The sequence below is a fragment of the Diadema setosum genome, chromosome 9 (genome assembly GCF_964275005.1).
Source record: "Diadema setosum chromosome 9, eeDiaSeto1, whole genome shotgun sequence".
In the NCBI taxonomy this organism is placed as follows: Eukaryota; Metazoa; Echinodermata; class Echinoidea; order Diadematoida; family Diadematidae; genus Diadema; species Diadema setosum.
In genome coordinates, this window is record NC_092693.1 from 20433612 (window position 1) to 20536482 (window position 102871).

Here is a 102871-nt window from a genome sequence, read left to right on the forward strand (position 1 = left end):
GTCCTCTTTGAGGATTGGCTTGCATACATACATATACATACATACATACATACATACATACACCCATACACGCATAACATACAAACATAAGTGCATATGACACATACCGCAGGAATTACTTCTGTTGACGCGATTTGCAATTGGTGTCATAATTTGCTAACAAAAAACCAAAAAAAAAAAAAAAAGCTGAATAACTTCCATAACCTGTAGTAGAAGCTCGCGCGGTTACCCGGGTAATGGAGGGAGATTATATACAAATGGGAGATATTAATGTTGGTGTTACCATTAGTGGCATAGGCCTATAGGACGAGATGAAAATGGACGTGAAAGCTGAGAGACAGGATTTTATCAAAAATTTTCTTACAGTTATCAGTCATCAACAAACCAATCATTGCTTCCTTCGAAAACAGATACCAAACAAGATAAAAGCCGTGAGAATATCTTAGCACGGTCGCACGTGTAAACTACCCATGTTGAACGTTCAAAGACTTCGCTTTACAGTTCACAATTCATTCATCATCCTTCACAACAAGGGAAACCTTAAAAGTCCTCAGAATCGCTGTACATGCTTCATTGTTCCCGGAGCTCTTTTATTACCTGTATAGTGAATCTCTTTTATCTAGGCTTGAATCTAGGCTTCATCTCCATGGTAACTTGAAATTTCTTCATCAGGGCGAGATCAATGTATTTTCTATTTGGTTTCTCGTACTCCTTGAAGCAAGTTGCACAGATTTCATTTTCTGTCAGTCAGTAAACTGACGACATTTAGTACTCAATGACGCTTTTGCTTCGACTTCATGCGGTTTCACGTAAACACTTGAGAAGGCAAACATGCCATTATGATTAGTTTGAAAAACAAAAGAGTGAATTCACATCATGCAAACGTCATATGTGTTTTCATGATAAAGTGAGTGCGGACGGGGGAAATGAATTGAAATTGATAAATACACGTCTGTGACATCTGATGAAAAAGTTTTTACGTTCTGAATGGGCCTGTTCGCTGTGAAGACAAAAGTAAGATTACCAAGATTCTGGAGCGATCAATATTATTATGAAGTGCTGTATCAATGGCATACTATACGAGCTGGCATATTCTACATTTTACTTGATAGTCACTCTTTGTCACTATGCGGCGGTGAATGGAGAAATAATTACGTGCTTAGAACCAACTCCTTAGATTTTGATTTTGCAAATCAAGGCGGCATTGAACTGATTCAAATATATTTTGTGTCAGACCATTTTTTTTTATTCTGGTTCAAAATGTAATCAAGGTATTAATCAAAGTGATGAGAAGCTAACAATGATATTGATATTATCGTGACACAAATTAATGATTATGATAATGATAATAATTAACAATAATAAAAGCCAGTTGACGCACGAAGGACAGGCGATACAAGGATGGGATACATACCTGGCGATTACAAAATGTCGAAACTAAGTGTACAGCAAAGGAATGATTGGCGTTGACACCGAAAACAATGCGGAGGATGTTGCCATTGCCTTTGATATAAACAATGGTTTGACTGGGACAAGGGGACATAAGAAAAAAGACGCACGAGAGAAGATATTGAACGGTTTCTCACGACGTTTTGGGAGGCATGAATAGATGAGCTCTTACATGTGTGGAGGAAATCTCCTATAATTCCTCCAAGAAGAGGTATAGTCGTGTCTTTTTATTTACAACCCCTTATTGAAGATGAAGAGAGCACGACTTTAAAAGTAACAGGGCTCCTATATGTCTAATTCTACTTTGTATAGGAAATGTTGATAAAAATATGAATACTGCACTATCAATTTAAATCTATAAACAACACTACAGGTGATGGCGATAGTGTATGAAGAAAATTAACAACAACAAAGTGATCATGCACATAACATGTATACTGCAGTATATGCTTGATGAGTTCCAGTTGAGCTTTCATTTCTCCAACTTAATGGTATTGGGTTTCTCGTGCATTAGCGACAATACTTTCATGGCCAATGAATAATTGATCGACCACCATTATTGACATTTCAAATGATTTCTGAAATGCATTTTTTTAAATGAATTGACGAGATCAATGCCTCTGATACTTCCTGAGAAAATTTTAATTAGCTGGGAAACCTATTTGGCTCGATATGCGTGCTACAGTCTTCATAAAAAAGGAATAGACTTGTATTAAACCGATCGATTTCGCTATAAGTGCAATACCCCACCAGCAGTTAATAAGGTCGCGAATCTAGAACGGTCAACTTGCCGTCAAAATGAAAACTCAAAAGACATCCTACCGGGCTTTTTTTTTTATCGATATTTAATTTTCATCCCTTATTTCCAACCCACATTCTTTTTAGACCGTGCCACATAGTAGTCCATGATGATGTATATAGTGACTAAGGGCGCAAGCTATACTCGCTACGTACATTCATATCTACCGTAGATAGAAACCATCAAAAACAAATTGGTACAAATTCATTTTGGTCCGCGGGGCAGAGCTCTTGACCGTGCTTATGATGGTTGACAATGGCCAGACATTTCTTGTGCAAAACATGGAGACATTACAAGTGTCGTTAGTAATTTGTGGTGTCTTGAATTTGTTACGTGTGCATGTGCGATAATGTGGACGCGAATCAGAGGGACTTTTTTTCCACCCAAGCAAGCAAGAAAACAAACAGGAGATTTGTTCTTGATATCCTTAATGACTTAACCCTTTTTGTGCCGAGGACTTCTGGACAACAATCAGAACATCATGGTGTAGTTTGTAGCTGTCTTGCTGTAATACTCAACACAATATGAAATATACAATAGCGGTGCAATTAAACCTTTACGTAATCACTGCAATTATCCAGATGAAAATCGCACCGTTACGGGCCTGCAGACAGCGAGATAGAATAAAAGTCATTATCTCAGCATATGAAAATAAAATTCACACGCATACAGATTGCAAATATGGGTCTTGCTTGTTGCATATTGATACAGGCCTACTATAGTTGGGTTGCTTTGGCGAGTAGACGGCAACGCTGACCAATTAGGAGCCGATCCTCCGTTTGTACGTTTAATAATTATGATGACAGGAAGTATGTCAAATCGCACAAGCAGGCATTGTGTACACAAGAAGGTGAAAACAGCAGTGTGTGCAATATGACTGCCCGTGACGAACGTTGTGTGTGACGTGGCAAATACGTAAGGCATGGATATCTCTCATTATTGATAATCCACTTTTCATTCCTAATTCATGAGTTCCATTACCAATATTACGGCGATTTAGAAAACACGGCTGAACAAGGTTGAGTTGAAGATCCCTGCTATTGTATGGTTGTGTGTGTGTACGTGTGTGTGTGTGTGTGTGTTTGCGTGCGAGTTTTTGTATGAATGCGTGCCTGTTTGTGCCTGTGTTTTATGCACGTTAAAGATTATATGAGTTTAAGTGGTACATTGACATAACAATGTGATTATATTTTCAAAAACATATCTGTACATATTATTACACACATATTTGGTGATTTTAAGCCTGTCATTATGTGGTTTTTGTTCTTCATGTAAGATGGAGATTCATCGCACTTTTCTTTGGGTAAGTACATGTACTATACACTGTACAATGTTTTGTCTGAAGTCTGATGAGCAAATCTAATGTAGATCATTGTACGACAAAAAATTTACAACATTTCTCAATGTGGAAGCTTATGAACAAAATCACTTCAACTTCGATTCAAACGTATATTCCCTCAATGTGAAATTAGTGAATCATTATTGTCTTCAAAGCACATAATTATAATGATTATGGGAACATCGTGCTATATTCTGAAATGTGAAAGCATGAGAATCATGGAATAGAGTACATGTATTAATGAAAATTGATATTTGTTATAATATATTTCTTTCATAATTATGTGGAACCACTAGTATCAACGTAAGGGTATAGGCGTCATTTCTAGTACCGGAAAACTATGAAATCCCATTTGAAGAAGTAATTTTATAACATTCTTATCTGGTCAAAGAATCTATTGGTTATGGCAGCGTGCAGTGTCATGATAGTCCTGGAATGAGATATTCCTTTACATTCATTCTATTTACATTTTGTAAGCAGACCTGATGGAGAGATTACGCTGAAATGATAACTCACACAATGTACTATCACAACAATGTAACATAATTCTGCATTCCACGATTTGATATCAAAATATTGAGATAAGGCAACACCGAAGGATTTGTTCTTACTGTGAATTGTACTCCGGAATCATTTTGTCTTACCGTATAAAATGAAATCGCTGAAACACGAAATATCTATATAAAGTACATCGTGCGTGGTTGCAAACATATTTCGAATATTAATGATACGCATGTGGTAGTCGCACCAGCTGCCATAACTGTATTATTATAGAGCAATAATTCATTTGAATGAATATTAATTTAGATGAGTTACGAGTCAAGACTACGAATACAAAGCACTATCATTACCTCATTGGATCTTTTTACCACGTGCCTAGACTTATCTCCTGCCTCAAACCTGCCTAATGTGGATATATATAACATTTTCACTTCCATCCCCCATCATGACACCTTCGTTATTGATTCCAATAAAAGATAAGTGATTCTAATACCGTGATTTCCATCTACCTGCTGACACACGTGTACCATCAACCTTGTACAATCTACTTTCGATATTGCCGTGTATTTCATGTATTTGCATTTTTTATAAGATCTGACCAGACCCAGGTGATCGCCAGTACATAATAATATCGCAGCAATTTGATAAAGATGCCGTGTGTGCCTATCACCTATGGGACTACCGAATTTTTCATTAGAAGTAAACGCAGCAAAGTGCTGACGTATAATCTTATAAACCTTCTGTTGACATGTCACGCCAACGCCCACTTTTTTTCCCCCAAGTCTTGCAGACATCCCTGTGTATACTTTACGCGTTCGGACATGATCGTATGCTCACTGGTGCTAGTTAATTCACAAGATACGTTTTCATGCAAAAGGATATCGATAGAATTGCACTCAGCTATACACCCTGTATCACCGATATATATTTATCATTTCTTTTTATGTCTGAGTGAGCCTGTTTGAGTATGATGCGCATATTCAAGGCACAACTGTTTTATGTTATGAATTAAATCGACAGTCTAGACGTGCACTGTTTATACATACATTATTACCATGTCGATCATGCGTATGTCATGTACATACGTAAGTGATACAATGGCACATGTACTATGTGTAAGGTTATGTACAGGTCCCGTATATTTTTACGTAAGTTGATAGACTATATTCACACAGGCAAATGCATAACTGTATGTGTTGATAAACATGCAAGTTTTCGTATAACTTGTACATAATGTATGTAATGTATTTCTCACGGAGAAATAAATGGAACTTCGAACATTTGGAGTAGCATGACCTTTTTCATAAGACTATAAATGCGATGTGTGGTGTGGTGTGATAATTTAGTGAAGGAAAGTTATTTACTACGTGTTTGTTTCTTTCCCAGATGATTTTCTTTTATATTCATTTTCACTTTCACCAGGAAACCTCCCTCTTTAATTATTTTTAAGTAACATTAGCAACTTCCGCAATGCACTGGACCATCTTTCACAAAAACCATACCCGTTGCATAGAAGTTACTATTATGGTAACTTTGCCATCCAGTGGTAACTACCATGGCAACAATACTCAACAGCCAATCAAAATCAAGAATTCCATGGAAGTTACCATTGGATGGCAAAGTTACCATAATAGCAACTTTTATGCAACAGGCCAGAGCAATGTTGCAGTATAGTCTACATTACCGTAACAAAATGTAAACCACTGGGCAGTGAAGTTGACACGTATTGATTGAAATACTATTTGCACGGTTGAAAATGGATGAGAAAATAAAGCTCCGCTTTCCCTGTAGTGCCTTGATTACAATCATCTCACTTTCATCAATAACTTTTTGTATGAATGATTACAGTACGCCAAATTTACCCAAAAATATGATAATATCATAATGATGAGGAACAGTAAATTTTCAAAATAATCATCATGAAGACCACATCCCTTCTGCAAGTTTCTGAATCAAAAACCATGTTGGTTTACATTCATAATAGGTTTTGGTGCATGTTTCTTTTTGGTTGGATTGTTTTTCATTTGTTTGTATTATTTGAATGTGGTACACATTAACAGCCAGGTAAATCAATATTGTATGTGTGTTTTACTTTTTAGGGAAAGTGATCATTGAAAAAGACCCAGGGAATCATTACAATGATTTTTTTTTTCTCACACTAACTTTTCAGCACTGGGAACAGGTCAGACTCAATCATACTTTCAATATTGCTATTTCTTCATTACTGTAAGATACATGGTTCTAAAAATGAGCTTGTGAAATATATGTATTTCATACTTTTGCTGGATACACAGCCTTCAGACAAGACACAAACACACACACACACACATACACATAAATCTCTCTCTCTCTCTCTAGATATATAATATAATATATATATATATATATAATATATATACGTAAGTAGAGTGTGAACTGCAATATGGCTGACAGTGCTCAACTATATAGGAGCCCATGCAGTACAATATATAGTAGGATGGAAGGCGTTGCTTTATTAGTGACTTAGCTGGACAGTCTGTTTCGGCCGAAGCCTCGTCAGCAACTAAATCAGTTTCTTGGCCGAAACAGACTGTCCAGCTAAGTCACTAATAAAGCAACGCCTTCCATCCTACTATATATTGTACTATATATATATATATATATATATATATATATATATATATATATACATATACATATACCCACATATAGATAGATAGATAGATATGTATACATCTCCTTAAAAGCTCTATGTTAATACATAAATATAGAAATACATACAAATATTCCCCAATACAAATTGACATGTATGCACAGACAACACACATACTCGTATCAGCAAGGAGGTTCAAGAGAATGGAGTAACAACCTTCTTATTTCCTTTGCTAGATGTTCGAAGCCACCGTTCAAAAATATTTGAAGCATGTGTCAAACAGGATCTGCTGCGCAGATAGGAAGACAATTGACTCGTGTCCCATTGCATAATCACCAGCCACTTTCTAAGGAAGATATGTCTTTGTGATGGTAATTACTTTTCGCTATCCCTTCTTATCAAAGGTAGGTGGTACAGACACGAAGTTGCGCGAATGGAAATTGAACAAAAAATGCTGAAATAAAGATGAAAATTACTCGACTGGGCATACCCGGGCACTAATCTGATATATCTATCAATAAAGAATTATACTTGAAGATTATTCAATACTAGTTTCATTTGTGGAAATTAAGTGGAAATGTGATAGAACCAGCTTCCCAGGATGGTACAGTTTTAAACATTTTCTCATGATACATCTCTGATTTACACTTTTGCACCAATTTCTGGACGGAATTGATACTTGTTTTACATGCTTTATCATCAAGTGAAATTTCATTTCATTGAATAAATAAATAAGCAAAATATGGCCAACATTATGATAACGTTCAAAATGAATCTTCAGATTGCTCAGCAAGGCGGCGACTTCGAACATCAACATCAAAGGCACTAGTGCACCTGTGGAATTCTTTTGTACGTCAATAGAAATCTGACAACTGTTTGAATAATTGCAGACAATTGGAACTCCAATGTATAAAACCTCCTTGGTATCAGTGATGAATGTGAGAACACGAGACATTGTGGGCATAGGTAACCTTACGTCCCATCTGTCCAACTGCAAATTCTCTGCAGTTGTTCCGATCCTGCCGTGTTGCCCAAAGTCATGTTGTGTCTGTCTTCAACACTATAATTTGTGCTGTACTGTGCTACACCTTTAAGGAAGTGATGCCATGACATGCATTCTGAAAGATCCTAGTGGTTGGCTGCATGAGCAAAAGACTACAAAACCTATTCATACTTACTGAATCGAATTTGAAAAACCAATGTTTCAGATAATCCTCTAATCAGTAAAGTTTATCAGTATGTATTAGCATACAGTACTCAAACACACTAGTTAATAAGGATCATAGGCAAAATATCTCTATACACACTTGTACTAACCTCCTGGGGTGGTATTCTGAAATCCTTCCTGGGAAGAAATTTCTTCCTAAGCCAGGATTTTTTCCTAAGTGGTATTCTGAAAATCTTCCCAAGTTTCTTTCTAAGTATACTTAGGAAGAAACTTAGGAAGGGGGCGGGAATATGCAAATTTTTGACTTAGGAAGAAGTTGGTATTCCAGAATACACTTAGGAAAGAATTTTAGGAAAATATTTAGGAAAGCCCCACCCCTGTCCTAAGTATGTTGTTAAGAATAGCAGGCTACAAAACACCGTGATAGGCGCGCTTGTCATTCATGCGCGCAACATGTACTTTGATGCGCGAAATGGGTGTGAGAAAGGTGACATGCTGCGCACACGTGTATTTGACCCTACGTCATCATAATATGCGATTGTCATTGGTTGGTTCCTTATGATACGGCATTTTGTATTGGCTTAAGAAAGGACGTGGGCGGGAATAAGGATGGCCCAATTTGCATTAAGAAGTGCCTAGGAAGAAATTTCAGAATACCAATTCTGTCTTTCCTAGGCACTTCCTAAGTTTCTGACTTAGGAAGAAACTTAGGAAGAAACTTAGGAAGATTTTCAGAATACCACCCCTCGGATCTAAGGTAGAGATATGTGGAAATCTAAGAAGCTGAAATCTGAACACAGTTTATCAAACAGTTTTATTATGAAAATTTTAGTTCACATTTGATTAAAAAGAAAACCAAAACAGCATATCAACTGCACATAGACCTACACTCTTTCAGTTTTCAGCAAACAATACAATGATGATAAAAGTCTATTACAGGTACTAACTAATATACAGGCACAGTAGATTATGCCTCGATACTTAATGAGGGCATACACTGTGGCTTTTGTTACAAAACAAATATAATTTCCCATACTCCTTCATTCAAAATAAATTACAAAAAGCAGCCTACATAACATTTTTCTTTTATTAACGCTCTATTGATTGTAAAAATACACATCAATATGCAACAAGCAGAACAATATATGTACTTGTGATTTTGCATAATCAATAGTCAGGAATGTTTAACCTAATTTTATTATGAATACCTATGGGACAGTAAATGCGTTCCTTTCAACATATTTTTACTAAAAACCTAAACAAAAATCTTTCACAACAATAACGGTGACAAATTCTGAGATGAATCTCTAAGGGGGAAAATGAACATGATAATGGGAATAAACGACTGAAAATCACCCAAAAAATCATTACCAATCGTATACACGACAAGATTTACTGTGTAAATCAGTGGTTCCATTGTTTTGGATACTACATGTACTTTACATAGAGTCAATGTGGACACTGAGTGACACTGTCCTGTTTGCCTACAATTAGAGCAATTAACGACATCAAAAATAATTTCTAATTCCGTCTTACACCCACTCCACACTAATCACTCAGGAGTTCACCCCTGAAATTCACCAGGGAATCACACGGGGAACATCTGGGAAGAATTATACTCTTTCATACCGGCAAATGAGCTCCTGGTTGAGTTCCTCTCGTCTGCTCTTCTGCAGTGGAAAATGTTAATTTCTTGCCCGTTAGATGTTGTTGACGTACTGGTCAGTCACGTGTCACCTTGGAGTTAAACTGCAACACCTTTTACACTACAGCCTCATCTGGGAGTGCCCCAAATATTAAGGAAACGTGGTACTTTCTTGTTAAAATATGTCATCAAATCTTGTATCATCATTCTGCCTTGCGCCTCCAGAACCAAAGGACCCTGGTTCAATTCCCGAGTCTTTCTGAGCAATGTTGTGTGTAATCATACCAACCCCTCTAGTAAGAGGCAACACACTCTGTCCCTCAGATAGGAAGTTAAAGGTATTATTTGCCGTTTGCAGATGAAACATAAACCTGCCTTTGGTACTCCAAAATAGTTCTAAAATAAGAGTTAGGGATAGAAACAACCAATGTAAACATTTTAATGAGTATAATTAATGTTAAGTATTGTTAAATATACAAAATGTGAACAAAAGTTATGATAAAATTGTTTCTCGACTAAACCGTCTACAGTTATGGTTTCTTGAGAAAAATGGTGATACCTCCTAACATTTTAGGCTTTATTGCAAAATTTTTATATGGTAGGATATTTTGTGATACCACTGACCAACAAATATGCATCATATGTGATAACTCGAACATTTTCTAAATCACTGCTCCCAATGGTAAACAATGCTTTCAAATGCTTCCCATGTCTGAGGTACTTACAGTATACATCTCACGCACATAAAAGAACCCACTTCATTCATTATTCGCAAACACGGGGTGCTAGCCGGGTGAAGTGGTCCACCTACTGTACCTACCCTTCGTGCTGTGTCCCTGGTAACTAGCAATACTGTACGAGCTGAAATTTCCACGGTGGTTTTATTTTCGCGAATTTTGCAAATCGCCTTTGAACTGCGAAAATAACAACGCGGGAATAAGTAAGTTCAGTTAGACCCTCGCAACCACGAAATTAACAACACACGAAAATGTCCTCCAAGTAGCAATTCGCGAAAATATCTGTATGCGAAAATTTCAGCTCGTACAGTAATCAGCAAATGGCATCAAAGACATTGTGCCATTCCAAAAAGAGAAGAATGCTCTAGCATAAAACAGGGAGAGAGAGAGCTGAAGGCCCTAAGAATTTCTTCTACGTCATCAATGTGCATCAAACTGGTTTATTTTTGCCATAATCGATATCTCATATTCTAAACTTTACAGGCATGATTTCTGTACCTTTGGTGTCTGCCACCCCTTTCACAGAAATTTTCACAATCTTTTTGATATTAGACACAAGGCAAGATTACATTGCACACTTGCTGTGAGCTCCTGGCGAGTTGGATAAGAGGCAGCAGTGCAGCCCATTCTGTGTTACGTTGTTGCAAACAGGTACAGCAGTCCCTTGGCGTAGCTGACAATTTCTGATCCGCCCAGCTTGGACTCGCCATAGAATCTGTCCACAAATGTAATAGGTACCTAGAAGGCAAACACATAATACCCATTACATGACAGGGGCGGGGATGAGAGCAACTTTTTTTTTTTTGTCTCTCTCAAACACAAAACCACACTGTGCTGCTGATTTGTATGACTCCACAACTCTTTACACTAATGATCTTCTTTACAACACTTTGATGATTGATTTACCTGACTTCAGTGGATGCCACAGAGGGGAAAGCAGTTGAAAGAAAAAAATAGGGAAACACAAGGCTTATTTCTTTAAAGGGGCATAGTCCCGGTAGTATAGAGGGCGCTGTTGATGATACTGCCGATCACCGTTAGCATTGATACGAAGATTACCGAAGTTGAGCTGTCATCAAGAGTAAAGTGCATAGGTGTTGCTAAGTAACGTTGCTTTCGCTGTCTTCTCTGCGCATCGCGCAGTCTGTAGTAATGCCAGGGTGCGTGCATATGTGTTTGTTATTATGACATCACAAAAGAAGTTTGCTAAAGCTGTCATCCCCCTCAGCCGAATCATGAGCCGAACTGTGATCGGACCACTGACTACAATGGATCGGACTTCTTCGGACTCGGGGAAGTGGGCCAAAGCGTAAGCGCTAAAGAGAAGTTGATAGCGTAGGTCTCTATAGGAAACTTGCGCTGTGCGCCCGCGTACGCATTTGACTAAAGCACCGGGACCATGCACCTTTAATATGTTAATGCATGTGCTACAAATGTCATTTGTTCTTATCACAGACATCTTATCAAAAAGAAACGCCCTGAAATTAAGAGTATATGTATATTTACTTCCAGAGAACAAATCTTTTCAAATTAACACATGTAAATGATATTACATATGACAGGGCTCGACACTAGCTATGTTGTATGGTAGTCCACTTGGGCTGCTTAAATCTTAAAATCTGACATTTTTGGTGGCCTGAGTTAAAGAAAAAGTAACAATCCATTTTGAATCTTATATGCCTAATCAAGGAAACAAAGAGATAAATTTGATGGCCCGACAACAATTTTTAGTGGCCCCAGGCCACTGCTAATATCAAGCCCTTCATATGAACAGGGTAAAGATTTCTGGTAAAGTATACCGACCATGAACTTCCAGTCAATTAAAGTGGTCAAACATCTACTGTAAAACACAATTTTTTTTTTGCAGCATGAAATTTTCACGAATTTGGGTGACCTTTTTTGCAGCATGAAATTTTCGCGAATTGCCTCTAACATTCAATGCATATAGTGTAGACAAAAACTTTTGCATGCATTTCAATTTTGCGTATCTTGTGGCTCTCACGAAACTCACGAAATTAAAATGCACACGAACATCCCTCGTTTTACAGTACTTGTTTGTTTGTTTTTGCTGAATGGTGCTCTTCCTTTACAACAGCACAACTTTCTTTTCATCAAATACAAACTTTTCTCAAATTAATGAATTCTCGTGTCAATTTGTTTTGGGGTTTTTGTTTTGGCAAAAGATCAACAAATTGCAGTTCATTGATGTAAATAAGCACCTACTATTCAGAATCTTATAAATGATAAAAAATCCTTGGTATACATACTCAGATTGGACTCAAAGACTCTGGTCAGAATGTCTATAATCAGTAGATTGTTGGTTCAAGTCCAACCTGAGTATTTGTGCCCAATGATTTTTTATTATGGCTACTACTAAAACACTGAATAACTGGTGTTTAATCATGTTTATGAGGGATAATTCGTCAATTAGTTGCAATGAAAACTACTTAATTAGAGAATTTATCAATTTGAATAAACATGCAAAACCCACTGCTATATGAAGGGTCAGAACCAGCACTGACTGTTGGGTGGAAGCTTGGTAGTCTAGTGGATGCAACATCTGTCCAGTAATCAGGAGATTGATGGTTCAAGTCCAATCCCAGGATGTATGCTTATGATTTTTCTATCATGGTTATTACTTAAACACTGAATAATCCATCCTTATCAGTGATGAAGGACAAGTTATAAATACAATTAGTTGGGATAAAATACAAACTTGTCTACTGACACAAATAAATGCAAGTGTATCAACTGAGTGTCAGTGTGAATACAGCCACAATCCCACCCTGCCCTCACCTCGCCTATCTTGTATCCCAGCTGCCGTGCCCGGACAATCATCTCCATCTGGAAGACGTAGCCCTTGGAGACACACGCATCGATGAGGCGATCGAGGATGTCCTTTTTGTAGAGCCGGAAGCTCCCCGTCAGGTCAGAGGCACCCGGCCGCAGCAGCACCTGGGCTAAGAAGTTGGCGGCACGGCTGTAGAATGCCAGGAGAGAAGCAAATGAGAAAGAATTCTTCACAGAATTTGAAGGATTTCTCTGTTTGTTTGTTTTTCTAATGATGATGGTGATGATGATGATGATGATGGTGGTGGTGATGATGGTGATGATGGTGATGATGGTGATGATGGTAATGATGGTGATGATGGTGATGATGGTGATGATGGTGATGATGGTGATGATGGTGATGATAATGATGATGAATAGTAATCATATAGCCCCATTCATCTGTAGAGCATTCAAAGGCTCCCAGGTCCCACAATATGTCACACATCATTAACAAAGTTGCTGGAAAAAAAAAGAAAAAAAGAAAGGTCTTCAATTCAGATTTGAAAGTATCATGGCTTTTACATTTGCAAAGTGGGATTGGTAGAGAGAGGACAATAGGTACAATACAATAGATATGTGAGCAGATGGCACCACCACCTCAGCTAATCCAACATGTGGTCACCCATATTATTATTTGGTGAAAACATGTGAAAATTCATACATTTCATAAGTTTCCAATTAACCCTAACCAGGCGGGGCTTTTTTGGGTGTTCTGTGGCCGGGGGAGGGTTGATTCAACCCCCTCCCCCCCCCCCCCCCCCCCGAGATCTCAGCCATCGATCGCGCAATCGCCACGAAAATTGACACATGCATTACCTATGGCATAATCTACCAACCTATACAAAAAGAAATGGAAATTTTCGTCATAATTAATTATGCTAATATATGCATAAAATCATACATTTTGCTCTAAATCAGAAGGTAGAGCTCCAAGAATCCTAATTTTTGGTGATAACATTCTTTGTAGCATTCCTAACAATGCACTTGAAAAAAAAATCTCGTATCAAAAAAAAATTCTTATGTATTTTATTGTGTTATGAATTTCTTATGTATTTCTTTGTTTTTGACCCTTAGTTTTATCATTTCTTTTTCGTAAAATTTATGAAAGAACCTATTTCAAGCATAATTATGCTAAAATTAATTAGTTTCAGTCTATGAAAGTGAAAATAATCATATCTTTATGAATAAGATGAGAAAACTCCATTTGCATAGACTTTATACACAAAATCACGTTTTTGAGCCATTTTCAGTCGGACAGGCATATATAAAAGGTCATGCAGCGTCGTAACGGTATGCGCGATTTTAGCGAAAATGGTGTCAAAAGATGCGCGAGACTTGAAAGTAAAAAGTCAGCGAACGGCGCAGTCAAAAAATTTCGCGCGGCTGAGTAGTCGTGAAAAATGTTGAGGGGGGTTGATTCAACCCCCCCCCCGGCCTTTTTAGGGTAAAGATGAGATCATAATGAAATAATTTCCACCAGCTGTTCATCTGATTCTACCAAAGCCAACTTGAACATAGCATGAAATGATCCTACAACAGGGGCGGATCCAGGAATTCCGTAAAAGGGGAGGGGCCTCTGTAAAATTAAAGGGGGGCACACACACCCCCCTCTGGATCCCCCACTGTACAATAGCATAATATCCATGAAAAGCTCACCTGATTAGCTTTCTCTTGAAATCCCAGCCATATACTCCTCCACTGCCAACATATCTTGTACCAGACACTACATCACACTGCTGCTCTTTCTGGACTCTGTGGGAGTGTGGGTACAAGAGATACACTAAACATGGAAACGTTTACAATATTATTTTCATTTCTATTATTTATTTATTAATTATTATTATTATTATTATTATTATTATTATTATTATTATTATTATTATTATTATTATTATTATTATTATTATTATCATTATTATTAGTATTATCATTATTATTATTATCATCATCATCATCATCATCATCATCATCATCATCATCCTTTAATTGCACTAAGAACTGCAATTATAATTCGCTAATATGAGTATTTCTATACAAAGCCGTACATTTCTCACATACAAAAGTATTCATCTGCTCTGCAATATAGTCCATGTTTACAGCCATCCTCTCAGATGGAAAAGAACAAACAAAACAAACAAAACAGGTCATGATTTCAAAGCTTTTAGCCTTCCTTTGCAAACAGCAAAATTTCAAAAATTTTGTTAGAAACTTAATATATCTTTGAAGGCCTTTAGTGTACTATTCAGACATTTCAAAGGTGTGTCAACCTTGGTACACTATGGTGATGAGGTTGCATATATGTTTATTTTAGACACTACACATTCACAGGATGTGGTACTACGTACCAGGCATTATACAAAAGAAGCGATCAGTGTTGCTCACAGAGCTTTAAGGCCTATGCAAAAAGGGTGCTTGGCAGGGTTTTCATAGAATTTCTTGATTTTCCTCAATAATCTTCAGTTGAAAGGTCCAACATACATAGAGTAAAAAATCTCATTGTAGACCCTGATATGAGTAAAGTGAAAAATTTACCAAATGGGTGAAGCAGTTCTAACCAGAGTACCAGCTTGTCATGTTCGATTGCTGACACCGAAAAAAATGACTAAATATACAATATATCAAAATTCAAACATTTAACATTTGTGCAACAGCACAATGAGCTAAACCAAACAATGTAATTGACATAAAATTAGCTTACCTGATAAATTCTGGAATAAACTTGGGCTGCAAAAGAAAGAAAGGAGAATAAAAAAAGAGAAACAGTGTGCCAATCACATTTTGTAATGCTAATGGAAATACATTCTCAAACAAGACATGAAAATATAATGTATCATCAACATATTGTCACACACGTACTACTCAAAAAGATAGAGTGAAGTGCACATGCCATATATTTAGTGAGTCTTATATTTTTTTCTTTTGCAAACTGTGACTTCCTGACAATTTTGTGAGTGGTTAAATTCCTGAAAGTGGAATACAACAATGGACAGAGAAATGGACGCTTGTACATCACACTCATGTTGGGATCAGACTTAGCATTATTGCAAGTTTAGCAATTTGTGAATGGCAACTGACTTGCCAAATTGGCAAAAAAAAAAAAAGAAACATACTAAAAACCCTGCAAAATATATGCCATTTACAGTATAGTGATAAATGACTATACACTGCAACATAATTGTTTGAAACATACTCAGAAACAACATACAATACATAGTCAGGCCTCTGTGAAGTGATGTGAGAGTTGCAAAATGTATATGGTAGCCATATACCAGGAATCTGTTCAACTTACAAAGGTGTACTTTGTGTCTTATTCAACTACAAATCTTTGCCTGGCATATCTAAATATGTTGGCTGATATGAAGTGGTTCATTTATATCGATATAAAATCTACAACTAAATCTTTTTTATATCATAAAAATGGACATCCCGTCACCATTTCCAATTTGAGAAAACAGAAGGAATTGAAGGCCTTACAAACTTAAAGGACAAGTTCACCTTCATTAACATAAGGATTGAGAGAATGTAGCAATATTAGTAGAAAACATCATTGAAAGTTTGAGGAAAATCGGACAATCCGTTCAAAAGTTATGAATTTTTGAAGTTTTTGTGCAGTCACCGCTGGATGAGAAGACTACTGCAGTGTATGATGTCACATGCGTACAACAATATAAGGAAAATATAAAGAGAATTTCACAAAATTTCATCTCTTCAAAAAGTACATATTCCCTTGACTCGTTACTGACATATGTTATGGGTAATATTATTCCCACTGCCTTTAGAAAGAGGCAAGTCAAGTGCTCTTTTATTATGCGAAAAAAGTGAAAATATGTTGAATTTTCTTTACATTTTCTTTATACTGTTGTACTCATATGACATCATGAGCCTTAGTAGTCTCCTCATCCAGCGGTTCCAACACAAAAATTTAAAAAATTCATAACTTTTGCATCGATTGTCCAATTTTCCTCAAACTTTCACCGATGTGTTCTACTAATATTGCTGCATTCTCTCAAGCCTTATGTTTATGAAGGTGAGCTTGTCCTTTAACAATCAAAGTATAGATTATGTATATCTTTGGAACTCACATGGTGTGAAAGGTCGGCGTCCATGATGATAATGAAGTTACCTGTCGCATGCTTGATGCCATGGATGTAAGCAGTGCCTAGAGTATTGAAGAGTTGAGACAATCCCATTGTAACAAAATGCAACATAATTTGAGATTATACTCTGATGTTTTCTCTTGGTCTCCCAATAAAGAGTTTTATTTAACCCTTTCTGTGTCAGGAACTTTGAGCAGAGCATACAAGGCTGTGGAATTTCTGCACCGATCAGCAAACACAGCACACAAAGGGTTAATATTTACATAATTATAATGGTTAAATCGATCATGTTGGTTGGTGGGGTAGCTTCCAACTATTACCATTATTGGCAAAATATGTACAATGAAAAAGAAAAAGGGGTTACAAAAATGTTTTTAACCCGTTGAGGACGGTTTGATTTTGCTACAACACGCATTTCTCATAGACACTTGCCCGAGTATACTCGGGACTCGTCCTCAACGGGTTAACTATCCTACTTCTTTCATACTGAAGCAGATATTTCCTTTGCCTCTATCAAGAGATACAGTACACCCCTACTGCCAATATCGACTTTGAAACTTGATCCTGTCATGGAAGTTTAAAATTATGACTAAATGTTATTATATACACCACAAAAGAGTCCCTCAATGCAAATTAAATTGTAGGGTGACATAACAGATCTTTGTTTCTTTTCCTTTTTATTTTTTATTTTTTGCTGTTTGACTTTATCATCATCTTCGATGGACCTTTTGTTCTTTTTTAGTGAATTTATGTCGCATTAATTGTACCTTCAAGCTTAAGAAGGTCATTATTTCTCCATGTGGCTATGCTTTAAAAAAAAGAAAAAAAGAAGAAGTTTATGTTGAGGGGAAATGCACATTCCTGTGTAAGACAAAAAGTACATACCGAGTCCCAGCTTTTTAGCTCTTGGTCTCAGCACCTGCACGAAAAAGATGATTATATGGAAACATTTTATATGCACAGGATTAGCATTCTACTTATTTCAAAAAGAACAAAATGCAATGATAATTGATCATATACTTACCCGCTACTGCTACTGCATTGAACGCTGCATGTACACACCATTCTTTATCACAATGCGAAGGCGTTTATCAAATGCAATAATTTTCTCAGACTACAAATGGCATTTACCACAAAACTCATTCTTCAGTTTTTGTAGTAACTACAACAGCGGTCTGCATTCATTCATTTCCACACATTGAAGACATAAGATACATAACTTTCTAGCAAACATAATTTCAATGAAATTTCACTCCTAGCGAGATGTACAACATAGTTTGTAATTCTCAATGTATTGGTGATACAAATGATTTATTGTTCATTCAAGATGAAAACATGAGTGCAACATAAAGGCCCAGGGCAAAGTGGTTGCAAAATTTGCTGCCCTAGCTTTTGTTTATCATGTACATAAACAATGTCTCATGTACTGCAATTTACTCAAAACTTACGATTTTATCACCACCATAGATGTCCTGCAATTGCTTGGCCACTTCCAGTGTCCCATCTGGACTCCCATCATCAATAACAATCACCTCGAAGTCATGGCCACTGCAGAAAATGTATGATTTTATCCATTGTAGTGTATGACATTTCCTACACATATTTTACAAACAGGTCTACACAAATATACAGACACACAAAAAAAAATTTAACTATAATGACAGGGTCAACTTGATTAAAGGGAGGCTGTAAAATTTCCTATGTTATCTATTCACCACTGTCGTTTTTACTACAATGTAGGGCTTTGTAAATCATACCCGAAGTGTCACAGACTTCGTTAAATGTTAACAAGAACACAGCTACACACTAGCGTACCTTCAATAAAAACCACTGAGCAGGCACAGACTCTCAAAATCTGAATAAATACTGCATGCAATATGCAGCAGACAAACCTGAATGCTTTAAAGATAACCTCTTATGATATAGCAGTAAGATCAATCCATAAGCAAGTCAGATCAGATATCTCCAAAGATTAGTTGGCATTGAAGCAAGAACTTATCACATGTCAGCAACTTCCCTGGCCTGGCAGAGGATGAAAGACTCTGCACATAGATAAACCCCTTCGACCAGTGACAATGAGAATGCAAATAAGTCCAGAATCAGTAAGACAAGGCAGGTTAGCAGAACATCATCAAACATTAATAAAAACAAGACAAGACAAAACTGTACACGATAAAAAGGAGTAGCTTTAGTTACTTCAATTATCGGTCATCTTGAGGGCATATCCTACAAACCACCTGTGTGCTCGTTCATTTACGAAAGTGTTCCTGAAATCTGTGTACTGATCAGGTGGATCTAGAGCACTCATTTTTCTTGAGGACATACCACTAAGACAATGGGTGGTGTGTGACCTACGTTTATTGTACATTCGATATCACATTTGGATGATTTTGCCAAGATTATATATGCCAAGAAGAAGAATACAGTTTTGTTAGAAATTCAGTTACAAAATAACATTGACAAAAACCATGTCTGTTTTGCTTGTGAAATGAGGTGTGGCCAGGCCCAAGCCAAGCAAGGCATGATTAGAATTCATGCCCCCACCCCCGTAATTTTTCAATAGGTCTACCATTATTGATTCTACACCAACTTTTTTTTCATATTTTTGCTACTTGATAGCTTACTGCTTCACTTGAATCAATGCACTCACATTAGATCTAACATGTTAGACCTAGGCTTAGGCTTTACCCCCACACACATTTGTGGTAATTTTAAAGAAGTCTTCCCCTATCGTCACTCACACTCTTCCAATTACCAACTGGATCACCGTTGCAAATGAATACACCCTTTTAGTTTTCTCATCCAAATTCATATCCGTAATTTACCATTCTTCATCACGCAAACACAATCTAACAAAAAATGATGCAATACTGTTCTGTACAGGTTGTATGTACAACTACACAGGGTACTGTGCACGTTCACGTGTGCAGTCGCAGTAACACCGAAGCTTCGTAGCTAGCCCCAGCCGGAGCTAGCCCGTGCCTGGTCCATGGCCCGCCCGCTATACTCCATTCATTAGCAGATTAGATTTTGGTTCTCCATTCAACGTTCAATATGAAAGGCACATAGGTTCTTACCTTTCTTCGAACGACTTGACGATAAGCCATATGATCAGAGGTAGATTATCTTTTTCGTTATAGGTCGGAAGTAGAATGGAGTATTTATCACTCTTAGATCGCGACATTTTCTCACAATTTTGGAGAAGAGTATACTCTCAAGACAGGCGATCAGCTGAGCGCTACGGACACGTATGAACGTTGGGTTATATCTATGGAAAGCCTTTCGATATGCATGTGTACACATACTCAGTACGTAAATCAAGACAGGTTAGTGACAAGAAATCTGCAAAAAGTCAAATAAGATATTTAATGGGGGATTACTTCATCATTCAAATCAAAATATCCGACTCGTAATTTCGTACCCAAAGTGAAACTTCTACTCCCCAAGACTTTTTTTTTCTTCTCATTAAGGAAAAAAAAAGTCTCATAACGGCATTCCATAGGTTTAACGTATCCCTGGATGGATGGGGATCGAAATGAACAAACGCAGGTGCACTGCTGGCCAATGCTGTGATGTGTGTGTGTTGTACAAAGGTGACTTTGAGAGAAAGGTGTGGGTAAATTTATAGTATAACCTACAGGTAGAACAAGTGAGACTCCACAGCCTAAAACGACGATCAGAGGTCTGGATACGAACATTCACCTCCTAAATCTCGATCATAAAGAAAACAGTATTAATGGCGTCAACATTTAACTTCCATGCTCTTCTCCGGTGCTCTGCGAGATGTGCCCTTGTTCCGAGAAAGACGACAGGATTCGTTGGCAACTTGGCGCTCAAGGTTTGTTTATGGTTGAATTACATACTGAACGAACCACTCAAGCCAGTTAGGACTTTTTCATTTGAATTGATGATCAATTTGTCATTTGGACATAAAAAAGTAAAAGATGCCAAGAGTATAACATTATGTTAAATGTATTAGTAAATCATGTATTTAGTGGGAATACTGTTAGGTATGTCATTTAATTGAATGATCAAAGAGTATCTTATCATTTTAAATTTACTTCTGAAGTTCATGTCTTCAGCCAGTTCAGGGTCATGTCGCATAACTGCCTTCTGAACTGCCTTCTGGTCTGCCCCATATTAACTCCAGGATTAATAATTTAGTGAACTGTTTGATCAAGACAGTATCATCTACTCTAGGCCCCTATCTAATGCATTCCTGTATGTTTTCCACAATCCTTATGATTAACCCATTGAGGATTGGCTGATTTTGCTACAACACGCATTCCCATAATAGACACTTGCCCGAGTATAGACACTTACTCGGGACCGGTACTGGACTCGTCCTCAGTGGGTTAAGATTTCTTCTGTTCATATGCATTACAAAATACATTTTCGATTTTACTTTCTTAATTATTAAAATACATTTTCGATTTTACTTTCTTAATAAGAGAGTAAAATCAGAAATGTATTTTGTAATGCATATATATACATGAACAGAATTTAGTCTCTTATTATGATGAAGTTAACTTCCTGAAACAAAGATTTCTTTAAACAATGTAAACTTAAAGGGTGTGTACAGTTCTGGTCGAGGTGAGGATTTAGCTTTTAACTTTTTGCAAGGTATTCAGAAACCACTCTATGAGATGTCAAAGAGCATGCAATTCTAAGGGGTATCAAAAGTTTATTTGACAAAAATCGGTTTTGAAGTGGTCGAGATATCCAAAAACAAGGTGAAACAAAGAGATCCTGATAAAGTTGGGGCCTGTAGTCTTTTATTATTGTCAGTTTTTTGGATATCTCAGCCATTTGAAAACCAATTTTCATCAAATAAACGTTGAATCCTTCTTAGAATTACATGCTCTTTCACATTTCATAAGAGGTTTCTCATTATCTCACTTAGGAATGTAAAAAAAATGAATCCCCACCTCAACCAGTACTGTACAGTCCCTTTAAGAAGCTGGAAGAGAGGCTGCCATGCATGATGATGTTCATTCAATTAAGCCATCCAGAAAATCATTGAATTTCATCGAATGGATCATTCGATATTGGACAATTGCATTAATTTTCATTTTATGTTATGCGTCTCTAGCATTCTAGGAGAGCTCTTTCAACCAGCCAGTGCCTCCATGAATACCCGTGTGAGAAGTATGAGAACTTGAAACCATTGAAAAGTATGATGCTGCCACCGGACACCTTCAAGGGCAAGACGGTGTACATGACCGGGGGTGGGACGGGGCTCGGGAAAGGGATGACCCACATGCTGTCCCGCCTTGGAGCTGAGATTGCCATTGTTAGCAGGTGATATGACACTTTTTTCAAGTTGTTTGATTTTTCCTTTGGTTTTATTTTCTGTCATTTCACTTTGTCTCTTACATATATAGGCCTTGCAGCTTTTTTTTTTCTACACTTCTCCCCCCTTCCCCATGTCAACCTCAAAGCATGACTTTGCCTACATACACAGTGCAGTTTTATTTATATGGATAGGTACAATTTTGTAGCTCACAGAACTTGGTATGGTATACATAGTGCATTGTGGTTAAGTGCTGAGTAGTTTTGGTTCATTTGTAATTGGCATTTGTTGTGCAGATGCTTACTTGTGCTGAATTCTGAACACGTATGAACACACATAGGCCTACTATTGAACAATGATCCAAAATACGCAAAATAGCAGCAATTAGTAGTAGTAATAGTATTGGTAGTATTCATAATCGTAAGGATAGTACAGTAACAACAATTATAAAAATAATGGAGTATAATAAGACAAGTGATGAAGTATTGTCAATTTTCTAGTCTTTTCTTGAATTTAGTGGCAATGCGTACATATTAATGTTTATAACAAGACCCGTACATCGCCTCATTTCCTTCACTACTGACTGATTTGTGGAGCGTAGGTCGGAGGATGTCTTGAAGAAGACTGCCGAAGAGATCAGCGGTGAGACGGGCAACCCTGTGCATGCCATCCCAGCCAATGTCAAGGACCCGGAGGCAGTCAAAGCCTCCGTGGACAGGTTTGTCGAGCTTTGTGGGACGCTCCCCGACGTAGTCGTGAACAACGCAGCCGCCAACTTTGTTGCGCCCGCCGAGCGACTCTCCCCCAATGCGTGGAAAACCATCACTGATGTGGTTCTCAACGGAACGGCGTATGTGACAATAGAGATTGGGAAAAGGTTGATCAAAGAAAACAAAGGTAATTATCACTGGTGACAAGTGCTTGTATTCCTCCGCATACCCGTCATTCCTTTTACAGTGCTCTTTTTTTAAAGGGGAACTTTAGACACAAGGGAGAGTACATTATTCTCTTTTTTGGTCAAGCTGGTTTAATAGACCCATTTAGTGGAGTGCCAGCTTTCATTATTTGTTCAAAGACACTGAGTTGTCACCAAAATGATATGAAAAGATAATTCTGATAGCAAGAATGATGTACCAGAAGTTTATTGTTGTTTATATTATGATGATTGAGATGAATATTGCCATGTACAGGCAAAATAGCAATGATTCTTGAAGGTCCCATACAAGCTATGCAGTTTCTCTATCTATACATAAACTCTTCTAGTGGTTATGGAACAAGAAGAGCCTTGGTGTTTTCTCTGCTAGTTGCCCTCAGAAAGTTGAACAAATCACCAATAAGGGGTTGAGCAGTCTCAGAGGACATTAATATTTTGGTGTCAACAGCTACAAGTGAATTAGGTAAATCCATTTGATTAGAAATGATTGCATACCTTTGTCTGAATTACAAGCAGTGTCACATGGAATGCATCCTCCAAAAAAAAAACTAATGATTGTGTCTTCTGTTTTGAAGGGGCAAATTTCTTGACCATCAGCACCACATACGCCAAGTTGGGCTCGCCATTCGTCCTGCCAAGTGCCGCCGCCAAGAGTGCAATAGAAATGATGACAAGGTATGCACAGTCAATTGCATGATAGAATATGTGAAAGGAAATACTGTATACTTCTTATGTTGTTCTTTCAACTTACAGTGTTGTTTATGTACCCATGTATAACTATTCATAGGGGACTCTTTTGCAAACTATGATTTTTGGAGTGTTCTTTTCTCTGTAACTATACTTCAATTTAGACACTTTCAGTTTGTGTCAACACAGTTTCACTTTCAAGTCAACAACACTACTTGTGTAAGTGTAGAATCCTGCGCATTTTAGCAGTGTTATATTGTGAAGATAGCCAAGGTTTATATTAATAAGAAGTTAAGCAGTGGTTGATGATTTTTTTTTTTAATTTGGCATTGATGGAAGTATCAAACACCAATTGCATTTTTGCAACAAAAAAACAAAACAAAATGTGTTGAAAAGGGTTATTTCAGTACAAGGGTATTGACGATTTTCACTATCTACTAGGGCATAGTGTAAATTATGTTAAAGACAAACGTCTCTGGAAATTCAAGCATCTCTTATAACCTTCGTTATGTTGAACCAGATTTCAGGAAAGGGTTTTAACCCTTTGATATGCCCAGGAACTTAGCTTCACTTGCCAAGCTCTTTCATCAGCATTAACTCAGTTATCTATCCAAATCTGAACTAGTAAGGTCAGCAAGCCCACTCAGGAGTACAAACAAAAAAAAAAAAAAAAAAGAGCACAAAGTGTGTATTCTGTAGCCTGCCACTGGAATTGTAGAAATAAGAAGGTAGTCAAAATGATAACACAAAGGTGCAGCAATGTGCCTTGGTCCAAAAGGAAGGTCACAGTGACACATAAGGGATTAGGCTGCGTTCACATAGAAGTATTCGGTATTCGCTATTCGCTATTCGCTATTCGCTATTCGGGCCCCCGAATACACAATCACCGCACCGTCAACTCACCATCCCATGCAGTGAGGATTTCTTCCTCCTATATCCTAGCAAATCTTATTAACAATTTCTAAACTGCATCACAATGTCAGTCTACATGCTTATTTTTGCTAACGGGCAAATCCAGACCAAAAGTGTCATTATTTCATAAACGAGAGACGGTATACGCTGCAAGAAAATCGAACAAGTTCGATTCCCACTTTGCTATACTTTTCGCAGCTATTTGGTACTTTCGAATAGTGCCCTCCTATGTGAACCGGTGTGAGGAAATCCTATCGTTCGATTCAAGCTATTCGCGTGCCCTCAAAAAACGAGCCCGAATACCCGAATAGTATACTTCTATGTGAACGCAGCCTAAGGGGAATTGGGTAATCTCTGTTCATTGGTGGTTAGTTTCCACACATTTGTGGCAATTGATTAAGAAAGTGTGCCAGCATATTATGTGTCAATTGGTAAACAAAGCACAGTAAGGATTAATGGTTTAAGTTGTAACAATTTTATTTTTATGATTTTAAAAGAGTTTTCAAATTTTAAACATGTCACTTTTTATAAAAAGAACACATTCCATCGACTTGTTACTGACTTATATTAAGGGTGATGTTATTACTCCTGCTTTCTGAAAGAGGTATTAGTCAAAAGCTCTTTCAGTGTACTAAAAAGTTAAAATATGTTGAATTTTCTCTTTATTTTCTTTATAATTGTCATCCACAATGATGTCATGAAAGGTAGTAGTGTCCATATTCAGCAATGATGGCGCCAAAACTTTAAGAAATTCATAGTTTTTCAATTGATTGTCAGATTTACATCAAATTTTTACTGATATGTTTTACTGATTTTGCTTCTTTCACTCAATCCACATTTATATTTGGGCTCTGGTTTCCTTTAAATTGAGTTTTGTTTTGTTTTGTTTTGTTTTGTTTTGTTGTTTGCTTACCAGCCCACAGATGAATTTATGCTCATAGCTAATTACATGTAGCTCTGTACCTATAAACCACATCCATTCATTAATTTGTTACATCATGGTCATCAAATGCATCTCCTTCCAATCTTACCTTCCCCTCAGGTGTCTTGCAGTCGAGTGGGGACGGTATGGATTACGATTCAATGCAATCGCTCCTGGCGGCATCTACACAAAGGTACGTCTGGAAGGACAGAGTGTGGGTCTGAAAAAGGTCATGTTTTGTCATATTCTTGTATGTCTTAGGGCTATGAATGTAATTCATGTGGCCTTTTGTTTGCAGCCATCATAACTGAGCAGCAAACAAGCACAATTTAGTCCCAAGGTCTTGATCATTTAACCTGTTGAGGACGGTTTGATGGCTACAACACGCATTTCCCATAGACACTTGCCCGAGTATATTCGGGACTCGTCCTCAATGGGTTAAGTGATAATTTCATCAAAGATAATTTGGCATTCCTGACTTTTGGGATGCACATGCAGTGCACAGTATGCCAGAGAAGGGTGTATTTTATGCTGTGAATGTCAGATGATAATTGACCATAACATTCAGGGTGGTCTCTTGCATGGTGTTGTATGAGCTCCTGAATGTCTGTCTGATCTAGGTCCCATTTCGTAAAAAGTTGTACAGTGTGGGAGCAATTGTTCCTGCAATGGCAAGTGTCATAGTAATAACAAGAATTCTGCTTCCTGGTTGCTGTTGCTATAAGAAGTTGCCAGTTGCCAAGCTGGTGAAACTCCTTCCTTGTTTTGTGAGATGGAAAGAGCAGAGTTTGTTACTGGAAGGACAAGTTGGAATGCACAAAATGAACATGTGACTAGTGTGCAGTCACTCTCAACTGACTCTAGTTGTCTACATTGAAACTAGTATATTCACTTCATTCCTAGCTTGAGCATGACCTGTTTAAAAGTTGCACAGATTTCGTAGGAATGAATACAACTATGGTGCCGTGATATTACCATATTTTGTGACTTTAGATTTCTGATTTCATCAAAGGATTTCATAAAAAGACACAAGGGATGGTGACATATTTTTTGTAACGTAGATGAATATTAATTCACAAAAATAATTATGGTAATTGTAGATGCGTTGGTTCTACATGACAACATTCAGTGTCACCCTTTTTTCCATAAATGGAGTGGACTAGATCCAAAACTGAGACCGTAGTCTGGAACATTATCATGATTGCTGATAAGCCGCTCAAATACCGGTAACTGAGATTAAATTTTCGTGAAAAGATTAGTACTAAGGATCCATGTAAAGAGCCATGCTCTCATGTTTTGACTTTGTGGAGGTATCATGGCCAAGTGGATAAGAGTACCCGTTTCTGAATCACATGAGCGTGGTTTGAGCCCCACGAAGCCTGACACGTTTGCCCTTCAGTAAGGCACTTTATCCACATTCCTGCTCTCCACCCAGGAGTATAGATGGGTCCCCGGTAGGATGAGAATGTTCATGTCGGTTTATCAGCATTATGCGTGCCTGTGAAATGGCTGCAACTGGCTGGAATGCTCCCCAGGGAGTGGAGAGTGAGCACTGTCAGTGCTGGTAGGAAATAATTATTCAGAGACCAGGGTAATAATACAATATACTTTGAGCACTCCTACATAGTAGATTTGGCACAATATAAATTGATATTGTTATTATATTATCATTATTATTATTATTATTGTTATTATTATTGTTGTTGTTGTTATTATTATTATTATCATCATTTTTATTATTATCATTGACTCAGTAACCTGTCAGATCAGTGCTTTATGCACCAGCTGATGGAAGCATGGGTACTAGTGAGCTTTGATTGATTGAGTTGAGGATGAAATGAAGGATTGCCGATGGCTGCTGCCAGTTTGTGATAATAACCAGTCACTGACGAGTGTTTATCTGTTTGTGGTCCCTGCAGGGCGCTTTCGACCGGCTAGACCCCACGGGGGAGTTTTCGAAGAACCTCCTGGACAGCACGCCCACCGGCCGCATAGGAGAGATGGAAGAGCTGGCCAATCTGGCCGCGTACCTCGTCAGTGACTACAGCAGCTGGTTCAACGGCGAGGTCATGCACTTTGATGGGGGACAGGTGCTCCAAGCATCTGGTTTATTCAGTGGTTACCTCAAGGTGTGCCTCAAACTCCTTAAAGGGACATTCCAGACGAGTTTCATAATTTCACATCATGTACATTGTATTACATAAATCGACAACTCCATGTGTAGATGTTTTGAATTTATTGTGGTTCTTGAGCAGAGAAACAATACTTTGAAAAACCTTAAACAAATTACACTGAACAAGGATGATGACATAGGAGGTTCACATATTTAAGAAAATAATGTAGCAGTGTAATTCCATTACAATACCGCTTGCTTGCGAGTTCACCTGTGTATAATCTATGCATGCCTTCTTCTTTTGTTCTGCTTCCTTGAGCCCCAACTCATGCATTCTTATGGTTACTCTACCATGTCATCATCCTTTTTCATTGCAATTTGTTCTAAATTTTGAAAATATTCTTATTCTTCATCCCATTTATCACAAATTCTGAAACGCTGTCCTCAGTATAACTAATTTATAATTGTTCAAATGTAAAAATCTGAAAATCATCCGGAGGTTTCCTTTAACTGGTTAAAGACTAGTCTTGAATATTCTCGGGCAGGTGTCTCTGAGAAATGTATGGTATAGAAAATCAGCTCATCCTCAGCAGGTTTAATGAGCCACTAGCTTTGAAGTAAGCTGACTGTTTGTCTGTCCATCCATTTTGATGACATTTTGATTTTTTTTTTTTCATGAAGGTCAGCTTACCAGTGTCATTAGTACCCATAGCATGTGAATAGCATTGTATTCAGATGAGCTCCATGTGTAGGCAGAGACCTCATGTTCATATTGCAGTTTGGACACCTCATGAAAGCTCCTTTAAGATGAGATGATTGTCTTTAGGTCAGAAAGTGTGTCTTTAAAGTATTGTTGCTGTGTAAAATTTCCCCATTTGAAGTGAAAAGACCTGTGAGCACCAGGTCATGGAGGAAAAGTTTGATCAGCTGTCATGTGAAGATTTATGAACGTGAGGATGATGGTCCTCCGATATGATCTCTCATCTGCTGCCTGTTGGCGTGGAAATGATTAAAGCCACTTATCCATACTTGTAGATGAACAAAACCCCAACAAAATAACAAAAAACGAAGCCAGTTTTAGTGCTTCAAAATAGTTCTAAAACATAGAAACAACCACTGTAAAAATGTTAATCAGTATAATCACTGTGAAGTATTGTTAAATATGCACAGTGTAAAAATAGTATTTTTGAAATTGTTTCTTGAATAAACCATATATATTTATGGTTTATTGAGAAAGTTAGTGATACCTTCTTTATATATTTCAGCCTTTCTTGCAAAATGTTACACATGGTAGGATGTTTTTGATAATACTGAGCTATGCATATGCATCCTCAAATGTGATATTCTCAACTCGAACACTTTTTAATCACTGCTCGCAATGGTAAACAGTGCCTTTAAGAGATGTCTTTCCTTTCTTTTGATGGTGAATCATAAAATCAATCATCAGATAGCTATTGGTCATTTTCAGAAAAAAAAAAAAAAAGCATTTATGAAGTAATTTGAAACATCAGCGTGATTGTCTCCTGGTACAATTTATGTGTGCAAATATGTATTTGTATTTTATGTGAAATAGCAACGTTATCAGTGATTATAATTTGTTTTTACTTTTTTTTCTCTGTGTTTCTCTAGCTGAGCAACGAACACTGGGACTTGGCTGAATCTCTCATCAGGAAGACCAAAGGATCGTAGAATGTTGAAGTCACATGATTGTCACATGACTGCTTACTTTCTTTGATGTTATGGATGCTGCACATGGAGCAAGTCTATTTTTTTTTTCTTTCCTGTTGTGATGACTGAAGGGGCAGCAGTGGAGAATGATGTGAAGAGGAAATGAAGGACAGGGATGAAATTTGTTATATTTAATTTGCTTTGGTCTGGTCACTTCCAAGAGCCCCAGTGACAAGGATGTAGTATTTCTTGGTTGATCAGTGCTTTCTTGCATGAAAAGATGCAATCAAACACAAGTCAGAAAATAGAGCATAGGTCAGGGTCTCAACTGATCAAAATTGAGTGTTTAGAGACTCTTAACCCATTTAGGACGGACTGATTTTGCTTCAACAGGTATTTCCCATAGACACCTGCCCGAGTATACTGGGGACTCGTCCTCAACGGGTTAAAGTTGATTCTTTAACTTATGTCTAATTTCATATTTTTATGCAACAGGGCCCAGATTGCTCTATCTGTATTTCCTTTGTTTATGCCCACATTCCATCTGTTACTGATCACTTTTTAGCTGCTCTCTCTGCCCTTGAACAGTGTTAATCAAATCTGACACAGGTATGTCAGGCCATTGGGTACTAGTGTATTCTAGACCAGAGACTTCGAAGATGCAGGGCTAAAATTCCTTGTAGAGTACTGACAATGTACCAGCTCTGTCGTAACTATTCAAAAAATTCAGAGTTAGTGTTCTCTTTTACCTATGAATACAGGTTTGTACTGTAAAAACGGAAACATCCACAGTGAAATTTTCGTGAAATGTCGACCATGATGGTCTCCAGCATTGTACTGTCATTACTGCATTGTGTAGACAGAAACTTTTGCGTGCATTTTTTTTTTTTTTTTTTGCGCGCATCCTGGCAGCACATGATATTTGCGCAAATTTCTAGTTCTAGAGAATGCTTTGAAGTTGTGCCAATGTAATGATTACAAATAATGGGTATACTTGCTGAAGTTGATGATGTGAGAGATGTAGGCAAGGAAAATTGCTCTTATTTTGTTAATGTAAGATCATCCCTTCTGATGCAAATGGTGCCTCTGATTTGCCTTGTCACTTATGGAGTGCAGGTGCAGTGACGGTACATCTTCTTCATCAAGTATCAATACGTCTGTTGAAATTGCAAGTAGTTGGCTGTGACATAGAAGTTTCAAGTCAAAGTGACCTTTCCTATCGAGTAAATATTTTTATCAGTGATCCTAAGAAAAATCCTTGTGATGTTCACATGCAGTTCATTTTTAGTCTGAAATGTGCATGTTAAGCCAGAGGTGAGTGCACCAAGTGCAGTTTAAACCATTTTAATGGATGAGTTTTGTTGTTTTGTTTTGTTCTATTCTGTTTTTTTCATCTTTCTATGTATTGTCTTGCTTTTCCATGCCCTCTAGCAGATATCTGTATGCTGCAGGTACCTCAGAAATATCATCCTCAGTTGTATTCATTAGATCCTTCCAAGTAATTGTTACATGAACACCACTTGAAGTGGAAAAGGAAAACATTACTCTCAGGGATTTGAGCTATCAGTTTTTTTTTTTTTAATCATTTACGCTTGAAATATTTCCCAGATAAAGAGAAAAGGAGTTTCTTTGTATACTATGACAAGGAGAATACATTATAACAAAGTCCGTAGGACCACAAGTTTTCTTTCCTTGTATCAAAATTTCATTAAAGCCGAACAAATAAAGTATATGAAGATATGTAGATCATTACTTCGCTGTAAAAAAAAATTCATTATTACTGTGTTCATTATAATGGGAGTGAAATGTACGAGAATTTGCAGTGAATGAAGAAAAGAGCCATGAAGAAGCATCATAGTCTTATTTGTTATTTTTTTATTGCCACCATTTTGTTCTGTTTTCCTGAAAAGTGTTGCAGTAGTTTTTTTTATCAATTATTACAAAAGTCCTTTGTAACTGTTTTTTATTGCCACCATTTTGTTCTATTTTCCTTAAAAGTGTTGCAGTAGTTTTTTTTTTTATCAGTTATTACAGAAGTCCTTCCTAACTGTTTCTAATTGGGCGGTTAAAGGGAAGATAAACCCCAAGAGCAATGTGGATTGAGTGAGAGCAGCACCATTAGTAGAACACATCAGTGAAAGTTTGAAGAAAATCGGACAATCGATGCAAAAGTTATGAATTTTTAAAGTTGTGGTGTTGGAACCGCTGGACGAGGAGACTACCAGAGGTTATGACGTATGAGTGGACAACAATACCAAGAAAATATAAAGAAATTCTACAAAAATCCATTTTTCATGAAAATTACAAATTCCATCAGCTTGATATTGACATATGTTAAGGGTAGCAATTATTCCCCCTGCTTTCTGAAAGAGGTTGGTCCATTGCTCTTTCATAATTCTAGAAAAATGAATTTTTGTTGAATTTCCTTTATATTTTCTTTGTATTGTTGTCCACTAATACGTCATATCCTCTAGTAGTCTCCTCATCCAGCCGTTCCAACACCAAAACTTTAAAAATTCATAACTTTTGCATCGATTGTCCGATTTTCCTCAAACTTTCACTGATGTGTTCTACTAATGTTGCTGCTTTCACTCAATCCACATTGCTTTTTGGGTTTACCTTCCCTTTAAGTTTTATGTGAAGCATGTATAGATATTATCAATATTACACATTTCTGTTATTTCTTTTTACACAGTGTACAACAACTTTAGGGGCATTGACGTGAAATGCTATTATACATTCATTCGGTACATCAAATGATGCCTTATTTGAAGCAAAGATGCCCAATGTAATTCCTCAGTTCAACGAATATGCACAATTTATATCAGTATTTCATGAATTAAAGAAATTGTAGTTATCTATTAAAGAAAAATATACTGTGGGCTTTTACTGGAACAATTTCTAAATGATTCAACTTGAACTTTCTCCCTCGATTACACTTTCACTTTTATTCTTTGACCTTGTACCTATAATAGTCTTCAGGTACTGGACCTCGTAAAGCTTTCATTAATCCATTTGAGAAATGACATAATATTTTCTTGTTTGGTGCAATGCAAAAACACGGAAAGAGGTGTGTATGAGGAATGGTGTTTGTTTGTGTACGTGCTTGTATGCTTGTGTGAGGGTGTTGTTCAATATTTTGTGAAAATTTGATGCAATCTACTTACTGATAGGATGAATCCAAAGGCACCAGAGAACGTCGATAGAATCAACATAACCACACGCGTACATACGCGCATAACACACACAGCACACACACACACACACACACACACACACACACAAAACAAAAACAAAAACACTACACAACCCACACACATGCATACAAAACTACACTGTCAGAAATCAAGTCACACACATGTCTTGGACTGGGGGCTTTGCGTTACGTTGCGTTTCATGTTTGGTTTATTAGCTCAAAATCTATGCACATCTTTTATGATACAGGTTCTTTATAATAAACTGTTTCTGGCAACCAGAAATCTTGCCCGAAGGTTGCCGACAAAGCAATAACGAATGCTTGCAATATGGATTCACAGCATGAAAATGTGTCAAATATGAACTACAGGTGACTGGAATAATTACTTTGTTAACTATTCGTCCGAAGAAAAAATAACAAATTTCAATGCATTCGTAAGCGGGCATATCATTGCATGCATATCTATACATAGCATATCAGTCCAACTATTATAGAGGGCTGATGAATAAAGATAACATCTACTCTTTTATACACTGTATAATGGATGACTAGAGTGGATTTAAAATCTACAAACAGCAGCATAAAGTTAAACAGCATTGCGTAGTAACATTTGGTTGTTCCCTAATATGTTTTGCAATCTTTCTTCCCTTCTTGAATGTCAACACATGAAAGCTAAGAAATTTAAAAGGGGAGATCATCCTAGTAGAATACTCGTAGACTGTGAGAATAACATGAATTGATAATTCCCTTAAATTTGATATCACGCCAATGTATCCAAACATGTGACATTCTTAGAGCGGTTATTTGCATTCTCTTTTCTCCTGTTATACTCCTTTTTCATTTGATTTGATTTGATTTGATTTGATAATTGTTTATTGAAACAAACATGCAAAGTAGTAGCCCGAAGGCTAAATTATAATGCATCACATTGAAAAACATATAAATTACATTAAACAACACACAATGTATGAACATTTCAACAATGACAAATACCGACCACATTAACATAAAAAATATACAGCATCATATCAAAATAATATACAATTCATACCAATTATCATACAACAAGTATGTTTAGACGCCAAACCAATTCAAGATGTAGTACATGATTAAGTACAAATCCATCCGAGATGCAGTACATGATTAAACTGATTTCATGGAATGATGTTTTATTCAAGGAATTCTGCTACCCCGGCTTCACTCAAAACTTGACTCTGGTTTTCATCCTTGCTCATAGGAATTTTCTAGTTTCTGAAAAAAAAAGCCCCAACCTGTTAGCATTCGAAGTTTTACGACTATTTGACTTTTCATTAATGATGCAAATACTTGTAAATATGTTCATGTTTCATATGTATTTGCAAACTACAATTTGTAGAGCTATTCATTGTACTGTACTTATTACGTTTGTAGAACCTTTGTATCAGACAGGTTTAGAACTTGATTAGCATTGAATTCATGCTATTTTCTGGTATTTTTATCCTGTATTCATGCATGTGTCTTTTGTTATATATTATGCCATGTAAACATATGAATATAGATAATAACCTTCAACTTCAAAACTTCAACTTCAACTTCTATGCATAAAATATTTGCAGTCACCACTATTATTTTCTGCTAGTCAACATCACTGCTCACTCGCATCATTTACACGTCCATTGGTAGATTCCGAGGTCATTTCTAAGGCGGGATTGTCCAGGCCGTTGTCGATGTGACCGTTGTTATTGCTCGCGTCCGTGGTCGAGAGGTACTTCTTTCCCATCTCGACGACGGCGAGCTTCTCTTCGTCGTCCGGAACGCCGAGAATGCTGTCGCAACGGGATCGACAGAGTAAGTACCGCACCACGTAGTAGACCATGGAGGCGACCGTGCCTTCTATTAGCGTGACGAGGACCGTGACCAGCGTGACTCGGGAGATGAGGTCCGCCTCGGGCTGCGGGTAGTACAGACCGACGATGGTACGTCCAAGGAGCGCGTTCTGGATGCCCGTCTCCAGGGAGATGGTGATGGAGGTCCGAATGTCACGCCCGAAGATGCGGGCGAGGGACAGGCCGAAAAACGCCCCCAGCGTCGGTGTTACTATGGCAATTACCCATACCTTTTGGAAAGAAAGGCAGGCAGAAAAATAAGAAAGTGATCGAAGATTACGGAATGTTCAGTCTGTGATAATTATTTTGTAATCATTTGAGATTGACGTACTAAAGAAGGAGGATTTTTTAACTACTTGTGCTGAATGTTACAACGACCAAAAAACCCCACCTTTTTTTTTTTTAAATCACAACCATACTTGGTGACATAAAACCTCTGAATGTATGACCTTTACACACGTTTAATTGTGATAATATCTTATTTTGTCCTTCAGCGTTTCGCTCCGAAGATATCACTCCCATTTCTGTGAGGTATTGCCTTGCAAGAAATCTCCACGCCGTGTTAAAGTTCAAGTTAGAAATAGTAAGAGGACTGAAGTTTAAGAAAGGGAAGAGTTTTAAAAAGTTTAATTCTACGCGAACAACAAATAAGAAGGTTATATAATGGCATTTTCATTTTGAGTATGATATCATGACGTATGCAAATAAGATAGGGCATTGGTGTAATCCCCTCACAGCACTCCCAATGGGCTTGTACATGTTACTAACGAAACCATTCACACAAATCCACCCTACCAACTCTTTCACTGTAAAAATGTACCATCGCTTAATCACAATAATGTCCCTGACAAGAAAACTTCCATCGGTTGGGGGAATATGGTAGATACAGTACAAATACCACAACAAAATTTAGCGTCAGTCAACCTTTATATGTGACTTGCTCAGCGATCGATCCCAAAGCATCATAATTTTAGTCAGACAGCGAAGATTTAAAGGAATGATTCGGCTTGAGGAAGTCCACATGTAGTGGAGACAAAAGCTAGCCAGTCAAATCTAAAGATAGGCTAACGCTTATTTCTTTGTTGTGACACTCCAATGTTATACAATTAATTTTGATGTGCAGGACATAGTATCTTATTTCTCCGTCCTGAAGTCTTGTATACAACAACAATATCTATAGATAGCCAAAATTGTAAGGCCATGACATCATCATATAATCAAATTGCATATTACATGTATTTTTACAAAACTATATTTTTGAGAAAGCATGTAAAACATTACATTTTCTATGGCTCTCAAATATATCAATATATTACAGCTTTCCCTGTTCTGTTTGTGTGATTGTATATCCTCATTATCTTACATCATTTGATGTCAATCTGACCATTGGTGTGGACCTACAACATTATGACATCAAAGCCGTCAAAGAAATTTTTGTGATGAGCAAAGTACTATGACTGAAATAAACACACTCCTTTACCTCTACGGGAGATGTCGTAAAGGCATAAAGGTCGGCTGGTACGGCGAGTGAAACGGCCACAATGATGAGCAGAGCAGATATTGGTTTCATCCCCTTCCCACTGTATTCCTTGAACCTAAGCGGGGATAAAGGACCAGAAGTTCTCTTGACTATTCCGTTTCATCTTTCACATTACTTGTGCCGTCGACCGTGTTTGGTGTTAGTAATCTTTTCGGCGCCATCTCATCATTGTTTTTGCACGCCATAAATTGTGAAGAGTTGCATAACGAAAGAATATATTTTAATGTATCTTTTTTTCTGTCTAGGTTTTCATACAACCATTATTGTATGGATGAGTCATGATGTGGTATTACTTTTAATTGTTTGTGTGTTCTTGTTGTTTGTATGGAGTCACCTCTTTTAAGACGGTTATAGGGAACGTCTGGCCATGTATCTCAAACCAAGTCTGCTGTATAGCGGCGGACGCTATACTATAAGGACAAAGTTCCATTTTGTTCACATCTCTGAAATTATCAGGGTCATGATTTCCTGCTTATATGGTTTCGCGTTAAGTTTTTAGGAAAAGAGACGTTGACTGATTTGAGGTTCGATATTTCTTAGGTATTTCAGACATGATGATAAAGGATACACAAGAAGATAATAAGCAGGCCTATTGACCAAATAGATTTATAGTCACTCCAAGAGGTAAAAAGCACTCCAAACCGGGCCGTTACAAAGCACATCGGATCACGGGACCAAGCGGATCTTGCCTTTTTTATCTCGTTGTCTCTGTTTCTCACAAAAGCATTACAATTTGATGTTTCTTTTATTTCATGCTCAGTCAATAATCTAGGGAAATACTGTATTAGGTCATTTATGCCAACGTAGAATCCCCGACTCCTTGTGTGACAAGGATTATGTTGATAGAGGAACTCAAGATGAATGCTTTTGTGCGTTTATGTGACAATATGATTTCATCTTACTCTGCATAATATATAAAAATGCTTTGTGACTACTCATAAACATATAGAATCAATACTAAAATACTCAGTATAAAGTCATTCAATTCAATCTGGCGGCCGATTTGAGACCTCTTTTCTGTATCATCGATGCTTGTCATGGATCTTTAAATCTTTAAACTATGCATGCTTTTGTGCGTCATGTTATAATATTTAATCTTACTCTGCATAATGTATAAAGACACTACGCATAATCACACAGAATCAATATTCTAATACTCAGTATAATATGTCATTCAGTTCAATCTTGCGGCCGATTTGGGACCTCTTTTCTGTATCATCGATGCTTGTCATGGATCTTTCAATCTGTAAACTATGTCCTCTGCTCTGTCGCATTTCTTATGGTTCAATTTGATTTGCAGTTGCACTGCTGGTGTTTTGTGTAAATGGTAGACCTAATAGGGAAAGGAGCTAGGAGTGTAGTGCGTTTGATGGCTGAAAAACAATGTGCATTGTGCATTGTAAATGTGCATTCAAACTTTGTAACAATAGAGCAAATATGACCATGACCTTTGTTATTTACACCTCTGACATAAAGTGAAATACTCAACATTATCATGGCTTGAACAGCTGTTGAAGTTTGAGCTAACGACAAGACGTTTCTACTCTATAAAAACACAGTCAAAGCATGAGGCTACGCGCTATGTGGAAAGGTAGGCGCAACAGAAAAAAAAAAATCCAAATACAACCAAACTCAAGGTAAAATTAATTGGAGAAACATTTGCAAGCCAAGAAATATCAAACTTCTGTCAAACTTCCATTAAACATGTATCCTTGTTATCGTCTTTGTCTATGTCTTTTATACATTTTCGATAATATTTTCGGAATGCAATGGTTATCATGATGATGAGGAAGATAGTGATGAGAAGAATGCTGATAATGCTAAAATATTACTTCTAGAGTAGAGATTGGGAGCAAGTCCTCGGAGTAAAAGCGCAATCAGCTTCTTTTTCATTCAATTAAAGACACTTTGACATAATTCTATAAAACTAGACAACTGACACAGGTAAACATTTAATCAAATTGCATGAATTACATGACATAATCATATACGATCGTTCCATGCAATTTCAGTGATTATTTAACTTGGACGGGCCTCAAAATAGCTCTTTGGCCAAGTCGCCATGATGTCACTTAAAATAAGATGACGTCAAATTGAGATGACTAAAATGATAGGAAGTATGTAATAGCCTCCCTGTTAGGATGTGCAGAAACATGCATGCAAAATGTACTTGATACATGAATAGAGTTTTTGTTTCCTTAGAAAATGAAATGTTATTTTTACAACATTTCTTGCTCATAAAACTTGTAGGCCTATTAGCAAACGGGGTGATTCAAAGAGACATTTCATGTTGTTAGTGGGTTTTTTTTTTCTTCAGTGACACGTTTCTCCTGTTTAACTTACGTATACTTTATTTTTGCACTTAAAAAAATCTCTGTTTTTGCTTCGATTGCATAGGTTGTCAATAGGATACTAGAAATGTATTTTTTTTTCTTTTTAAAGGACGCCCAGTTTGTTCTTCTAAGAATTATAGACAGTGTAAGAAGTTTGGTCTGAAACTATTATATACATATGTGTATATGCTTTCATTTCGTTATTAACGTATTGTTTTCATATTTCTGTCAGCCAACGTTTACTCAAGATTATTTGTAATTGACTTATATTATGTTCTGGGGAGGATGAAATAAAAATGAATTGAATGGAGATGTCATTTACAATTGCGCAAGAAGGTACCAAATTTCTTACTGATACGACTGCCGTATCTAATCATCGCAACCATTTCGTTCATGCGATTTCGCTTGAATGTTTTCACGATCGGAGTACCGTGTAATTCCCTTTCATTCAAAATCCTTCCTTCCTAAAGGTATAACTCTCACTTGAGCAAAAATAATGTATTGGAATGGAAACCGGGAAATCTAACGAAAGGGATAAGGTTGAAAAACAGAGAAGAAATATCCACTTACTTTGGATATTTATACGATATTCCTATCCCGAGGAAGCACGGTATGATCAGGAGGACTAGCTGAATCGCCAAGTCTTGGTATGGAGTGCTCAGGCGAGAGTTTTCGCCCGTGAACGGCGTCGAGTAGATGAAGAGGTTGAGCGGCATCATCCCCAGGGCGATGATGGAGGAGAAGAACGTCATCGTCACGCTCAGGATGAAATCGACGTCGAGGAGGACGCTGAAGATGTTGCTGAGCCAGCCTCCGGGGCAGGTGCCGACGAGCACGATGCCGATGGCTATGCTGGCATCATCTCCTGGGTGGGTAAAACAATCATAAAATCAGTCATCGCTGAAGAGTTACTTGCGTGATATTTCTGCAACTAATGGTAACTGATTAAAGTTCTTACTGCTGATGGATTCATCTAGTGAAAAGTGTCTGGTATTCGAAGACAATTATCTGAAAATAACTATTTCAAAAGCTAACCGAACCTACTGAAAGTTGGATGCCTTTCAGCAAATTCATATCGTGACGGTATAATGTGGTTATCTGGCATGATGGTCGTCAGAACATTAGTTGTGCATTCGAACTTTTCAAATGGACGAATTAGTCATCATCATTATCTTAATGATATCAATTTTGTCATAGTGATCATGACCGGTGGTGTCTGTAGTTTCTTCATTGGTGTTCAGTGTCAGAACTTGAAGTGAAGTCATGGAAGTATAGGTGATGTCAATATAGTTATCAGTAACATAATAACTACTCATACTATCTCTTTGAGTTGACAGTGGACTCTCTGTATTGTTGTTGGTTTTTTTTTTCGCCAGCAGAATTATGATAATTGTATTGTACGCGATGCAAAAACAATTATCTGAACACCCCCCCCCCACACACACACACACACACACTCACACACACTGAATTCTTGTCGTTAAAGTATTCTGCTCAACACTCTACCTGGCAACAGCCTTGCTATGAAGTAAGTCATTGCTGGCATCACAATGAACTGGGAGAAGATTCCAATGATGACGCCCCATGGTCTACGCACTCGCTGCCAGATCGCTGGGACGTCCATGCTCCCGCCCATGGACAGGTAGCTGAGGACTACCCACGCCATCAGCACGTAGATGTAGATCGTCTGCAATATCACGGGCATTCGCTTGACCCCGATCGTCTGCGCACCAACTAGTAAGGGTGTGCTGACGTCCGGAGTCGTCCGGAACTCGATAAGGAGATCGCTGATGGAGATCGCCTTACCCAGCAAGGGCACCGTTATGTTGAACGGATTAAAATCATCCGAGGTCTCGACCTGGAAAACTCGGTCGACAACCACCTCAAAGTAGCCATCGTTTTGTGCCGAAAAGGAGAGTATGCCGTCCGTTTTCACATCGTTGACCAAAATCGTGACGTTTATCTCCTCGCCCTCGAATACGTACACAGTGTCTTCGAAGTAGGTGATATTTACCAACCCATCACTGTCGCATTGCCCGCGGGTCGTAGTTGGTAAAAGGGCGATCACGACTAGGAAGATTGTCACGATGGTCAAAGATAATCGAGTCGTCATCACTGCCAAATTTTGCAACCAAACTGCCCTGCATTGAAATACGACAAAAAAGAACATCTTGATCATATTCATCACTTTGTACCTCGCAAATGTCACGAATTAGAACACAGTCTTAACCTACAGTACACTGGTATATGGTCCCTCCTCCGAGAGAAAGACATGTTAGAGACCCTGTCTGTAGCAGACACATGAATTTATAAGGGCCCTTTTTTTTTTCGTCTCCCTTTGATGAAGCCATAGACAGGTTTGATTGTATTATATTACAGATACTTTCTTTCTCAAAATGATTAAATAAAACACTACCTGTAGGCTGGAGAGGTATACCCAGATACGCGATGTTTTAATCTTATACTAGAATAATTATGCTCAGCCATATTATAGCTTTCCATCATGTCTAATAGTCATCTAGACTTCATTTGCCCTGTTTCTTCACGACGGGAATAAATTATCTGAAAGCATCGTGCCTGCATTATGGAAGGCAAATAATTTAGGATGATCATGAAGACACAAGTACGTTGAAAGTGGTTCAAATGTCGCAAAATTGTTGACACCTTCGGCACTACAAACGACAGCAATACTTTAATCCGTTACTGATAGTTACATGCATCATTCCCACGATCAAGCAATATACATCGATACAAACACTTTACAATTAAAAGCAACACGGATGAAAGAAATCATACACTTATAAGGTGTCACACCCTGTACCTTTCAAGTAAATATTCTCATGCCGTGTATGATGAGAACTCCAGGTAAGATTAGAGCACCAGAAACTACTTTTCGTCACCGAAATTGAGCATTACTGGAAATATTGCCAAGGAAACAAGACCTTTATTTACCACTCGATTTCTCCGATGCAAAGAACGCGAGAGGATATCAACTCCTAACTATGATTATTCTCGAGAGTAGGTTTCTCAGTTAAAGTTAGCGTTGAATGGGAAAGCCGTATCTCACACAATATGACCGCCTTGGTGAAGTTTGCTCCTTTATATGATATTCGAGGTGAGATTTGTAAGCTGTGTAGTTGAACATTTGTGTGTGTGTGTGTGTTTACTTGAGAGATATTTAAGGTGGCTCTTAAAAGTGCTGGGTTTCTATGGCTTTGTCTTGTGGCAAGAAAAGTAAATAGGCGGCAAGATTAAATCTATTTTTATAGTGTGTCAATTTACGAAATATTGCATTCCTACTCTCGCACAAACAAGCACAAATTTTGTACGCAGAGACCACACACACACACAAACACACGCACACACACACACACGCAAGTACACACGCGCGCGCATCGGCGAACGAAAGCAAATAACCCATGGGTTAAAACATATTTCGATCACCTAGCAACATTGAAAAATCTCGTTAAACTCAGCAATATATTTATCCCACTCTGTTATTTACCTATTCAGTTTCCTTTGCCTTGCAATATAGATGGGACACAAGAATTCTTGTCCTTCAATTTGTGTTGCTTTTTTTTTGGGGGGGGGAGGGTAGTTTCCTCGAAGAGAACAGTTTTCATGTAAAAATGTATACATTATTGATCGTCTTTTAGCAATTACTATTCTACTGCTGTTTGCTTGAGATCGAAAGTTTCCTCGGTGAACAGCTTTTGTTGTGTTTCTTTTTCTAGAATGCTATAAGCAATGGGATATATATATATATATATATACAGTGTATATATATCCCATATATATATATATATATATATCATCAGACTGCTTAATCTGTTTTGTTTCTCCATATGTGCATATGAAATATCATAAAACAACTCAACAACGCGTTCTCATCAAAATTTGAATAAGAGTACTTAGAGAGTACACATTGAAAAGGAAGTTGATATAATAACGTGTTGATACAAGACCAAGGGTCCCCTTCATTTCTATCATATCTTAAGGTACGGGTGGTGGAGACCGTCATCAAAAGACAGTCTGCTTGACTTCATATATGTGGTATCTTGGGGGGGGGGGGTTAAGTAAAAAAAAAAAAAAACAACCCCACATAAAACAATGGATCAATGGATACAAAATGCCATGTGTGAAATGAATCTAAAAAGATTTTTTTTTTTGTCATGATGTTTGTTAAGTGACATAATAACAGTCACTGACGGTAGTATACTTGTGGTAAACGCCCTGAAAACGTTGTTTCACAATAAGCTAAATTAGAATCGAATGCTAAATTTCGAACGTCACACCCATGATAACCACTGTAAATTACCATTGATTCCCTCTCAATTTCCATCATAAAATCGTTTTAAGGTTTAATGAATCAAATCAAATAAAACTGAAAAACAAAAGTTAAGGAAGAAGAGAAGAAAATGGGGTGGAGGATTTCAAGCCCAATGGTCTAATCCAACACAGACCCGAAGTTCAAAGTACGGACGTGATGAAGCGGCCATAAAGTGATAAAAGTTTATTTGATATTTAATAAACCAGGAGCTACTCCTCCGATAAGAAACCATCAACATGCAATCAATTTATGTCAGACTGCAATCGTTATGAGTAATTTGAGCGTGTCCATTCAAAGAAATTAGGATACAATGTTCACAGAGTAAAAAGGGTATTACTGAGCCTGAATGAAAGAATATCCGCTTTGTGTGTGTGTGAATGAGGACTGAACTATTATGTTTTGTCAAATTGTAGTTGCAAAAGTAAAGCTTTGAAAATGAGTCAATGAGAAAATGGTGACATGGTGATTTGAAACATTGGAAAGTTCACCTTTACTGTGTCATATAGACTTCTAAAACACTTGAATCATAGATGAGTTATAGGTAAATTCGAAAAGGGATGTGAACCCGAAAAATAGTATTTGTTATAGTATTCACATCAAGACCACTTCGTTCAATGATGACATAACTCTATGATTATTCCGTCAAGAATGCTCTTCTATTTTTTTTTTCCACTATAGGTCGTTAGTTCGGTAACATCGAAGGATCGGCTATAGGCCTATACCTGTTTTATGTCGGCTCTTGTATGACTATTATATATATTATGACGACTATTCTTGACTATCAACTCTCCTGTTAGCGCAGGTTGATGACCCGATACCTCTATTTTTGCATCCGTGATATTCATATTGCAAACACCATTGAATATGTAAACATATTATTTTCTCCCAATTGCACAATCTATGTTTCCTTGCGCCATTGCAACAAAGCCATTAGGCGCCGATTAGAGCGCATGATTACATCCAACAATGGGAATGGCGGGACTATTTTTGGTCTTTTTTTTTTTCAAGCACCTGATGATTGACCGCAGCCGGAAAGACTGCTGGCGCCATGTGCCATAAAACTGGGCGTTTTTATGCCAAACTGGTACCTTCTGCGCAGAAACGAGAATTGGAGTTCTCACCTTAAAGTGGTGACACGCCTAATTTGGTTGACTATGCAACGAACATTGACACAGGGCACTCTATAGAATGGAGTTTAAAGGGGTGGTATAGTATTGGTTGAGGTGAAGATTCAGCTTTTAGTTTTTTTACGAGAAACTTAGTATGCACTTTATGAAATGTTTAAAGGTCTTGTTTACCTTTGGGAGCAGTGATTTAAAAAATTTCAAGATATCACATTTGATGCATATATGTAAGTCTGTTGTGTCACAAAACATCCTACCAGCATATAAAATTTTTGCAATAAAGCCTAAGATATAAGGAGATATCAGTGTTTTTCTAATCAAACCATAACTGTAGACTGTTTAGTTTGGAAACATTTTCATTATAATTATTGTTCACATTTTGTGTATTTAACAATACTTAACATCGATTATATTCACATTTTTACAGAGGTTGTTTCTATCCCTAATTCACATTTTAGAACTATTTTAAAGCGGCAATGCTGGCCTTTTGTTTCTTCTGCAAATAGTAAATGATGCCTTTAAGAGCATACGATTCTAGAGAAATTCAAAGTTTATTGATAAAACTTGGATGTAAAACGTCCGAGATGTCCAAAAAACAACAACAACAAAGTAAAACAAAGCAATCCTCATAAAAGGTGTGGGTTCCACCTATTATTTGGATCGCTTTGTTTTGAATATCTCAGCTATTTCAAAACCAATTTTTATCAAACAAACTTTGAATTCCTCTTCGAATTATAAGCTCCTTCATATTTTATTAGAGGTTTCTCATTTTCCCAAAAGATCGTCATAAAAAAAAAAAAAAAAAAAAAAAAAAAACGTTAGAAAACTGCAGCCCAATCTCAACCGAAACTGTACATCCCTTTGATCAGTGTTGATAACGCTGGTTCGGGGAACTCTATTCGTCGTGGACCAAAGTCTGGTAGTCAGCCTGGTGGTATGCGAAATGACTAAACATGCCATGATAGATCCATAAATATATATATATATATATATATATATGTACTGAGTATATGAACGATGATTCTGAGTAAAATGTTGACTTCAATTTTGCAGAGTAATGAAATGTGTAATAATCCCTCTTTTGCAGCTTAAACATAACGTATGCAAAAGGTATGTATGCTTCATGGTAAAAACCAAACAAAAACAAACAAACTCCTTGCGTGAGTATACAATCAAGCACATTACCCCAAGCTTACACAGCCTCCTACAAACTAATAATTAAAAACAACACCAACAACAACAACAACGACGACGTGACGACAACAACAACAACAACAACCTTCAGAATAATTTTCCTGAGTGTATGTATCAAAAAATAATGTGCCCAAAGGATAGTGCTTTTGAAACAAAGTGACGAATGCTTTTCCGGTTGTAACCTCCTTTAACACTTTGTCGCTGTTTGGAACAAAAATTGGGAGTTGCACAACAGCAAATGTGTCTACGTTTTCCTCAGATCAAAATGTTATGATAGGTTTGAAAAAAAAATAAAGAAATACCTCTTAGGACAACATGTCCTACAACGCCTTATGACACCATACTCTTGGCGTTCATTTTCACAGCTTTCACATCAAAATGTTGTGATAGTTTTGAAAAAAAAAGTACCTCTGAGGACAAACATGTGCTACAACGCCTTACACTAAACTCCTGGCGTTCATTTTCACAGCTTTCTGAATAAATTTCCTCAAGCGGCGCCAGTCCAAGAAACGTGTAAATAGTATCGTGCAGTATATAATAATTCATCGTTCTGCTTTAAATCTCGAATCTCGTTTTGTTGGACTACTTTGCCCGCTCTTGTTTTCACGAAAGGAACATTTGAGGGAAGCCTTCTGTTAGACGTGAAGAACAAATATAATCGTAACACTTGTTAGAAAGATTTATTGGCACCTAGATGTTGTCAAGAAAACTTGTAACACTTCAGGTATATCTGATCAAAGAGAAAACAATCGATTGCATCGTTTTACTGAACATATTGGCTGATAGCTTTAAAAGCTCAGATTCCCAGTTAAACCTGCGCATTTTACTTAATCTGAGCCCTTGATGTGTTTCGAAAATTAGTCCTTGGCCGGTTGCGCATCACAAGGGTAGAGTTTCAAACACACAGTAAGTTCATGTTTCGTTTGTCACTTTTTATTATTCGTGATTTCATCTCAAATAGAAAAAGCACTTTTAGTCGTATATAATTACGTAAATGAAGTTATAATGTAAAAAGTTATTGATTTTGTGAAGTTTGTGTGTATAATTCATGAAAATATCATATTGTTAAATGGACTATAATGACATGTGGACATCTTTGCATTCCGTGGTGAAGGACTCAAAGGCACATTATACAATGTTGTAAGTACAATGTACTACCATCTTATGCCCTTCATTGTTTATCACTTGTTTTATGTCTCGTAACAATAATAAGCTTGATGACGTGTTTAGCTCTTTTATATATTTTTTTATATTTTGTCATATCTTTGTTATGTTTTCGTATGTAATGTTAAGCCCAACCATGTATGCGCTGACTGGAAATTTTTGTTAAGCACATGTCTTTCAAAGTCTTATATTTGACTATGATAGCGTATACTAATATCATAGTTATGTATTAGCAGCGTATGAACACAAGATGACATGTCCTTGACTATAAGCTATTAATATATTCTCGGAAAATTCATCTACAGGTCGCTAGGCTAATGACAGCTTAACACAATGGTGCGACTGGAAAATAGTATCCTTGAAGCTGTACTGATCCTCTTGCTCCTCTTTGGGGGAGGTGTTCACGCACAGAGCGGTGCAGCAAGTGCTGTTAACATCTCCTACATTGAAGACACTGTCTATGTCTTCGAAGGACACGAAGCCAACGTGACCGTAACCGTTCACGGCATCATAGAAGACGGCGTTCTAACTTTCAGGTCATCGAGCGTCAGTGATTTCATTCTAAAGGAAGCCAGCATCATCATTCCCTTGTCACGGAGCGATGATTTCCCCGTGAACGTGACGGTGACGATCGAGGGCAAGTTCATATCGCTGGCGACACTCGACGTCCTGTTCGACGTCGATGGCGAGGGGCGAGCCGTGGTGGTAGGCTCGCAGAAGATCGGCGTGAAGCGTGTGCCGACGCTCATCCGACAGATCTATGTCTACGTACTGCTGATCTGGCTCATTCTGAGCTACCTGTCGATGGGAGGAGGCATGGAGGTTGGCGACATTTGGCGGCGAGTTCGTCGTCCGTGGGGAATACTAATTGGACTCGTCTGCCAGTTCGTCATTATGCCCGCATCGACTTTCGTCATCGCTCTCCTTCTTGCAAGTACGTATAAGGCATACCGCAAAGAAGTCACAAAATTGTACGAAAGCACTGAGAAATGTTACGTTGTCCTGATGATACAATCATAAAACAGTTCTATTTGATAATACATAATTATTTGAAATACAGAATCAAATCAATTTCACGATGAGACGAATAAATTATATATAATCTATATAATTATATATATATATATATATATATATATATATATATATATATACATATATATATCGTATATATATATATACATATATCGTATATATATATATATATATATATATATATATATCGTACTGGAGCTCACAGAGTACATAATTTGATAATAAACAAAGCATTAACAATATTTAGTTAGTGTGCCGTACTACCCACGATATGCCTTTCGTGACAATGTAGATTTTTTTTCCGCACGCGGAAGTCTGCTTAGTTTCCGTTTTAATCAATTTAGCAATATCAGCACAACTTCTTAATTTAGCGATAATCATATTGAGTTCTGTTCAGTTATGGTGCTGATAACTGTATTTTTGTCTACTGGATTGACATTTATGCTTGTGAGATGTAATCGAATAGTTGGTTGATCTGTAAAGTGTTTCATTTAGTTTGATTTGATACTTGTCGCTAAGTCCCTTTTATTCTAATTTCGATAATTGGCCTTAACATTGTGCTTTGTATAAGCAGAGGATTAAGTTCGTTTATTTATTCATTCATATACATTGACACTTTTTTAAATTTCATATCCAAACGATGTATATGTATATTACAAATATCGATATGACAGTTCCATGTATCATAACATTATAGAAACACATCTTGTTTTATCAGTTGAATTCTATCAATTCATCTACTTATATTTAGCCATGTCGGTGTGATAAGAATGGCATGACTCCCTTGTAAAGCAGGAATATCTAATACCATACTCATGTGGTCATTAGTATCTTATTTACTTATTGTAGAGATTTCGAGACATCTGTCAATGCTTCGTGTAGCATCAATTCATTAACATTAAAACAGGGGCATTGAACACGATGAGTATTTCCTTGCAACATATGTCTTAAAACCAAAGAATGAACTGAGATTTAAAAAAAAAAAAACTAAGCAAAGTGCTATGTATAAATGCCTCGTGGAATGAAATCTGAACAGCACATGGAAAAAATCATTGTATACAATTGTCATGGACTATCGTACGATCTAACAATATCATGCAACAATATCATCCAACAACATCATCACAAAGAATAGGCCTACTTAGCAGTATTCTTACGGAGCTCTCTTCAACCTCTCTCTTCCCTGTTGTTGAAAAATTCCCAACGACTAAATTAAACAACAAAAACCCAGGAGACGATGCTCCGACAGCTCTCGGTATTGTGTTGGTGGGAACCAGCCCTGGTGGCTGGCTTAGCAACATATTCAGCGTCCTCCTCGACGTCGATCTCGTTCTCAGCATCACAATGACCTTTTGCTCCACCGTGCTCGCCCTGGCCATGATGCCGCTGAACCTGTACATCTACGCGACTCCGTTCATCGCCGGCAGCGCCCGCTTGCAAACTCCCTTCAGAGACCTCGCCCAGCAGATCCTGTACCTTGTCGTTCCCTGTTTCGTCGGCATGGCACTTTCTCACAAATTTCAAAAGTAATTATAAATTATTGTAAAATATCTGCTTCTGCTCCGTAATTCATGTCACTGGGCTATACCTATAGTGTATCTTGTATCTCGTATCTCGTATTTCACAATGAAACGACGCACTATAAACACTATATATACAAGCCGAATGTAGAGTTCCATACCTTCCAACCCTGAGACCGAAATCTGAACAAACAAAGAAAGATTATTCAAAAATCTGAACTTTCATAAATTTCATATACTGTACTATTGCAGATATTTCAAAAAAAATCAGAACACACTGAAATTAATGCGTTTTCTTTCAATGAAAAATCTGAATATTCAGATTAAAACTGAACAGTTGGCAGGTATAGTGTTCATGTGAAGTGTTTATACTGCATGGTTCCGTCATATTTCACTAATTCTCCCTGTATCTACGTAAAGTTTTGCTTCTTTTGTTAAATAAAACATTTGCCTTTTGCTATGTGTCTATCCATGCGTCATAGCACCTACTTTCTTTTGTAATTCATTTCCACGCATTGATGATTTTAATACCCTGCCTTTTGTCCAGTGTCAATATGTAGTGTGCTTTGTCGTATAACATTAAAAAAATAAACTAATTGAAGAATATACATATACATATATAAAGAAAGGACAAACATTGAAAGAACCCTGGAAAATAAATGCTTGTGAATTTATTCTCATCATTCTCAAATCCATGGTTACTTGTGTAAAACCACGTTATAACGATACACTGATCATCTTAAATGTCGAGTTTAAAAACAGGCAGAGACAACCACTACTGATTTGCGTTTCCTGATAATGGTTTTCAATTGTCAACGTTCATCATTTTCATTGCATGATCATTACTTGTTTTTAAACATATTTCATTTCTCCATGAAACTTAGTGAAGGCAGAAAAACATGGTAGAGAGAAGAAACACCGTATAGAAACAAAACATTGTCTTCAAGACTGATTGACCATGAAATTGTCCAATATACTCGTCACCAAAATGTTTATGAACTTACTTTTACAAAATGATAAATGATGCAATCAACGCATCTAAAATTGTAGAATTTGTGTCATCGATCTTTTCCATTTTAATTCCATTATACTGATTCCAACTGAAGAAAATTTGATGCAAATATCATTCAGACGAAAAGGGTATATTTAAAAAGCCCAAACAGGTAACTCAGGTCTGATTTCGGTGAACATGGTCAAGAGAGCATTCATTGCACTGTTCATGGCCAGTTCAAAAATTAGGATATGTTTTCAGGGAACCGTTAGAAACAGACTATTCTGTTCAAATTAATTTTGTCTTCTCTTTACATTCGTCGTTTTAATCATTCTAGAGCTGCTTCTTCTCCACAGCATATCTGATAATATAACTTCAGTTTGTTTGTTTTTCATGTGTTTTACAGATTCAAGAAGTTATCCCGACTGGTTATCAAACCAATTGCGATTCTGCTGATTATTATCGCGATTGGTCTTGCTGTGCCAAGCGACTTCTACGCTTTTGCAAGATCGCCGTTCAATGTAAGAAAACGTTTCTTGACGAATGAATAGTTGAAACAAAACGTGTAGTCTATTTGCAATTCTATTTTCCTGCTTATTGGCGATAAAGGGATATCGCGAAATAGAAATAGTTGACATGAACCATTTTGATCTTCCTCTGTAATGTACCTCATGCAATGTTCGTAACAACAGATGATGTTTGGTTCTGGAAACCCGAGTATGATTTCAAGCGTCACCAGAATATTAAAGTAAAGTAATCCTTTTCTTTCATGATTAACATTAACGTCGTACTTCGATGTATCAAAAGCCTTCTTTTCTTCTTTTATTTTTATAGCAGATCTTTGCGTTAGCGCCGCATATCCAAGTCTAAGCAAATTTACGTAATTATATTCTCTAAAAAAGTGGTCTGTGTAAACTTCATCCGATTTCAATCGATTGTATAGTACAAAACTTGAATAATAATATTCATACCTACTATATAATGTAAAATCACCTTATGCTCTTACGGGGACGTTTGTAGTTTGTTTGGTATGTTTGTATCGCTTTCCCATCTTGTGACAGAACTGGATGGCAAGCATCGTTGTCCCCGGATTTGGAGCCTTTCTTGGTCTGTCAGTCTCCCGCATCTTCGGCCGAGACGTGCGAACCTCTGTCACCATCGCCCTCGAGACCGGCATCCAAAACGGACTTCTCGGCCTCACCATTGTGGCGCTCTTCTACCCTCAGCCCGAGGCGGACCTCCTGGCGCGCGTCATCCTCACCATCGCCCTGGTTACCATCTGCGAAGGCTCTGCCGCGGTCTTCATCTACTCCATCTTTAGGTACAGTCACGTGATCGGTTTATCCCTCGCAATGTTTTCTTATGTTGATATTACTTTTTGATATTTATTTACTTTCATGTTCATCATGCGTATATAATTATGTTATCCATTACGTTGAGGGTAGAGAAAAATGGAAAAAAATTGTATTGATTTGCTTTGAATATATCTCCACTTTGTGTTCACAAGAATAGATGGCAAACTTGAGTTAAAATGAATATGTAATAACAATATGTCATCTTGACGTACAAAAAAAAAAATGATCAGAACACGTATTTTGATAACATATACATTTGCAAGAAATGATGTATGAATAGTGGTCATCAGAACCAACTTGAACTTGAAATGTGACGGATGTGCTCACATGCAATGAGAAATCAAACTATCTGTATAATTACATTTTTGTGATGGTCATAAGTATAAATCTTATCTAACATTTTTGTATGTGTGTGAGTGTGTGTGTGTGTGTGTGTGTGTGTGTGTTGTTGTTGTTGTTGTTGTTGGATCTAGATATAACCCTTTCGGGCAAGATATTATACTCATGTAGGCCTAGATATCGTGTCTTTGATTTCATTATAAAATTGATATATTCTAAGTTGACAACATATTGTGGTTTACTCATAAGCGTGGGCTCATAATGCGAGTTGCTTGATAGCTAAGAGACGAAATATTATCTCCTCATAAACATCAGTAGAAGATGTGAATGTCATCACTATCCTACAGGTACTGGCTGTGCCGTAAGAGGCTGACGCAGATCTCCACAGGAGGAGAAGAGGGCGCGAGAAAGGACGCGCGTGGCAGCACCGCGGCGGAAGACGATGTCCTACCTCGAAATGGCGCCACAAACGTAGCGTTCGAAATTTCTTAGATTCGGTGAAACCCGTCGAAAGTTTGCGAAAGGTCTAGAAAGATTCTTGAGGAGCGGAAATGAGATGTTAAAATACCTCGAAAGAATTTTCACCCCGTGTTTCAATGAGCTGTATAGTAAATACTGGTGTGAAACATATCAGACGGAAATGTAAGATGTCTTTATCAAGTGTGGACAAAAGAATAAGAATAATTTTATCTAAAAATTTCATACTGTCTAGCACTGATATCAGTACCATTCAGTTATGCTGATCAGATAAGTTACCATGATTTAACATAAGACATTCAAACTATTTCTTTTAGAAGTGCGTTGACATAATTGATCATACTCTTCGTATTCAATCATTCCGGACATTGTATTCATTCATGAATACACTCATTTTTTTTTTAATAGGTGGTTTTTATTTCTGTATTATTGGAAAAATATTGTCATATCTTAATCAAAGTCTTTGGTATTTTTGCCACGTCATATTTTGTTTCAGTTTGCAGGAGTACCAGTGCTATTTCATGCTTTTGTTGTTTGAAATTTATCGGTGCTAAGTCGGTGCTGTTTGTCTTTCTTCTTTTATATGGCAAAAAAGAGTGTTTCGAAGGAGGATGCGGCTGTAGTATAGCGTGTGATATGCTGGATGGGTCTGTTTGTAGAAAGAATTTTAAACAGAAAATTTTATCTCATCGGGAATGTATTTGCTCGGAGTTAAGTCTAATCACCTGAAATGTTTACACAATTCATATGAAAAAGTTATTTGTTCATTTCACAATCGCCTGATTCTCCAAATTTTATTCTCTGAATCTTTGAAGTTCTGATTAAAAAACCCACATTAAATTATTAAAATCGAACAGGGTATAACATTTTGAAAGTTGTCCGTATGCATGAGTGCTGGAGAAGGCAGCTGTATTCTATACCTGTATGTATGTATGTACATGTATGTATGTATTTCTATGGTTGTTGGGCTCCTTACATTATTATACTTTTTGGATTTGATATTTCTGTCGAATTTCGTGGAGAGATTTAGACCTATATGCAACAGTCTATTTCAAACTAAAATGTTCTAGTAATGATACGTATTTTGTTTCGTAGTAGTCAATTGGCAAGTTCCACTGAATTGGTGGGAAAGAAAATATCTGCTTATTGTGCATGTATTTGTGGCTGATTTCTGTCATTTAGTGTTTTCTCTGTCTTAGTCACTGCTGTTTATCTTCTATCTAGCCATATTGATCTGTTTTCAAATTCTACATCGCAGGATATACTGAATGACTGAAAACTGATTAAACCAGGTAAAAATGCGGACACTCATATTTTTGGTCTACTTCGCGCCTTTCACGCAAGGCATGCTCTCTCCATATTCAATTTACTTTACGTAAGCTATACAGGACTGAAATTACTATAGAATTTTATGTTCCGTCTCTGATCAGGATTAAACTAATGGTTAATCGTCATCACATCGTTATAGATACAAGTTCTGCCGTAGTAAAATAAATAAATTGTCTTCCATTAATCCAAAGATCTACCCCAAAATCACCATGTTGAGTATTTCTTCGAGCTGTCAGTTTAAAGTTCTGAACCTCGACTTCTATGAAATACCCCGTAGTTAAATTCTTGTCGTCAGTACAGGTACTCTCATACACTGTGCCTGTGGATTTGTATTATGTGCCGTATTTCATCTGCATCATAGATTTCGCGATTCTGATCATGACACACTTTTGAAATCATTAACACAATCATGCCGTCAGTACGTCAGTTCTGTCAGTTTAAAGTTCTGAACCTCTACACTTCTATGAAATACCCCGTAGTTAAATTCTTGTCGTCAGTACAGGTACTCTCATACACTGTGCCTGTGGATTTGTATTATGTGCCGTACTTCATCTGCATCATAGATTTCGCGATTCTGATCATGACACACTTTTGAAATCATTAACACAATCATGCCGTCAGTACGTCAGTTCTGTCAGTTTAAAGTTCTGAACCTCTACACTTCTATGAAATACCCCGTAGTTAAATTCTTGTCGTCAGTACAGGTACTCTCATACACTGTGCCTGTGGATTTGTATTATGTGCCGTACTTCATCTGCATCATAGATTTCGCGATTCTGATCATGACACACTTTTGAAATCATTAACACAATCATGCCGTCAGTACGTCAGTTCTATCAGTCTACTGTATTACATATCCTTCAGAGCCCAAGAGACCAATTGAGACCTTGATAAACAATAGAAAGGCTCACTTGCCAAAATAACACACTTGTACCCACAATCTGTTCACATGCTATCCACGGAGATACAACACTGGAAGAGAGTTTATGTGACTTTAGTTGCAACTGAGATAGGCTTTAGATCAATCCATTTGTAGATATAAAAAAAGAAAGAAAGAGTGGACTGTAGAGTCCAAGACATTTGTGATGAAAAGGAAAATACGTAGTATACTTGTGTAGTGATATCTATCGTATAGCTGAATTATGAAAACATCATGTTAGAAACTGATATGACCATCGACCAGTCAGTTGTGAGCAATATCATAGTACGTTGCCACCATATTATTCGCTTCTCAGTTATGACAACAATTGTGAATCTTTACAACTCCTTCCTCTTGGTGGGTGCATTGTGCGTGGTAATATATGGATATGATAATTAAAAATCCATTCATGATCTATTCATTTTTTTTCATAGATTCATTTTCTAGCAGACGACATACGTCTGCATGTACACGTGTACATTTTGTAGGTATGCACATGCGAGCAGTCTGAAAGCTATAATATACCAAAGGGTTACTGGGTTAGATCTTTGCTTAAACGTTTCTTATCTGGGCGGCGGCTATAAAATTCTCTTTTGAAATATTATCAGCAGACAAGTTTGCATCACCTACAGAGCAAAACCGTCACAGATATCGAGCGGGGTTAATTTCGTCAAATGATATTTGTTCACAGATGGGTTATGCAAATAACAGTTGCCTTCTATTTATGACAACTCATCATGTACACAGTCATGTCGACAATTTTACAGCATGACGCAAAGTTAGATCAAAGTTTGTGCTCAAAGTAATCACAATGTTGAGGCAACAGATTGTGTATTCATGCAAACATATTTGAGAAAGTATTTACGTTGTTTAATAAAGAAAAAAGTGATTCTTTCAAGATCTCATTCAAATATCAGATATCAAACCATGATTCATCTTACATGCGAAATGGCATTATAAAGATATCGTGGTATATCTGCAGCAAATGCTGCAGTAATTGCAATATCTTTCTTGAATCGTGACACTACAGATTCACGTCATGACGCAAAGACATTTGCATCACGCCAAATCGTGTTGCATTTTGGTTACATTTTCAACATATTGATACACGTATCATTTTTATGTTTACGTGTGTATATGTTAATGTGAAAGTTTTGAGAGGTTTGTCCATTCACATTGAGGTTGAAGACTTTCCATTGCTATAGGCCATGGATTTTAGCAGGCTATGAACGACGGCCTGTAGTTTACAGGCAGGGGACAATGTAAAGAGTAAAGTGGGCCATCTCATCAACGTTCCATACCATTTTGTCAGCCAGGTTCCAAAGTTTTACCAAAACTTTATCAAAGGAGTTTCAATTTTGGGATGCAGGTTGCCACAAAGAAGCATAATGATATGCCTATGATATTAAATATGTGTATATATATATATATATATATATATATATATATATATATATATATTTCATTTATTTATATGATAATCCCAATATTCATATATATGTATATGTATATAGGCCCTATATAATATTATATGAATTTAGTGAACATAATTATGCGTGCGTGTGTGCGAAGCTCTATCAAAAAGAAGTTGAATTAGTTTTCTTCCGGCGTACACTGCATTTTCGGTAGGGGAACATTGTTGTCAGAAGCTGTTTTAGAATTGAGAAGTTTAAAATAAGATGATCATGATTCGTAGGTATAGTGGACATTGAATGAGTGATAAATTGTTTAGTTTTATAATTGTATGAATGAAAGTATTATCTTGACAGGAGCATAGTAACTTTCTGTCAGCCTTTATAGGATGAACTCGACGTTGCATTTGTCTTTCATTAAAGGTAACGGTGTAATACCATATCAATATTGATAATAAACGAAACGTACAGGCACCCATTCAGCTTGGTATAAAGATGACAGTAATTTGTTGTTGGTGTTGGTAGAGCTAAGCCAGGCCGATATCTGATTCAGGAATAGATGTGATCACATCTGAAAAGAAATGATCAAAGACAAGAGTGGTCCTTTAGGTGAATTTATCAAGATTTTTTTTTTTTTTTTTTTGGGTGCAGTTATATTGGTCTAAACAAATAATTGGTCATTATACTGTTTCTTTGAACCCTCGCTTTCCCCACCTAAGTTCAAATATGTGGTTCTTTTATGAACTATAAACTTTTTATGACACATCTCATAGGTATCAAAACCTTGAGCTCTGGCTCCGGTTTGATTTAGTCACAATCCCTTTCAAATCACGTGTCTTTTGGTGTTTCTTTTTTGTTTTGTTTTGTTTTTGTTTTGTTTTTCGTTTGTTTGTTTTTTTGTTGGGAGGAAGGAATCTGTTATCTTCGCAACTCATGAATATTGCGTGTGGTTTTCTGCAACAATTGCTCCCATGAAATATCTGCACGCTAGGCCAAACATAAATTCTACCCTCAAACATAACCCCAACCCTGATCCTAATCCTCACATCAAACTAAAACTAAAACCCTATCACGACTCTTACTGTAACTCTAAGTCCTTGGAGAAAATAAGACCGGAGCAATTGTCGCAGGAGCAAAATTATGTTATATCACCATTTACACCGTAATAATGATAATAATAATAATAATAATAATAATAATAATAATAATAATAATAATAATAATGATAAAAATGATTATAATTATGATACAAAAGATCAGGTCTTCTTTATCCAGGGCAGCATCATCAGTGTTGTCACTGCTCTACCAGAAGGCCCTGCAATTATTAATTAATTAGGTGCCCACTTAAACACCTGGGTCGAGAGGGACATAGTGGGTAAAAACATCTTGTCCAAGGACGTAAGCCCTGGAATACATTGGCGGTAATCGAACTCTGGTCCTCCGACTGGGAGTCGGGAGTCTTTTCCACTATGCCACAGGATCTCATTATGATTGACGGGAAAGTGATATAAACACACACACACACACACACAAACAAGACAGATTATGAAAGGGGGGGCTAATCATCAAGGGATGAAGGGATGTACGTGTATGATCCCGTGACGAGACTGACAATGGCGGATATCCTAGATCATGAATGCCGCCCACAACCGGCGCTTTTCGAGTCTGTAGTAGTGTCAACGGAAGAGCCTGCACCGGGGTCGACTCCAACAACTGCGCCACGGCCGTTTACATAAAAATTGGACCACCCAGATATATAATATGATTATCCTGAATGAGGCGAGGCGAGGCGAGGCGAGGAATGCATGTAATCAATAACCTACAGAGGGCGTCATCTCTATTCCCAAAAACTCCACCTCGGGCTATCAAGGGTCTCTTTATGAATATAGATAGAAGAAAAACGTTATTGAGTGATTTCGCCGTACGCTTTTTCGTTGAGGAGCGATCAACAATACTATGAAAGTTGAAAGCTTTATTTTCCGCTATGACATGTACATTATAAAAACGCTGGGAATAGGTCCTATATAAAACCCCTTTTTAAGTGTAAGGGAACTGTCTGGCCCAGTGGGAAAGAGATCCAGGGACCCGTATTACGGCTCCTGGAGGGTTCAGGGTGAACTTGTTAAGCAAGTGGTATTGCAATGGAATGTGCATGCTATATGCATTACTGGAATATGATAGCCTCCTACATCATCATCCTTGTTCAGTGTGATAACTTTTGGGGCTTTATACTAGTATATGGTTTGTCTGCTCAAAGACCACAAGAAATTCCACAAGTCTCTCCATGACATTATAATTATATAAATGATTTGTGTACTACGTGATGTAAAAGATTATGCAAATCGTTTGGTATGTCCCTTTAAGCAGACTTCACACTGTCCCGAAAGTGAACGAAGATGGACAAGCAATAAAAGAAATGGTTCTAATCTAGCAGCTAATCGTATTAGAAAGACATCGAGTCATTCATGAGAGTATCTCAAGCTACGGTACCATACTACCGCAGGTGGAGTTTTCAGACTCCAGCAGCAATTTCGTGACCAGATGCAAAAATCTTCATTGTGTTTCCTTCCTGCGTCCTTCGAGTAAACTTCTTAATAAAGATCAACATCTTCGTGTAGTCATCAAGTGACCTTGTGCACTTGCTTCGGCTATTGATTGTTTTGTTGTTGTTGTTGGTTTTTTTTTAAATAGTTTTTTTTAACATGTTGACGGGGTCAACGTCCCACGAATTGAAAATGCCATATTCGTATTGCCATCTTGTGTCAACTTCGCCATTTGAACAGTGTGACGCTACCATTTATAACCACACAAGATTTTCCCAGCACACATGTATTCTTCCTTGTACATTGCAAGAAAAAAAAATATTCAATTTTCCGCACTTGGAAATATAAGATTAACAAGGTAATGACTGAAAGACACATTTCATTTTTCATTGAAATAAAATGAAATCCAATCTTTTGATTTCCAGCAAAAAGCCATGTCGGAAGTACAGCTGATGACGAAGATACATAATTTAGTTTAGATAATGCATCTTTTTAAAGTAAACATATTTAGGGAGAACAAGAGAACCAGAAACAGATGATCGCAACAATCTTGTGGGGGTGTCACTATGAATTAGAGAGGTATTGTAACATTGGCCACAACCATGAACACAATGAAAAGCAAGCAACAGAATTTTAAAAATAATTCGATTATATTAACAGGGAGCCATTGAAGCGACTTCAAGACAGGTGTCACGTGATTGCGTTTGGTGCCTGACAGTGTGTCTATTTTGCGAGCTGGTGAATTCTGAAGTTTTTGAAGCTTGGACAAAAGATTGTGGTGCAAATTGTAAAAGAGAGCGTTTCCAAAGTCACAAAGGCAGGAGATACACGCGTGAATCAATTTCCCGGTGGCAGACTTGGACAGATATTTCAGAATGAAACCAATATTGCGTAATTGACACCCTAACTGATCTGCATATACAGTAATAGAAATTTTTCAATTAGACATAGTTATTTGTGAACACGAAAAATACACCACAGTTGCGACAAGTCTAGGACAGCTGAATAGTGTGACCAGAAAATGAAATGCAATCGATATCAGTCTTTCGGTGCTGAGTCCTGGAACCAAAAATCCGGGTTTTTTTTTCTGCCTTGGCGATAATTAATTACCTTTGTTTTCTTTGGTTTGGTTTGGTGTATTATTTCCGTGTCGTTTTATTTTTCTACAGGTACCATGGCAAAAAGCGGCAGAATATTTCAAAGTACAGACAGATGGACAGACCAGATAGTACTAAAGTAAAGTAACACTCAGCTTGATTACAGTATATACATATAGGGTTAATCAATCAAATAGCATGGTATCTTCCAAGATAATTTAGAATCAATAAAATTGGATGAAAGTTTTAAACTATCCAAATGTTTATAAGTTGCCATGGAGCAGTGAGATCGGTCACAACCTCAAATGCAAATTAGATGAAGAGATGTTGACTGATGATTGCTTAAGTGAATTTATTCTGTATTTCGTTTTCACACATGAATGTCATACAAAGTCAGTTGGACAAAGTTATGGGGTATTGTTTGATTTTATACAGTTGAAACAGATATAGTGATTAACTAAAGTCTACGATAGTATTCCATGTTAATACAAAGTGATGACGAGCAGGCGTTATTCTATGTATACGCAGGCTTTAGAATTACATGCACCTGCTGTTTAAAAAAAAAGCAACTCTAAATATAGGGCCTAAGAAAATCCAGGAGACCATGATTATAATCACACGCTCGACAAGGATAGTGGCCCCAGATGTTTGCATTGCCTCAAAACTTGTTCAAACAAATTATTGATTAAAGTGATGCTTTTGGCCAATGATTTTAAAGAGGTTGTATAGTTTTGGTTGAGACCTAATTTCAGGTTTCTAACATTTTTTGGTGAGATAATGAGAAACCTCTTATGAAATATGAAAGAGCATGTAATTCTATGAGGAATTCAACATCTATTTGATGAAAATTAGTTTTGAAATGGCTGAGATATCCAAAAAAGAGTGATTCTAATAAGTGTGGGACCCACACTTTATTACGATTGCTTTGTTTTACTTTGTTTTTGGATGTTTCAGTCATTCCAAACCTGATTTTCATCAAATAAACTTTGAATTCCTCTTAAAATGGTATGATCTGTGCTTTATCATAAGTGTTTTCTTGGTATCTCGAAAAAAGTTAAAAGCCCAATTCTCATCTCCACCAATACTGTACTATCCCTTTAATGACTGCTCTTCGACAATCTAACGGAAAGGTAATCAAATCTATTCTACATTATCTTATCTTCAAAGGGAGCGTTTACTGATATTTCCTGTGTGTATAAATAAGACTTGTAAAGCGGTTATGATTATCATTATATCATCAAACATACAAATGCGATCGCTACGAAATGTTTCTTGGAAAACCTAGAATACTTTAGAATTCCGTAGATGTCTTATTTCATGTCGACATTTAATGAAACTTGTACTATCTTCTTTTCGATCCAAGGTTACATGAAAGTAGTTTGATCATGAAGTGAAATTTTATTTACAACAAACTGTTGTGTTCGAAATAAACAAGTATTAATACCAATTCTAAAGTAACAGTGTATCTGAAATATGATGTATACTTAATTGTAATGTCTTGGTCCCAATAGAATGAAGAACGATAGCCAGTCTTTAAAATTTTGAATTGAGTAGCAATACACAGAAACTTATAGAACAGTGTAATGTATTAAGGCGGTGAGTTGGCTCAGTCGGTAGCGCGTCTGCCTCACGATCCTAAGGACCCGGGTTCAAACCCGAGTCTGGACTGAGCGATGCTGTGTGTAACCATATTTATCGTCCCATCTAGCAAGAGGCAAAACACTCTGTCCCTCGGATAGGACATAAAATGGAGGTCCCGTGTATGAGAGAGTCACAACTCATGCACGTAAGAGATCCCGCTTCATTCATTCATCGCAAAGAGCAGGGTGTTTAACCCGGTGAAGTGGTCCCACCTCGCATCCAACTGGACCCCATGGAAGACCAGCTTAACATAGCTGAATATGGGCTATCCAGCCATCTTCACAGATGGAAAATGTACAAACAAGCATGAGTTGTTACTCTCTCATACATGGGACTTCCATTTTATGTCCTATCCGAGGGACAGAGTGTTTTGCCTCTTGCTAGAGGGGACGGTATGCTTACACACAACATTGCTCAGTCCAGACTCGGGCTCGAACCCAGGCCCTTAGGATCGTGAGGCAGACGCGCTACCGACTGAGCCAACTCAAAAGTAACAAATGACAACGGATGTGGTAGTATCTTGATATAGATCGCCGTATGTTGTTCTTCCTTAGTCGGCAACGAAACTGTGGTTAATGCGTGAAACATCTCCGTTAGTCCGTCGCGCTTCTGCGAAATCGACCTACGTTGGACTTTCCCTTCTGAGGAGCTTTCTTCTCTCGAGATCTCGTTTGGAGTTTGGACTAGTTTGGACTCCTTTCTGGATCCTAGCTTACAAAATGCTGACAGCACGTTCGGAAGAGTCAGCGGTACCTTCGTCTTCATTGGTCGCCACGTTTTCGCCTATTTCATCATGTTCGGGCAATTCGTATCGACCAGGATATTGCTTCATGATGACATAAATGCCGGTCATGGTGAGTAGAAAAACAATTGTCATAGCGACGAATAGGAGCGGGACCCTAATCATAAGGTCGGCTTCGGGTTGCGGAAGCGACAGAGCAATGACAGAGGTTGCCAGGAGTGCGTTCTGGGCACCTGTTTCTATGCAGATGGTGATGGCGGCGCGGTTTGAGAGACACGACATTTTTGAAACAAAAAGACCCAGGACCGCCCCAATGACTGGCAGAAGGATGGCGCAAAGATAGACTTCGAACGGAGATGTAACAAATGCGTAGTAGTATGCCCACACACTCGTAGCGAAACAAATGATAATGATGACGGCAGCCAGAGGTTTGAGCACGCGACGGAACCACTTTGTAGCCTTAGGATAACGCTGGGAGACGTAAGTGCCCATAAAGAGTGGCACGACGAGGGTGATGAGCTGAAGGAAAATCTGGAGGAAGGGTATACGGATGCTGCTATTACCGCTGGTGTAAGGTCTGGCGTAGATGAAAAGATTAAGTGGCATGAGTCCTAGTGCGATCACGGTGGAGCAAAAAGTCATCGTCAGACTCAATATGAGGTCGCAGTCGAGAAGGAGCGTGAAGACATTACTCAACCATCCTCCGGGACATGAGCCCACGATGATCACTGCTACAGCCGTGGGGGCGTCGAGTCTCAAGGCCCTGGCCAAGAGAGCCGCACAGCCGGGCATGATGATGAATTGGCAAAGAGCTCCGATAACAACGCCAAATGGTCTCTTTAGCTTTCCCCGTATCACCTTCCATTCCAGCTTCACGCCCATGGTAACATAGTTCACCATAAGCCAGATCAACAGCACGTATGTGAAGATGTTCTGTAAGGGGTTGGTCTTTCGCTTCACTTTCACGACGAAGGGCTGAATATTGAATCTTGGATCGATCAAGCCAGTGTTCCCATGTACCGTAAATTGAATGGTATCGATACCAAAAGAAACTCCCAGAACGGGTATCGCTATAGTCTGCAAATCTGTAGCGTCCAGTTGGAAAACATTTTGATCCAAGGTGAATATACGTGAATTACTGCTGGAAACCTCGACGGTGAGCGGCTCTGTCACTCCTGTCAGATTCACCTGCAAAATGTCGGTGTCTCCTTGTGAAAGTAACAAGAAGTCTTCTGGCAGGGTTGTATAGTTCAATTCAGCCGAACTGCCAACTGCCAACACAAGAAGCAAAATTGTCTCAAGAATTATTTGCATGGAAGGCATGATGTTGGGATGTGTCGATCACCAGCTTGGTAGAATATCATTGAAATGAGAATCATGTATAGAGGATATCGAAGTGCGATGCTTCATTTGCCTAGTCCCACGTTAGTTAAAACTCACCCTCCCGAGAGACTGCCGATGACTGACTGACTGTTGATGGTGACAATGACGTGTTATTCATGTTACACTGTCCTTCCCGTAATTCAGTAATCTTCAACCAGAAGACTTTGATTTTTTTTTTTTTTTTATCGGTGAATCGTACTAAGTACCTAATCACCCTCCTTATAGGGCTTTAATCCCTCTCCATTAATCTATGCAGGTTCTTGAAAACGATTAACGCGGCGAATTACCTGTGAAGAAGCTTATACGATGCGAAGATAGTAGAGAGTATTGGTCTGAATGTCCTGAATGACAGTTACCAGTCGCAATATCCATAATCTTTTCAAGGTTCTACCATTTTTTATTTTTTTTTGTAGAGAATGATCACTGCAGATTTGTAACTAATGATAAGATTTAAACGCTGCCAACGTTAAATGATTTAAAATAACTATCCTGAGTATTCATACATAGAGGGAAACAATACAAAGCTCGGGTTTATGCCCGTACGCAGAAGGGGGGGGGGGGGCATGACTAAAAAAAGAGGTGACAGTTAAAACAATTTCAGCCATCCCCATTGTCCTTCAACATTTTATTTTTTTTTCTTTTTGACTAGAAAAAAAACAAACAAACCCTGAGTCATCTCAAAAGATGTATCATTAGATGATATGATCATTTTTATGATCAATTCAAATATACATAACCCTTAAGCGTGCTTTGTAAATTCCCAGTTTAGAATAGTTATTTAGAAAATCAATGTCATTTGTTGACGAATTGTGATACAATATTCATCGAGATAATTATGAAAGTTAAGTGGCAACAATTATGTTTATTTGGCCGGGATTTGCGATCGTGATTGAAAGTGTTTGTTGTTCTGTTCAAAAAGCAAATGACATGTTTGAAAGGCATCCTGATAGGCCTGTTATACCTGCATCTTTTAACCAGGGATTTCTATCCGTGCTTAGCGATATTTTCCATCAACATGTAAATGAAAACTGGAGGCACGCAAATTTGAATTGTCTGTAAAGAAAAAAAAAAAAAAAAAAGAGCACTGTCTGCAAAACGTGTGTGTATGTTTAAGTGTGTGTGTGTGTTCATCGAAAGAATGGCTCTCAATCATACAGGGGCGGATCCAGGAATGCCGGAATGGGGGGGGGGGGGGGGGGGAGGGGGGCACAAAATTTAAACAAAAATTGCCTTCTTTTATTTTTTCTTTTTATTTCTTTTATAAAGGGGGCACGCGCCTACGATGTGCCCCCACACGCATTCATATCTTGTCTTTTCGGCAAGGTCATGAAAAAAAAATTGAAAGAATTTATACAGCGCTTTTGAAATTATGGAAATAAGAAAGATTTACCATTTAAAAGAGTGATGAAAAGACAATCACCTTAAGCAAGCGTAGAATACAAAGGAAAAATGATATGACATTGATATACACTGCCTTACTGTATAGCGAAATGAATAATATTATATATTTATGAATTGATAACGAAACGGGCAGTTTGCAGAAAACTGTTGTCTTGTTTTTCGTTCAAAAAAAAAAAGAAATCAGAAGAAACGGAAAACTTGCACATTTTGTTTGTAACTACTGACAGAGCAATACCCTACTGAAACACAATGAATAGATAAATGAAATAAATAATCTTTCACGATGCAGACATCAGAAACAGATTAAGAAAAGCTACCTAGTTTTATTCCAAGGCATTCCGCTAACCGTCTGTTGTTGCTAAATCAAAATGAGGCGCATAATACCCTCTCCTGCGGACCCTACAAGGACCAGGAAAGGATAATGGGGGCGATCTCTGTCTTTGTAGTAAGTATTAATGGTGTATAACTAGGAACGTTGTTCGAAGCACAGTTTGTGCAGTATATGTAGGATTATAGTAACTGTTCATAGCTGTATGTACATAAGCAAACAAACATTCTTCTAACGTATGGAACGTATTTCAAAGTATTTTAAATGATTAATTAATGCAATGTTCAGTATTTTGTATGTATTTGACGGTGTTTTTTTTTTCTCAGATCGTAAAGCTCCCTTCCCCGCTGTCTATAATAGTATGTGAGAATATGCGAATAATTTCATGGCATAATGTTTGATCCGTAATGACTAATGGGTAATTTGATGTCCTAGCCGATTTACAGTTTAAACTAGATGAAAGGAAAGATGATGTATTCTTGAAGCAAGAAACGACACAAATCAATGACAAAATATGAAAGAAAATTGGTCATTAGTTTGTACTTTTCATAGAGCAATCTGATAAGACGCATTAAAATCAAGCTTTGTGAGCTCATGGATACACTGAGATGAATATTTATCATATACTTTATTACAATTCTTCCTCATGAAGTCATTGTAAAAAAAAAGCGACCTACTTTACATACCTCTACATTTTCAATATATGCGTCAGTAATATTTGCAAATACACATTTCACAACAGAGGCATTTGACAATTGTTTGAACATGATGATAATGGAAGACTTCGTTTGTTTCTACTTAACACACGCTATTATGATGTAACTGTTGGCATAGCAAATAAATCTCACAATATATTAATCTCGAAGCTCTAGATAAAATGGCGTCTTAATATCAAGCAAGGATCGTTCAAGGATGTAGCAACGTAATATGGGACTTTATCGAGCTCCAGCATATCGTGCACTATCATTTTCATAAATATTATTTCTTAAATTAATAATGGCCGGTGTTACCATGTAAGATTTTGAATGCATTATACCCTTTAGTCTACACAAGAAATATCATTCGTATCAATGTTCTCCTCCTTCTTAATGTATTGATACATTCAATTCAATTCAATGCGAGGCCAAAGGAGGATGTGATTGAAAAAACAAACAAACAAATCGTCTTGTGCTTGAGGGTGAAGCAGGAAAGACACACGAAAAACCCAAATCTGAGCAATTCGTATTTAAAGAGCCCCTGAAATCCAAATGCATGTTAATTGATTTGTGTTGATTTATGATACCCACAACATCACTTTTGCAGTGAAACGAATATCTAGAAACATTCCATATATTTTTCACGATTTTTTCTTCTGTTTTTCTTCAGATTACTTGGAACGCCCTCCAAAACTCCTTCCAAACCAATATTCCTCAGATGACATCATCTGTCAATCATTGCAAAAGTACTGAAATGCTTAACAAAAGACATTGGAATGCACCTTCCCCTCAGCATAACTTGCATGTTTCTGTGATATTAATGTGACTAACAAAAGACATGGTGAGGGAACATGCAAGTTATGCTGAGTCGAGGGGAAGCTGCATTTCAGTGTCTTTTGTTAAACATTTCAGTACTTTAGCAATGATTGACAGATGAGGTCATCTGAGGAATATTGATTTGGAAGGATTTTTTGTTGGCGTTCCAAGTAATCTGAAGAAAAAGAGAAGAAAAAAATCGTTACACATCGGAAACACATCGAAATGCTCTCCTTTATCCTGAAAACGTTCGCCTCTGTAATGGGGCACAGAACACTTCTCTGTTGCCCTATATACAACATGAAAAAAACATCTTGTTTATTTATGCTCCGACGAATTAGTTGAATGAAGATGCTGACGCGTATGTAATAAAGATGACTTTGAACGTATATAGGACCTACGTAATGTAACAGCAAGGTACTTTTTTTTTACGGAGAATGACGTATAGATTTAGATGCGTTTACGCCGTTACACAAAGAAATGCTATTAGACGTTCTATTTTACAAAAATCGTACATAGATATCAAATGCATTAATAGACAAACAGACCACACACACACACACACACACACACAGGCATAGACAAACACATGCATACACCCACATACACACACGTATCACTACCTATATATTTTTCTGTCATGAATTATATCGTAGTTATCGTTGAATGAGGTAAACTGATCAACCATTTAACCTGATGAAACGTTATTAATTATAGTGACCTGTACGTCTTACAAACTACTCCGACGCTCTTTCCAATTCAAACAGTCTTGCACCCAGGCACACATTGTAACATTGTGGTATGATACTGACACACGCGCACAAAATAATATGTGGAATCCATAGAGAAAACAACCGTTCCAGTTTTCATGATGCTCTAACTGGCTTTGATGGGTCCAATATGGCGAAAAACTATGTATGTTGTTTTTATTTTGTTTTCTTCTAAAATCCGGGCTTAAACCCACAGCTGGTTCATGTTGAAAGTCAATTGTCACTCTCGTCACTACTAACCAAAATGTGTGCGTACGTGACTTTTTAAAAGTCTTCAGAAACCAGCGAGATTTGTCAGTGGAAACCAAAATCGGCCAAACGTGAGAGCGGTGACCAGCTAGTTATGAATTTGTCAACATTCCCTTATGCTTCTTTGAGCTCGAAACCAGGGTTGTCCGTCCCAGGGGTGTCGGATATCAGATGACCGGTATTCCCGTTGCTCTCGTAGTTCATCTTTGGTTCGACATCATCGACTGCCACCGCGGCTTCTTCCTGCTTCTCGTCCTCTTCTGGCGCCATCATCTTTTCACAACAACTGCGACACACGAGGTACCTGAAAGATAGAATGCTGATTGTTTAGACATGGACTCCATGGAAGACGAAAATCATTCGAATAATGAATATGAAATGGGCAATCCATCTATTTTGTAATCTTTGGTTATTTATGTATGATTTCAGTGTATTTAAAAAATGAAATGGAAAAAGAATAAACGAACAAAAATATTATCAGTCGGGCGAGCATTATGATAACTCACGCCATGGCGAATGCAATGATATAAAGTTTGTAATAGAAAACCTTTCTTATTTTCTTCTAGGTTGATATTCCCAAATCACGCTAAAGAATCTAACGACTAAGCTAGATTTTCTCGAATGTATACTGAATTAGACTTACGTATTTTGCATTATAACACATTTTATGTTGAAAGGATGAGCCAGAGAGAGAAGAAGAGAGGGAGGGAGAAGGAGGGAGAGGAAAAGATTGGTAATGATAGCAGAGCACATTATCATAAGATAGATAAATGAGCTTTACCTCATGATGGCTTTAAAAAGATATAACCCCAACAAGTACTTTAATTGTGGTATACGGGTCTCGATATCTCTTTCATGAAGAAAACCACCTGACGTCATACCTGAAACATGAATAGAGGATGGACGCCAGAGTGCCTTCGATGAGCGTTACAAGGACAACGGTGAGCTGTACTCGTGCGATCAGGTCGGCCTCGGGTTGTGGGTAGAATAGCGCCACGATGGTGCGGCCGAGGAGAGCGTTTTGCACACCGGTCTCCAGGGCGATGGTAATTGAGGTGCGCACGTTTCGGCCGAAGATTCGCGCGAAGGCAAGCCCGAAGAAGGCACCACAGGCAGGCGTGATGATGCTCGCTATCCAGTTCTACAAAAAGATAAAAAGATGATTTAGTGATCTCCGGGTACTTACACGCTTCTTAGACAAAAGTCTGTTCAGTAGTTGTCTCGTTTGCATATTAAAAATTGCATGAATATTTTTCCATTTTTCCACTTCCGGGGGCGTATAGGCATGGGAGAGTATATAATATATTTGACGAAAGGTTAATGAACCTGATAACAGTCGACTTGTCACAATATTATAAGCCACAACAAATTTAGGGCTTTTGGTTTACAAGAGCTACTGTTGCCCTTACATTTGCCGTTTCAACGTTCCATATATCAGGTAAGAAGGGAAAACAGTTGGGTTTGATCTTTCATTATGTAATAACAAATAATGATTCATTACGAAAAACATAGAAAAGTAAGATAAATAAATTCACAAATGTGTAGATGAAAGAATGAAAATGCCCGCAATCTCTATGATCTCACTCATGGTAGCAACGCAGTGCTTCTTCCGTTCTGAATACATTGGTATATTTTTAACATCATTGCAATCTTTTTAGATAACCGTGATAACTATGAAAGATTTGGCAGTGGGCCGTGCAGTAAGAGTTGAGTATTTGGATCGACCCACCCTGAGAGGAGAGGTTGTGTAGGCGTAGAGATCGGCCGGGATGCCGAGCGAGAGACCGACTATGATGAGGAGGGCTGACACCGGTTTGATCACCTTGGCGCAAAATTTCTTGAACCTTTATGAACAGATCGAGGTGAGTAGACATTAGAAAATGATTAAAGAATAGAAGAAATCAAGTTACACACTTTATATTTACCATGACAGGACGTCACTGTATACGACAACTTTAACGAATGTGTAACTAAGTGATTTCCTTCATTTGTGTGGGGTTGTTGTTCTAATTGGTGCTTTGCTTTTACTTGGCCTGTTTGAAGCGTAGAAGCTAGGAAATTGCATGCTGATGTCAGAGAAAAAGAATGTAAGTCGTGTCGTGTCATCGATGAAATGGAATAAGGTAAAGATCACAAGATGTCACCGACAGTAGCGGGAGCCTGGCTTCATCCAAAACGAGGGCCTATCAACATCGTACAACTATTTCTCTTACAAAGCCTTGTAGACCTATCTAGTGATGTATCTCGACGGTGCTATTGATTATAAAAATTATCACCTAACTCTTGAGATTCATCATATTATATCTTAACGAATGGCTTTCATCGCTACGTTATTAATGCCCAATATGCGATCTTACGTTTTACCTGTTTGTTTCATTTTGCCTCAAAAAGTGCTATGTTATAGATAGCATGTATGTACTTAACAAGTTGCTATTACGAAATTTAGGAGGCATACAGCAATGAAGATATAAATGCATTATCATAAGCTAATCGCTGAGTGCATAGTTTATTAGTGGTGTTTGGACTTGCTTTGGAAACTTGTAGGATAAGGCGATGCCAATGAACACGGGTAGCACAAGGATAACGAGCTGCTGGACGAGTTCGACGTATGGCGTGCTCAACCGAGAGTCTCCCCGCGTGAACGGCGTCGAGTAGATGAAGAGGTTCAGCGGCATCATCCCCAGGGCGATAATGGAGGAGAAGAACGTCATCGTCACGCTCAGCACGAAATCGACATCGAGGAGGACGCTGAAGATGTTGCTGAGCCAGCCGCCAGGACAGGTGCCGACGAGAACGATGCCGATAGCCGCCGTCGGTTCATCTTTAGGGAAAGGAAAATATCTGAATGTATCACTTGACATTTCACTATAGAAGTGACCACTTCTAGGTAAATCTAATGTGGGAAGATAAAGATAATCATTATTTTACTCTTAAATGTAAAAATTTGGGCCAGCGGTCAAAGGTATCATAATCCCATTCATATCACTCACTCAGTAATGACAGTCTGTAAAGTGCATTGAAACTCTTTCATATTTCAATGTATTCATTGATTAGCGAATATATTCCAATATATTCTTGTCTTCAACGATTTTTTGGAATGAAGTATACTAGCAGACCGAAGGGATTAAGATGTAGGGTCTACGGTATTTACCTGTGACAAGGATGGCTATAGCGTAGGTCATAGCAGGCATGATGATGAACTGACAGAATATGCCGATGAGGACGCCCCATGGACGCCGGACCTTCTCCCAAATCGCCTTGAGGTCCATACTGCCACCCATAGAGATGTAGCTGATAACTACCCAAGCGAGGATCACCCAGATATAGACCACCTGAATGAGGCGAGGCACGCGCCTGACCCCAATTGTCTGAGACCCGACGGAGAGTGCGTCCTGGCCGCCCTCGGGCGTGAACAGAATTTCCAGATCACCGATGTCAATAAACTTCCCCGCGATGGTCACGCTAATGTTGCGCGGATAGATGTCCCCCGTCGTCAGGTTTTTGCTGAAGTCGGTGTCCACCAGATCAAAGTTCCGCGGTTTTTCTGAACGCATGGTCAAAATTCCGTTTTCCGTGACTTCTGTGACATACAAGGTCACGTTGACTTCGGAGCCCTCGTACACATAGACGGTGTCCTCGGCGTATGTGATATTGACGGAGGTTGACGTGCCGCATTGACCGCTGACGGTTGAAAATAGGACCATCAGCGATGTCAGGATGACGACTGTCCTCGTCACACCTTGGGGAGCCATGTTTCTGTAAAATCACAAAAAGATATTTCATCAGGTAACAAACATTAACAAATGATTGTTATATATAACACATGAAGTACTGTTCTTACTGAACTACGAAGAATGTTTTAATGTTATAACTTTCCTAGTAGAGCGGTTAAGCCCTCAAAATCATGAGAATTGTGCAAAATTTGACTAAAGCATGAAACTTTCACCAGTGTTAGTACATACCATAAGATTCATCTTAAGATCGGGAGGTAAGTCTGATTTGACCTCTGATAACCTCCAGAGGTCAATGAACTTTAAATATCAGAATATTGATGTTTCGAGGCATTTGTGAATGATAGGCCTAGATCTTGGTTACGCTGCACTAAATATGCATTTGTACTACAAATCTTCCGTTTCCACAGGGCATTGACAGGTGTCTACAATTGACCTCTGATGACCTTTAGAGGTCAATGACCTCAAAATACCATAATATTGATCTGTGATGTTATTAGTTAATGATAAACATGGTTAAGATGGGGTCTTAGCCCCACCAATGAGGAATTCATTTCTAGTGAACACCACACCCCAATATAAGATTGAGCTAATGAAATGCTTTAGGGAAAGAAAGTTTGTTAGCAAATTACTTAAAAAAAAAAAAAAAAAAAAAACATGTTTGAGCCGAGAAATCAGTTAGAGTGGCAAGCTGTAAATGTGATGACAAATCCAATAGTATCTGTACAACAATATGGTCGCCGGCTTGGAGAAAGTGGTAAGGAGCTTTTGGGAACTTAATGACGTTGTCTTCATATACATATATATAATATGTATATATAAGAGAGAAATCGTTCAAGAGGAATGACTTTAATTTACGTTTGAAGACATTTCAAGAGATGTAGTCTGATTTGTTAAGGGGCAAATCATTCTACTGTTTGCAGTCTTGTAAACATAGGCCTACTTGTATCTTTAGCGAAAATTGTTCGAGTACGTGGACGGTGATAGGCCCCTCTAATCAAATTATGTATGAACGAAATGTTTTCTTTTGAACATATTGTATTGTGTTGAAAAGTTCTTGGCAAAATTCCAGGGGAAATGTGTACATGAAAATTCCGATGTTCAAAGCATGTGATGGGCAATGTAAACAGTATGTGCGAATGCTTCTATTTTTCCTGCTAAACTTAGTTGTTAGTGGGGAAAAGAAAATAAGAGAAAAGTCTCGCTCTACCATGTCTACACCACAACGCCTACGGATATCTAAGCTGGAGGTGGGTTACTTGGAATGTCTTGTTTAGAGCACCAACCTTAGCACAGATTAATTGGCACGCTATCTTTTGAAGAGAAACAATACTTTGTTTCACATTGTTAGTGGGGAAAAGAAAAGAAAAAAGAAAAGAAAAGAGAAGTCTCGCTTCATGAGAGATGTTCAGATCCCGCTCTACACCACAACGCCTACGGATGTCTAGGCTGGAGGTGGGTTGGAATGTCTTGTATAGAGCACCAACAGCAATTGCAGATTAATTGGCACGCTATCTTTTGAAGAGAAACAATACTTTGTTTCACACACGATGATAGCAGAAAGACATTATCATCCGCTCGTGTGAAATCAAGCAGAAGTTTTTCAAAACATTTCAAGAGGCATCTTGGTGAGTTACAGTCTGTTAAACATGTCAATATAATGTGAAAAACAAATTGAAGGCCACCTGCAATAGGCCACCCGCAATACAGCCTTGCATTTTCCGACATCACAACATCTTCACGTGAAATAATCAACACGTTCCATATTATACTCGTGATGGAGAGGGAAAATAATAAACAACAACACTGCAAGATTGATGAAGACAATAGACGGGAACTGATTCCACGTTAAATACATAAACATGCACATATGTATTTTGATTTCTCCATGCATTTTCCCATATCATTACACACAATCATTGCGCGCGTATACTTGATATGGTGTTCAGCTCACTGTGTGCAGACTGAGCACGATCCGATAATTCAGAACCTTTGCCTGAGAAAGGATTGTAGCCCATCCCGCGAGTCAAAAAGAAGCTTTCTTATCATCTCGTGCATCCTGTACTCTATGCGCAATGCACCCATCATATAGAGACAACCTTGCCTTCACCCAAACTGTCCAGATATTGCCAATGGAAGACTCCGATGATCGTATACAGTGGCTGTGCACCTGGAAGAACGCTGGTCTGACCTCAGAATGTCCATTTTAGTCGTGGTGGAGATCTGTGTGCCGGCCGATCCGTGCAATGTAAGCTCAATCGCGTGCTTCACTGAAGACGCAGATGCTGCCCTGTCTTGAAAGAGATCGAGGGTATACATCTAGACCAATTTCAGCAGGAGGTTACACTGAATCATCAGTTGCTGGTAGAGAGTTTTAACTGGATGATACTACCCGCTGCCATAAGATTATTACCCTGATTCACACATTGGATGCAAACCGGATGGCGGCCATATTGGAAACAAGCAATATTTGGGCATGGGGGCACTACTCTTGGCCAGGCCCAATTGTTAAGGAGTATCGAGTATAAAGAAGACAATAAGAGCTAATATTAGTTCCACTCCTATTTGGAAGTGAGATACCTGAAGATGTCATTAAAAAAAAATGCCCCAAGTTGCCTGACTTAATGACCTAAACTATAACTGGATGACAATAGCAAGACACAGGATTACTTCATGTGGAATGCATGTTAGGCCTCACAGTATGTCGTTTTCCAGATGGTCCATAACGTCACTGTATGCTCCAGGGCCATGAGTCATTCATCGGAACCATACAGCCAACGAGTTCGAAACTAGGTAGCATTGCCCATGAGCTTGACACTAAGTTTAGGCAAACCAGGCCCATAAGAGCCCGACACATGGGGGGGGGGGGGGGTCCACAAGACCTATACACTGAATAGATTAAGCTCTGTGAAATACATATATTAATCTCGTACCGTGTGCCAAGTTTTCCTCGAGTGTCGAGCTCGCGGAGCGCACAGCTTGTGGGCCTGTTATATTTGATGTCGAGCTCATGGACCTTGTTCATCTAGTGTTTAGGTCACAGGATGTACGACTCGTGAGCTGCGTAACTCATGGCTGTACTACTCTTGAGTTGTTTGACTTGTGACGTACACCTGATGAAGTGGGCCTGTTGTATTAGCATCTTTCACCCTTTCATCCAGTTCAAGGGACTTTGCCATATGCCTGTTCACATACTATTAAAGGGAACGCAAACCCAAAGAACAATGTGGATTGAGTGAAAGCAGCAACATTGGTAGAACACATCAGTGAAAGTTTGAAGAAAATCGGACAATCGATGCAAAAGTTATGAATTTTTAAAGTTTTGGTGTTGGAACCGCTGGATGAGGAGACTACTAATGTATGAGTGGACAACAATATAAAGAAAATATAAAGAAAATTCCACAAAAATTCATTTTTCATGAAAATTACAAATTCCATCAACTTGATACTGACATATGTTAAGGGTAGCAATAATTCCCTCTGCTTTCTGAAAGCGGTTAGTCAAGTGCTCTTTCATAATGCTAGAAAAGTGAATTTTTGTTGAATTTCCTTTATATTTTCTCTGTATTGTTGTCCACTCATACGTCATAACCTCTAGTAGTCTCCTCATCCAGCGGTTCCAACACCAAAACTTAAAAAATTCATAACTTTTGCATCGATTGTCCTATTTTCCTCAAACTTTCACTGATGTGTTCTACCAATGTTGCTGCTTTCACTCAATCCACATTGCTATTTGGGTTTGCGTTCCCTTTAAGCATCAACCCAAAATATGGTACTCCTCTCCCCACTTTCCATGTTTAAGCGTACAAATTTTGTCCAGTTCAAATTTGATAATGTTGCTCATAATTTCATGCAAGCTGGGCTGCATAACTAACCCAAACATAAATATTATACAGTATATGAAAATTACCAACAGATTTTCGCATTGATAACACCCAATATGATTAAATCGTCTAAATGCTACTCCAGGGTCTTAAAATATAAAATTTTAGCTCTATGTTGAAGTAAACCCCATTCGATTTGGTTAAGCGGTTACAGAGAAATGTGGATTGTTTTAAAGCATGTCATGAGTTTGATTCTTCCAAGTTTAGCACTTCGATGATCTTGTGTGTGAATACAATAGAACTTGGAGGGAAGAGATTCCTGACATCCTGTACAAAATTCCTAATTTCTCTTTGACCACTGAAGCAAATCAAATGGGGTTTCCTGTAAGATGTAGGCTATGAGTTACAGTTTCATAGCCTGATTTGTATTTAGATTGATTCAATATTTTTAAAGATATCATTGCGAAGGGACCCGTTGTATTTTTTCTTTTTTTTTTGGGGGGGGGGACATACGGTATTTGAGGTCACTGCCATCACTGAAGACACATAAGCTTCATTTCTGAAGTAATTTACCGCTCACATTCCTGAGACCTTTTACTATGAACCAATGCTCTGTGGAATATGCATACATGCTTTGATTATGTACGTCAAGGCGTGATTTGTAAATGATCAAATTTTTAGGATTAAACCAACGCCAAACATAAATAATTTCAATCCTACACAAATTTTGATATTCTAAAATTCTGACCTCACATTGTCCTTAGATGTCAAAGTTGGACCAATGTTCTGTGGAATGAGAAGACACTTCTATTGTAGCATAAATGCTAATAGCATAAATCGTGATTGCACACCAGGTATACAGTTAACCATTGAATATACGTCAAATATCAATATTCTGATATTTTGAGGTCATTGACCTGTCGCAGTCCTTGGAGGTCAAAGGCAGAGACATGTAAATAATTCCCCTTGATCTGAGGAATAGGAAAGTGATTAAGTTGTAACACAAATGAATTTTAAAAACATCGTTATCATGTTTATCATCAACCAATTGCGCCAAATATCAAAATTCTGATAATTTGAGGTCATTGACCACTGGAGATCAACAGAGGTCAAAGGTAGAAACCTGTCAAGGATCGGTGGAACATTGAGGCAATTCCACTGTAAAAAAAAAAAAAAAAAAAAATGGTTTCAGTACATCATTGCCGTGTTTATCATTAATCAATGACAAAATATCAATATTCTGATATTTTGAGGTCATTGACCTCTGGAGGTCATCAGAGGTCAAAGGTAGAAACCTGGCAGGGCTCTATGAAACATGAAGACAATTCCACTGTAACTAAAAATGAGTTTTTAGTACACCATTAAGGAGCCTACCATTTTAACATTCATCAATGACGTAAAATATCTATTTTCATCAAATTTTGAGGTCATTGAACTTTGGAGGTCATCAGAGGTCAATTCAGACTTACCTCCCGATCTTAAAATGAATCTTATAACATGTACTACAGTACTAACACTGGTGAAAGTTTCATGCTTTAGTCAAATTTTGCACAATTTTTCGGCTTATCTGCTCTACTATCCAAACTGAAGTTTTAAAAATATTGTCATTTCATGTAAGACACATTATTACTGATGAGAATGTCTAAGCAATCTCTGCTTGTCGTGCGTCCGAGCCCAGTCGAATAAGTGACGGCAAAAGCTTCTGAACAGTCTAAGATCAATTGCACAGTCGTGTGTTCTTGTTATATTTTCCGTGCTTCCAACTGGATGCTGAATGCTTGTTAACTCGTGATATTTGTGTATAGGCAGAAAGGTGTCATTGCATTCGGGATTTCCCACATTCTTGTCTGACACTCTCCTGTCATATGAACCAATAGTTGCTTATAGACTGTAATGAATCAGTTTGTGTATAAGCCAAACTGCCAGGTGAGATATTGTGATTGAAATAATCAGATCATTGATGTCGACATTAGGTGCAACTTTTGGTTCTACCTACCGTGAAGAAATTGAGGATATGTAATAGACCGACCATAGGTAACGAAAATCTCTAGCGAGTATTTATCACGGCCTACATTGTATAAGTTTTTCTGCATGAACTTTTAACAGTGATTGCAAATAATTTAAAGCTTCAGCGTATTTAGAATTGATAAATTGTAGTTGAGAACAAGTTTCAAACCCGTCCGCGTAAACTTTTTAGGGTGTTGGGGGATGAGTCTAATGAGTGATTGACAAAGGTCCAAACCTTTTACAATCAATTTTCTGCGTAAGAGGACTTCTGATCAGTAACAGCATAGGTGTAAAAAAGTAGGCCTACCATGTGTGATACCGCTATGGAACGCCATTAGGGAAACAATACAAAATTCATTTCACTCCAGCCAATGTTCATTTCACTTTAACAAATACATTTTACTCACCAACATTAAGTTTACTTTTTACAAAAATACATTTCACTTTTAAATAAAAAATTCCTTTCACTTTTAACAAAAATACATTTCACTTTTAAATAAAAATTCATTTAACTTTTCACAAAAATACATTTCACCTTTAAATAAAATTCATTTCACTTTTCACAAAAATACATTTCACTTTTCACAAAATTACATTTCACTGTTGAATAAAAATTCATTTCACTCTTCACAAAATGTATTTCACTTTTTAACCACAAACATTTTACTTTTTCCCAAAAGTTATTTCACTTTTCAAGAAAACACAAAATCATTTCATTTTTCCGTAAAAAAAAAAGTCATTTCACTTTGGCGTGCCATATCACTCTGACGAAACCATTTCACTGCGCTAAAACCATTTCACTCTGATAAAACCATTTCACTCTGATAAAAAAAAAAAAAAATACGTTCCTCTTTTTTCCCGGCCAAAGGTGGCGCCAGTCTGAGAAGAGTCACAGTGCCATGGCACTTTGTGTAACTGAGCTGAGGTGAGTGGCCGGCCAGCCGGCTGGCTATGCAGTACCTAGATTTAGCGCGCTACGCCGGCGCGGCAACGACGCGAGGCGAGCTAGCAGTCGACGGCCCTCGCCTCGGCCTCACTCACATGCACGCTCGTGCAGTTATATGCATACTACATCGAGAATTGAATCTACGCCTAACTTGCTGAATAATTCATGCATCTTTGACTGGAATGGAGGGTTCGATTTATCGCAATACTCATTTTCAAAGGTGGGTACCGTACGGTATGGGTACGTTTCAGGCCCGTAACTAGGGGGGGGGGGGGGGTTCAGAGGGTTCGAACGAACCCCCCCCCCCCCCCCTGCTAGCGAGCAGGGTCCGCTTGAACACACACAAAAAAAAATGAAAACTTCTTCCCGGGCAAAGCTCCAAATACGACAGAAGAATGATTTTTAAAGATAAAACAACAACAACAACAACCAAAATAAAACAAAAACAAAAACAAAAAGCCAGCATGACCCAAACTCAACTAACGTCTCTTGCGCTTCTTCATATTCACTACCACAAACTGGAAGAGGTGGTTGATATCTTCACCAACACAAATCGAAGAAGGATGATGCTGAACTTGGTATAGATAATATAGGTATAAGAACAAGGGCGCCGGAAGCGGGGGAAGGGGAGGGGTTGCAGGGGTGGCACTTGCCCCCCCCCCCCCCCAAATAAAAAAATAAAAAATAAATAAATAAATAAAAAATTTTTGGGGGGGCAAAACGGTTTTGCCCCCCCCCCCCCCCCCCCCAAAAAAAAGTGCTCCCTGTAACAAATAATTAATCTATTACTTAAAGAAGAATATGAACAGTAAAGGCACTTTTCTTGTCTAAAAGATGTCAATTTCATAACTGAAAAGGCAAAATTTTCGCCCCTAACGGGGCGAAAATCATAATTCATTATTAATATACATTATACCTATATATATTTACTTATGAGTAAATTTAGTGTATAGATGGTAGCCTCGCATCCTCGAGTGTGCCCCCTGAAACATACCTTTAGTAAACCTTACATTTTCCCTTTCTTCTATGCTTTTCAGCAATATAAGAATATTTTTTATTGCTCGAACAATGCGATCACGTTTATTAATGAATACATTTCAGACGAATGGCAAAGTGAAAGTGGCTCGCTTGCTCTGCACGTACATAAATATAGTAAAATGAACAGTTTTCATAAAACAAACATCACTGCGAAGGACTATCATCATATAACTTATGAAAACTGTTCATTTTACTATGTACGGGCAGAGCGAGCGAGCCACTTTCACTTTGCCATTCGTCTGAAATGTATTCATTAGAAGCTTAAACGTGATCGCATTGTTCGAGCAATAAAAATTATTCTTATATTGCTAAAAAGCATAGAAGAAAGGGAATAATATTTGTCATAAATGACGTGTACATAATCATATCTGATGTAACCGGAATTAAGCAGAAATAAATCAAAGAAAGGGAAAATGTAAGGTTTACTAAAGGTATGTTTCCGGGGGCACACTCGAGGATGCGAGGCTACCATCTATACACTAAATTTACTCATAAGTAAATATTATAGTGTATAGGTATTATAATGTATATTAATAATGAATTATGATTTTCTCCCCAGGGGCGAAAATTTTGCATTTTAGTTATGAAATTGACACCTTTTAGACAAGAAAAGTGCCTTTATTGTTCATATTGTTCTTTAAATAATAGATTAATTATTTGTTACAGGGAGCACTGGGGGGGGGGGACCGTTTTGTCCCCCAAATTTTATTTTATTTTATTTTATTTTTTTTTTTGGGGGGGGGGGGGCAAGTGCCACCCCTGCAACCCCTCCCCCTCCCCCGCTTCCGGCGCCCTTGTTCTTATACCTATATTATCTATACCAATTTCAGCATCATCCTTCTTCGATTTGTGTTGCTGAAGATATCAACCACCTCTTCCAGGTTGATCACTTTGTGGTAGTGAATATGGAGAAGCCCAAGAGACGTTAGTTGAGCTTGGGTCATGCTGGCTTTTTGTTTTTGTTTTTGTTTTATTTTGGTTGTTGTTGTTGTTGTTGTTGTTTTATCTTTAAAAATCATTCTTCTGTTGTATTTGGAGCTTTGCCCGGGAAGACGTTTTCACTTTTTTTTTGTTCAAGCGGACCCTGCTCGCTAGCAGGGGGAGGGGGAGGGTTCGTCCGAACCCCCTGAAACCCCCCCCCCCCCCTGAAACGTACCCATACCGTACGGTACCCACCTTTGAAAATGAGTATTGCGATAAATCGAACCCTCTATTCCAGTCCAAGATGCATGAATTATTCAGCAAGTTGGGCGTAGATTCAATTCTCGATGTAGTATGCATATAACGGCACGAGCGTGCATGTGAGTGAGGCCGAGGCGAGGGCCGTCGACTGCTAGCTCGCCTCGCGTCGTTGCCGCGCCGGCGTAGCGCGCTAAATCTAGGTACTGCATAGCCAGCCGGCCGGCCGGCCACTCACCTCAGCTCAGTGCTAACAAAGTGCCATGGCACTGTGACTCTTCTCAGACTGGCGCCACCTTTTGGCCGGGAAAAAAGAGGAAGTATTTTTTTTTTTTTATCAGAGTGAAATGGTTTTATCAGAGTGAAATGGTTTTAGCGCAGTGAAATGGTTTCGTCAGAGTGATATGGCACGCTAAAGTGAAATGACTTTTTTTTTTACGGAAAATGAAATGATTTTGTTTTTTCTTGAAAAGTTAAATGACTTTAGGGGAAAAGTCAAATGTTTTTGGTTAAAAAGTGAAATACATTTGTGAAGAGTGAAATGAATTTTTATTCAAAAGTGAAATGTATTTTTGTGAAAAGTGAAATGAATTTTTATTTAAAAGTGAAATGTATTTTAGTGAAAAGTGAAATAAATTTTTATTTAAAAGTGAAATGTATTTTTGTGAAAAGTGAAATGAATTTTTATTCAAAAGTGAAATGTATTTTTGTTAAAAGTGAAATGTATTTTTGTAAAAAGTAAAATAAATGTTGGTGAGTGGAATGTATTTGTTAAGAGTGAAATGAATATTGGCTGGAGTGAAATGAATTTTGTATTGTTTCCCTAATGGCATTCCATATACCGCCGTTAAGTTTTGCCTGCCATAGTCAGCAGTAATACTATCACATACACGTTGCAAGCTTTAGGGCCTATTCGGCTGGGCATGTACATGAATAAATGCCGTGACTGGCAAACTTTGCATTTTGTTTAAAGTGCAGCGGAACCTGTCCGGTCCGTGCCGACAGTCAGAGGGAAGGGACGACCCAGGGACCCACTCATTGCACCTGCATCCTGAGGGTCCATGGAGACGATGTATAAAGTACGAAGCTTTGATATTTTTAAGTTGAACATCGTGCGATCTGGAGCATGCTTAAAATGATATTTGATTTATTCTAGTTAAAACAACAGAAATTGATCCTAAATGTCACTTTTTGATGGTTGAAAATCCTTGTGTGTTTTTTTTTTTGTAAGACCTGAGGAAAAAAAAAAACACAACTCGTCATCTTTACCTGTGTATCAAAGCATGACAAAGAACCCTTGATGCCCCACGCCTAATGCATGAGAGTTGAGGTTCAAAGAATTATTTTTTAACCATTTAAAAACTGTTTATTACCTGTATTATTATTTTTCATGCGCCGCCTTATAATTGCTATCGACACAAGAAAGTTTCGGCAGTCGACAAGTTACAGTATGTCCCAACAAAAAATTGCATTTTCGCATTGATAACACCCTAAATGATTAAACTGTCTAAATGCTACTTCAGGGTCTTAAAATATAACATCTTAGCTCTATTTTGCAGAAAACCCCATTCAATTTGGTTAAGCGATCACAGAGAAATGTGGAATGTTGGAAAGCATGTCATGAGTCTGATTCTTCCAAGTCAGTTTAGCACTTCGATGCTTTTGTGTGTGAATACAATAGACAGAAGGGAAGAGATTCTTGACATCCTCTACAAAATTCCTCATTTCTCTTTGAACACTGAAGCAAATCGAATGGAGTTTTCTGTAAGATGTGGGCACTGAGGTATAGTTTCATATCCTGAATTTGTATTTGGATTGATTCACTATTTTAAAGATACCATTGCGGAGGGTCCCGTTGGAATTTTTTTTGGGGACATACTGTAAAGCAACGAATTCCTTCATCGTTGTGATATATTGATGGTTACATAAATCAGGACAACCTCTCCTCGGAAAATTCAAAGTTCAATAAAGTTTGAAAACATGCCTTTAATGAAAAGCCATTCCGACTGCCCAACCCATTATATACATTGTAGGCTTACAGCACACACACACACACACACACACATATATATATATATATATATATATATATATATATATATATATATATATATACATATATATATATATATATATATATATATATATATATATATGTATAATATATATATATATATATATATATATATATATACACGCACAAATACATACATATACGTATATACTGACACTTTAAACACTTAGAAACGTATTATGTACCGGGGTATACTAGGGAAATGTATGATGATCAATTAGATTATTGTCTGGTAGTTTTGTCCCAAAAAAAAAAATCACCAAAATTTGTTGTATATATTACTATATTACATCTTGCTCACTTTTACTTTTAGTAAGTAAGTCTGTCATTACCTGCCATGTGTCTAGAATAGGACCATGAACCTGGTATGATTATGTAAACATGTTCTTTGTTTTGTTAAAGAATAAAGGCATGATTACAACACACACACACACACACACACACACACACACACACATATATATATATATATATATATATATATATATATATGTATATATATGGGGTGTGGGGTATGTATTAAGTAGGCTCTATTTGTACCATATGAGTTGAAGAAGAGGTGTTTCCAAAAGGCGCTCAATCCATCATTTTCGATGGATTTAGCGCCTTTTTAAGTTCTAATGATATATCTGCATAATGTCCGTGTACAAAATAGATTGTAATGGACGAAATGATGCGCCGTCGTGGTAAGACCATGTGAATAACGTGTGTCCTTTGAACCACGATGGCTCCCACTGAGGGCAACTCATTATCTTCGTGAGAAAGTATCGGCACATAGGCGAAAGGTGTTAACCAGCTTATGACGGACTGTAAATTTGCACTAAGACATGTATTTGTTTACTCTGTCTTTATTCATGAGGAAAAGTTTCGTCTGCCGTCGGTGCAATGCGGTCTAGACTGGAGATCATAATGTTGATTCTCATTTCAAATGTAATCAAAGACACTGTGAACATATCAAACACGCCCTATTTGATTTTTTTTTTTCCAAGCGTTACGTAATCATGCTTGGCACATTCGTTATTTTCAAGGTGTCCGGCAAATCTATGCGTCACGTCTAATTTTGGTCGCAAGAATTGCATGTTCTAAATTTAATTCCAGCATCAAAACGATGATCACACGTTTTGCCGATGTGCTATTTCAGGATATTGTGTCAACAATTGTGATCGACAGTAGGGTTATGAAAGTCGGCCCTTTCAATATTCGACTTTTAGTATATAACGTCAATGTCATATATCATTTCCCAATGATTGATTTAAGTTTAGACGATTTCAGCAAAACCGATAAAATATGGGCCTACTTAAAATGTGTTATTTATCAAATTAAAAACAAGAAACTCATTATAATGTTTCCATGAAATTTAGGAAGACGGTATCTCACCCATCCTCCCGCCCCTCCCCCCTCCTCCCATCCCCCATCCCCCGCTGAATTAGTGCATCATTATTATCATCACATATAATACTTTTCGGCGTCTGCGTCAAATATTGACTTAGTCAGTTGCTTTTAACAGTCATGCGCTATATGAGCAAAAGTTATTCTAGTGTCTGATGTGTTCATCAGTAATTAGCCTATGACCTCAGAAGACTTTTCTTTTTCACACAGACACAGACACACACAAACACACACACAAATTTACATCGTCTTGTTGAAGACTGTGTCCGTTGTCAATTTTAAGCATGTCTTAGATTATAATCATCACGCTCCCTATTTTCATTCGAAGCATTTTGATCTAGATTTTTTTTATGATGTACCCAAACTCTTTTCTCTCATTGTAATCTTACTGTCAAGCACTCAGCAAGACCCTCAGGGATAATTGGTTAGTTTTGGTTTGGTTTTGGTTTATTTTTGTAGAATTTTATCTAATTTTCCCAGGTTCCGTAACAAAATAAAGACAGAATAATCCATAACCAAAGTGAAGCAGACAATACAAAACAATACAGGAAATGCCATTCTCGTAATATCGGTTGCCATGGTGACCACAGTCCCAAATTACAAGCGAACTTCCACATTGATTGTCGGCGAAGAGAGAGAAATAATGATACAAATGATCGCTACCACAAAGCAGACCCTAGCTATGGGATGGTGGTCCCATAATACACAGAAAAGATATCGCGCAGAGAAATCGTGCTACACACGAAAAGTCTTTTATTTCTGTATACATAGTTTTACGATACAAATCATCGAATAAACTTTGATTGACGATTGATGGTGGCGCTACTTGTGCACAGACTATACATCCATGTGACTTTTATCGTTTGCCAGATGGTACATGAGAGAAATAAGATGCCATGTTTGGCTTGACTATGAATACTCAGAGTAAACAATTCAACCAAACAGCATGGTAACTTCACAGAGTCATTAAAATCTGTTACTCTGAATGAAAGTTATAAACTTTCTAAAAGGTCGCTATGGAGCAGTTACAATCTCAAGTGTGAATTAAATGAGGTGGTTCATCATCTTCTCTCAACTGTATCAATTATTTCTTTTAAACAAGGTTGATGTTGAAAACGATGCTTCTTGTCAACAACACAACGACTGCTCTTCTACAATTTAACGGAAAGTGATGAAATTTATCCCTCATAATTACATTTAATTTAGTGATGGTTTGAATGCGGGAAAATAGATTATACCATTGTGTTATTAAATATACAAATGTTATTGCGATAAATGCTAATATTTCATAAAAAACATTAAAAGCTCATAGCATTAAAATGTCCTAATTCATGTACAAGTTAAATAAAACTTTTACCGTTTCTTGATTTTATGTTATTTATTGACATAAATTCTATCATTTATTGACATTACAGCCAATAATTCGTATTTTAAATCAACATGCTTCTAATGTGCTGGTCTTTGAAGAATGAGCAACAACCTTCAAGATTTGAAAGAAGTAGTGCCCATAAATGTGTACGACAGTGTAATATTGTATTCATAAGTTAATTTCTAGAAGTCAGAAAAGGAACAAGTTTGATATAAAATGCTATATAGGTATTTTCAGGTGTTATCTGTACAGTGTCTGATGTAGAAGCTGCCTTAAATAACAGCGTTTAAGATGAGAATCACTGACAATAAAGGATGCCTGATAAATCAGTTAGCTTCAATGACAGTATGCTCACATAATTTCTTCCTTTGAGACACAAAGTCAGAGATAAGAGAGAACTCAAATTGCAACTGATTGACAAATTGCCCTACATCCACGTAAATAAGCACTGGATTGATCAGTGTTTTAGTAGTAGCCATGATAAAAAAAAAAAAAAAAAATCATGGGCGTACATACTCGAGCGGGATTCGAACATACGACCTACGATCAGGACGTCGTAGGTTCGAATCGTGCTCGAGTATGTACGCCCATGATTTTTTTTTTTTTTTTTTATCATGGCTACTACTAAAACACTGATCAATCCAGTGCTTATTTACGTCGATGTAGGGCAATTTGTCAATCAGTTGCAAAAAACATCTCGACGGAAGAATTTCAAGTTATCTCAAATGTTTATACCATTGACCTGTTAACCTGTACATTGGGTTTGATGATAAAATTTCCTGTTTCGACTTACAATAATAACAACAAATTGCAGCTTTTCGATTGAATTATTGTAGGCTGGTGAAAACCTCGCAAAATTGCATGTTAGAAAGAAATGGAACTTTTTAGCTTTCCCTCCGTTTCCAACATTTTCAACAATATTTAGTAAATATCGCATCTCGCCTTCACAATTGATTATGTGTTAATATCATATTTAGGTCAATGTAGGATATGTACATTGCTTCTTTTTTTTTTGGGGGGGGGGTCATGATCTGTTTTGTACACATATATTCTGTGTGGACAATGAAAATAAATGAAATGAAGTGAAATGAGATGAAATGAAACGCATGTGCTTTATCATCGAACAAGATCGTCATAATTTGAAAAAAAAAAACCCACACATTTAAGAATGGTTGTGCTTGAGAAAATAATATCATTCGGATTAGTTGTAAATTCGTATATACATACCTTTCTTATAGCAGGTCTGCTTTTCATGAAACCTCGTTTGATTCTAACCTATTTAGTTAAGCGAAACCGAACACTATGGAAAATGTTCGATCTTTTTTTTTTTTTTTCATTCGGATATGCTGACCGTCCAACTCATTGTCACACAGGTCACCACCAATTATGATACGTATTGTTATCATAGCCGATAAAGTAGTATTCTCTGAGTGAGAAGCTTACACCCATAACTGTCTCGTAGTCTCAGTAATACAAGAAATAACTATTTGTTGTGTCTTCGTCCTGAAAAGCAATGTAAGTCACTGTCTTTGAAGTGGAAGTATCAGCATGAATACCGACTTCAGTAACAGTGAGATGACATGTAACGTTTGCGGTAAACTACAAATTTCACGTGAGGGCAGGTACAAAAATCAATGGACCCATATGAACTTCACACTTAACTATCCAGTTATACATTTAAAAGATATCGTGGCAAAATAAAACTACTTGATGAGTAATCATATCAAAAATTATCTAAGATATATTCACAGTACTTAGGTGAAAGGACAAAGAGAAAACATTCGTTAACTTATACTTGTCACTTGTTCGAAACTTCGTGAGAAAACGACTGGTGAGAGTATAAAATACCATGCAGGTTGTACTAAACTTATCAAACTGTACTAAATATCAGATATACAGGCACCAAAGGACATCAAACTCTTTTCTTTGTCTAAAAGTTTGATCTCCAGAGAGCATGGCATAGATCTCACGTTTAAATGGATTTATTTTGTTTTAAACCTGAAACAAATGCATGACGTCGAGATGCAAAGCTGAAGATTAAATGAATATAAACCACATCATCAGGAGAAACACGGCTATAATCATAATAACAGCTGCAAATGAGATTGGAGTTTCTCAATTATGTTGGTCCAAAGCGCCATTAGTGTAAAGGCATACGCTCCACGCTGTCATGCTCGTATCCTCATAAATAAACCTGCCTCGCAGCTGGGTTCCTGACATCGACACCGTCAGGTCTTCCCAACGAGTCAAAAGTACCAGTAGATGACTGACTTGATCGCATCTGTCCTACAATGTCAGATCGTCGTATGTTGGATCTACCCGAGTCGGCAACGAAACCGTAGTTGACTAACGAAACATCCCGGTTAGACCTTCGCACCTCTTCAAAATCGACCTGTGTAGACTTTGAAAACATTCCCTTGGGATGAGCTCCTTTTGTTCTCTGAGATTTATTCCGTGGTTTCGCCGGACCTATTCCCTGGATCCTGGCCGACAAACTGCTGATGGCGCCTCCTGAAGAATCAGTAGAAGCCTCGACTCCATTGACGGCCACGTCTTTGTCGTTTTCTTCGTGTTCGGGCAGTTCGTATCGACCAGGATATCGCTTCATGATGACGTAAATGCCGGTCATGGTGAGTAAAAAAACAAACGTCATAACGACGAATAGGACCGGAACCCTAGTCATAAGGTCGGCTTCGGGTTGCGGAAGCGACAGAGTAATGACAGAGGTTGCCAGGAGTGCGTTCTGGGCACCTGTTTCTATGCATATTGTGATGGCGGAGTGGTTTGAGAGACAAGTCATTTTTGAAACAAGAAGACCGAGGACAGCTCCGATTACTGGCAGAAGGATGGCGCACAGATAGACTTCGACCGGAGATGCAAATGCGTAGTAATTTGCCCACAAACCTGCAGCGAAACCAAGAATGATGAGAATGAAAGCCAGGGGTTTGAGCAGGCGACGGAACCACTTTGCAGCCTTAGGGTAACGATGGGCGACGTAAGTGCCAATAGAGAGTGGAACGACGAGGGTGATGAGCTGAAGGAAAATCTGGAGGAAGGGTATGCTGATGCTGCTATTACCGCTGGTGTAAGGTCTGGCGTAGATGAAAAGATTTAATGGCATCAGTCCAAGGGCGATCACCGTGGAACAAAAAGTCATCGTCAGACTCAATATGAGGTCGCAGTCGAGAAGGAGAGTGAAGACATTACTCAACCATCCTCCGGGACATGATCCCACGATGATCAATGCTACAGCCGTGGGGGCGTCGAGTCTCAAGGCCCTGGCCAAGAGAGCCGCACAGCCGGGCATGATGATGAATTGGCATAGAGCTCCGATAACAACGCCAAATGGTCTCTTTAGCTTTCCCCGTATCACCTTCCATTCCAGCTTCACACCCATGGTAACATAGCTTACCATAAGCCAGATCAACAGCACGTATGTAAAGATGGTGTTTATGGGGCCGGCATTTCGCTTCACTTTCACGACGAAGGGCTGAATATCGAATCTTGGGTCAATCAAGCCAGTGCTCCCACGTACTGTAAATTGAATGGTATCGATACCAAGAGAAACTCCACGAACGGGTATCGCTATAGTCTGCAAAGCTACCACATCTAGTTGGAAAGCATCTTGATCCAAGGTAAAGATACGTGTATTACTGCTGGAAACTGCGATTGTCAGCGGCTGCGTCACTCCTGTCAGATTCATCTGCAATGTGTCGACGTTTCCATTTGAAATCAACAAGAAGTCGTTTGGCAGGGTTGTGTAGTTAAATTCAGCCGAACTGACCCCCGTTAGTACAAGAACCATAATCGTTCCGAGATTTAATTGCATCGAATTCATGATGCTTGGATGATTGTGCCAATCACTATAGATTGTCATTAAAATGGGAAGCAGACGACATCGAAGACTTGACTCTATTGTCCGACAATTGGTTAACACTCGTCCTCTATAGAATGAATGATTGACTATGACGAAGACTATTGTTCATGCTGCATTAGTTCTAGATTCGTTTGGTTCAGTAATCTCCAAGTAGAAGACAATAAGTGCAGTTCTTTTTTTCCCTGTGAATCAAATTGTGCTTCAGTCTCTCTCCGTTTATCGACCTGTCACATTTATCATGCACGTCCTTTGAATCCTGTCGAGCAATACTCATTTAAGCGTCTGTGAAAAGCTACGATGCGAAGATAGTCTACAGTTTTATTAACTCTTCCAGTGACAATGGGAAATGTACACAAATTTCACACACATCCTTATGGACTGGAAATGAATGAAAGAGTGTTAACTGTTCCTATGCGAGATATCCCGAATAACATTTACCAGGTCACAATAAATACCGACCGACCACATCCACACGTGCGAAGAACTCTGGTGATCACAACTAACCCACAGTCGAGTACGATTCCATGCACACCTGTTTGCCACCTAGGTCATTATATTCGTCGTGTGCAGCATGTATTTATCCAGCGTCTGCTTCGTATAGTCCTATAGGACGATGACTGAAAATGTACCACACAAAACGCAAAGCTGACTTTGGTTACACCCCCATTGACACGGTGCAATTCCTCACTGAAGTATCTTGGATCGATAACTGCTGAAACTCGTTGGTTTTAGAGCCAGTGAGAGAGGCATTTTTCATCTGGAGAATCCCTCCAAACGAACGCCACCGTTCAGAAGTTGCAGTATAATATGCTGCGCTCAGAAGTGACTATATGCGGTGGGATATGGGCTGTTCCATTGGCGGCTTTGCACCACGGAATGCTATTGTGAAAATGTGCTTGCCGTAGAAAGGGAGAAGGAAATAGAAGCAATAATACCCGCCTCTTGATGTTTTGTTCAAAAGGGACTGACGATTTTTTTCTCTCTCTCTGAAATCCTCGAACCGTGTCTGAGTCTCTTACTGTTTTGTTTTGTTGTTGTTGTTGTTTTCTGGACTCGCCAGAAGATTTTAGCATCGACGGCTGGCATCTTACCAAGGCACTGTCGCAGACCGCATGTCATTCTTAATCTGACAATTTGTCAGTAACTATATCATAGTTTGCGTCGTCACCCCAGAATATACAGTAATCATGTATAACTCCTGGGAAATGTAATACACTCATGAGAATGACAGTCGCATTTTGCAACTTACTCACTTTTTGTTAAAATGCATTAACATAATCAAACATTGTCAAATGGGGCTATTTTCTTTTTTCAGAGTCGGCCGATTTTATCACGAAAGAGAAAAGATCACTGAAGATTTGCAATAACTTCCACCACGGACATATTAAAGAAAAATCGCACTCTGGTGACATCTACTGATTCGAAAGAGATATCATGAATATTCACTGTGTGAGGAGAAATAAAAGTCTCAGTACGTATCCACCCTCGATTGTGTTGACTATCGTCAATTTCTTAATCGCAACAATAGTGGAGATCTGTTACACCGTAATTGGCTCTTTCCAGTAGTATACAGTGGTAAGTTGCAGATGGCGAAGCATATTCTCTCCCTAGGATAAGTGCAAAAAATTTGAAAGGAATTGAAAGACTGAGAAACAAATAAACAGAAACACGCACTCATACACACGTAAACACACCCACACACACACACACACACAAACACACCACAAATTACATGCACCAATACACATAAACAAAGAATTTGTCCTGTGATATCTAATCATTCCTGTATACATAATAGTGATTTAATTGATATTTCGGCATTCTGATGAACTCTTGTTTTGGCATATCAGTATGTACTGTATTTATTTTTATGTTACTTTGCAATTTACAGTATATATCTAGGTTTTCCTTTGTATATACGTTTTACTATTTAATGTACATACAGTATATTCATCAATACTATTCAAGGCCCCATGGAAGACCACTACTTACTGGTGAATGGGCTACCCTGACAAAAGATCAGAAATAAATAAATTTATAAATAAATAAATAGATAGGTAGATAGATAGATAAATAAATGATTAAATGAATTGACGAATGAGTGAATAAATAAATAGATAAATACATGAATAAATAAATAAATAAATAAATAAATAAATAAATAGATGAATAAAAAGCCTACAGGAGACAAACCTTACGGTAAGCCTATAACCTTGTAACCTTTTCAGTGGGTCCATCCATGTTTCACAGATTACATGATATTCTTTCAGACTATCATGTAAATGTACGCTTGTTATGCATGCTCAGCACCGAGTTTGTTGTTCTAAAAAAAATGAAAGAAATTTTGGATCCCAAGATCTCTGTCGGCGCGTTTCACCATTTTCCATTATCATATCCATGAAAAATTAGAATATGCATATTTGAATGGCTTACAAAGTCAGTTATTACATGTCCGCAAGATCATGAACACCACTAAGTTTATACCACATTTTTTTTTTTTAGATTATGTGATAAGAAAGCAGAATTGCCATCCGACAGAGTACAGGGTAATACAAAAAAAAAACAACAACAACAAATGATTTACCCTCAGCAAGGGTAAACTACAAAGCAAACTGTGTGATGCGTTGATATGATGTGCCATATTGAATGGCGAAATGTTAATCAAAAACCTGAAGTAATATGATTACATAGGCTCTTGGCAAAGAACAGGGCAATGGAAAAGAACTGATGTCATTTTTTTTTGTTTCAAATCAATTCACATTCTTTGGTAATGTAATCATGATTTTTCCTTCGACAAGAAATCACTACCCTTCCGTGATTACTTTGTTGACACTTAAAGGACATCAGATTTTTTTTTAAATCAGTTGAATTATTCTCTGTTTCGGTGATATCATTAAGAAGACAATTTTCAAAATGAAACAATCTCTTATGAGAATTTGTCAAGCATTTGGTATATTTCCTTGAGATTATACACTGGCCACACTTCTTGTTAAAAGCGCACAAACGCACGAACCTTCACACACACGCGCACGCACACACAGACAGACACGCACGCATGTGTATATATATATATATACACACATACATAATATTATATACATACCACATTTTTTATAATAAAAATAATTAATTTTTACCTGAAGGTTTACTTAAATCAACACAACTTTAGGAAAAGAAGAATGAGTCATTTCGGTGGACCATACAGTATAAGAGTATACGTCAGAATGGATGTCAAAAAAGGTGGTTTTAGAATTCTAAAACCACCTTGAACTGACCTTGGCATCTGGTGTACATTCTTACATTACTCTTACTCCAGCTTTTCTCTGTCTCATGTCTGTAGAATGAATTGTCGAAAAAAAATCCATATACAAATAAGAAGTTGAATAAGATTTCATTGATTGATTGATTGATTGGTAGAAAGAAAAGAAAGATCGTTTTGTATTACAAATATAGAAACCACAGTGTAATTACTAGCATCGTTAGTGATCGAGTGCCAATATGTGGATATACGGAATTATATTCACGGCAGAAACCAACAATTTATGTCGGGGTGTTTTTCTTTTGCGTCATCAATTCGGCATTAAATTCTATTACTACTATACGCTTATACGATAGGAATTTATGACTGTAAACCAAGGATAATAGGCCCACGATTTCATTCACAGGGAGTATCAAAATGACGGAATTTTATTTGCAAGAAATAATTGTAATCTGCTGACGTGTTTCAGAAAAAGTGGTTTTTGCTCAGACACTTGTTTTTTTGAAATGTTACTTTGTTATGATTGTTTTTTTGACGCCTCAGTTCATTGAATGTACACGACAGTTCATTAAGATTCAATGTTACAAAGTGCTTCTTTGTTGAAATATTACAATTATGCATTTGTGTTGATGAATAATGTATATATGGCATAGAGGAAAATAGATCCCAGTGGGCGAAAAAAAAAATAGAGAATGCAAATGCCATGATCACAGTCGACTAGGCCATACAGAGATCGGAACAGTGGTGTATCTGAAATTATGCTGCCAGTACAGTCCTGGAGCTGTTGTTATAATCACACGCATACAAGGGATATGTTACAATTTGGTAGTGGAATGGAAATAAAGTGTACAAAGAGAAAGCATAGACAAACAGAAATGAATATAGCACTGGCAAAATCACTCAATCAAGGAGACATTACGTTACAGCAGACCTTGAGGAGACGTGCAGAGTCGAGTACAAGAAAGTATTACTTGTACAAGGTAATTCAGGCATTCACAAGGGCACAATGGCTTCTGTATTATTACGTCATCAGTACGGCTCTATTGTCCTTTTTTTTTTCTTCATTGGGACCTAAACGTGTACAGGGAAGAGAATTAAGGTGAACAATCGTCACTGATGAATGGCAACCCACACGAGTTGGATAGAAAAGCGGTTAGCCTGAAATTATTTGGAAAAACTGAGATGTGTCATATGGGCTGATGCGCTCCACTCTAATCGACGAGAGTCCAATTGGAACAAAACAAGCGCAGAATTCAGTCAAACGCAATGACGATGAAAAGAAAGAAAGAAAGAAAGGAGACTGAGAGGGCGTTAAAGTAACCACAATTGCTTTTTAGCAACTTTCCGAGTTTGGTCGTCCATTGTTTACATCTTGCTTTGAAAGCGCTCGCTCTTCTTTTTGGTTATTCGCGGCTTCGCCGAGACTGAATTTGACGCTTTCTCGTGAAGTCGTTATAGTTATACAGCCCCCTCTCTCTATGCAATTTTATTGCTCTTTTACGCTAAGAAATGGTGAAATGATTCACGATTGCCAATCGGACGCAAAATAAGTGGGTTTTTGTGAGCAAAAACACGCGGAAATCAAAGTGCCCTACTGAACTTTCCAAATTTCACTATTGTACATGTAGTGTGCAGTGGGCATATAGAGCCAAGAACAAAACTTTGATATAAAACCTTAATGACGAAAATGATATGCGAGATGATAAATTTCATTAACTCTTTCCTTATCATGCGCGTTTGTTGGTTGCCGTCATACACAAAAAAGATTTTTTTTCAGTCTTTCATTCGAAAGGTAGGTAAAGCTTGATGATAGGCTCAAAGTCTCTGCCAAGAAATTTCATTGTTTGGCAGTTCATGTTTATGAATTTACATCACTGATTATTAGCTACTTGCTTTGATTTTGTCTAGTAAAACGTTTAATTTGACAAATCTTTGCCCAATGCAGTAATCAACTCTAATGATTTTAGTGGGAATCTCAATCTAAAGTTTTCAATTAGCTGCGTTGAGATGCTACCTAATGCTTCATCCCGGAATTTGCATGTGGTGGCTACTACGTGAAGATGGCATAGAATGAGAGGTAATTAATAAATCACTAATAGAAGGAACGACATTTCATGAGTGCGCATTTCAGCTAAAAGTTCTACACTGGACTACCTACAGTAATACAATTTGCAGCATTTTGTAAAGGAATTAATCCATGTGATTTAAGTGGAACCCTTTTCGTGTGTGCGCGCTTGTGTGGATGTAAATAATTGAAATTATGCGCGTGGGTAGTTTTTTTTTTTTTTTTCCAGCTTATCAGTCGTTACCCACTGCATAGGATTGAGGTACGCAATAACATGATATTTTGAAGAACAGTTGTTCCTATCAATGCATGACACTGATAGCGACTATAACCCGTGGAGTCTCGTACATGTATTTCTAATGGCGTCAGACGGTCGAGGAACAAGAACAAGACGGGTCAGATGGGGTGTCTTCCGCAAAGAGTACTACATAATTGATAATGGGTGTGTTTCATAATTTACTGGACTGATCACAATAATGTATCGCTGTTTGTTTGTTTTTTCACGAATGTACTTGGTCATTGGAGTTCTGTGATAAATTGGCAGGGTACTCGGACGTAATTATGTCATTGTGCCTAACATACCTGTTTACCTTATAATAACTGCTCATCGGGGAAAAAAATGAATGAATGAATCTTGAATTCTTTCTGTTAACTTACGATGTTGTATGCTGTCAACCAACACAAGATGTTCAGCTGATGTTTCCATCATGTTTTGGTTAATATTTGTTGGATTTCTTTATCAATATACCTCTCCCATAACAGTATGCAATTCGCTCTATATACATCCCTCTGTGCCTCATAGGTCATTAGATAGATGGTGCATTGCAAGTGTTCTATTTATTGTTATTAATTTCATTATTATTGTCATTACTTTATTATTATTATTATTATTACTATTATTATTATTGTTGTTGTTGATGTTGTTTTTGTTGTTGTTGAAAAGAGGGTTTCAAAACTCTGACAAACGCGCAAACAAAACTCTCAAAACCAGGCAGTTCATAGCATGAAATCGATTTGTCATGAATTAGACTTTTAAAAGAAGATAAAGAGGAAAGAAGGGCCGTAAGTAAACAAAGACTGATGAAGACTAAAGATCTAATTTCTTTCCACCTAAAATATACTCTCTTTGTCAATTTGCTATTATGCGGAATTGCTCATAGACAATACATGACAACAATTAGATATGACCGCGAATGCACTCTATGCCATTTATACTTCTGTATGTCTTTTCTTAAGTTCTGGGCCCAGTTTTATGAAGAGTTAAAATTGATTTTATAGTTGATTTCAACTGTAAGTCTATGGCAGCCTGTGTGGTAAGGAAATTTAAAATCGATTTTATCTTTTGATAAAACGGGGCCCTGATGAACTTTGGAACCTCTGTCCGGAGTCGAAAACGTATAGAGAATGGCATTCTATTCATAGCATTTGCTATTCAACTCGCAGTCTTTTGCTTCCAACAAAGTCTACAGAAGCGTCGCGTCAAACGAGAGTCCCCAACCTTAACAACAAAAATGAAAGGCATATCTGCTGTTAAGTATTTTCTTTATACACTCCAGATGTTAATGATATCGGCCTTGATAAATGACCAAAAGCAAATATTGTTTTGTTCAATGACCAATCTTATAATCATTGCCTTCAAAAATATCGTAGAGCTTATACTCGAAAGACTACTGCGTGCTGAAAACAAATCAGATTTAATGTTGTATGTTACGAGTCAACAGCGAGGGCCATTTCTATAAAATTCAAGAGCAAGAATTGATTATTACGCTATCAAAAACGCCAATAATGCAATGACGAGTAGCTACATAATGCCATATATCACATTAATTTCATGACTTCGTCTTCTGACGCGTATACGGCGCTTTGACAAATCAAATATCTTTGGTGCTACATGTATCTTGTTTGACAAACAGACGGCAATTTATTTCGTCAGCCGAGAGCAAAATCAATTTTTCACCGGTAAATTTTAAAAGACTTTGTTCACTGAATTGTCCATACCGTTCAAATTTTGCTTACAAATCTATAAAATATGAATAGGATACAGGGCCTTATTTCCATCTCAGATATGGTACGCATTTAGAGTCGATATAAATTTTAACATATAATCGTCATCATAAACATCGTGATAACAATTGTTGGAATACATTATTTGTACACCCTGTATTCCCTGTGTTCGAAAGTTCTTTCCTTTATTGTTAAATTGTGAGAGAGATTTCTTTTTACGGCGGTACAGTTTCAATCCTCTAGCAACACGCTTGAACCTCTATATACGAATCACTCTTCGTGGTCAGACTTTATGAAAACTACAAGGGAAATGTGTGCATGAGGATTAATTATATGTTAACAAAACCAAAACAAACCAGCAGTTGAAGCACTAGTGATGAAGACTTCCATTTTTGTTGTTCTTGCCCCCCCCCCCCCTTTTTTTTTTTGGGGGGGGGGGGGCTCATGTTTGAAAGGCAGAAAACTATTATGCCAATAGAGATGGAGGAGAGTATTCGAAATGTTGATATGTATATTTGTGAACACACCGGCGGATCAATGCATATATACATAATATGTATATATAGCAATGAAAAAAGGAAGATATTGATTCACGACAAACTCACCCACTTTGACTAGTTTGTCCTCCGTTCCTCTATTTCTTCACTTCTGGAGGTCGAGTTTCTAACTTCCAGATCCTACCTGTGCACACCTGTGGATAGAATGTGTCTCTCGATATCCCCTTGGCATCGGGCTTTTTAAACTTTAAACTGGTCTGCATGCGCACCACTTACGGAGGTGCTCATGTGGAAACATCCGCCTTGAATCATCGAACGCGCACCCACTCTGAATAATATGAAACAGAAAGAAAGCGGGCCAGTTGATGAGATGAGAAGTGTTATTGGCGGGTTAAAGCTATAAAACGAACTTCCCATTCTACACACACCTTAGACACCCCGCACCGTGGGTGTCCCTGTAATAAACAGCACTTGCAATCGGAGGCTGCACACGTCGTAATACACCTGTCCTATTATAGAGGTGTACGCTGTATTCTGTGAATAAACATAGAACAACAAAGGAGTATGAGAAAAGAAGATCACAGTTTGTGTTTGAAAGCCCCGCGATGTTTGCTAAGAGTGTCAAGAAAGTGACGAGATGGCACAGAGAGCCACAGACTTGGAATGAGAGATGGAGGGATGGAGGGATGGATAGAAAGAGGGACAGAGGGAAAGAATGAGTGAAGAAGGGAGGTAAACATGTGTCTTTGTGAACTCTTCAGCTATCAATGGTGAAAATGCGATAGAACATTTTTTTTTCTTTTTTTTTGTGTGTGCCACTGGCGTCTGTATTTTCCAGCAGAAGACATATGTCTTTGTATAGATGTATATATCCATTAAAACGAGCATTCTTGTGAGGAATGAAACCCAAAGATTTGATCCCGGGGATTTGAGTCTTTGTGAACTCTTCAGCTATCATGGTGAAAATGCGTTAGAACATTTTTTTCTTTTGTGTGTGTGTGTGTGAGTACACTGGCGTCTGTATTTTCCAGCAGAAGACATATGTCTTTGTATAGATGTATATACGTATGTATTAAAACGAGCGTTCTTGTGAGGAATGAAACCCAAAGATTTGATCCCGGGGATTTGAGTCTTTGTGAACTCTTCAGCTATCAATGGTGAAAATGCGTTAGAACATTTTTTTCTTTGTGTGTGTGTGAGAGAGTACACTGGCGTCTATATTTTCCAGCAGAAGACATATGTCTTTGTATAGATGTATATACGTATGTATTAAAACGAGCGTTCTTGTGAGGAATGAAACCCAAAGATTTGATCCCGGGGATTTGAGTCTTTGTGAACTCTTCAACTATCAATCATGGTGACAATGCGATAGAAAATTTTTTTTTCTTTTTTTTGTGAGTACATTTGAGTCTGTATTTTCCAGCAGACAACACATGTCTTTGTATAGTTGTCTACGTATGCATTCAAAAGAGCCCTCTTGTGAGGAATTAAACCCAAAGATTTGATCCCGTTGGGATTTGATACACCATTGTGGTTGTTATACAATGTACTTTTGTCTCAAGAGTCCATTCTGACGTTACACTGTCGTGTTTCTCTTCACAAGACCGTAAACAAGACCATATTTCATGTATAGGCACATTAGAAAAAGAAAAAAAAAATGAATTTCCTTTTATAGAGTTGACAAGCCTTCTTGAGTAATATCATATTATATTCATTTTTTTTGGGGGGGGGAATCAATTCATTCAGGGAAGACGACCTTTGTCAGAAGAATGTTTCACTAGCAAAAAAAAAAAAAAAAAAAAAAAAATCATGCGCAGCTCTGCCGGATTGAAATTCTGCGTCACCTATATTGAACACACACACACACACGTACGTACGCACGCACACACACACACACACACACACACACTCACACACACAGGCTAACAACGCACAGAGACACAAAATCAACATTATACACAAAGCCACATGTATGGTTTGATTACTTGAAGAAATTATGTCACATTGAATATTGCGGTGTTGAATGTCGTGCTGCAGATAGCTAGGGAGACTGAATGTCTGGTTTATTTCTGGGAGGTTAATGTATATGTATTACAGTAATATATATAATATATTTTCTTTCACAGGACTGAATGCATTGTGCGATCATTCAATCTTGAATTCCTTTCTGACGTGACCCTGAGTTGACATTCTTTGGAGGTATCTTACACAAAAGGCTCTACCGAAGATTACTAGGGGCATAAGATACAATCAATTCGCGCTGAGATGCGGAGAATTTAATTGATGAATCAGGGCCCTCTTAAATATCCATAAAGTCCATTCATTCTTTTCAACATATCACTACCGGAAGCACAATATAGCGACCAGTGCTGTAACAAAGGACAAAAACACACAAGTAAACACGTTTTGCCAGTTTTGGCTCGGTGCCAGTCATTGAGAACCCACTGGGGGTGAGGATTGGTCGAACGCTACCTTTTTGGACTTTGTGTGCAAGGTTCAAACCCTTCCGATTCTTGGCTTGACGACGTTTAATACATTAATGGCGAAAAGGTGAACGTCACCCCACCAGAGTTACTGCCTTGTAAGTGTACCGAGGATGTTTACATGACGACACACTTTCCACCGCCCTCCCAAAGACCCCGCATCGCACATCATTGATCAATACGTGAACCTCGAAACCTACACAGGGGCCATTAAATTCGAACAGCTTAAACATGTCAATGTTATGCTTGTGCCATAAATTGTTCTCCTGTTTGTTTGCCATTTTATCATGGCTATATATATACGCAGTCTCTGCTGCCACTCATTGCATCGTGCACAACGACAATTCAGAGAACTCGGCATGTGCTGACTTTGAATGAATGGCTCTGCTGGCTATCGCATAAGGTTGACCACACGCCGCTTCCGAGTACGTTAAACAAGCAAGCAAGCAAGCAAACAAACAAACAAGACATAATTATATATGATTATATCAGAATTTGACACTAACATTTTCCAAAATATTTGAATTTGAAATTTTGGTGGTTAGAAAAAGAAATGCAGTGGCCTGAAATGAAAGGAAATATCACAAGGAAAAGAAGAAATTACGCGGTGCGTAATATATGTCCCCGCCGGAAGTAGCATTTTGTAGCAAAATGTGCAATATAGGTAAAAAATCAAGGTCAAAGGTTAAAGAAGTCAAAGGTCAAAATTCTGTGTAGAAGTTTTGAAGCCCTCACCTAGTGTCATCACATAAAGCAAACGGAATCGAAATCGGGTTAGAAATGGCGAAGGAGTAGCATTTTGTAGCCAATGTACAATACAGGTCAAAAATCAAGGTCAAAGGTCAAAGAAGGCAAAGGTCAAAATTCTGTGTAAAGTTTTGAAGCCCTCACCTAGTGCCATCACATAAAGCAAACGGAATCGAAATCGGGTTAGAAATGGCGAAGGAGTAGCATTTTGTAGCCAATGTACAATACGGGTCAAAAATCAAGGTCAAAGGTCAAAGAAGGCAAAGGTCAAAATTCTGTGTAGAATTTTTGAAGCCCTCACCTAGTGCCATCACATAAAGCAAACGGAATCGAAATCGGGTTAGAAATGGCAAAGGAGTAGCATTTTGTAGCAAAATGTACAATATAGGTAAAATATCAAGGTCAAAGGTCAAAGAAGGCAAAGGTCAAAATTCTGTGTAGAATTTTTGAAGCCCTCACCTAGTGCCATCACATAAAGCAAACAGAATCGAAATCGGGTTAGAAATGGTGAAGGAGTAGCATTTTGTAGCAAAATGTACAATATAGGTAAAATATCAAGGTCAAAGGTCAAAGAAGGCAAAGGTCAAAATTCTGTGTAGAAGTTTTGAAGCCCTCACCTAGTGCCATCACATAAAGCAAACAGAATCGAAATCGGGTTAGAAATGGTGAAGGAGTAGCATTTTGTAGCAAAATGTGCAATATAGGTAAAAAATCAAGGTCAAAGGTCAAAGAAGTCAAAGGTCAAAATTCTGTGTAGCAGTTTTGAAGCCCTCACCTAGTGCCATCACATAAAGCAAACGGAATCGATATCGGGTTAGAAATGGCGAAGGAGTAGCATTTTGTAGCAAAATGTACAATATAGGTCAAAAATCAAGGTCAAAGGTCAAAGAAGTCAAAGGTCAAAATTCTGTGTAGAAGTTTTGAAGCCCTCACCTAGTGCCATCACATAAAGCAAAGGGAATCGAAATCGGGTTAGAAATGGCTCGAACTCGTTCGGCGGGGACAAAAATCTATTGAAATTAGAATACATACGCACACACACACACACACACACACACACATATAATTATATATATATATATATATATATATATATGAAATTTTGGCAGCCTGAAAAAAAAAATTAACAAAAGAAATGTAGCGGCAAAAACACGAAAACATAAAACTTCATTTGGAATTAAGCAGCCCAATCAGGCTACCAAAAGATACTCTTTTTGGAAATTTGGTAGCTCGATTTCAATTTTTAGTGAACCCGGGCCATCGGGCCACTGCTAATGTAGAGAGCCGTGTTTAGGTCTGGCAAATAGATCAGTGAAAGTTACATCACAGTCAAACACAAAATAATAATGCCGTGGAATATTAGATGACACCAAATTTTTACATAATACCTGGTCATGTATCATACAAATTCATGAATGATATATATGTCAATAATATGACACCAAATTTTTACATAATACCTGGTCATGTATCATACAAATTCATGAATGATATATATGTCAATAACACTTCAGGTAACAGTACTACTACATGTGATCATTGAATTGAATTCAGTTTACAATCTATTGAGAAAGAAATTGTGAGATTTGCACGATTTGGAACGCAATATCATCTCATCATATCTGACTGTGAGTAAAATCAGTCATTCAAGTCAGTTACATTTTGCCTGATTGGTACTATTTTATAAAACAAACAAACAAACAAAAACGTTGCGATGCATGATGTGATGCATGCGATGGCAGCATAATCTTGTCTTCTTACGGTATTCAAAATGTGCAAACGTGAAGACAGCAATGAAACAGCGCTTTGATCAACCACAATAGAGCCTTACAGAGCAACCAACCAAAACAACCAGGGGCTTTGCGCTGTAGCTGCAATGATTTTTCTTTCCTTCCTGCGCGTCTACTAAACCCATTCATACAAATCAGCGCATGCTGCCACCATTCCATCAAATTCACAACATGGGCATCAATTTTGCAGTCCCTGCGGCTAAATAAAAGACATCCAAACCACGGGTGTGGTTGACAGCTTCACGGGGAAAAAAACCCAAAACAAAACAGAAACACAGACATGTCCATATCTGACAACAGGAGACAGGATTTTATTTATTTATTCTTTTTTTTTGTATCTTTTAATTTCAACAGATACTAGTCTGCTGTGGATAAAGAAAAGTGCACACATGGTCTGGTTCTCAGCGAATAAAATTAAAGACAAACAAAGCAAAAACATAATTCCATTCCAGCATGAAAATTTATATCAGATTGTGTGCATGTAACCTGATATACACGTATGTATACATATTATATTTCTATACACGGTAACTATTTTGTGAATCAATAAAAGACCTAAATTTAGAAAAGATTTATGAGCAGGGTAATGCTTGACTTGGAGGCAAGGCAATCATTTTCTCAAATATGCACAAGTGATCATGAATAATATCAGCAAATATCTTTTTTCATTTTGTCTGAATTTTACCATTTTGTTAGACTGACTTCATTTCCATTACTTTTGCCAAATTGCAAAGTGAAAAGGAGTACAAGTTTCTATATAGCTTTGAACAAGTACAAAGAAAAGTACAGCATTCTTTAGATCACAATTATGATGATTCAAGATGTATGACACAGTTGACGTCACATAAGACAACTTCCATGGGGACCGACGGTATCAGATCACCTAATGAACGCATACTAGTATTTGATCTGCTCATTCCAATATGCAAACAAACACCTCGCAAGAGAGAGAGCTCTGATCTACTACAAAGAAGCCTTTAAAATTGCTACATTCACTCAATCCACATGTATATTTGGGTTTCATTCCCCTTCAAGGCAATTATTTCCCTCCTTTCATTTCTACAAATTCAAAATTA

The 102871-nt window shown here is 37.7% G+C and overlaps 7 protein-coding genes across 7 annotated transcripts; 2 read left to right on the forward strand and 5 right to left on the reverse strand.

Moving 5' to 3' along the window:
- Window positions 1-8683: 8683 nt before the first annotated feature.
- LOC140233515 (dolichol-phosphate mannosyltransferase subunit 1-like) lies at window positions 8684-20430 on the reverse strand. The gene is made up of 8 exons (XM_072313633.1): window positions 20277-20430; window positions 18648-18747; window positions 18085-18118; window positions 17185-17261; window positions 15801-15826; window positions 14759-14854; window positions 13067-13250; window positions 8684-11008 (listed from the first exon to the last, which is right to left on the reverse strand). Exons 1-8 carry the CDS (start codon window positions 20381-20383, stop codon window positions 10904-10906), a joined length of 729 nt encoding a protein of 242 aa, XP_072169734.1. The 5' UTR covers window positions 20384-20430; the 3' UTR covers window positions 8684-10903.
- Window positions 20431-20825: 395 nt separating this feature from the next.
- Window positions 20826-31477, forward strand: LOC140232666 (2,4-dienoyl-CoA reductase [(3E)-enoyl-CoA-producing], mitochondrial-like). Its single transcript, XM_072312772.1, has 7 exons — window positions 20826-21037; window positions 22292-22500; window positions 23094-23389; window positions 24002-24101; window positions 26068-26140; window positions 27867-28076; window positions 29690-31477. The coding sequence occupies exons 1-7, from the start codon at window positions 20936-20938 to the stop codon at window positions 29747-29749; spliced, it is 1050 nt and encodes a 349-aa protein (XP_072168873.1). The 5' UTR covers window positions 20826-20935; the 3' UTR covers window positions 29750-31477.
- A 3071-nt stretch (window positions 31478-34548) lies between these two features.
- LOC140233213 (ileal sodium/bile acid cotransporter-like) lies at window positions 34549-40775 on the reverse strand. Its single transcript, XM_072313327.1, has 4 exons — window positions 40169-40775; window positions 39233-39527; window positions 36270-36384; window positions 34549-35019 (listed from the first exon to the last, which is right to left on the reverse strand). The coding sequence occupies exons 1-4, from the start codon at window positions 40773-40775 to the stop codon at window positions 34549-34551; spliced, it is 1488 nt and encodes a 495-aa protein (XP_072169428.1).
- A 6032-nt stretch (window positions 40776-46807) lies between these two features.
- On the forward strand, window positions 46808-52206 carry LOC140233214 (ileal sodium/bile acid cotransporter-like). The gene is made up of 5 exons (XM_072313328.1): window positions 46808-47408; window positions 48741-49035; window positions 50427-50541; window positions 51082-51341; window positions 52062-52206. Exons 1-5 carry the CDS (start codon window positions 46808-46810, stop codon window positions 52204-52206), a joined length of 1416 nt encoding a protein of 471 aa, XP_072169429.1.
- Window positions 52207-61844: 9638 nt separating this feature from the next.
- LOC140233215 (ileal sodium/bile acid cotransporter-like) lies at window positions 61845-63197 on the reverse strand. Its single transcript, XM_072313329.1, has one exon. The coding sequence runs from the start codon at window positions 63195-63197 to the stop codon at window positions 61845-61847; it is 1353 nt and encodes a 450-aa protein (XP_072169430.1).
- Window positions 63198-67630: 4433 nt separating this feature from the next.
- LOC140233216 (sodium-dependent organic anion transporter-like) lies at window positions 67631-71268 on the reverse strand. The gene is made up of 5 exons (XM_072313330.1): window positions 70668-71268; window positions 70046-70337; window positions 69246-69360; window positions 68398-68657; window positions 67631-67820 (listed from the first exon to the last, which is right to left on the reverse strand). The coding sequence occupies exons 1-5, from the start codon at window positions 71266-71268 to the stop codon at window positions 67631-67633; spliced, it is 1458 nt and encodes a 485-aa protein (XP_072169431.1).
- Window positions 71269-87255: 15987 nt separating this feature from the next.
- On the reverse strand, window positions 87256-88902 carry LOC140233217 (ileal sodium/bile acid cotransporter-like). The gene has a single exon (XM_072313331.1). The coding sequence runs from the start codon at window positions 88900-88902 to the stop codon at window positions 87256-87258; it is 1647 nt and encodes a 548-aa protein (XP_072169432.1).
- Between the last annotated feature and the right edge of the window lie 13969 nt (window positions 88903-102871).

Coding starts and splice junctions, on each gene's coding strand:
- LOC140233216 (XM_072313330.1), bottom strand. CDS start 71,268: ATGGCTCCCCAAGGTGTGACGAGGACAGTCGTCATCCTGACATCGCTG. Junction 68,658..69,245: donor ACACAACCTCTCCTCTCAGG/GTGGGTCGATCC, acceptor ATCTTTTTGTAG/AACTGGATAGCGAGCATCAT. Junction 67,821..68,397: donor ATCCTCTATTCATGTTTCAG/GTATGACGTCAG, acceptor TCTATCTTTCAG/GTACCTCGTGTGTCGCAGTT.
- LOC140233217 (XM_072313331.1), bottom strand. CDS start 88,902: ATGCAATTAAATCTCGGAACGATTATGGTTCTTGTACTAACGGGGGTC.
- LOC140232666 (XM_072312772.1), top strand. CDS start 20,936: ATGGCGTCAACATTTAACTTCCATGCTCTTCTCCGGTGCTCTGCGAGA. Junction 22,501..23,093: donor GAGATTGCCATTGTTAGCAG/GTGATATGACAC, acceptor TGTGGAGCGTAG/GTCGGAGGATGTCTTGAAGA. Junction 24,102..26,067: donor GCAATAGAAATGATGACAAG/GTATGCACAGTC, acceptor CCTTCCCCTCAG/GTGTCTTGCAGTCGAGTGGG.
- LOC140233213 (XM_072313327.1), bottom strand. CDS start 40,775: ATGACGACTCGATTATCTTTGACCATCGTGACAATCTTCCTAGTCGTG. Junction 39,528..40,168: donor CATAGCAAGGCTGTTGCCAG/GTAGAGTGTTGA, acceptor TTACCCACCCAG/GAGATGATGCCAGCATAGCC. Junction 35,020..36,269: donor TTACGACATCTCCCGTAGAG/GTAAAGGAGTGT, acceptor TCTTTCCAAAAG/GTATGGGTAATTGCCATAGT.
- LOC140233215 (XM_072313329.1), bottom strand. CDS start 63,197: ATGCCTTCCATGCAAATAATTCTTGAGACAATTTTGCTTCTTGTGTTG.
- LOC140233214 (XM_072313328.1), top strand. CDS start 46,808: ATGGTGCGACTGGAAAATAGTATCCTTGAAGCTGTACTGATCCTCTTG. Junction 50,542..51,081: donor TTGCAAGATCGCCGTTCAAT/GTAAGAAAACGT, acceptor ATCTTGTGACAG/AACTGGATGGCAAGCATCGT. Junction 51,342..52,061: donor TTCATCTACTCCATCTTTAG/GTACAGTCACGT, acceptor ACTATCCTACAG/GTACTGGCTGTGCCGTAAGA.
- LOC140233515 (XM_072313633.1), bottom strand. CDS start 20,383: ATGTCGCGATCTAAGAGTGATAAATACTCCATTCTACTTCCGACCTAT. Junction 18,748..20,276: donor GTCAAGTCGTTCGAAGAAAG/GTAAGAACCTAT, acceptor CATTTTCTGCAG/TGGCCATGACTTCGAGGTGA. Junction 18,119..18,647: donor TCTATGGTGGTGATAAAATC/GTAAGTTTTGAG, acceptor TTTTTCGTGCAG/GTGCTGAGACCAAGAGCTAA.